The sequence below is a fragment of the Podarcis muralis genome, chromosome 6, assembly GCF_964188315.1.
Source record: "Podarcis muralis chromosome 6, rPodMur119.hap1.1, whole genome shotgun sequence".
NCBI lineage: Eukaryota > Metazoa > Chordata > Lepidosauria > Squamata > Lacertidae > Podarcis > Podarcis muralis.
In genome coordinates this window covers 60295716-60410234 of record NC_135660.1, presented here as the reverse complement: position 1 = coordinate 60410234, position 114519 = coordinate 60295716, and the positions used below count along the sequence as shown (strand labels likewise).

Below are 114519 nucleotides of genomic sequence, written 5' to 3'. Positions count from 1 at the left end.
GTTTGTTTAAACTCATCACTCTGATCTGAAAATCACAGGTCCCATGATCTCGCCTTTAGTAGGAGGGTATAAGGATAATCATGAATGGATAAAACGATTTCCCATTTGACACTCAGCAGATGGTCCATCTGTCCTTGCAGTCAATTCTCAACTGGGCATTAGACATATAAGCCACCATATGGCTAGGAAACACAGACACTATGAGCATCAGAAATGGGTTACTTTTATAAATATGTTTTGGAGGGGGCAAAGGAAGAGGATAACATTTACCTGTAAATGTGGAATAATTAACAATTTGTAATAGTTTACAATGTAATAATTGTCCCAAGTAGCGGACATCACAATATATGTGCAATCTTTCTTTTTAAAAGTTTTTAAATTTAAATCATTTCCCTCCAGTGATAGGAAGAAATGCATCTCCCCTTCACCATATTTATTTTGTAAGGATTTTTTCTAAACCTAGACAATAAGCATTATTGGGATTTCCCCATAAAAAACAATTAGTTATGTAAACATTGGAACTGAGCAAAAATAGCAGCTTATTGCCAGAACACACACCCACACACCCACACACCCCTTATATTTTTCTAAATGAAAGCTATAGGAAGATGTGGGAGACAATGCTAACATTCCCAGAGTGAAAAAAATACTGAAGGAAATCAAAATTACATTAGAATTATTATTTGAAACATCAAAATAAGCAGTATACTGTATAGGAATAATCTGTCCTCAAATCTGTATAAGACAAAAAGGTTAATGCTGAGTATAATGCCTGGAGACCAGTTCTCAGTTCTGGGGGAAACCTACTATTTTAATGTGTGTTTGGTTCAGAAGAGATTGTAAGATTATTAACTTGAATTAATATAATCATTAACTATTATTTAGATCACAAAAAAACAGGAGACACCATTACAGGCTTGTCAGATGATGTGGAAATGACTTGAAATTGCCTAAGAGACAACCCATCATTCAATGACAGAAGGGGGATCTGCTATGAACAAAAAGTAGCAAAGGCAGCAGACCTAGGCACAGACCACAAACTATACTATTCTTGCAAGACTCAAATGCTACCAGAGTTTCAAGATCCTTGGCAGGACTTCTGTGTGGATGGAAATGCTTAATAATCTTACCCCAGAGGCTGCTCCTAGTGTGAGTGACACAGCTGGCTTTTAAGCCTCATCCTGTTTCATTTCAGCCTCACCAAACTGAAGCACCACACATTTCTAGATTGAGTGTGCAGGACTAATCCTCAGGATGGTGATCCTGTTGAGGATAGATGCCTCCCTTAATCCAGAATCGGCAGCTAGACTGGTGACTGGGAGTGGCCGCCGAAACCATATAACACTGGTCCTGAAAGACCTACATCGGCTCCCAGTATGTTTCTGAGCACAATTCAAAGCGTTGGTGCTGACATTTAAAGCTCTAAATGGCATCGGCCCAGTATACCTGAAGGAGCGTCTCCACCCCCATCATTCAGCCTGGTCACTGAGGTCCTCCTCCGAGGGTCTTCTGGCGGTTCTCTCACTGCAAGAAGTGAAGCTATAGGGAACCAGGCAGTGGGCCTTCTCGGTCGTGGTGCCCACCCTGCAGAACGCCCTCCCATCAGATGTCAAGGAAATAAACAACTATCTGACTTTTAGAAGACATATGAAGGTAGCCCTGTTTAGGGAAGTTTTTAATGTTTGATGTTTTATTGTGTTTTTAATATTCTGTTGGGAGCTGCCCAGAGTGGCTGGGGAAACCCAGCCAGATGGGTGAGGCATAAATAAATTATTATTATTATTATTATTCCTACGATTGTATCCATGGCCATTTCTTTTGTAATGGCCAGGGGCAGGGCCACTATTTCTGAGAGGACACACATGCCAGCACCCTATCCCAGTTGCTAGGGCTGTAGGGTCCCAAGAGTCTGCTTTTCAGATGCCCTGGAGACTTTCCACAGTATTTCATCTCTCAAGGCACACTTTGTAGATGATAGATGATGATAGATAGATAGATAGATGATAGATAGATAGATAGATAGATAGATAGATAGATAGATAGATGATAGATAGATAGATGATAGATGATAGATAGATAGATAGATGATAGATAGATAGATAGATGATAGATGATAGATATAGATGATAGATAGATATAAAGTTGTCTGTGGTTCCTTCAGTTTTCAGTACACCACTTAGAGAAACTTATAACATATTAAATGGTATAGAAATTAAATAATAATAATAATAATAACCCACTGCACCACAAATTTTGACAAAAGTAATGCCTATGAGATAAAAGTAGCCATTTCTTATAGACATTGAGATGCTGAACCAAATATGACAATATCGGCTACTGTTTCTTAGAGATCCACAATAGTTTATTATATACTCAATAGTAGCCTATGTCCTCCAGCCCAAAGTGGAGGCCAGCCAATCAGCTCCCACAGGAGGGTAGACGTTGCTCCTGGACTTGGTGCGAATCCAGAATGGAGCATCCATTTTAGCAGTAGCAAGGAAACTCAGATCAGGGAGCCACATAGAGCTCTCCATGCCTCTCTGCCAGCTCCCAGGACTCCCCCTCGGGCCCCAACCCATCCTAAGCTTTCTAATGCCCTCTGCTAGTGCTTTTGCATGGCTGGAATGCGTCCTTGAACCATGATCATGCCTCTTGGGAATACCATGTTTTTAAAATAGTGCAAAAGCATGAGAAGGGCATACATCTCTCAAATGAAACAAACATATACTGATGAATTCTCTACTTGTGCTGGAGCAGTTCAACCAGTCAATGTTTGTTATGCAGGGGATATTAAGATTTATCACATCAGCTTTTCAAAAGTAGGAAACACTAGAACCAATGTGAAGTGGATGTTCTTGAATAAGGAGTTGTTGCTATCTTTTATGAGGCCATGATGTTGTAGGGCAGTAGGATTTTTACTTCAGATAAGGGCTCTTAGCTATCTGAAGTCAAATAGATGTCCCATCCAAGTGGATAGGGGTGTTTGAGAGCTCACTTAGTGTAGATGCTGCTGTGGATTATAGCTTCCAATCAGACCACTTCAGGATGTGCTTGTATTCAATTGCAGTGCTCTTTGAAAGAGATGACTGAAGTGAGTGACAAAGGGCAGACCACATTTTTTGCTATTGCCACTGTCATCTTTATGGGCTTGCACAGGAAATTAAGCCAGAGATAGATAAAGGCAATGTACATTTCGAAATACAACTCCTTTGAGATTCCTAAATGAACAACAGACTAGTAATAGTTCAGATGCAAAATGACGTGAGAGTCTGCAGCATCATTAAGCCTTAAGAAAATCAGATGCAGACAAGCTATAAAAGTGTGGCTCATAAAAGAGCTGATGCACTGATGTCAGGAAGTAGTGAATAAGGCTGCTGATTAAGGCTATGAACGTAATCTCCTCTCTTTCCCTGCAATTCTAACGGTGAATGTATTTGGGAAGGATATGTTGACCCAAATGGGATATGGAATTATCTACTTCCTGGAAGATCAATTCCATGAGTAAATCTGAATTACATATTTAATATCTTATTGTCCTTAATCAGTTCCAGTCTGAATTCACCATTCCTAACCACTGGCAGGTCTATATAGCAGAAGATGCTACACTAGGTAACCAGGGGAAGATTTGATTGAATGCAAGTAGAACGCCCTATGAAATTGGGGGTCTTGCTTTATTGACCAATCCCATTTCAAAAGCAGGCCTGAACACAGACTGGAACTGGTCCAGATAATGAAATGGATATGAAGTATACGCCAGATATATCATATGTGATGCACACGCAGGATATATCATAAACACCTACTTTTTTGTGCAGAGAGTTGTTTTAGGCTTTGAAAATCAAATGAGACCATCATTGCACTTAACGAAATATTTAATGCACTTTCCCCATATCCGTCTGTCTAAACATATCCAAGGATAACTGCATTTTTACAAGCTTATGCTATGAACCAATGCAGCTCATACTGCTGGAAACGAATTGGATCCCTACCCCAGAACAGTCACTGAAGTGGTTATCGCATGACTGCCCCCTGGACTTAATGCATAACAAAGTACTAATTACCACACAGGGCAGTCAGTTTGCATGATAAGAGAATGGGTGGTCCACACAGCCTTTTGGCATCCTCTTAACTATAAATGCTTGTAAGATGAAAGGACAAACAGCTATTAGAGGAAAAGTTCCATAGATGAACATGGAATTGGAGAAGTGGATAGATACCAGGTAGGAAAATTAAGGGTCTGACTTCAAGCTATTCAAGCTACACACTTCAAGGTTATAGCAGGAAATTCAGGTCGACAGACACTCTTCCCACAATTCACACTTTTGAAAATGGGGTGGGGGGAGGAATACCCCAGTGGTATGAGTTAAGGGCAGGATGTCAGCTGAGATTTTCTGTTCTAATCCCTTTCCTCCTCTTGGGTGAATAAATACGTTTAATGTGATTGAAACCCTGTTCTCTTTGTGAGCACCCTTTGATAGCAACTTTCAACTGAAAACTGTCCAGCTTTTTCAATTCCCCCTTTATGTGGATTCAGAAAACAGAGTTATAAAGTCACCATAGTCTAAATTTATCATGCTGTCTAAGGCTCATTTTTGAACAGCTGACACAAGATAGAGGACTCTGCTTCTCAGAGCAATCAGCCCCTTTTATCAGCGCAGCCCACGACTTTGATACAAACCCAAATTGTTGAGCTTTTTGGTGGAAACATACCCCCAAAATAGAGATTTTAAGCTTTTTGAGCTGTTTTCACCTGCTTTTTCCATCACATCTTACATCTGGGTTCCCCCTGACATTTTGCCAATTTGGCAAAAATCCGCCCTGGCGTCATGTTGGACATGTCAGGAAAATTCCTGACATATGGCAGGCCTAGGAGAATGTGATGTCAAGTGTGGGGCACTTGGCCATTGTTTAGGGAAAACCGACCTCGTAAGCCAAATTAAGATCCCTCCCAGGTGAAATGAGACCCACTAGATGGAGATTCCCCACTGCTGGTATTGAGGGCTATCAAAAAAAGGGTATAAATTTGGAATTATGGCAAGTGATTACTACCATTCCACTTCCCAGTCCTGTGAATGCTTCCTAGGATAGCCATATGCCCTACTCTGACATCTCTTTGGAGGGCTGTCAGAGACTAATCCTATGTTTGAAAGGCTGTCTGTTCCAAGTGTGGTTTTAAAGATGAAGTACCCTATGAAGGGAGTTGAAGGTGTCCATCAACAGTAAGCATCTCAAGAGGAAACTGAAAAAGCACCTGACCACTGTTTTCCCTGCTATGGGGAAATATATTGCATTTCTATTCAACTAGGGTAATTATTGCTAGCCTTGCTGCTATACGTGTAATTTAGCATATGCAAATTTTAAACAAATATGTGTCTTTCCTTGTTCTTTTTGGTGGTGGTTTTCCCCTGCTCTCTTTTTGGTGATGTATAAGTGGCCAATTAAATTCCATCCAGTGAACTTTCATAGCAGAACAGATAAATCTTCTGCAGACGTATCAAGAGTTCCATCCACAACATTGCACACATATGAATCGGGGAAGTAGGTCACTGCAGCAGTGCAGTCTGCAGCAGTTCAAAAGCTACTTTATCATACACTGTGTTTAAGCTAAGCAAAGTTTTAGAGCACTGCTGACCATTGCATATCAGCTGTACCTTTCATGTACACATTTCTACAACGTGGACATAAAAGAAACAAAGCATTCAAACAGAAAGGAAACTGGGATAGCCCAGGAAACAGATGGCTACGCATGACCTCAGAAAATGTGGGTATCATTTTCATCACTTATTCTCCTAGGTTTGTGGCTAAGTAATTGGATTAGATCATTACAATCTGGATTTGAATGCACAAGCAGCACAAACACAATTTAGACAATTATGACTTAAGATGGCTTGACGAGAATTTCTGACGGGCGCCTCATCAAATAACACTGTTGTTTGAACTTCATCTAGGACAATTTACACACTGCCTGGTCTTTATTGTTTATAATCAGGGCTCGCAAATGTGTATCAGATGGATTTTTTAAAAATAAAAACTAAAAAACCAAAATCACACTGTTTGCATACCAGAACTAATCTCTAACATTTTTTGATTCCATAAAAAATTAGTTATGTATTTACAGTGAATGTGCCCCTTAGAAATTTAGTCTGGTTTTTTAAAAATAACCTCATTTGCTATGCACACTGATTAAATATTCATTAATAATAAATAGAATTAAAGAGGCTTGCTGACAAATTATATTTCTCCCTGACTAGAACACGCACACACAAAAGAGACAGAACTGATTGGATTTTAAATGGCTTTCTATATTTCTTTCATGTTTAAACTTCAATGTTCATCAGGGGAAATGAACATTTTGACTAATCGTTCATCTCCCCACCCCTTGCCTGACCCAAAATGGGTCTAACAACTAAATGTAAATAGTTTGTATGTATATACAATGTTTGCACTTACAGGCCACTAATTAACATTCTTGAAATGATTTTCTTCCATAGAGAGATTCAAATCCCCATTGTCATTTGCAGATCAGGGGTTTTTATTTGTAAACACACACAAACACACACACACACACACACACACACACACACCACCACCACCACCACCACCACCTTACCAGGGTCTATATTTGTAAAGGACGAAAGTACACTAGCATTCACCTAGCTGTGTTTATAATGACATGAAACCTGAAAACAAAAAGGATATAAAGGTAGGGTAAATCAGTCTACAATCCTAAAGGATGCAGAGTATGTGCTCCTCCCTTGGTGGAGAGGAGCTTTCCAGACAGGGTGGCACTTGTGCCTTAAGGGGAACTGGTGATGTGTTGCTGGCAACAGCTCTCGAAAGGAGGGTGTGCTCAGGATGATTGTGGGAGGCCTTAGATATCAAAACAACTTGCCCTTGAAAATGGCAAAGCCATGCCAGCCTTGAAGCACAGTGATTTTCCATGCCACATGATGTCAATCAAAGGGAAAACGGGGGGGGGGGGGGGACAAAACAGAGACCAAAAATAAATACAAACATTCTGCAAGAACCTTCTGCCCTGGCTGGAATGAGCTACCAGGATATAGGAAGCAGTAGTTCCTCCATCAAAGGAATTAGCCCTTGTACCTTAGGATTGCTCAGCAAGTCTTGGGGGGAGGGGGCGGAATGCAATGTTATACATTCAGTCTGAGTTCAGACCTCGCTTCAGAACTGAATCAGCCTAGCAACTCAGTGGGGATGGGTATCAGAGGCACTGTATTATGGTGGCTCCATTCATATTTTCAGGGCCATGTTCTAAGAGTAGCACTGGGTGAGTGCTCCTTGACTTCCAGGTGCTTGTGCTATGGGATGTCATAGGGATTTCTGTAGGATAACTAGCCTCATATCACGAACAAGCTTAAATCTAAATAATGCACGAAGGGGTTAAAACCATAGAGAAAGCTGTCCTGCCAGACATAGCTCACCTTGGGAAGGACTAGGCAATCAAGCCTTTGTTCCCTTCTATCTGAGAAGTTCAATGTGTGAAGACATCTGAGCTGGTTGCGCCAAGCATGGTTCTAACAAGCCACTCTTGAATTCATATACTAATAATTTAGGGACTTCCGCTACTTTGGAACTAAGCCAATTTTTACTGCCTGTGCAACTTTTCTGACTGATGTATGGAAAAGCACATGAACCTGACCTTTGAAGAGTTTGTAAGTACAGTAAACTATTTTAAACTTGCCATATGTGTGGCCTTTTCCCTATGCTGGGGGAAGAGGGAATCCAAGGAATTATCCTTTTATACCTATTTTTTCCTTGCTACCAACACTATCTTCTCCCCAGTGTTATGTAAAATCTTTATGAAGTCATTGGGAATGGTCATTAGGAGCTTTGGAGCAAGGTGTCACCAGTATGCTGATGACACACAGCTCTACTTTCAGGGAAGGCTGTGAAAGCTTTAGGTCACTGCTGGGATGCTGCGGTGGACTGGATGAGGGGCAATAAACTGCATCTGAATCTCAAGGAGACAGAGGCTTTTGGGGTGGCTTGTTCCCATGTCTGAGAAATAGGTAAATTACCTGTTCTGGATGTGGTCGCACTCCCCCTGAAGGAGCAGGAGAGAAGCTTGTGGGTCCTCCTTGATACATCTTTGTCACTAGAGCCAGCAAATTCCACAAGAATAGCCATGCTAGCCTATAGAACAGGTATGCGGAACCTGTGGCCCACCAGATATTGCTGGACTAAACACTCTAATCATTGGCTCTGCTGGCTGGAGCTGACAGGAGTTGGAGCCTAATAATATCTTGAAGGGAATTAGTTCCCCATCCCTGCTGTACAACTTGCTTAGTGCTGCAGACAAGCACAGCTTGTCTTTTGGATACTACTGGCATTAAGAATGTGAGGGGGCGGAGTATGGAAGGCAAGGGAGCCAATGAAGATCACACAAGGGCTTCTTGGAAATAAATAAAGGTAAAGGGTAAATGGACCCCTGACCGTTAGATCCAGTCATGACTGACTCTGGGGTTGAGGCACTCAACTCGCTTTATTGGCCAAGGGAGCCGGCATACAGCTTCCAGGTCATGTGGCCAGCATGACTAAGCTGCTTCTGGCGAACCAGAGCAGTGCACGGAAATGCCATTTACCTTCCCACCGGAGCAGTACCTATTTATCTACTTGCACTTTGACATGCTTTCGAACTGCTAGGTTGGCAGGATGGAAATAATCTCTCATTAATAATGAAATTTGCTATTAATATTCTCAATTATTATTCATAAAGCTGTGTTTGCCAAGAGCCCTCTAAAGAAAGTTTTATATCCAGCAAGAATTGATGCAAAACTTTGGGACGAATGAAGTAACTATTCGCTAATTTGCCACTTTCAAAACCCAAATGCAAACGTGTGATGTTGAAATCCACAGTTTTACCAGCTAATTAGATCTTGACCTCAGGCTTCTCCCATGCTTTCTTTGTTATATCGCCTCTCCACTCATGAACCAACTGTGTTCAAGGCCCTTCTCTTATTCCAGAGAGGTGCAGAGAATAGTGACCCAATAACTAGTCCTCTCGGGGCTCGCTGCCCAGTTGTGGAATGCTCTCCTCAGGGAAGCATCCCTGACACCTTTACTGTTTGCTTTTAGGCAGTTAATTCTCTGCCTATTTTTAGTGGGGTGGGGTTGAAGTAGATTTGCTTTTTCGTGCATATTATTGAGAACAGTTTATTATTATTCCTGTTGTAGATCTTGTCACAGGCAACAACCTTTCCTCATACAGGAGTGCATTCTTGCACTGTTATGAAAGATGGACAGAATCCAGTTGGTGCTTTTGCACTCCTGGAGGAATTTGTTTACCCAGTACAGTGGTACCTCGGGTTACATACGCTTCAGGTTACATATGCTTCAGGTTAAAGACTCCGCTAACCCAGAAAGTCATGCTGGCCACATGACCCGGAAGCTGTACGCCGGCTCCCTCAGCCAATAAAGCGAGATGAGCGCCGCAACCCCAGAGTCGGTCACGACTGGACCTAATGGTCAGGGGTCCCTTTACCTTTACCTTGGGTAAAGTACCTCGGGTTAAGAACTTTGCTTCAGGATGAGAACAGAAATCATGCTCTGGCAGCGGGAGGCCCCATTAGCTAAAGTGGTGCTTCAGGTTAAGAACAGTTTCAGGTTAAGAACGGACCTCCACAACGAATTAACACAAGGTACCACTGTAGAGGCATCTGCTAATGTAAGAGGTGAAAGAGGCAATTTTTGCTGACTGCTCTTTCCCGGTTACCTTCCACCCTGTACTGGAGAGTCCCTCAACTCCCCAGAGGCATTTTTCTTTTGGGGTGCATGTGGGGAACGACAAGACTAATAAGCAAAGTTTGCCTGCCCTTCTCTCCTGTTAGCAGATGGTTCCATTGAATCAAAAGTCTCCTGTTAGTGTAAGAGCACTTCCTGTGTTCCACCCAATGACTACAAAGTTATTTGACTGATAAATAGTGAATATGTGAATTACAAATCACCTAGTGTGCTAAAACAGCCTGTATAAGATAAATAATGCAAACGCTGCTTGTAGTATTAATTCCCCAAAGAGAGTAAGGTTCAGTAACAATTCAGTAGGACTATGTGGACTCTAAATGAAAGAGAATGGATGCCACATGCTCCTATCTGAAAAATACATCCACCTGATCTTAATTACACATCGCCCATTAAAAACATTATTCATGGAGAAGCTTGAGTCACTACAATGCTGATCAGCACCCTTTTCCCTTTTATTGTTCCCAGAAGCAACCGTGCTCCATCATTCTCTTAGCCCCTGCCATGTGCTTCTGTTTGAAAAACGGAACTTCCATCAAAGCAGGGTTTGTCTAATCAATGAACCTTGTCAAGAGCCGGGCAGGTTTATGTAGCAATCACAGGCTGGTCTTTTGGTACTTCTTGAAATGATAGGCTCTCTTGCCTGCAGACATTTCCCAAAGCTTTCCCAGCCTACAAACGGAAATGTGACCAACCACTATAAAACAATGGCCTCTTGTCTGCTGGCCCCTCCCAGTGAATCGCTGGCAGATGGGAGCAATCAATTCTTTACCAATAAACGCTATCACTGCCTCAAACGCAACAGCTGTGAAGAAGCTTAACAGATGTAAGGGCTTTTTAAAATGGTAATTAAAGTGGTTAACCCTTATAGTCTAGGAAGATGCCACTGACTAGAACCAAAGGGGTCTCAGAGGAACTTTACGGACTCAAAAAGCTCAGTAATAGTCACTGCTGAAAAGAGATGCATGTCATAGAATCATAGAACTGTAGAGTTAGAAGGGACCACAAGGATCATCTAGTCCAACCCCCTGCAATGCAGAAATATGCAGCTGTCCCGTGTGAGGATCGAACCTGCCACCTTGATGTTCTAACCAGTACCAAAAATACGGGTATATGTTTGTCCCAGGCAAATTTTGTGAACCACTGAATGGTCCTTTAAATATGTTTCTTGTATAGGTATTTCACCACTTTTTGGACATATACCAGTGAATGCTAACTATCTCATTTAAGTGAGTGTCAACGTTCACAGGTTTATCTGTGAGTTTTAAAGCTTTATTTTTAAAAATGCCTGGGATTTTCCTCATTCACATGTGAATGTCAACATTTAAGACTTTCACTGTTTCAAGCTACTGGTGCCTGCAGGTATACTATCCATACAGGCATATTGTGGGGTGAATAAACTTTGATATATTTTAATACACACGCTTTCCTATTATACCATTTTATTCCATTGTTTTATTGTATATCAGACAACACCTGGATTTCTTTTTTTGTGTGAATGTTAAGCAGTATACAAAAATTTCTAAATAAATAAATATTTCCATATCGAGAAAATCTGGAATATGTACTGGCTCTGAAACAGAGCGTTATAGTTTTAATACTAAATAACAGTTTCGTAATGAGTGAAACATTTCAACTTTCTGTAAAATTTGGTTTTCAGATTTATCTGCCTATGGCCATTTAATTTTCCTTAACACAACTGGATGAGGTGCTTGCTATTGACAACTTAACTGACCATTTTAATAAAGCAGAGGTTTTTGTTTTTTTTAAAATTGCTTAGTAAAGCCCAGCAGGGAAATTTATCAAATTGTTTGCCAGTGGGAATAAGTGAAACAGTAATGAGAAACTCAAGCTTCACTATAACCAACCCATTTCCCCAACTGTGCTACAAAAGCTACATTGGGCTCAAGCGGCAACCATGATGTCATTATTCCTGCCTCAGGAACTTCGTCTAATCTCATCATAGAAGCTTGTAAATTCAGTCTGGCAGTGTCAACTCCAAGCATTTCAGCTTCTGTAAGATGGCTGGAACACTGAAGCAGAAGTACCAGACATCCCTTGCTTGTAAACGTTCAGGCTTTTTGTTGTTGTTGTTTGCTCAGGGTTAATCTCCACTGCCATATTCATTTATGCATAAATCTTCAAACACATTTTTTAAATGAAGAAGTCATTTGAAAAAGGTTAGAATATATCAGCTTCACAATCTGTTCTGAGTGCTCACTGGAAGGACAGATCGTGAAGCTGAGGCTCCAATACTTTGGCCACCTCATGAGAAGAGAAGACTCCCTGGAAAAGACCCTGATGTTGGGAAAGATGGAGGGCACAAAGAGAAGGGGACTACAGAGGACGAGATGGTTGGACAGTGTTCTCGAAGCTACCAGCATGAGTTTGACCAAACTGCAAGAGGCAGTGGAAGACAGGAGTGCCTGGTGTGCTCTGGTCCATGGGGTCACGAAGAGTCGGATATGACTAAACGACTAAACAAGAATATATCTTGCATTTCAGTCTGAAAAGATATCCACTTTCCTCTCAGCAATTAGCAACACAGCTAAGAGAAGCTCAAGTGCTCTGTTAATCACAACGACCACCTTTGCACATCACAGTAAGCCGCAAACCATCGTTTACTGGACATGAGGAGACTGCAGCCCCTTAACTCCTCCCTTCTTGTATTGGGAAGAAGCAAACCATGAAGCATGAGATAGCATTGTGTCACTCCAAATAAACAATGGTGGTAAGTCAGCATTTGTTCTTGATTTAACAATCACGGTTTATCTGGAATGAAACAAATCACAACCCCAGGTTTGGATGTAATGCTAAGCCAGGGATTGTGTTTTGGTCACATACTAGAGTGAGGAGCAAGGCAGCCCAGACAGGCATTTTCACAGTAAACCAGGTGTGGGGAGCACTTGCATCTCCAGATGTTGCCGAACTACAATTCCCATCAGCCCCAACAAACACAATCAAGGATGATGGGAATTGCAGTTCAATAATATCTGAAGGGCCAAAGGTCCCCCTCACCCACACCTGATGGTTAGCTAGGTTTACTGTGGCAAACAAATAGAGCCCATGTGATGGTCAATGTATCTTTTAAATACAGTGGTGCTTCAGGTTACATACGCTTCTGGTTACATACTCTGCTAACCCAGAAATAGTGCTTCAGGTTAAGAACTTTGCTTCAGGATAAGAACAGAAATCGGGCTCCGGCGGTGCAGCAGCAGCAGGAGGCCCCATTACCGTAGCTAAAGTGGTACTTCAGGTTAAGAACAGTTTCAGGTTAAGAACGGACCTCCGGAACGAATTAAGTACTTAACCTGAGGTACCACTGTATAGGTTTTCACAATGGGATTTCAAGTTGAATTAAGTTTGGTAAAGCAACAGAGAATACTCTATAGTTCAGATTGCCCAGTTATTAATCATATAATATTACAAAAGATATTCTTTACTTTCAAGAAGTGGCTTTCATCTACTAAACTGTTAACCTTGCCACATTTTATAACATGAAACTTGAAAAAAAAAGTCAGAATGTATCTATATTCTAGATGAATAGCATGTACATTTATTTAAATTGAGGCTGAAATATTGCACACACTTACTCGGAAGTATCATGGAACTTAGTGGGACTTACTGCTGAGTAATATTTGTATGGCATTGTGTTGTAAATTAAATTTAATGAGTGCTTGACCTAAACTCCAGTGTCTCATCTACCAAAGTATAACCAATAGCTTATTGCATGGATTAGTACAGTTCGATAAGGAGTGAACATGCTCAATAGCTACATAGTATTAAATGCAAATAAAAAATAAAAAGAAATGGAGGGAGGGAATAGAAAAGGACTATTATGGAGGAAGGAATACTGACTGGCTAGAACCCTGAACAGATACAGTCCTGGGAATATTGCTGCAACTTGGTGTGTGGTATCTACCAAACCCTTTAAATACGAGATAATGATACGTATTTAACACTACACAACACATATTATTGGTTGGAGCTCCCTCAAGTGGATGACTGTAGAATGGGAAATAAAAGAAGAATGAAGTTCATTGTGTATTCTAAATACCTGTACATGTAACTCTAAAATCAATCTGTTGCTTTTGACATTACTTTCTTACACAGTAATCAAATATGCTTGGGATCATCTCCTAAGTGAAGAAAACAGCTGCTCTGCTGGCATTCAAGCAACTTCAAGAAGTGCTACTGGATTTGTAATTTTTGGTGGGAACAACTTAAACCAACATATTTGCCTGTGAGCTAGTTTAGCCCAATGGAAATTTAGTGGGATCTGCCATACAAGCCAAGCTGCATTTAGGCTGTGGTCCTATGCAATCTTATGTGGGAGTAAGTCCCACTGAAATCAGTGGGACTAACATCTGAATAAACATGACTAGAATGGGCTGCAATGCCACAGTGCTTACTTCCTGAAGCAAGGAAGTAATGAGTGGAAGCTACTATTAAGTCAATATCATTAGGAAAGATTGTGCTTAAGTGCGCTATCTTCTTAATCCACTTTAACTCATTGCAGTTTGGGCTATCTCATTTGTTTCAAAACAGGTTTTTTGACTGGAATCCAAGACTTCACATCTCCAAGGAATAGCCGTGGGGTAGGGTGGAGTTTGGTGATGCATGGGTGGCAGGCAGCGTTGGCAAGCAACACAAGCAGGGCCATGGCATCTAGGACTTAATATTTACATATATCTATCTAATTTCCTACAGATTCAGAATTCAGCTGGAGAAAAAATAGCCTCCACATTTACTGGAAGATAGTTAATGCATGAAATAAACCAACCAAACACAAATAGTTATGGGTTTTAGATAACCACTGAGCATTTAGCAACATGGGTTTGCATAAGGAATAGGCCATTAGAATGCTTGCTTGTAAGGTAGTGAATGAGTACATAAAATATCAGCTTCTCACCTTTGGGCAACTCCTTGAGCTTCAAATTTATTTCCAGGAAATTTGGTGTTTTGACTCTGTCCTCGTCTCTCCTCTTCTTTTCTTCGTCTTAGAATATATCTGTATAGGCCTTTTGTATATCCAGTATTGGTTGCTTTTTCTCTTGGCAATTTTATGTGCACTGTTTTGCATCCTTGCAGTTTCTTCACTTCTCAGGTGACACTTCCACCAACATTCAAGCCAAGAGATCTTGTGCTTTCTCATGATAGTAAGTTAACCTTCTCAGAGATTTTTCCAGGACAGACCTTACAGATCCAAGTAATTTTTAATTTCTTATTTCAATCCCACTTCAGTTTCCCTGTACACTGATGTTGCTGGCTTCATTTCATCCAGGAATTCAAGTGCATTACACCTTAATCATGGTGCTGTTTTTCTACTAGCGCTGTAGACAAACTTCAATGAAATTTTAGAACAAATCTCTCTCCCGCCCCCCATTTTAATGCCTGGGAATGGTTTCATATAAATGATTTCATGTGTAATGGAAATGAAACATGTATTTCTTAAATGATCACCACCAAATACAATTGCGTGTAGTTCCCCATTTCTATTGGTTAAAAAACACTTTGAAATACAGTACCGTTTTTGTTGTCATTCATCCATTCAGGCATTCATACTTTCGCCAGCCTGGAGTTCTTTGAGAATCTTCCTTCAAGATGTGTAGTATTTAAGCAACTATGAATACAGTACAAAGGACCGAAGTACAAAACAGGACATGTTCACTTCTTTACAGAAGCAGTTTACTGCCTGCTTAGCAGGGAACCAAAATATATCCACTTCATCTGAATGAGTTTACTGCTTTTCATGTAAAGCTGAAGTTGTTTTTGAGCAGCAAAGTCAAGGCTTCCCTTAGAGAGAAGCCAGTAGTTGTTCATCAATTGGGGGTTTGTTTGTTTTTTGGCTTTCTTCTTTGACAATTCTAATACTAGTTTGTAAAAAGTTATACAGTTACACTTATCAGAAGATCAGACTTCACTCCAAAATAAAATCCACACAAGTTGTTCCTTATAAAAATGGTCAAAAAGAGCAGATCTCCAGTCTTTAATGTCCGAATACAGTACACAGCCTAGTTTCTTGAAAGGGCAATGTCTCTTTCCTTTCCAGCACTGGCTACCATTGTTATAGTGTTCCATATGAGACAGATTTCCTAGATTTCTCTCTGGGCTGAAAGAAAAATATATATACAATAGAAGCTAAAGTTACTTATAAAGGTAGTATGAAACAATACCTTTGTGTGTCTCAAACACATACCCCACGCCTTTGGGTCACATTTCAGTTTACCTTCCTCTGCCTCAGATAAACTTACTTCCCCAAGTAATGGGGAAGATGAAGGGAGAAGGCAGCAATTTCACAGCTGAGGAGGACCCTATAGGAACAGGATGAGAAGCCAACTGCTTCTGCCTCAGGCTCAGCTGTGATGCCCCACTGCTGCCATCTGGGCACAGGCTGTACCACAGGGGTGAGCTAACCACTGATGAATTGGGCTTTAAAAATTAATATTTTAACAAAACACTCAGTGAAAAGCAAGCTGGAGCATATTGGATCATACATGCACTGGTCATTTGATTTCTGAGTATGAATGCCTATTTTTGTTAAAGTTATTTAAGACACTGATGGCACAATCCCGTGCATATATACTTAGAAGAAAATCTAATGGCGTCCAGTAGGGCTTACTCCCAGGTTCATAGGGCTATGGGAGGAATTCAGCACAGCACTATTACAATTTTTCCATCGGTAAGCATTTCTGATGAAACCATTCCCCCTCTCCTTTTCCAGATACTATTTTTGGGTTCTACTTATATCCCAGAGTTGATTTAGGGGAGGTGCATGGACATATGGTGGTGGGTGGGCAGGGAGGGAAGGAAGCCCCAATGCAATACAATTATTTAGCTGAATCCATCCCTTTGTTCAATGAGACTTGCTCCCAGATAACTGTTTCTTGGACTAAAGCATAAATGAACATACAGTAATTCTTGGAGCAGATAAGGTATTTCATCTTCTTCACTTTTTCTAGGGAAGTCTTGAATTCAGTATTTAAGTACAATTTTTCTGCTCTGGAATTTCTAATCTGAAAGCAAAGTCCACTAGGTCATCTAGAAAGCACAGCATCTCCTTGCCTTTCAGATTCTTTGGCAAGCCAACCGGGATGAGTCCAGGCTCTACAAGATCACATGCAGCTTTACATAGCTGGCTGTCAGGCGTCACAGGATCCAGGATCCCATGGTAGGTTGCCAGGAATGGATAAGACAAGGAAGTTCTTACCAATGCTGTTTATTCAATATACACAGAGAGAGGCTTAGAAATGCAGACACCTGGGGTAATGGCGTTGCTCCGAGTAAGTCGCCACCCCTCCCACTTTCTTATTATGTGACATCACTATGGGTCCTGAAAATGTGCCTTCTGCCTCTGAGCTTTCTGCTCTCCTACTTTCAATGCCCGCTGGGTTCTGAGAGAGGGGGGTCTGGAATGCTTTCTAAAGATATTATGTCTGTCGGCTGGCTCCCCTCTGGTGTGTCTTCTTCCCCTCCCATTATTTCCCAGCTTTCCCCCTCATCTGCCTCTGAGCTGTGATCTCCCTCAAACCCCTCTTGTAATTCTGAACTGTCTTCTTCTCTAGAAGGGTCAGGCGAGGGAGGCGGTCTCTACCATTCCTCCTCTGCCCAGTCTCTGACACTGGCTTTGTGAGACGACAGAACCAGAGCGTAGCAGGAAGCAGAGGAGAAAGAGAGAAATGGGAAACAAAAGACTTACCTCTTGCTGTTGCGCAGGCGTACTATGACCAAAGAATGAAAGCTAAAGAGAAAAATAAAAACAAAAATAAAAACTAAAAAAGGGGAGAAAACAAGGGAAAGGAAAGAGAGAGAAAGAAAAAGAAATTACAGTAAGCCTAGTGAGAAACGAGCAACAACTCGAGATAAGAGCAAAGCACAACAGTCTGTGGGAAAAGAGATGAAATAAGCAGCAATAGGGCATAGTTCCAATTTGATCAGCATTTCCATACATTTCATGTCCATGAACAGTGTAGAGCAGACATCCTCAACTTGGTGCCTTCCAGAAGTTTTCAACCACAGTTCTGATCATTCCTGCCTGACCACTGGCCACAAAGACTGGGGCTAATGGAACTGGATGCCAAAACATCTGGAGGGCATCAGGTTGGGAAAGGCTGAGAGAAAGAGGCTTGAAACTGGGACCCAAGAGGTTCAGAAAATGATGGGAAAACAAGTTAAATGAATCTTTAGTTCTACTTTCACATAATTTCCCATAATGTCTCTGGATTGCTGCCTTTATCTGCTGGTGTGTAACTTTTAATGTAAAAGAGTTATATGTGAAATTATGGATTTTGTCTATTGCTTCTGCCCCTCAGTGCTATTGTAGTTATACATGTTACTATTGTTATTTCTGTTGTCTGGTTTCTGACCATAATAAAGATTGTTTGATACTGTAACGTGAAAAGGGAAATTTATGGCTGCATTTCATCTTTTCATCAAAGTATACAGATGCTAATAATAATAATAATAATAATAATAATAATAATAATAATAATAATAATTTATTTATACCCCACCCATCTTGCTGGGTTTCCCTCAGCCGTCTTCCTCAATTCAATGTCAAGTTAAAATTTCATGCTCTCTGTGATGTTAATCCCTTTAGCAGCAGGGAAAGTCTAGTATCTGGATAGCACAGTTATATTTTTAACTATGTAGTCCTACAAATGTCTGTTCAGAAGTAAGCCACACTGAATTTACTGGGGCCCATTCTCACACATGCATATTCCTTGCCCTTTTCATTGCTTCTTATTTTTTCTCCAAATAAAATTCACTAACTCGTGAATGTTGCATCATGACCAGAATGTGAGCCCCTTGGTGCTACTGCAAGTCAAACACAGAACTCCTTTAACTTTTGTTAATCCTCCACAGCAGGGGAAATGCCTGACAGGCCAGAACCTTATCTCTTTTACTCCCTGTGGGCCAGATTTGACAGGTAGGATGGGTAAGGGCCGCTCTTATGTCCTCTTGCACAGCCATGTTCCTCTGGCACCAAACACTTTGCCAGCGGAACAAGCATACCACTAAATGGCTTCAACGTAGTGCTGCATTGGATATACCCCATTGTCTCCAGGCTGTTGCCTTCCTACCTGTTCTTTCCCTGAGGCCGCATCCACCCTACATATTTAAAGGAATTCTGGGAATTTTATTATATGAATATCCTGCCTTTCCTCCAAGGAACTCAGTGTGGCATACAGAGTTCTTCCCACCACAACTAGCACCACCCCATTGTAGCTTGACAACAGTCCTAATCAACCTCTGTTGATTAGGCTGAGAGAGATTGACTGCCCCAAGGTCACCCAGAGATCTCCATGGTTGAGTGGGGATTTAAACCATTGTATCCCAAGTCCTAGTCCAATACCATAACTACTACACCATGCTGGCTGTAACATACATAAACTAAAATGAAACAAATTATATAAAAACATATTTGTGCTTGAAGAATCATGATTTGACTTCCAGAAGCCAAAATGCCAATTGAGTAAGAAACCATCCCTTTTCTACAACCCCGTATGAATGTTCTTAATAACACGTGTGACTGAGCAGGTAATGATCAAGGCAATTCCTCCGTCCAACCAGATCATTTGGAAAATGACTAGCATTAAATGAGGCTGTTGCAAATAGTTATATACAAATCCTACTTCAATATGCACACCTTATCATTCACATATTTCAGGGTTGTCATTACTATACATACCTTTTCTTCTAATTCCTTTATTTGTCTTTTTTGAGCTTCGATTCTTTCTTCTAGCTCTTTAATTCTCTGTGAAAAGTAAAATTCTGCGTGAATACTACCATTCTGGGGAGTAACATTTTGACCTGAACAACTTTTCAAACACTTCAGGAAGGGGCTTAGCTAGGGGCTGTGATGCAGACATCTCTGATTCCTTGGATATGTACAAAATTCTGATAAATTTCACAATACCTCCAGAGCCTTGGTTCACATGAATGAACTTACAGGTCTGTGGCTGCAGACAGTCTTTCAAGTAACTTGGTCCTGAGTTGTTGCTATATAACAGGGCGGAAGAAACTCAGGTGCTATGAAAAGCCAGTGCACCTCTTTCACAGGTTTTCCTCTGCTTGAGGGAGCTTCTTCAACATAGGGACATAAGAAAAGTCCTGCTGGATCTGGCCAATGGGCCCATCTAGTTCAGCAACCTGTGTCCACCCAGATGCATGTGGGAAACCTGCAAGCTGGACACAAGCGCAATGGCACTCTCCTCTCCTATGGTTTCCAGCAAGGGGTATTCAGAAGCATTGGAGCATTTCCTCCTGCCCAAAGCATACCTGTTGCGCATGCTGAATGTGCTCCATTCGTTCACGGAGGATCTGGGCATCCCTTTCACGGAGCTCACTCATCACCTGACGCTTCCATTGTTCCACAGCGTTCTTCAGCTTCTCTCTTTCGTCTTCCGAGAGGATTTCGGACATTTTGGCTCCCGCTTCCTGCTGCAGGGCATCGTAAAGCATGGCTTCCAATTCTAAAATGTGCTAAATGAAAGGGGGAAATGATTTGTTCACTGTGAGGCTTGTTATTTGCATTACGCTCTTGCAATACTTGCTCTGTGGTGTTTTCCCTTTTGTTCCTTTGCTGTGGATGCTTATTGTGCTCATGAAAGCCAGTTTTTATTCACCTCGTACAATATCATCGCCACCCAAATATCAGACCCTGTTCGTAACTAATTTAATCTGGTTTTGTCCTTTCTGTGGAAAATCTGCTAAGTTTTTTTTAAAAAGAAACCCAGCTGCCAAAACCCTTTTTCTAATAACTGTAAGTCCTTTGTGCAATATTAAGCCCCCATTTGGAAGTACCCTGAGTCTAGCAAGAGAGTGGGTCTGAAATATCCATTAGGTAAGGTGTGGTGAAGAGGGAGATTTCAATAGCTAGTGCAAAACATGGTCGACAGATTGCTTGTGAGGGCAAACCACCACCAGCATATCACACCTTGCTTGAAGGAATTGCACTGGCTGCCGGTCTGATACCAGGTCAAGTTCAAGGTGTTGGTACTGACATGGAAGACACAAACATATGCAGCTCAGCTCCAAGTTACTTGAGAAACCCCCTTACCCCTTTATACCCAGTAGGTTACTGTGGTTTGTCAGAGAGCTTCTTTTCAAGCTTCCAAAGAGATCAGAAGTCCACTCCACAGAATCTTGGGGCAGAGTTTTCAGTGTGGCTGCCCCTGTTCTGTGGAACAGCATCCCCAGGCACACACAGTTTGTGCTTTGTGGAAACAACATAGGCCATTTTTGTTTCAACAAGCTTTTCCAGTAGGGTGAAAAGGTCTCTGCCTTAAATGTCTACTTTCTATTGGGGGGGGGGCAGTTCTGTACTGTTTAAAAACTACCTCCACTGATTTTTTATTTTACAGTGGTACCTCGGGTTAGATACGCTTCAGGTTACATACGCTTCAGGTTACAGACTCCGCTAACCCAGAAATAGTACCTCGGGTTAAGAACTTTGCTTCAGGATGAACAGAACAGAACAGAAATTGTGCTCCGGTGGCGCGGCGGCAGCAGGAGGCCCCATTAGCTAAAGTGGTGCTTCAGGTTAAGAACAGTTTCAGGTTAAGAACGGACCTCCGGAACGAATTAAGTACTTAACCCGAGGTACCACTGTATTTTATTTTATTTTATGACTGCAGATCACCTTGAGGCATATTATGAAAAAGGAGATTCATAAATGAAATGACAACAGCAATAAATTCAATGGAAATGGGGGTGGGGAGCTCTGGAGACAACATAGTGTCTGAGTGCAAGAAGGAGACCCATTTTGCATCAAAGTCTTCCTTTGCTGCTGATATAGCTGTGCAAGAGTGGTGGGTAGTTGGGTGGTGCCATGTCTGCCTAAATTGAGTACTTCCAGTTAAACTCCTAATCATTCTATTTTTATTTAAATGGACATGCATTGTTGAACAAGCAGCACTAGGTCCTAGAAAACAACAAACGCCTCCATGACTGCTTGTCACCAGCCACCACCCACTAGATAGTTTCACTGGAATACGCATAGATAGCAGGGAGAGCCTTTTATTCATGAGGAATAAAAGTCCTCGGTGTATTCTGGATAAGCCTCTTCCTCTCACTTTTAAAGGTGTGGGTGGAATGTGTTTGATATAAAATTATTTCCATATTTCTGCCACTTCTCCGACAATAATACAGAGAATGCGCTGTGGTGTTGCCCTGTCTAAGATAATGCAGAAATCCCTTCTGTGCGTTAGGCAAAGTCTGCAGGGAGCTTTCATTTCACACATCAGTTCATAATCCCTGACATATTGTTATGTGCGCATAATAATGTGGAAGCATGATAACCTGAGTCTCTGTGCTAGAAAGAGGGGAGCACAGAGGGTTAATCAGCTATGTTATGTCCCTCAGATATGTTTATCAATGGACACTTCTCAGGCTTGCAGCGATAAACTTCTCGTTGCCAACATTCTTACTGATCCAGCTTTTGTACCTTTGAAAGCAGAGTGGAAGAAATTAAGTATGGAAAACTTTCCCTTTCATTTTGCCTTAATGCCAGGGAGGGAAACCCCTTCCTGCTTTTTGTACCAAACCACCTCTCGTGATCTCTTTTGCCATGTACTCAGAATCACTGCCTCTTCTTAACATGAAAGGGCATTTGCAAACTGCCTTAGTTAAAACTCCGGTATTTTTCTTAAGAGAAATTGTAGCAGCAATGCAGTTCCTAAAACAAAGAGTATTTTGTTAAAGCAGTATCCCCTATTCCCTAGCACTGACTGAGTTGATCATAATCTTTGAAGACTCATGACACAATCAGAGAGTAACTGGGACTTACTTTGGATGAAATACTCCATTAAGTCATGAAACCAAGTCTGTAACATCTGTTCTTCAGCTCTCAATTTTAACTAAAAGGCTTCTATCAGCCGATGGAATATGGAATGGTCACTCTCATTCAGGTTGTTTGAATCTTCCAAGAATTTAATCTTCCAAGAATTCAACTTACCTTATGTGCTTGGTCTAAGGACTGCTTCCTGTAATCAAGTTCATCATCCAAATATCCTTTTTGTTTACTAAATAGTTCCTAAAGATGGAAAGAGATTTCGGTTATACTGGCTATTTTTCTATGTGCTATGTGGGATTCATTTTTAATTTTTTGTATAAGTTCTTGTATTACCTTTTCGTTTTCTAGATCTATCATCTTCTGCTGTAGAGCTGATTCTGTTACTTCTATCTGCTGCAGCCACTACATAGACATGATGAGAAAAAAATCCAAGTCAGATGTGCAGATTTGACAAATGAGTAGTTGTCAGAAGTTCTCTTTTATTATTGCTCTCATATTACTGATCAATTAGACACAAAACAAAGATGTTCCAGTATATTGCTAGCTTATAAACCACAAACAAAAGACAACAAAATGATCAACTAGTTCCTTGAGTATGGTAATGATTACCAAGAATGCAATGAGGGTATTCTGAGTATTGCATTTGCTGTTGAACAGAAGTGTGGAACCTCAGATTGTCCGGGTGAGCATGTGGCCATTGTTCTGAAAAAAGATCCCTACCCCTTGTCTTGACCGTGCTTAAGACTGCTGCCCATAGGGTATTATGAACAGCAAAATGAAGTGCTGAGTTATGACAGCTATGTAGTCAAAATGGGGCTACCAAGGACAAAAGAGAGCTATCAGCATGCTTTGGAGAACATGAAATCAACTCACAAGAACTGAGCATGCTCATGGCCAAAGAATGCTGAATATCTGTATAAGGTAGGGGAACAGAAATTGGAGGGCTGTGTGTAAATGCAATGGAGTGCCCTGAAAGGTGGCGCAATGAACAGGAGTACTCCACACTGTGCCCGTTCGTTACAGGTCCCACTTGTATAAATTCAACTGTCATAGACATTTCTAAGGAATAGCATTCAAATGGAAATGACCCTTTACAACGTTAACCAATTCATAAGGTATTCTTTAGCTTAAATGGTAAAGGTAAAGCGACCCCTGACCATTAGGTCCAGTCTCGGACAACTCTGGGGTTGCAGCACTCATCTTGCTTTATTGGCCAAGGGAGCCAGCGTACAGCTTCCGGGTCATGTGGCCAGCATGACAAAGCCACTTCTGGCGAACCAGAGCAGCGCACGGGAACGCTGTTTACCTTCCCACAGGAGCGGTACCTATTTATCTACTTGCACTTTGACGTGCTTTTGAATTGCTAGGTTGAAAGGAGCAGGGACCGAGCAACGGGAGCTCACCTTGTCGCAGGGATTTGAACCACCAACCTTCTGATCAGCAAGCCCTAGGCTCTGTGGTTTAACCCACAGCGCCACCTGCGTCCCTTATTCTTTAGCTTACTGTTGCCTTAATCATGCAGGTGCCAATTGCAATGGCCGCCCTAGGGGCATCATCTCAGCACCATCTGCATCTGACTGTGAACCAGAAGGTTGGTAATTTGGGCCCACCCAGGGACAGCTGTGGGCAAGATTTCTGGATTGCCAGGGGTTGGACCCTCAAGATCCCTTCCAACTCTACATGTCTATGATTCTCTGTAGCTCTTCTTCGAGAACAAGAGTGTCCCAATATATGTGCTACACATTGTAGTGCTAGTATAAAAATGCTTCACCTTGAGGGAAGAAATTGCCTTCTGATGCACTATTCTACATGTTCTGGTGGTGCCATGGGGAAGAGAAATGCATGGGGGCCATTTCAATCAGCATCTGCTAAGTAATGTGTAGTCCAGGGGTGCTTCCTTAATTTTCAAATGAATTGTTGACATACTGCATATTGGGCATTGGTACCAGGGCTGTTGTTGTTTGTTTTTGTTTTTTTACTTATTTGATTTTCCCCAGAAAGGGTAAATCTGAATTAAATTGGGGGGGGGGCATGAACAAAGCTAGCATTTTTAGGCCAATAACATTGTGGGTGCAGCAAAAAACCTGCATGTGTGAAAAGTACCATTTTCACAATAAACACCTGTATGGAAGCATTCTTCATCTTAGAAACAGCTTTGAATGCTGGGTGGATGAGGAGTGGAAAAATACCAGTCCTACCACTATACTTCCACTGATCATGACTGTGCTATACCAGAGAAAACACTCACTGAATATCTCTCAGAATGGGGGGACGGGGACCATGCTCATTACCTTTTCGGCCAGTGTCAAAACAGTCCGCGCTTGTATAACAACTACTTGTTCGTCATTCGTTAGGTTCTGCAGCAAGAACAAAACAGAATTGTCATCAGAGCACATGCCTTTTCATCTTTTTGCCATAGCCAAATTATGTCAGGAGAGCAGAGCAGCTCTCGGCATAGTGGCATCACATCGCACGCTGTGTTTTCCTAGATCAGGAAGGAGGAACCTATTGTCAGACTCAATTCCTACCAGCCCCAGCCAGGAAGGACAAGGCTCAGGGATGAGATGGGAGTTGTGTCCCATGACACCTGGAGGACCACAGGTCCCCCCCCTCTCTAACCTAGATATTATGGAGCAAAAGGAAAAAGACTTATTGAGATACAGCAGCTCCATGCCTCACATGACCTAGCCCTGCTTCCCAAAGAGCACCTCTTTTTTGCACACAGGGAGGTTCTACATATAGCCAAAGTCTTCTACACAGCTCCTTTAGAGAAATCGTAAGCATACAGAAGAAAACTGCAACTGAGATCTACAAGCATGATACAGAAGAAGCCAGCAGTAGTGGGTGGTGTTGTGCCACTGCTCCCACTTTCAGGGATGGCATGAGGGCAGGGCAGAGTGGCAGAAGAGTTGGCGGCATGCAGTTGGGCTGGTGGAGCCAGTCCAGCATTTGCACTGGTGTGCCCACAAGCTTCCACTGCCTTGCCCCCGCCCCCAGTAAGTAGCAGCAATGCTGCTGTAGGTGGAGTGGCCCTTCCCCATGGCGCCAGCAACTCCTGAAATAGACAGCAAAATGACAAAGCACACTTAAATCCCACCGATTTCAATGGGAGTGATGAAATCAGCCAGGCTCCATCTTTGTGCGGATCATCAAATAAACCAACAAGCAGTCCAGCAAAATTCACTTGTAACTTACACGGGGTCAGTAGTAAACTAAAGAGTTTGACCCAGGAAATAGGAATTTATGTAGCAAAATTTTGTACCATTTTTTCAAGAAATGATTTTAATTTAGTTCACCTTAGGCTCTATCTTGAATCTATTCTATTTGACAGAGCGAAATTCTCAAAATTATTAAAATACTTGGCAAAAGAAGCAAAAAACAAAGACCGGGAAAGCGTTAGGGGGAAATAGAAAGAGTGCGCCCACTCATGAATTGATTTTGCTTTTTTTAAGAAAAGTAAGCATAAAATTAAATAGCCAACATTAAGGTGGTGTGGTAAAAACCATAAAGGACCTTATTGGCATATAATAGCAAAGGGCATGCAAATATTGGCCTGTATTGACTTGTCCCAAACAAAATGTAAGAAAAGCATTTTTTAAAAATGGATGCTAATTAAAAGATGCTTGAGGTTATTTAATGTTATCTGGACAAAAGGACAAAACATACTAGTAGGAACATGCACAATTTATTAAATGAACATACACTTACGGCGTTATCCCCTAAAATGTCCAATTTTTTCATCAATTCTGCTACTAGTATGTCCTAACAAGAGAGAGGTACACAAGGCACAGAATGTCAGAAAAATGCACAATGCTTTGTTGAGATGAAGCAGTAACACAGAAAAAAGAAAATAAGAATGACTTACTGTTACTCCTTCTGCCTCACAGTAGACCTGGAGGGGGCTTTTCCCTTCAGTAAAAGGAATGTGATGGAAATTGATAGCTGGAGATCTTCTCTCTCGCTCCTGTAATCAAACCAAAACTGTGTTGCTTTCTCATCAGCTTAATTAAGAATGAGCTTTCACGAACTCTCACAAAGCTACAATTCTCAGCACCCTTAGAAAACTGTTGTTCCTATAATTATTTGGGGTGGGTGGGAAATGCTACGTTAATGTATATTGTGCACACAGCCTGGGTTTTGATTAAAAGGATCATTGCAGTAGCATCATGTCACAACCAGGGGGTGTTCAGCCTGCATGTTGAGCAATATCATTCATGGTGCTGCATTATAGCAAGTCACTACTATTACATCTGCAGATGTAGCAAAGGGTGGTGCAGGACCGATCAAGGGAAAGCATGATGGAAGTGATGCTTGGCATGCATTAGTTCCTTTTACATTATCTCCATAGCGATGCTATCTGACTCAGCACAAAGGCAGATGTTCTGTAATATTTGCCACCAAGTTGTTAAAAGTGTGATTGCTGCTGACCGGCAGCATAGATCTGTCACTCTTGCTTCATGAAAGAACTCACTGTAGTTACCGAATTGTTGGTTGCCAAATGCTCCGATTACAGCTATGCATACCCACCTCTCATCACGACAAAGCAAACTGGAAAGCCTCTGTGGCCCTTACTCACTTCCAGTTCTAATATCCTAAATTCCAAGAGTTCGTTTTGATCTTTAGCATCCTGAACATCATGCTTTAACCGAGCCTCTTCTACCTCCATCTGTTTTATCTGGAAAAGCAAAGGGATTACACTTTATGATACTACATACATAACGACAGATCTATTACGTACTTCATGAGAAAATACCACCTTTTCTTGTTGTAATGAAAACTAATGCACACCTAGTCCATTAAACTCCCTTTTAGTTCACATATGATGTGAATGTTCTTTATTATTAATCTTTGATTACACTTTTGCATGTAAGTATTGGATTTTTATTCTCTGAATAGAAGTGTCCAAAAATGTACCTTTTCTACAAGCTCTTGATTTCTTCGGTATAATGCTTGCTTTTCTTCAATCCACTTCATATCCTTGGGGGGGGGGGGACACATTAATATTACTGAAAAAACACTGGCAACATTCAATTCCTAACACTGGCTTGGTTCACCCAATGGTTACCAAGATAGGAGAGGAGGAGCTCACAGCTGCTTTGCTTTGTCCCTGGGCCTCTTAGCTCAGCATGGTGCAACAACTGAGCCAAAGTTTAGTTTACCATGTCATCTTAACACAACTAAATTCCTTCCTCCTTAACCAGGAACTGAAGCCAAAAACAAATCTTGGAGCTGAGAACCTTGGCTTAGCTGCTGCGCTAAGCTGAAAGGGCTGAAGAGGAGCAAAGTGGCTTCAGTGCTCTCCCCAGGAGCCAGCACATTCATGTATACATGCTTACATGTGAACACAGCCACGGGCAGAAATCAATAGGAGGCATATGATTTCCCAGGAGAGAAGTGTGAGCAGGACATTGGCTTCCTGACTGTGTTGAGTCAAGACACATTTTAAATAGCATGTAGGCTGCCTCTCTTGAGAAGTGCAGAAGTGAAACCAACTATTTCTGGAGTGCTTTATCATCCTTGTTTTTGGAGCCCTCCCTTAGATTAATTATGTGCTCAACACATAGGGAGAGGATCAGAAGTGCCAAAAAGCCAGAATGAAGGATAGGGAAAGCCCCTGCAATGTATACTACCACAGTAAAGTAATAAACCTGCCAAAACCAGAGAATTGTGGACAGTCTGGTAGATTGGGACCTCAAACCTAGGTGCAAGAGATTAAATATTGAGCTGCCCTCAAAATATATAACCCAATCAAAGCCAGACTTGTAGAAGTAAATCTTGGAGTTAAGCTTATTCCAGTAAATCAGCCCAAGAAAGGACCTAGAAGGTGCCTGGACTGTGCCTTGGAGGCCTTGAGAAAATCTGTCAGGACTGATTACAAGAACAATTTTCTCAAACTCTTAAAAGGAAAACGTTGAATGAAGAAGGCTGCAGGCCAAGGAATACATGAGGGTGGATGTATTTGCACATAGCTAAACATGTACTGAATACTGGACTGCTATGATGCATTTGATATGATGCATCTATTACCTGTCCTTGCTCCGCAAGTGCCTTTTCTAGGTCATCTATCTGAGCCTGGGATCTGTGGATTTCTGCTTGAAGCTGCTCACGAGTCTGTAGGATGGGATTGAAGAAACATCAAACTTTCTCTGATAGCTATTATGCCAAGGACAATGCAGTTCTCCCCATCTGAATAGCCCAGGATGACACAATAACACCCAAATGCTGATCCATGAACTCGGACAATTTGAACTGCAATTTGCAGGTAGTTGGTTCACACATTATGAAAGCCAGTAATTTCCATCTTGGAACTGAGTCTACAATCTGACCTCAGGGCTGCAATAGCCAGCCTAATTTGGGTACTTTAGGGGTGTATTTCTTTCTAATTTCCCTTGTCTCAGTATCTCATGCTGTGTGTACCATCTTGCCTGAAAAAGTTCTGGTGAACTGGAAAACTTGCCACATTTTTTCAGCTTTTTGGTTTGTCCTAAAGGTCTTGCCCAACAGTGGACTTTAAATAAAAACATACTTTTGAGGTGGGGACACTGATTTAAGAAGTGGTCTTGTGTTGAGCAAGAAGTATTGGCTATCCATGGTCACTTTCCCCCCAGACTAAATCATATTACAACTTTCAAGCTGATTTTCAAACAGTGTATTTCAATCACCTGTCTATGTTGTGTTCTATGCCTCCTGGGATGCAATTCGTTCTCAATAAAAAGAAGTCTGGTCTAGGGTAGGAGGGAGCAACCCCCCCCCCAATTTTATAGTAATAGGTGAGAATGTATATTGCTGTAGACATATGTATAAGACAGAGATACAAAACCCTTTGATTTTCCAGGTGCTGTTGGACTCCAACTCCCATCAGTGTCAGCCAATGGTCTGGGATGATGGCAGCTGGAGTCTACCAACATCTGGAGTTTCCCATCTGTGGTATAAGGTATTGTTACTTGCAAGGTGCACTCAAAGAAGGCAAAACACAATTTAAATATTCAGACTCTTGTAAGGAAATGCATCTCTTTTACAAGTATAAACCTGTGAATACGTAATCTTAGTAAATGCTTGTGAGCATTTTATATTCAGGAAATTGCTAACAGATTTCCATAGTAATGGCATTCAACATCAATGTTTTTTTATATATCATTTTTTTTAAGCTGACGAGAAGCATGAAAATAAAAATGTGCTAGATGTGGTTTCTCAGCAATCTATTCCTTCAGCACAAGAGTGGACAATGTGACTGATTTGAGAGACCATAAAGTTGAGTTTTGTATTTGAGATGGTTTTATAGGCACATTATGAATTCACAGCAGATGGGAGTCACATTGAACAACTTTCTGCCCAGGAAAACCTCCCCCAAAATAATTTATCATTGATAACTAAAAGAAGGGAGTGGGGTAAAGTGGAAGAATGAAAATGAGGAGCACACTGAAACTCATTTTAAGCTGTTTCTCAACTTTCTGCACTTTAGCTTTCTACCTAGACATCATTTCACCTTATCACTATATGGCTTCGACCTTTAGTTTGGATGGTTGTCCCCCTTAATATGGGTACTTCTCCCTTGTAGTTCCCACATGTTCCTACTATGCTAGTTAAGACCACAAACCTGAAAACAGGGTCTGCCTTAAGTATTTTAAGGTGCAAATTTATCTCAAGTTAATCAGGACTCACTCTCATTGAAAGAAATGCAACTTAACAGCACAATGAATTAGGCAAGTCCCACTGCATTTGGTGTTCTACATCATGAGGGGAACCTACCCAACTGCAGCAGGGACCACACTGTAGATTGTCACCATCCTGTTCATGGAGGGTGCAAGAGAGTGGACCTATTGCACTCAGCCCTGCTCTCCATTCTCACATATAGGCTCAACTCAGAAAAGGAACACCTGTATAAGGTTTAAGTCCCACTGAAAGTAGTGAATCATTGCATTCAGTGGGGCTTATTTCTACGCAGATATGCATAGGGGCAACACAAGCACATTCATCCCTTCTCTCTCTGCTCACATGTTGATTTAATCCAGAAAAAGAGCATCTGAACATGACTATAGTCATGGCTGGTCTTGATGGATTGTAATTCTAGATCAGGGTGGTTGGACTGCAACTCCCATCATCCCTGAGCACTGGCTATACTGACTGGGACTCGTGGGAGTTGGGGTCCACTACAGGTTCCTCTGCCCTGTTCTGGACAGTTTATGGATACCTAGTGAATAATAATAACCTACCACAAATAATACTTTATGAAGCTAAGGCTCCTGTCTGTTGCTACATTAGTGATATGGTTGCTGCTGTAGGGTATTTCCTCCCTGTGCTGTTCCAGTAATAGTCTGAAGTCTTGTAGGGCAAGTTGGCAACTGAATTCCTTCCCATAACAGCATCGCCTTCTCATAAATTATCATTATTATTCTTCAGAAATTGATGAAATGCTGATATGCAGAGAGGAACAGCACCATGGACACCTCCCATATAACTCTGAACATTACTTGAGTGAAAGGAACTGCTCTGCAGTGGTCTCCACAGTGATAAGATAACATTAAAATCTGCATGTCATCTATACTTTTTTCAGAGTCTTTGCTCTTAACCTAAAGCAGGGATGGGAAACCTGTGGGGCTGATGGCAGTTCAGGTTCAACAAGTGTCTGGAGGGATGCATTTCTCCACCTCTGAACTATAGGATATCCATTATTTCTCACCCAGAAAGGATCGAGTACCGCTGATATAAGGGTTAGACTAGCAGGAAATATTATATAGTTACAAGCCTTTATTTTCATGTAATATAAGCCATTTAGACCTTAACTTCTCGTTCTGCATCCAACGTTCCTCCAACCTGCTCTTGCAGCAGAGCATATGCCCTCTGTAAGGCCTGGTATTCCATCGTCAGCTGCCGGAATCTCAGTTCTGTTTCTTCTTTGGCCATGCCCTAAAGCGCAACAACAATAATAATAAAAAGGAAATGCCAGATTGAACTATGAATATAATTCTCCTGAGAAAGAAAACCAATGGAATTCATAAACAGCCTTTACGGACAGTAAACTCTCCTCTAGGATAGAACATTTTGACAAGATTTACACAGAACTATTCTACGTTTCTTATGGGCTTAACCATTTGAGTTTGTGCAATATCTATGCTACTATCAAATCCATGTGAACAAACCAAGGAAACATAACCAGAAGAAAGGGTCCTGATCATCTTAAAAGACTAACGAACTGATTATGGAATAACCATTTTTGAGCTAGCGTCCAGTACATCTGATGCAAATCAACCCTTTCACCAAATATAAGGGAATAAAAGATTCCGTTCTCGTTCCAGATTTTCCCCCAGGATAAAGAGGACCTCTATTAGTAGTAATAAGCTACAGTTTTGAGAAACATATTATTAGTGATTAACTTAGGTCCATCAACATCACTTGGTCTATTCTCTGAGTATAATATAGTTGGATACAAGCTAGTAGTAGTAGTACCCAAACCACTGGACAATGTGTGACAATTACCTCTTCCAAGTCATCATCCGGTGTGCAGGGTGTTTGATCTGTTCGGTCAGTTTGATATGAGATAGAAGAGCCATCAGACTCAAGGGAAGCTTCTTCATCATACCCGAAAAATGTCTCCACCACTGGCTTCTGACCAAATGACAATGTGTAAGTGCAGGCCACTGAACAATACAAACATATCTTTCCATATTAAAGCAAGCAGATCTTACAATACAAGATAACTAGACTTCCTTCCTATATGAATTCTGACGTGAAGACTTACTGTTAGAATAATATGAGCAAATATCATCTCTTTTTCATTTTCTTGATATATAGTAATTTATGAGAAGCTCCTCCAGGAGAATGGTGCATCACAGTAAACACTTATTACTCATCAAGTAGCATCTATGGGCTGTATCCAATTAGGCATCTCGTTAGCGCAAGGATGTCCTCCTGCATGACGGGAAGTCCTCTCCCTCTCCTCTCCTCTCCCTACATCCCTCCACCTGCTCTGGAGAGTTGGAGAAACCCCCATAACAGATTTAGGAGGCCCCGGGGGACAAGCAGAAAGAGAAGAGGGAGAGGAAGTATTGTAGTGCAGCTGAAAGTCCTTGCACTAACAGGAAAATTTCACTGAATACAACCCCATGGTTAATTCCATTTCTTGATCATCAACAAAGGCTGTAAAAACCTTACATAAATTAAATACACCACCATCTTTGATCTGTATCAGCTATGGACATTCTAACTGCAGAGAGGGTACAGGTCAGTCCTTTGTCCTGTTGACAAAGTAAGTGGCTGTGAGGGAAATGAGCCTATTTGAAAAAGGCAGAGGCAAGGAAGCAGAGGAATGGCAAGAAAGGGAGCCCAATAGGCAGATCAGCTAAAAGAAGAGGTCTGAATAGGCAGTGAGCTTAAAAGGGATTATAATAGCCAATGGTCACAGTTGGCTTACTCCATAAAGGCTCTTTAAATATAATCATATATGTATTGAAATAATACATGGTTTCCCACTTAGTCTTTTACCTTGGGAAATTTTGCGAATTTCTTCCTTTGTTTCCTATACCTTAGAAGCTTATCCCGCTCCTGCAAGCAGAAGCAAAATGCATGTGTTAGAGATCGACAAACTGGGATGGAATACAATTCATCTAAGAAATTGTCAGTCTCTTATACCGTTATATTTATGGAAAATGTGAAACTGGAATAGAACAGGGCATTTAAAATGCACAGATAATCTGTGAGGCAAATCAGAATACAAATCAAAGGACAGTGAGAATAATAAAAATATGATTTTTGAACTTTAAGAAGCACAGCTTCACTTTCAAGCACTTGATCTGAGGACAAAATTCTTTGGCTGGTATCTGTGATGAAATAACCTTGCACTAAAACTAGTCTCTGAATATATATGTGCTGACCATTTTAGGTGCATCCAATTGATGCTAGATCTCCAGAATGGGAGAGGAATAGGGGAGGGGGAGGGCAGGTGGAATGGGGCAGGACGGGGTGGGATGTGCTTATATGCACCCAGCGGATATGCGTGGGGGCCAGGAACAGAACCCTCGTGCGAAATGGTCACCACCTGTGTACACACACACACACACACACACACACACACTAACCAGAATCTCTTTTATGTTAACGAATGAAGCCATTAAACATGACAACCTCACTGTACAATTCAATGGAGAGTTCACATAAGCACACATGAAAAGCAAAATGAAATCCATATGCTACTTACTATTACGCTCTTCACGTAGCCAGCAGTTTCTAGTGTCTAGTTTAAAAGAATTAGGAAAACTTGTTATATGAAAGGACACTTGTCTCATTTTCTTTAGCAAAATATCGCAATACTTTTTTTAAAACTTGTGCAACCAGCTCTATATATTACATAATAATAAGTGTGTGCTTATTATTCAAGCGTCATTATGAGGTACTGGTTAGACTAGAGGGTCAACCCCTGGCAGACCAAGGCTCAATTCCTCACCCGGCCATGAAACTCACTGGGTGACCTTGGGCCTGTCTCTGCCCAGAGACATCTGAGAGGTCACAGGTTTCACCCCTCACCCCTTTCATATTTCTAACTGATGACTTCTCGGTTCCCCACACAAGTCCCAGGGGTTGTCCCCAGAGAGTGAAGCTAGGTCCACGCAGTGCCAGGCCACATGGCAATTACAGAAGGATTGCAGTGAAGTCTTCCTTTACCTTTGAAAGTTCATCTATGATATTTTGCTGCTCTATGATTTGCAACCTCAGAAATTCGACTTCTCTTTCATCTTGACTCTGATCAAGGTCGTTTAAAGAGCTTGGTCTCCTTATTGTTCTCACCCTTTGTCTCTAAAGAAACAGAACAAACGTCGAGCAACTGATGAGAGTGGCTTTTCAACAAACATCATCGAATCCTTCCTCATTATGCAAGACACTGTCACAATGCAAGTTTTCCAAGAAAAACAACAACCCTATTTTTAAATAGTAATATATACCACTGGATCAACAACAATTTGTTTGAGTGTTTACATAAAATGGCACAACATATTCATTTTAAAATCACAATAAAAACATAATTTGGAAACAGTAAACATAATAAAATTATTATCCAACTATAGAGAAAGTCAAAAGATATAATCACATCCTTTCCCAGCATTTATTATATTTTTCAATATAACAGTGGGTGAATATGCAAAATGATGTGAGTCTTTGACATTTTGCATATATGCATGAAGTTGTGTGCATTTTTTTTCATTTTATATACCTCATTTATAAGCTGTCCATCATATTGCAATCCCAAGATGGGTTTAATGAAATGTGTAAAACAGAATACAATAAGTACAAGAAAATGCTAATATAATAAAATTAAATACTGTAAAACATGGGATTCCTGGGAGAATACATGATGTAAATATCTCACCATTTCTAAATTTTCTTGTGTGACAAATTTTAGCTTATTTTCCATACGACGTAAGGCATGAGACAAATCCTCATTTTTCCTACTTAGGCGTTTATTTTTGTCTAGCAGTGGTTTATACTGGCTCTCAGCTTCTCTCAGACGCTTCAACTGAAAAGTAGGGGGAAAATTATACAGGTGTCAGAAATCTGCACAATGTTGATGGTATAAATATAAAATAAATATGGTACACGTTAGGTGGAATGCTCCACTTATTCAAAAATTCTAATCGGAAATATTGGAACAAATATTGGTTTTCTTACATTTACTTTCTTCTATCACAGAACCTAAGGTAGCTTGCATGGCACCAAGGTGGTCATCTATCCAGGCACCGACCACATTCACACCTGTTTGGCTTCAGTTAGGCAGTGGCCTCACATGTGAACCTGAAAAGTCTTAGGCGTAGAAGTCCAATTTGATCCTATTAGAATTCCATATATGGAAGGAAGTGGCTCAGATTCAGGTAATGGTTTGTGGTACTGTCTATTGATGGAAGCAAAGTTTAATATTGTGTGGAAAGTCAAAGTGCCAAAAGGGCACTGGCAAAATTTAAAACAAAGACGTTTTGCACAAATACCAATATGTTTAAAAATAATATAGATATTTCTTATGTCTCCTGACTTGAAGAGCAGGGAGCAGGGCTCTTTCACAGTATACTTTGAGAAAGAATGACACATGTCCTCAGCTTTTGATCTTAAGGGAAAGCCATGTGGAATGGCAACCAATACCATCCCATTTGAAGATATGCTTGCATTGTTTTATGAATGAAACATATGATGGAGATTATATACCTGTGAGCCTGGGATACTATTAAGGAAATGGAAAAGAAGCCAAGTGACTGTGCTTCCAGTGCTCACAACTGCCTCATCAAATATGCAAGCCCCAGTTGCGGCCCCAGATTATATTGCAGAACTGCTGCTCTAATGTCCTCTATAAATTTCATCTATATGGATTTTTCCAACATGCCATCATGCTTTATTGCAGCAGCTCAGTGAAATATAGGCTTTGCCACAGTAAATGTCATTAACTAGCCTTTAAATAGGATTGCATAGAGATGGGGTAGCACTCTGAAGAACTAAAAGCAGGAGGGGGAAATTCCAGAAGTTTAACTCTGCGGACTTCATCAGAATTATACTGAGAACTTGAGCCTACAGCAAAGTGAGGGCCATAGCTCAATGGTAGAGCACTCTTTTTGCATTCAAAAATTCCACACTCAGTCACTGGCAAGGATCAAGGAGCAGGTGATGGGATGGGTCTTGGTCTGAGTCCATGAAGAAGCACTTTCAGCAAGAGTAGACAATAATAGACTAGAATTCAGGCATTCCCAACCTCAGCCCTCCAGATGTTTTGGGACTACAGCTCCCATCATCCCTAGCTAACAGGACCAGTGGTCAGGGATGATGGGAATTGTAGTCCCAAAACATCTGGAGGGCCAAGTTTAGGGGTACCTGGACTAGATGGACAAACAGTCTGACCTGATGCATGGGAACTTCATATGTTCCACTTTTTACTTCCAATTACACTGAAATGTATGGCAGGGATGGGGGACTCTCCAGATCTTGTTGGACTACAACGTCCGTCACCCTAGCCCATTGGCTGTGCTGGCTGGGAATAATGGGAGCTTGAAGCCTGACAACATCTGGTAGGCCCCAAGTTCCACACATTGTAATCTAAGTGCTTTATCTTTGACTGATGCCTAATTTTTTTTATTGAAAAGGTCAGTGCTCTAAATGCTTTTAAAAGCTAAAGAAACTGAGAGGAAAGAAAAGAATGCTTCTTTGTGGCCATTTCAAGAAAGAGCGAAAATTCCTTCCTGTGGCAAAAAGAGAGAGGTTACCAATGGACCTTCAGCGACTTTGAAACTGCCTTAGAAAACGGGCTTGTCCTAGCCATCTATCAAAAGTGTTCTGAGATTTCTTTGGGTTAGCCTCAATGTAGCTTATTCATTCAAACTTCAGCTTGTGGCATACTGTAGATAAATTCCTAATCCCACATGCAATTATGATGTTTCACGTTAGAAAAACATCTTCTTTGGAGAAAGGTAATTTTTGCTAAGATATGTGTCAGATTCTTGCCTCTTTCTATAGCTGAAGGGGACTGAATGGTTGCTTTCTGAAATGAGTTGAGTAAATCGATGAACTCATTGAGGACTATAAAGTCATCAACATTTATTTTCCAAGTTATGTCCATATATTATATTCTCTATATCTGAACGTATATCCTATTTCTTAAGTTGCTTCAACCTCTTGCTATCAATGTTCTCGCAAACAATAGTCAAGTCTCTTGAGTGAAACAGAAACTTAACCGACCTAGGTGTAAAGAGGTTGGATGGTAGGAGCAGGGTTGAATCCAGCATAAAATCTGACCGGCCTCATTTTATTAAAAAGAGTGCCACCCCTCTGCCACCCCCAAAACACCAAACCCAGACCCAGGATCTTGTAGTGCTGAGTACAAGAGGCATATAGGTGAAGTGGATCTGCCCTACATAATCCAGTCAGAAGTTATTTTATGGAAAATAAAAGTGATTTCTTACAAGCTCATTTCGTTCCTCTGACAGTAATGCATTCCGATCTTCCAGTTTCCTGATGATTGCACTTAATTCGGCTATTTTAAGTTGGAAGCGCCGGGCGTCCCTCTCATCCAACTGCTGTTCCTAAAACAAAAAACAACTGCAAATAACTGTTCCTAGAGGAAATATATATATTTTAGAGCTCTTTACAGACCCCATCTTCTTCCCTTGTTGAATCCATCCATTCCTGACTAATTATATATAATCAATAGTGTAACCTATGCCTTAATACTGAAAGATGAGACCAACAGATATTGAAGAAAGGATGTATGTAAGAGAGGAAGCAAATGCAAAAGAAAAAGAAAAAGGGATGCATATGTAGATAACAGGTCACACACATCATACTGGGAATTGTGAAAGAAAACATTGGGAATTATGACAATGTTTCCTGTATTTGCCACTGTTGAATTGAGTGCCTTAAAACAGCTGAACCGCCTAGAACTTATTTATGGTAATGTGAGGTATATACCGTAGATGCTGAAATATAAAATGTAACAGGTACGTGCAATTCTACCATTGCATAATTCCTTTCCCATGGAGCGGTGAATCTAACTGAGCATCTAAATGGGTCACTTAAAAAATCAGAGGATTGTGTTTTAAAATCAATGCACACGTGGAAATGTTTAACCCAAATAGAGAATGAATACAGATATAAGAGTAGGCATCATTGCTTTTTTTAAAAAAGAGTGAAATAATTATCTCATTATATTAACATATCCTCTTCATTTGCTCTTGATTCATTTTGATTCATTTGGAACCACATATGTAAAGAGCTTTGATTCAAGCAAACCAGTGGTTATATTTGGCCTGAATGACACTCAACAGTGCTAGGATTCTTCATTCAACAGGTGCAGGAGAGGCTTGGAACAAAGGACAGAAAAGATTTTGTGCTCATGTATATATATATATATATATATATATATCTACATTTCAAATTAAGCAGCACTACAAAAGAAATCTTGATGAGGATCAACAATGAAAAGAAGTTCAACAAATGTCACAGGGGGGGAGGAATCTCTGTTATTAGCAAATTAATACAAAAGCTGGACAAGTGGCAAAGTCACATAAGAAGCCAGCATAAAAATTTAATGGGTTTAGATATAATGGAAGAAGAGACTGCAAACAGCATGAAAGAAACAGCAAAAAGCATGTTTGTTGGTATCTCAGATCATCGGCTAAAGTTAAGAGCTTTGTGATGATGAGCAACCTCAGTGATGTTAGTAATGAAGCCTAAGAATGATCTCTACAAACGGGCAGGTTACTTCTGTTTCCCCCCTGCTAGTCAATTCAGATTGTGGTTGTTTGCGACAATGCTGGTAAGTAGCCCTCAAAATTAGCACACACCCATTAATCCATTTAGTTATGCATTTGCATTGTAAGTCTCGGACAAAGCATTTCAAGCTGTCAAACTAAGGCAAAATGTCAAGGTCAGCTGTGTGTTGTTGTTGTTGTTGTTTTAATTCTTTTAATCTGCTGGCAAATTAAAACAAACAAAAAACCATGCTGTCACATGTCAAAATAAGGTTTGAAATCCTGCTGGCTCTCTCTCCCCCTAGAGCAGGAGTGGGGAACCGGTGTCCTTCCCGAGGCTGCTGAACAGCACCCAGCATCCCCAACCATTGGGCATGCTGGCCGGGGCGGCTAGGAGTTGGAATCCAACAACATCTGGAGGGCTGCTGATTCCTCGCCACCACCCCAGAGGGGAAAAGAATTTGTTGCCAGAATGTGCACTCACTCATCAAGATTTTGGCATATTTGTTTGTTTCAGGCAAAACCACTAGAAAGTGCTTACAGGACTTCCTGAATGATCTGAAGTCTCTCCTGCACCACTTGCATGAGGAAGTTCCCGCTTGGGGCTGCTCAGATGCCGGTCAGCTTCTCTGAGCTGGGAAAGTTGTTCATCTAAAGCCTCCTTTTGGAGCTGAAGTCTCTGAGCATGCCCGGCTTGAACCCCTAACTCTCTTTCCAGCACGTAGACTGCTCTGTCTTTAAATTTGATCTCCTCCATCTACAAGGAGAACAAAATACAATCACATACGGGCATGCACGGTACAATTCTGGCGTTGCCATAGTAACTGGCAGCATCCCCGCTAGCGGAGCATTTTAGATGATACCCAGAGGTAAAAAAGCATAAAATTCAATCCTGCAGATTTCACGCCCTTTAACGTTGAAAAGAAGCACTGGTTTTGAAAAGGGGGGGGGAGCACCCCAAAAAATAGAGTATTTTGGCAGCAAAGATAATAATCATCTCACTTATTATCCCTTATAGTAAACCTCTTTGGAATTCTTTCAGCAAAAGAAAGAAAGACAATTTCAAAAGAGAGAGAGAGAGAACTGGTTTGACTATTTCTTCATGTCTACACATTACACTGAAATCCTCACACCAGGTTTCCTACAAACAAGTAAGTTTTAGTAGCCTTTGAATCAGATTCAGAATTCAGGATTATTATTAACTCTGCAGCACTGAAAGTGTGCCTCGTGCATGCATTCAAGTTCAGGGGCCTGGATTTTGGAGTTCAGGCATGAAATGTTTCTCATTTGATTACTAAAGAAATAGGCTCCACTCCTGACCCACAATGATTGTTACACTGAGAGTTTAATCACAAAATAATAATAACACAGAATACTTTTTTGAACTTAGGTTTGGAATGAATAACTCCACAGAAATGTTATGACATTTTTTGCTGTTCCTGTCACCATTTAAATGATAATCCCTCGGTGGCCAATCCTATGCATGTTTACTCAAAAGCAAGGTCAGAACCCTAATAACACACATTAAAACCAACTATAATATAAATATAAATAGTTATGAAACAGCTTTATTGAGAGAAAAATAGAATAACCTAAATATTTCTCCAAAGGGTAGCAGAAATGGAAGAATTTAAATATATAAAGGGAATATTTTGGAGCAGCAAGGTACATTGCTGTGGCATCTCAAGAAGAAAACACCTTGTTTAAAAGCTGAACATGCAGCTCAGAAATGTAGAGTCAATTTTTTTGGGGGGGATAGGTTAATTTCCATGTATTTGGGTTTGGGGATGTATCCTTATTTAAATTTGAAGTCTTAGCGAGAATGGCCACATGGAGAGTTTCTAAAAATGTAACTGAATTATATTTGAGGGGAAATCCTCAAATTTCCAAGTATATACAAAGACATAGCAAACAGAATCTCATTGAAATGTATTGTACTGATACAAGTGGTAAAAATATTCAAGCACTATTTGTTTATGATTGCTGCATTCTGTAATTATAGTAGGAACCAAAGTACCCTGGGAGTAGGCTCATGGAAGGAAGCAGTTCTGGGGAACACATTGCTAGAGGCTGCTCTCAGCTGCTTCCTGCAACTTGAATTCATTTACTGTGCCATAGCCTGCCTTGTGCTAATTTGAGATCAAACGCCGCTTTGTCATTTTCCTTTAAATTATATCGGAAAAGCCTAATCACTTTCTACAGTATGTTACCAATGGGCTGTGTGCACTGTGTGGTACTATGCAGTATAATCATGCACATGCTTACCCAGAGTTAAGTGTCACTGTATTCAGAGCAGTTCACTTCCACAGAAGTGTGCATAGGATTGCAGTCTGAAATATCGATGCGCATGAATTTATGCACACATGCATGCATCAGACAGAGATGAGATGTGCCCAGTTCCCTTTCAAAGGTTTGTGTTCTAGAGCTGAACCCTGAAAAATGACAACTCTATGAACAATATTTAAATAAGGTATCTTTTAAAAAGGCCATATAGGGGCAAAGCAAGAATGGTGATTTACCAAACACGAGAAAACTAGGTCTGCACTGGATAAGCAGGGACAGCTGGGATGAATGTACCATATCTATATATAGACCCCAAAAGAGAGGGGACCGAGGGAGAGGGAGAGAGAGAGAGAGAGAGAGAGAGAGAGACTGACTCTCTCCTAAGACTAACCAGGATGAGCTGAGTGCATTATCTCCCCCTGCTCAGGATGACCAAGCAAAAAAAGCTGCTTCTGTAGTCAAGGCTAACCAAGACAGAAAAAATGCTGTTCATTTTCTAGGAGCCATGAGATGCCTGTGCTGTCTTGCTTGCTGTGCGCTGGGAGCAGAGTTTTGTTGCGATGGGACAGGCAGAGGTGAGCACTAATGGTGCGGCACAGCCTTCCCCAACGTGGCAATGTTTTGATGTTTTGGGAGTATAACTCCCATCAGTCCCAGCCAACACTGAGAGTCACAGCCCAAAACATATAAATGGCACCAGGTTGTAAAACACTGTGCAGAGAAAGTGGGGCTCAATCTAGACTTGCAGTTAAATTGTAGCAAAAATGTACTTTGTTTCCCCCTGCCCCCCCAAAAAGTAGGGGAGCCTGATTCTTAGTAGGGGGGGCAGCATGCTGGGATGGGAGGCTTTGCTTTTTACTACCCGTCATGATTTTGGAAGCACCAAAACTTCTTCTAAACACATTTTTTGTTCAAGGTCAGAGACTGGTCCCACGATCCTAATCTCCCAGCTGTGAAATCCCCAAATCGACTGCAGCAACAATTTAAGAAGCTCCCTCTAGAGGAGACAATTTCCATTTGTACCCATCTTTTAAAAGCAGGTCCAACAAAGGAAAGTTACTTTCATTTTTCAAATATTTTGTTTCTTTTGAATGCAAAAGGCAACATTGGAATCAATTTGTTTCTCTTTTTTAGCTATCTGTCAAAGACGTTCCATTCACAGTCAATGAACATCCCCAAACATTTCTGTCTCTGACACCCCGTTCCCAGGTTTGAGACGGTGGAAATTTATCTTTCTTTACTCTCTCTCCTGCAGGCTTGGACAGTCAAAGTTCCCCCCCTTTTCTCCTGCTTCCAAGGGGAGTTTTGGTGGTTATAAATGAAGGAAATTTAGACCTTTATATACGACTTTCCAGACTTTAGCTTGCAAGATTTTTGCTTCAGTCTATTTACAAAAGCGGAAGGCGGACTTCCTGTTTTGAACCTTCCCGCTTCAGTGCCAAATTAAAATGTTTCTTAATCCAATTTTCCGTTTCTACTCACGGGTACTTGTTTAGAGTCCAATTGTCCACAGGAAAAAGTCAGCGCTCTCCGGCAACGGCTGTGCGGCTTCACTCCGTAAAAGTAGCGGTCGATTCAAAACACCGCGCTGCTCACCCCACGTCGCTTCGGATCCCCGAAAAAGGGTTTCCCTGCGAGTAGGGGAGGCGCTCCTGGTGTCAGCCGAATCCCACATTCCCAAGCTTCCTCCGCCTGGGATTTGTAAAGGGTCTCCGCCTTCGCCACGGCGGCAAGACCCGATTTTCACGGAGCGGGTTCCTCTCAGTCAGAGGAACTCCGCCATTGCCGATGGCGCTAACCCGGAAGTCTCCAACCACACCCACCTTAGTGTTGGAGAGGAAAGGACTGGAAATACTATGTGTGTGTGTGTGTGTGTGTGTGTGTGTGTGTGTGTGTTCCTGCATATCTGGAGCGTGAGGTGTGCATGACAAAGAGAGAAGGGGAAGCGCTGTGTGGCTGCATATCGGATGCATGTTTGTTTGTGACAAGGGGAGGTGGCTAGAGGCATGCAGGCTTTTCCGTTCTGTTCTTCTTTTGCCCCGCCCACTTCATCCACCATTGGAAAGCAGACCCCAGTAAGTGGCCAAGTTGAAATCTGGCCCTCGGTTGAAATAGGCTCCCCATCTCTAACCTAAGCCATTGATTAACATGTTGACAAATACAGGGGCCAAGATAGGGCCGTGCAGCACCCCACTCAAAACCTCCCTCCAGTTTGAAGTGGAACCATGGGTGAACACAGTCTGAGTGCAGACCTCCAAGCAGCTGACGGTATGATCACCCAGCCCGCATTTAACCAGTTTGCTTATGAAAAATATCACCTGTAAATGCTTTGCTGAAATCAAGATAAATTATGTCCACAGCATTCCCGCAATCCACTGGTCCAGGGCCAGCCCAGGATGTTTGTCACTATAGGCAAAATAGAAAATGCCCCACTTCCTCCTCCTCTGCAGCTCACCCCCCTCCTCTGCTGCATGCCTGCTACTTGCCCACTGGGGGGGGGGGTAAAAGAAGACCAGAGAGTAGTGGCTGGCAGTGGGTGCACAGTGGTGGGCAAGGGCACAGTGGAGGAGGAGGCGGCGGCAAAAAGCACAGCCACTCCCCTGGCTGTCCAGAGCCTGCCACCCTGAGGCAACTGTCTCATCTTGCTTCATTGGCGTGCCAGCCCTGCACTAAGCTAGCAATCCAGTAATAAAAAAAGAGATATAAGATTAGTCTGGCATTAATTCTTGGCAAAGTCATGGTGGCTTCTACTAATCAGATGCTTCTGGACTGATTGTGTTGTAATCTGTTCTACTGTCTTCCTTGATATCAAAGTCAAACTGATCAGCCTGCAGTTTTCAGGATTCTTTTACCCCTTTATTGGGTCTTGGGACAACACAGCTACTACTCCTTTGTGGTCATGAACAGTAGCAGAAGCAGCACTGTAATGGGCCAAGACCCCAGCGGCTGCTTGGTTTCTATCAGCAACTGGTGGGCAACATATTTCACCCCACATGTTCCTGGAGGAGTTGCAGTCCCTCTGAAGAAAAGGGTTCATAGTCCAGGGATATTTCTGGATTCCAGTCTGTCACTGGCATCACAAGTAGAGTCTGTGGCTAGAGGTGCATATGCCTTGCCTAGGCTGCTTCACCAGTTATGGCCTGCCCTTCAGCTCTCTACCATGGTTTCAGTTGTCCATGCTCTAGCGACCTTCCACCTGGGCTATGGCAATGCTCTCCATGAGGTGCTGCCCCCTTGAAGACAGTTTGGAAGCTACAGCTGGTGCAGATAGTGGCCGCCATCTGACATTCTCCACCTTAGCAAGAACAAGGCATTCTCACTCTTCAAGAACCTGTTCTAGCTAGGGGGTAGAAATACTCTGAGGAGACAGGGCTGGGTAGGAGGCAGTGGCGTAGCGTGGGGGGTGCAGGGGGGGCCGGCCGCACCGGGCGCAACATCTGGGGGTTAGGGTTAGGGGGCGCAAATCCACGGGTTAGGGGGTGCAGATCCACGGGTTAGGGGTGCAAATTACTTGCCTTGCCCCGGGTTCTGACAACCCACGCTACGCCACTGGTAGGAGGGCACTCCAGGCCTTTGTTGCAAGTAAACCAAATGTTACAAAAAATTCCATAATCTCCAGCACTCTTCGCTTAAGGGGAGGGGGAGCCCAAGTAGCACTTACTCCAGAACCTCTCTCCACAATTGAGGAGTGTATAACAATACTTACAGGAAGACTACCCAATAAATCCAGGAACCTTAAAACACTACTGATCTTAGTGAGAAGCCTCTGATAAACCTCCAATAAACACACATACTCTTCTGGAACAGAGTTTGATAACTCTTGTATCAAATGTTTCTGTTGGAAAATTTAATAAACACATCATGACTGATGTTACCTTTCAGCCAATAGTACACTGTATCTTGCCACAGATGGATAAAGTTTTCTACCATCCCTTTCCCATTGCTGCCTCATATCCTTTATAGTTGACCTGGAGACCAAGTAGTTCTGAGGAATATTTTCTCCCTATAGAAGAGCCTTCTTTATTATTAAGCGCCTTGAATACATCATAGAAACCCCCTGGACTATACTGCCTTTCCCCCCTTTTTTTCTTTTTGCAGAGGACAAGTGGATTTGTTTGAACATACTCAAGAGAAAACATCAAACATCTTTAGACCCATGAATTCCAGAACTAACACACAAGAATGGAAGGGAAGAAATCTTCTTTGACAGAGGCAATAAAATTCATTTGTGTGCTGCACTTCTCTCACCATCATTAAAAAAACTAACACAAAAAAACCCATGAAGAAATATATAATCTAATTTAAATGTACTGTGGTCTACCAAAGATTGTCATAAAACAAAGGACTGCTTACTATGCATCTCTCCATGGATGGTATAAACAAGCTGTAGGACAGAAATACTTATAAAGGTTTCTTTTTAAAAAAAAAAAAAATCTGCATAGCTAATATCTATTGATCTGAACACAGATCTGTCAACAGGCAACATTTTAATTTAGAGAAAAACCGCACACCTACACACCCACAGAGAGAGAGAGAGAGAATAAAGGGTAATTCAAATAATATCAAGCATTGACTCTTGCTCATATATTCAGTCCTCAAAAAGAAACAACTGTGAAAAATTTGTACAATAAGGAAGCAACAACAACAAAAAGGGAAAGGGAAAATACTACTTAATATATTAAAGTCACTGAAGTATAACAATAATAACATGATTTTAAAGAGAGTGAAACATTAAGCAATATGGAGAACAGTAGAGAAATTAATAAAAAGAGACACACTCATGGACATAGAGACACTCATTCACCCACCCACATTTACAGCCTTTTTAGCTCCATACTATCAACACAAAGAAGAGGTTAGTGCAGAAAAAGGAGTTGACTCACTGAGAGTATTGGGTTAGTATCCAGGTGTATATCTCAAAAAGACTAGCTCATGCGTTTGTTTCCTGACAGTAGGAAGCGACGCTCCCAACAGTCTCGCCTTCCTGATAATTTCACCCCAGTTACTTTCTCTAACAGAAGGCCTACTTGTGAAACAGTGCCTATGAATATACATGAGGAAGGCAACCAATGGTCTTTAAGAAAATGGCTTGCTTAACAGCATGGATGTTTCCACTTTATATTTAGCAGGTTGTCTCCACCAATAATGCATTTTAATTAATAAACAGCTTGCGAGCATCGCTGCTGCCAATTATGGAAAGCCAGGAAAGATGGGGGATTTCTCTTCCCCCCAGCCGTCCCTCGCCAGCATCTGCTATTAAAAATCAAAACACCGAATAATTTCTAATATCGTTTGTATCAAACCGGTTGTCATGGCTGTTATTTCTCAGACTCTATGGAAAAAAAAACCACCAACATGTCATTTGCAATGCTGCGTAAGCTGCTTATAAGCTTGGGAGCTTCCATAAGCGTTTTTAATAGAGCACTGTAGCAGAAGGTGTGGAAGGGCAAGGCAACATTTCTAACTTGCAGCATCTGGGGCTGAAAAGAAAATGGGAAAGGGGGAAAAACCCACATACCATTCCCAGACAGAGGTTTTAATTTCAAATGAGAAAATCCATGCCAATCATTGGTTGCTCCATAGCTTGCCCATCTCCCTGCAGGCAAGCTGTCAAAGGAAGCAATTAGAATGTACCACAAGAAATATGTCTCTTGCAGGGCCAACCAGCACAGGTAAATAAGTTGTCAGTCATTTATTAGTAAAGAGGTAACTAAAGATCAAAGGGAGCAGGGAGATATCTGCAGTCAATATTATGCCATTAAGGGGAAACTTGGGCATACAGAAGAGGCGACTAGAGGGCTGATAATAGTGCTAAGGCAGGCCATTGGCTCACCTAGTCTGGGACGGTCTATTCTGATTGGACACAGTTCTCTGGGGGTTCAGATTTTCCAGAGATTGATACGTGAGATCTTTTAAAAGTGGAAATGCTGGGGACGGAAGCTGGGGCTGCATTCATACTTCAGTTCATTCTGTTTTCCTGACACTTCCCTAACTGTTCATTGACACATTATATTTGAGCTTTCACATGACATAAAATTCCACTTCTGGAACTACTGTGGAACGTAGCACAAGTTGGGTGCTGATTTCTGTGCAGGGGGGCCAACTTGAATAAAGTATTGAGGAGGCACATAAGTCCCACCCCACATAATCGATCGCAAGATGTGGTGCACACCATTTGAATGGCAATGCCCACCAATTTGGGGGCCGTGACCTCCTCAAATATTTTATTGTGGGGGGCAAATGGAGCTCGGCTTCTAGGAGTTGGCTCCCATGTTTCCGTGTTATTTGCTTCCAGAAAACATCTATTTGCAAATAATATGGCAATGAGTGCTGAACTTGCACTATATGGCACAATATCCAACCATATTTCCAGAACTGTCTTTTATGTTGTGTGAAAGCTCAAATATAATGTGGGGATTAGCAGATAGGGTGTGAATGCAGCCGAAGACCTTTGAAGTGCAAAGCCTCTGAGCTATAGCTCTTTTCCTTAATAAAACATGCATGTAATCATATCAACTAATGTATGCATATACTTCAGTTCTCTTATCTATGTGGCTTTTGATTTTGTTTTTATCTTATTTAGGGGCATTTATTTCATTATTCATTTGTCAAACATTTTAGTCACTTTTTAAAACAACAACAACAAAACAAAAGTATATAGTATATTGTATTTTAAAATGGGGTTTCAGAGTTTTTAGGGGGTTTTGAATGTTTTATGTAGATTTTCAATTTCATTGTTCTGTATGGGACAATGACAATAAAGATATTGTATATTGTATACCATATCGTATCGTATATTGTATACCGTAATTTTACAAAAATAAAACTATATGTACCTCTTTCACTGTCTATTTTCCAAACTAGCCATTGTCTTTTGCCAAGAAGAATAGGAGCACTGCAGCAGAAAATGCTGAGTGGAGTCCTCATGAAAATTTGTCTTAATATTCAAGTCTTTGTATGCAATTTTGCCTAATATACACATTTTTGCAAAGCAATTCCCCCTAATACAGTGCATTTTTGTATGTTACTTTCACCAACATGAACATTTACATGCACACTTCACGCTAGAATATACTTTTTTGAACACATTGCTGGTGGGGGGTGGGGGGGAAGAGAACTGAACTGCAAAATTCAGAGCAAAGTGAGTGTTTTGGTTTGTATAGTGGTACCTCTAGTTACGAACTTAATTCGTTCCAGAGGTCCGTTCTTAACCTGAAACCGTTCTTAACCTGAGGCATGCTTTCCCTAATGGGGCCTCTTGCTGTTGCTGCACCGCCAGCACACAATTTCTGTTCTCATCCTGGGGCAAAGTTCTCAATTTGAGGTAACTCTTCCAGGTTAGCAGAGTTTGCCAGTTTGCTCAACCCAGGGTAAAAGCTGGCTGGTGTGTGTGTGTGTGTGTGTGTGTGTGTGTGTGTGTTTACCTTCACACCTCCAGCTTTCTGGCTTGTTTTTTCAAAACTATTTTCCCAAACATTGGCAGCAATGGGAGAACAAACCTCTATGGCAGATCCAGGCTGGTATGCATTGGAAGCCCAATACAGTATATAGGCATGTCGAGGACATGAAGGAGCTTTGTATCTAAAGGATCCAAGGCTTACAATGACATGTCTTAAAATGCCACCAGTGGCAAATCTGTGCCCATGGAAAGCTCTGGGAATGCTGGGACTCTCCAAGGGAGCAAACACAGCAAAATTATTTAAGGCTTTACACATTCTTATGCTGGTCAAAGAATCCAGCTTTTCTTGATACACCTTTTAATTTATTGTAATCTCCCCCCCGTCCCCGCACTCATCCCATAAGGAGCTGCTTGAGCTCATCTTAGTTAAACTTTTTTTTAAAGTATGGTTAGAGAGGCTGAGCACCCACTCAACCTGCCTCACTGATCGACTTCTGATTATAAGCAGAAGTCCAAACATTTGGGCAACCCTTAGTAGTCGCCCAACATCTGTAGCCACCATGACACTGCTCCTGTTGTAATTAATTAGAACAAGCATAGGCAAACTCGGCCCTCCAGATGTTTTGAGACTACAATTCCCATCATCCCTGACCACTGGTCCTGTTAGCTAGGGATGATGGGAGTTGTAGTCGCAAAACATCTGGAGGGCCGAGTTTGCCTAGGCCTGAATTAGAACTTTATCTTTCTCTGCACCTCTGAAGGGCACGATATCCTGCTTCTCTTTACCAAATCCAAGCTTGCACCAAAGGGCAGGTACCATTCCCACTTGTGTGCTTGCTTCAGGAGGGCTTCTGAAGCCCATCACAACTGTGTTTCCTCTCCAGAGGTTGGGATTATTTGGCACGAAACTTCCAAGTCGCTCCAACAGCAAACTGTTTTTTCCAACCCTTTGGCTGGAAGGAGAGTGGGGCACTTTGTGGGTTTGTTCACACACACACACACACACACTCGAGTCCACTCTATGTAAACACTTGATGACACCCCACGTAGAATGAACTGACATCATTAAAAAGCATTGTATTTGAGGTGAAAGTAATGTCCCAAAGCCTTCAGTCTGGTTGATTTTTATATATGGGATAGGGCAGGGGGGAATAGCATCTTGGCCTTTGCCTCAGGCAGCAAAAGGTCTTGGGCTGGCCTTGGCTTAGAAGGATCTTTCCCCCCTCTTTGATATGCTCCACACCTGTGTGTGAGAGAGAAGCAGAGAGATTGGGAATGTAGGGTATGCTTATTAAGTGGGGAGGAGAAGCCTTCAAAGTCATGAATTCTTTTGCTGTGTTTCCCCTCCTCAAATGTGGTATTCATGCTTGCAACTTTTCTCCAAAGGATAGATACTAGAAAGGCTTGAAGAGCTCTGATGAATGCATTAGCACACATTTGACAACTGCAGAACCACAAGTGTGATCAAAGGTTACATATTCAATGCAGAGTAGGGGTTTAATGCAGCTGTTTTGAGTTCTGCTACACCCAGCAAAAGAGAGAAGGGTCTACTAATGATTTTTTGACAATACAATATATAAATTATTAGAAATCCAAAATGCAAATCTCTTGTCGAATCATATTTTCTAACATTTTCAAAGTGAATAACAACTTTTAAGAATAAGATGCTGGTGATGCAACAAAGTTGGACTAATTATTCCCAATAATTTAAACAAGTAATTATTCCACAAATACTTTGGGGGGTGGCACAGGGGCTTGTTGAAAACTTCAATTAAAAAAAATGATGCTCACAATTTTGTTTTTCCAATCTTTTCTTTGCTGAGTTTTACACAAGATCTAAGTGAGATATCTTATAAACAGACAAACAAATGTATTGTGGCATGAATTTTCATAAGTATTGATTACCTTTGTCATCTGCATGAAATGGAAGTACTGTATTGGCCCGAATATAACCCACATCCAAATATAAGCCGCACCTTTAAAATTTGGCGGCTTGGGGAAGGCTTGGGAGCCGCGGATGGGACGGGCGCCATTGCCCCACGCTCCTGGGCTGCTCTCTGGGGAGGGGGAGCCATGCCCCCTTTGCCAGCAGCCTCGCCCCCTTCTTGGCGGTTCAGGGGAGGCTTGGGAGCAGCGGTTGGGCGGGCGCCATCGCCCTGTGTTCCCGACAGCCCTTGTGGGCAGCTGTTTCAGCAGCGATATTGTAAGGTCGTGAATATAAGTCGCACTTTAACTTTTCACGGTTGGAATTTGGAAAAAAAGTGTGGCTTATATTTGGGGCAATACGGTAGGTTCTTGCCCATGTAACCACATGCCACAGTCAAATCTGTTTGACATTAAGGTACCATGGATCACATGGCTGTTTCCGCTACAGCAGATCAACACAGCTATTTTTGTGGAATCAGTACTTAGTCCACTTTAGTACAGTGGTACCTCGGGTTAAGTACTTAATTCGTTCCAGAGGTCCGTACTTAACCTGAAACTGTTCTTAACCTGAAGCACCACTTTAGCTAATGGGGCCTCCTGTTGCTGCCGCGCCGCCGGAGCACGATTTCTGTTCTCATCCTGAAGCAAAGTTCTTAACCTGAAGCACTATTTCTAGGTTAGCGGAGTCTGTAACCTGAAGCGTATGTAACCTGAAGCGTATGTAACCTGAGGTACCACTGTATTGATAACGAGTTCCTGCATCTTATCATGTGGTTGATGGGAAACATGCCCAGTTAATAAAACTAACAGATTTCTGGCTCCTGTTATTTTGTATCTATCTGCAAAATAGCATGTTATATTATAAGTATAAAGACATATGGCTTCATGATCTTGAAGCATAGTAAATACTCTGGCATTAAAGTGTTTGCTGTTGGGGATTAATTTGCCTCCTGTTGAGCAGAGCTCTGCTATTAATTTGTGGTAGTCTCTGGCTGACATGAGGAAGAGAAAACATTACAATCACATGACTACAGCAAGCCAAATAGATCTTTGGGCAGAGTTTAACCTGTGATGTTGCTAAAATATATTAGAGCATTTTTTTGTCAGTCAAAACATTACTTTCTTTCCTATAACTCTCACGTACTGTTCAATGCAATGTTCAAAATGTGGGTCTCATCCAAGGCTTAGGATGTTAACATGAAAATGTCACCTTGTTGCTTGATTAACAACCAGCTGTTCTGTCTAATAGGTTAATATTTCCCTTGGTGAACATTAGCTGTGGTGCTTTTCTCATAAGAACTCTTAGTTTTTATCATTTCTCTGGGTAAGCAAGATTTAAACCCACAGCCTGGTAGGAAAGTGCTAGGTTTGAAATCAAGATATGAGCCAGTATGGAGCGGCATCAAACATCCAAAATCAAGTTATGTTATGTTTTGCTTGGAAATATTCACACTATACGAGGTTGGGAGGAGAAGGGTGGGGATGGTTATTTGGGAAAAGCTGCACATATAGAGAAAGGCAGTAAGATTTGAGGGGAAAGCTATATTTGGATTTAGCAGAAGTTAGCCACTGAGTCCCTTACTATAAACCGAATTTTGTGTTCTACCAATTGCTGTTCCCTACAAAAGACCCAAACATGAGTCCTATAGATGGCAAGAGCTGAAATGATCACTTGAGTCAGATAGTTACTGTAAAAAAGGCTAGTGGGGTTTTACAGGAATCCTCCAATATCTTAATTTGGCTCCATTCTAATTAGACTCAAAGAGCCAAGGCTAAAATGCACATTGCATGCAAACAAGTAAAAGTGTTGTCTGATGGCTTTTTCATGGAGGATAAGGCTATCCGTGGCTACTAGCTCTGAATACCAGTTGCCTGAAATTGCAAGTGGGGAGAGGGCTGCTTCACTCAAGTTCTGCTTACAGGCTTCCTGTGGACATCTGGTTGGCCATTGCGAGAACAGAGCGCGAGACTGGATGGCTCTTTGGCACAATCCAGTAGGCTCTTCCCATGTTCATTTAAGCTTGAAAAATTACTTTGGGGAAAGGTGATTGAGCCTGGATTGGTGCCTGGGGAAGAATAATTTTCCCACTTGCTACCTCCCTCTCCAAATCACACCTTTCGCCCTCTAAACTGGTTTTGAATTTAAGTACATGTTTATGAAGGTCAGAGATACCGACAGGCTACACTTATATGTGTTTGCATGTAACATTTAATTGTGCCTCCCCAAATATCTTGGGACACTTCACTAAGACACCCATTTGTGTGATCAGTCTAATATATCCAGAAGTAACTCACATCTTCTAGCAACTGCTGAATTCCTTAATATGCTGTAGGTTGGAGCATCAGCAATCACACTTGTTGTGACTGAGCTCTGTGAACTATCGGCTCACATATTGGACCATCCATTCACGTGGATATTTCCATTCATTTCAAACGGTATTATTCAATTTTCATCCTTCTCTCTCTCTCTCTCTCTCTCTCTCTCTCTCTCTCTCTCTCTCTCTCGTGGTATTTGAGGGAGTTACCTTGTTTTACCTTCCCAGCAACCTTGTAAGGATGACTTAGGATGGGAGAATGAGACTTGCCCAAGGTCACCAAGCCATGAAGGCTAAAGGGAGGTCCATATCCAGATATATTTAACCATTATACTACTCTGTCTCCCTAGTTACAATCTTACTAACTATACACTGCAGTAAAATAAAACTATATTTTGGTATTGAACAATTAAGCTGTTTCTTTGCATCCTTGAATGCTATAGATGCTATTTCCACTTAGACTTTGTCCACGTTATACTTTTAAAGTACATTCAAAGCACATTATTTCCCTCAAGGAATTATGGGCACTGTAGTTTACTTCTCACAGAATTACAATCCCCTGAAACCTTTAACAAACCGCTGTACGCAGGATTCTTTGAGGGAAAGATTAAGCTTGAATGTGCTTTCAATGAACAGTTGCATGATATCTCCAAACAGAAGTTGCATGATATCTCCAAAGTTGCATGATATCTCCAAACAGAAAAAGAGCATTCAACGTATTTGACTATGAAGGAAAGATATGATGCTGGTCACAGTTATCCCTTGGTATAGGATCCCAATGTTCCTGAACCCCACAAATTGGACAACATTGGATTTAACATGACTAGACTTAACTTATCAAGCTTACATTCTATTACAAGTAAAGTTATGTATTTTACTTTGGAAAAGAAAGTATCCATTCTGGATATTGCATATTTCAGAATACAAAAAAGCAGATCATTTAATATGAAACTGAAGGTGCATTTGTCATTGTCATCCTTATCATGGAAAACAGCAAAAAGCTCCCTGAGCATAATAAATCAGCTGAAGTTATACATCAAGAATTGATCTACTATGAATAATTAGCTGCTGCAACTAGTCTCCCACTAATGGTGTTAGAAAGCATTAAGTGTAGCTTTCATTGTGATCACGGGAGTGTTAAACATAAATTCACACATAGTAACATGTAGATGTGGTGCTGGAGCAGGAAAAACATAAGACTACACAAAGGCCTTGCTCTCTGAATTCCTGGTAAACGCCTAACAACTGGGGGGTGGTGGTGGTGGAATCAAACAACTGTTGAAATAAAATAGAAAATTGAAAGCTATCATGCAAAGTCAGAGCTATCCAGTGAGAATTTAAACCATCTCTAGAGTGGCTTTATATGCAAAATACAGCCATTTATAATACAAATATGTTATCCTGGAAATGAAACTGTGTACGGGCCAACTTATATGTTGTGTATTTTCCTGCATGGAAAGCACTTCTGTCTGGGAAATACTGTGCAACTCAAATCGTTTATGATGAGGCCAGATGGAGACATTTACGTATGAAAACAGGCTAAAAAACCATGACTAGATGCAGGCTAAAGATAATTGCTTTATACGTTTAAAAAAGCCCCAAAAACCTGCTGAAATGGCATAAATGTATATTCAGTGGTTTAAGTCGAAGAGGCTGTAATCCTATGCACACTTATCTAAGTTCCATTAGATTCAGTGCGAGTTACTTCCAAGCAGGCATGCCTAGAATTGTACTGTAAAGCAAGGGTTTAAATCATTGGCCTCCTACACATGGCATAGGGCTGTGATCACTTTGTCATATTTGAAGTTTTGCCTATACCCCTTTGCCTAGAGAAAGGTTGCTAGTAACAATTAGATCACCTTATACTTCTACAATCATCAGAAGTCTTTTATGTCTCAGTAACAATGCAACATTATGAAAAGGTAGATAAGTAGAGATGCATAGCAATTTGCAAAGCTGGTTGTGACCTGGAAAAAAACGTCATCTCCTTCCTCCTAATTTACCCTTTACCAGCAGAAAGACAAGGCGGTATTTGGATTCTAGCACATAACTATTTTTCAAGCTTCAAAACTTTTTTTTGAAAGAACAACCTACTGCTCACTAACTAGTACTGATGTGAAGTTGATTCCTAGTGGAACTAAAATGATCATTTAAACAGATGGCATGGCAAGAGACCAAGAGACAGCCAGTATCAAAACCTTGCACCCTGTTAACTTACAGCACAGCATATCTTTGAGAGACAACCTCCTCCTAGACATTTTCATTAGTGCTGGATAAACCTCAGAAGGCTCAGAAAGTCTGTATGAATTAGTAGCCCCAATGCAGGATGCTTCATCACAGTGAATTTGAACTGTTTATTAGCAAAAACACAGAAAGAACATACGTTCCCTTCCCCTTGTTGCTGAAAACCTCCAGAATGATTGAAATTTGCACATACCAATCTGCGAATTTCCCTCTCACACTCTCTCTTTATCCTGGTAATCTCTTCTTGGTGAAGGTGATACACACTCCGTATCTCTGCTGCTTTGATTTTGTCGGCTTGCACGACCACAGATAAAGCTTCTTCCACTTGTTTTTTAGCCCCCTTAAGCTCCAAAATTTCCTGTTGCATTTTGGTTTTCTCACCCTCAAATCCCTTCTTGGCCTCCTCCTTTGCTTCGCAGAAGAGCATCGTCTTAACCTTATCAGGCGTCCCATCCCGGACAACATTGAGTAAGGCCTGAAGTCTCTGAATTTCATTATCTTTGATTTTTATGACTCTAAGAAGCTCAGCTTCATGCTGTCTTAAAAGTCCCTCGCGAACAGCTTGGAGCTCCTTCATTTTTTCTTCATGAAGTTTAGCCTTGAGCTCCGTTACAGTCACTGTGTTTTTGTGCTGTTCGTGTTCTTTGATCAGCTTCACTTCCTGATTTTTCTCCCTCTCCAATTTGCTGACCTAGAAGAAAAAGAAAGTATCACGCGGTATGTTTGAGATGGATTTTATAACCTAGCAATAAATTTTGGGGGACATATTTAAGACAGCTGTTGGGAAATCAGCAAGTGTTTTTTCATTATCACCAATTAAGGGTTAAAAAGAGGTGTAAGATTAAATGAGTGAGTTTGTCTGGGGGTTTTTCTCCCTATTAGCAACATCAGCTATGCAGGGTGGGGGGCACAAGCTAGATCAGAACCATGGTGCATGGGAAGGAGGGGTTAACCCTGTCCCCCATGTTAGAATCCCACCGAAAGTTAGAGTTGCTCATAGCCCTGACAATGGAGCATGTCAGGGGTGGATAAGGAAAGATGGAGTCCTCCCATTACAAGTTTCTCCATCCCTCTGAAGACTCCATCTCCTACTGAATCCCGGGCTCATTTCCCATCAGACACCGGGCACACTGGGTGTACTGGGAAGATGTAGACAAAGGGAGGGAAGGAAAATACCTCCCTTTCTCTTCTACAGTGACTTACACATTAAAATTAGGGCCCGTCCATACCTTGGCTTAATATGGATTCTTTGTGCCTTCTTTAATTTCCTCCTGTCCATGTGGCATTCACCTCCAACTACTGCCCCCCTTCTAAAAATCTTGAGATCCCAATATGCAATTAATATAGCTCTCCTTTTCAGATTTCCAAGGCATAGAGAATCCCTAGGTTTAGTGAGCAGACAGTGTGGGACAACAGTAGTTGGAAGAGAACACTGCATGGACGATGGGGAATTAAAGGGGGCCCTTTATTGCACTAATAAACTTTAATAAGGACAGGAATATTCACAATACCAAAGTTTCTCAACAGCCATCTGCGTGCTTCTCCTTGATGATACACAATTACCATGTCTAAAAGTTGGTTGCATGCATTGTATTTTTGCACTTTTTGGTAACGTGCTAATGCATACACAGGAGTGTCGACACAGATAGGCCGGACAATAATTCAAACCAACCAACGCACATACCCATTTAAATTAGCTGACAAAAGCAGTTTTGGTATGGCTGGATTAGCTCTCCTTCTCAAAAGTTTTAAAATAATTCACTGATCTTCTTGCCTGCCTGCCTACCCTTTATAGTGAAAGCAAAACAACTAGAGTCTCTCTGAACCAACCTCCTGCCAATTTCTAACGCAAAAGTCAGAGACTCAGCTCATTTCAGGTTTCACGTAAGCACAAGTTTTGCATTGGTCTTTTAACTTTTGCACTGAATGCTTTTTTTGAGTTCTTCAAGGCAACAATTCCAGCTAAAAGCATCGCCCCCTGGCAAATGTAAGAAGCTGGTGAGTTTAGCAGAGTTTTGAAAAGCAAAGACTGTCAATGAGCTCTCCCCATTTTCCACCTCACTGCCCCATTACTTAACAGTGGCCATGTTACTTGGCTCTTAGATACTCCGCTATTATTACACAACTGATCCAACAGCATTGTTCCAGTTACTTCCAGGGCTCCTTCATTCAGCATTCATCCTAACTGGGTTGCACAAAGCTTACTTGGTGGTTAGACTCTGTCCAGTTGCACTGAGCATTCATCCTGATTTGCTTACAGGGTTCTTACATGTCTTCCTGTTAATCATTCATTAATCCACATTATTCATTCATCCCACATTTTTCGGCATGTTTCTCCATCACTTTCCTAACTTCAAAAGGTTGGGGGGGTTGGTTTTTTTGTTACTAAACAAAAGAGTGGATTGATTGAACTAGGGCAACAAAGTGTTTTATTCCACTTTAATTGCACAAGCCTAAATCCCTCCCACAAAACAGGGGGAGTCTGGAGACACCCCCAGTTACTAAGGGGGTTTTACTAAATGGGGACTTAATATTGTAAAGGGTCATTCAGGTATCTTTTCTTTTTTACTGACTGAATCCTCTGTCCTCCCTGTTAAATCTGGATTAAGTGTTTGTAGGGGGGTATGGCCTGGCATTTTGATGCCAATGATGTTGTATGGATGATACAAAAAAAAAAAAAAAAAAAAGCTGCATGTATGAGGAGCACCCATCCACAGGAAACACAGCAGCAGCTTGCTGGGTGGGGTGCAGCAGCTAAACTAGCTTTCCAGAAGGTGGCTCACTGGGAGGGCAAGACGGCAGGGAGCCTGGCATGGTGGAAACACACTCGCAGAGCCAATCCAGTACTTCTGCTATTGCACCACATTGCACCACAATTGCACCACATTGACCTCCCCGCCCCTTTGATCCTGCTAGGAAGCTAAGTGCCGTGGCTCCAGCCCCCCCCCCTCCCGAGAAAACTGCTTCTAAAGAGTCACCATCTGTAAATGACTTAATACCCACCAGGAAGCCCCTTAAAATTAACATGTTACAAATTTTCTTAGCTACCAAATTAAATTTTAAAATCCCCAAACCATTTTCAGAGTAGTGTTATAGCAATAAAATCTTCCAACCCCTTTGCAAAGCTAAGCAGGATCCGGTATGATTTCAACCTGGATGGGAGACTGTGTTTTGAGATTCCTGCATTGCACAGGGTTGGACCAGACTACCCTAGGTATTCCCTCTATGATTCTAAAACAGCTTTGTGCTTGCTCAGTGGTTTTTAAAATGTTAATTAAGCAGCGTTGGAAGTAAAGAATAAATAAAAATGTCCTGCCTGGACAGTACGCAAACATACACTTTTGAACAATATACAAATGGCCTTCTTTTAATGATGTCTTCCCAGGAATGAAGCTGCTGCTGTACAAGCGATTCAATAATGCAATGCTTCCGGGCTTGTTTTCCGATGTGTGATTTACACAAGAATTTTGGAGTAAAACTAAACACTAAATCTCCTAATTAGAAATGAATTACAAAGAGATGCCATCCATTCAGAACCCTTGGCTGTAATTGCTTGTCTGCAGCTGATATTAGCAACATGCTGGCCACGTCTAACATTAGCATACTGCTTATATTTCATTACCGACTGCTTAGTTTGCAGTGCTTAGTTTGCAGTGTTGCCTGGGATGGATTGGTAACATCAAATAAAATCAATACTAAAGTCTGGACTGGCTTGCATTTGTGGGTTATAACCATCATACCTGGAATGAAGCTTTTAAAAATGGTGTGGACTTACATAGAAGAAAGAAACAGTGGAAATGTGTGTGTATGTGTGTACAGTATACACACACATATCTATGATTCCATGAATGACCTGAGTGCCTAGATAGGATAATGTGGAAATACGTGGTCCTTAAGGCCTGTTAGCCAGTGCAGTTGCCTCAATATTGGCTCAATAGCTGGCATACATCTGTCTCTGGAGACAATGGAGGAGTGTCCCTTTGGACTTGAAGTCAAACTGTTGGAGAGTCACAGCGACTGCTCTGGCTGTAGAGACCAATACAGGAGAGACATGTTTTGTTGCAGCGGGCACAGATGTAGGCATCCATTTGTGCTACTGCAAATGTGCCATGGCTAAATATGGCCTCACTTATTCCAGCCAAAATTAAATACATAAATTTAAAGAAACCCAAGGGTTGTAGCCATCATTAGCCCTACTCTGAGTAGATCCTTTGAAATTAATGAACATGATTAGCTTGGGTTCATTCATATCAGTGGGAGACCCATATAGAAAAGTATTTATTTTTATATTGCCTTATATAAAATTATGAGTCTTATTCAACACTGTTGTTCTGCTAGTGCAACCAGTTGCACCATGCAATTTTCCCCTCCACGCCTCTCCCATGAAGACCCCCTCATCATCAAAATCTGCTCCAGAGGATGGAGGGGCCCTTCAGAGAAGATTTTTAGGGTGCGCAGAGAAAAATTTGATGGTACACAAGGAGAGGACAGGGGTGGCCCATTCCACAAACAGAACTCCATGCACAAACCTATCTATTTTTATATTGTTTTATTTGGATTACATTAGAATAACTTGGGATATTTACTTACAGCTACTAGTAAGCATAAACTTTCACAGCCATATATTTCTGTCTATTCTACATTTATGTAATTCAATTTATAATTTAACATTTAAATAATCAACGTATCTGAATTTAAGTACATTAAGAGCCATTTATGTAACATTGCCTGTGACATCTGTTCATCATCAGTACTGTTCTCCAGTAGTGTCAACATAAAATTCAGCAGGTTCACCCTGAGTAGTACTTAATTGCCTGCAACCCTGTTTCCAAGCAAAGCGAAGTGTAGACAAAATATAATTTGTCTTCAGATTTGGTAGATTACCCTAAAAGCCAATGCAGGCTCCAGCTGTCACCCACACAGTAACCAAAGATTAATTTAATTTTCGCATAAAAAAGCTAGATTGTGCTCAAAAGAAATTGCCGGATCAGCTTGTTTAATGTGTACTGCATATGGATTTATGCCATCGTCCCCCACCCCTTCTTGGCAGTTTTGCTTCTTAGTGTATGGTACATGCTGACAATACAGCTGCTTTTGCCTCCATAGGGGACCAATTAGAGAAGTCTCTAAATAATGCATCAAAACCCACATTCGTATGAAGACAAGATCTAAAACAACCTTCAGGCTTCATTCCACAAGAGTATATTAAGAGGAGGACCCTTGTTTAATGTTTGCAGCATCTTCTTTTTTCATGATCAACTCCTCAATTTACAGATCCAAGGCTTATGTTCCATTGCAAAGAAGGACCTAATCTATTAATACACATGCTATCTTTCAGAAGTGCATTTACTTATTAAAACACACATCTGTACTGTGATGAAGTGTACCAAATTGCATGGTGTGGTGTGTTTTTTCCTGGCACAGGAAAAGAGCTATGGGATGGCTTTGCCTCCTGATTCGCCATCACATTGTAAGTGGGTGTGTTTAGGAAACAGGATGGCTTTTGTTTTGATTAGCAGTGGTGGGGGCAAAAAAAGATGCACACCTTACTCTTTTCTTGCTGGAGTTCTATTTGAATATCTGTTAGTTTTGCCCTGAGCTCTTCATTAGCAGCTTGCAAAGCAGCTAAGGCATCCGGTCTTTCTCCTTTAGCTCGAAAGCTGGCACCCTTCTTTGACATTGTGAGACGGCGTGGCAAGAGGGGCAGACTCCCAAGCAGAGAGGACCTCCTGCTCTCGCCTATTCCTTGATTCTGCTCCACGACATTTTCTTATTCATCTGCAAAATAAGAGAAAGATCAACAGTTGGGAGTCCCATCATTAGTCTGCAGAAAATACAAGGTGTTTCAGCTGGAGAGGGACCAAAGCACATAAGAAAGAAGCCCCTTTTAAGGGATTGTGCGTCTTCTATTTACTTCCTTATTGGTAGCAATACATCTTCTCCTAGAGCAGCCTTTCTCAACCTGTGGGTCCCCAGATGTTGTTGGACTACAACTCCCATCACCTAGCTAGCAAGGCCAGAGCTCAGGGATGATGGGAGTTGTAGTCCAACAACATCTGGGGACCCACAGGTTGAGAACTGCTGTCCTAGAGCAACTTTGCAGATTCTTCCTTAGCCACTCATCATCATTTCATCCTAGGGTGGAGCTACATCACATAAAACCTTACAAAATTCAAAAACTAGTTCAATAAAAACAGAGCATCAATTACATATCAAGTGGGTGATAAAATACATGTTGGTTCAAAACCTCAGCCCCTTCCCCAAAGACTGGGAGGAATAGCTTCAGCTGCCAATGAAAGGTCAGCAATTTCAGCTTTTGTGTGTTTTAGAAAACATGGTGGCACCACATAGACTTTTTGAAGTACCATATGAGATACTCTAAAGAGCCATTGCAGTTATTTGGTGAAGTGCAAGCTGCCCTCTTCATCCCTATTCTGGTATGTTTCTTAATTGGTGGAGTGGGAAAGCTTATCCGCCCATTTTCGAGCACAATTCAAAGTGTTGGTGCTGACCATTAAAGCCCTAAAAGCCCAGTATACCTGAAGGAGCAACTCCACCCCCATCGTTCAGCCCAGACACTGAGGTCCAACACCAAGGGCCTTCTGGTGGTTCCCTCATTGCGAGAAGTGAAGCTACAGGGAACCAGGCAGAGGGCCTTCTCCGTAGTGGCACCCACCCTGTAGAACACCCTCCCATCAGATGTCAAGGAAATAAACAACTATCTGTCTTTTAGAAGACCTCTGAAGGCAGCCCTGTTTAGGGAAGTTTTTAATATTTGATGTTTTATCGCTTTTTGTTATTATTAATTCTGTTGGGAGCCGCCCAGAGTGGCTGGGGGAACCCAGCCAGATGGGTGGGGTATTAATAATAATAATAATAATAATAATAATAATAATAATAATAATAATAATAATAATTCCTTTAAAAATATATTGTCATCATCAACCTTCCCTCCAAAGAGCTCAACACACTTATCTGCCTCTCCATTTGATTCTCACAACAATCCTGTGAGGTAATTTACTCTGAGAGATAGTGACTGGCCCAAGTTCACCCACTGGGCTTCATGGCTGAGTGGGAATTTGAATCCTGTTGTCCCAGGTCCTTGTCCAACACTAACTCGTATGGAAAATGAATAGAAAAATGAACTGTGGGATGAGTTTGGGGATGCAGCAGAATGTCTGTGCGAATGCTTCATGACAACCCCAAATCATTATCCCCTTTCCCACCCCAGCAAGATGACATCTCATCACCTCACCACTGGCCAGCCATTCAAAGCCTCTGGGAGTGACTCCATAAAACATCTGACCACCTTAAAGAGTAGGAGATACAGGCTTGCTTCTCTGCACACCCACATTCTCCCAAATCACATATCAAGCCATATGATAATGTACGAGTTATGTGAATTACTGCAATATTGGTTGGTGCATTAGCTGTGATTTTTTTCAAAAATACATGCACATTATTGATTTCTCATCAGCTTATGACAGGCTAGATTTAAACCATTGATTTAAATCAAGGCAATTTAAATCATTGATTAAAAGTATTTAATTCACCAGTGGGGAAAAGCTGTTTAAAATAACTAACTCAAATCAAGCCTATATTTATTGAACAAATGTGCATACTAATCAGTTGTGATAACAATTCAAACTGAGTTGTTTATAGGCGAAATTGTGCCTTTACAGTACTGTCTCTGATGATACAGCCCATAAGCCACTTTCACTATAACAGGCATACCCAAAGACAAAGGAGCATTTGTGAAACTAAGCATATCTGTTTGGCTCTCTCTGTGATACATATGCAGGACAGGGAGTATGAGTATTTAAGACAAAATACTTTTCCAGAAGCAAGGACTGTTAGTTAGGACGCATCTGCACTATACATTTAAAGCAGTATCATACCACTTTAAACCGTCATGACATCTCCCCAAGAATCCTGGGAACTGTAGTTTGTTAAGGGTGCTGTGAGTTGTTAAAATGACCTTTATGCTCCTCACAGAGCTACAATTCCTGGGTGGTTTAGTAGTCATTTCCTCTTCCCAGGGAATTCTGCCAAGGTGAATGTCTCCTTCACTTTTTGAAGGACAATCATCATGCCATTTTCATTGCTCAGGAACATCAAAACATCCATTACACTCATGCTTGCAATTGCTAGCTTTATCCAATAAAGTTTCATCAAGACCATTCTTGCAGAAGCACGGTAAGAAAGACACAAAGAACTGGAAAATGGTGGGATGACCTCCAGTGGTCTTCAAGTTTATGAGAATTTCAGGAATGAAAATAGAGTTTTTACTTTATGAGTTGCAATTCCACATGGACCACACTGAAAGGCTTTCTTCTTTCTAAGCAAGCTGCTATTTACCTTGCCTTCTGATGGGAAGAAAATCCCTCTGCTGCACAAGCTGTCAGCAAAACACCAGCATGTGACCGGATTCCTTTCTCATGGCCACTAATTACACTTCAGGGTTTTTTTTTTAAATAGAGGGAACACTCTTCAATTCATAGCAACATAAAGGATGCCGGGAAAGGCCATTCAGAATGTCAGATTATATCCAGCCATGATGATCCATTAATAGGTCAGAGAGATGCGGCTTCCTTCTGTGCTGTTTAATTGCATGCCCCAGCTGAAATCTCTAGACTCCTGTGTTCTTCCTTGAAAAAGCAAAGCAAAAGAAAACAAAGCACATGTTACAAAATTTGCACAGAATAACTCAATTGCACTCAGTGTCTGCTTTCAATTGCACTCAGTGTCTGAAATGGTATTGGTTGGAACATTCCCCTTTTCCTAAACAATGTTTGGCCCTGCTTATGGGCTTCCCAAAGCCATCTGGCTGGCTACTCTTGGAATCAGGATGCAGGATTAGATAGTCCGATCAAGCACCTTTGCTTCCCTCCTTTGTGGAGGAAAAAGAGGGGCAAGTGGTGGAGATTTAGGATGTCACAATCTCTTAATGTACCACTGCTCAAGTAATGCAGGGATGATAGGGGCACAGAAACAAGCAAGCAGGCAGGCATTGCTTGTTAAAAAGCAGCATCAGTCTAACATCCTGAAATGAAAACTAGCTCTTCAGTAGCCAAATCCACACGGTTACAACACTTCACCCACACACTGTCGCTCAGGCTGGAGAAATTGCTGACAGCCTCGTCTGCCCTCAAAATGCATCCCAGGTGCTTGACAATTCGAATAGGATGAGGTCATCTGCTGCCCATCAACTGATATTCAGTGCCCATCACTGGGAAATACCAGGCTGTGACAAACTTTAGAGAGAAAGCATGACTCTCAGTGGTATTTAAAGGACAAGCTGCCCCTTGACTTGCTAAGCATGCTGACATTTTTATACATATGCTTCCTGTTACAATGGTACCTCTGGTTAAGAACTTAATTCGTTCCGGAGGTCCGTTCTTAACCTGAAACTGTTCTTAACCTGAGGTACCACTTTAGCTAATGGGACCTCCTGCTTCCACCACGGCGCCATTTCTGTTCTCATCTTGAAGCAAAGTTCTTAACCCGAGGTACTATTTCTGGGTTAGCAGAGTCTGTAACCTGAAGCATCGGTAACCCGAGGTACCACTGTATCTTGTTTCCTCCATAGAGATGATGCAATTAAACCAAAACAAAGGAGATTCTGACTAAACATTCAGAAAAAACTTTCTTTTTTCCCTTTATTCATTTTCCATTTTCCATATTACATCTATACAAGTCATACCTTAGTCTTACACAGACTTCCCGACTTATCTTCCATTGACATCCTATTTCATTTTCTTAGTTTGCTACATCTCCTTATATCATTCAGAAAAACTTTCTGACAGTAAGAGCTGTTCGGCAGTGAAATGGACTCTTACGAGAGGTGGTGGGCTCTCCTTCCTGGGAGGTTTTTAAGCAGAGGTTGGATGACCATCTCTCATGTATGATCAAGTTGAAATTCCTGCACTGCAGGGGGTCGGGTCCCTTCCAACTTTAAGATTCTATGAGTCTATGATTCTGTATGAAAAACTGGGTTGCTCCCCAGAACCACAATGAGAAATGTGCTTTTCCAGGTTCATGGGAATATTAATTTTAGACTTGGAATAGAATGGATGATATTATAATAATGAGAAGGCCTGGGGCTCCTTGGAATAAGACAATGGATGTAAAATAAGCTTTGCAGGTGTAGAGTTTAATGTTCAGGTTCTTGTCTTCTCTACAACCATGAGCAGGGTCTTGTTTGTGCTGCTAGAATCCTCCTTGTCCTTTCAGTCTAGTGTTAAGTCCTGGGATAGACTGACCTGCTATTAAACCATGGCTTTCTGAAACACTGGCTTGGACCAATGAATGGATCCCTTACAAACATTACAGATGCTTTCCTCAAAAAGCCAGGCCCCGAATCTTCAACCTATGCAGGAAGGCTTAACCTCTGTTAAGAAACTGACCATAAGATATACAATGATGTGCATTCTAGGTGCATCCCGAAGAGCACAGAATGCAGGAAACTCAATTCCTAATAATCCCCCATTGCTTAATGCTTGAAAGCTTCTGGCCTGGAGAACATGTGAATGCGAATTTGTTATACTCAATAAAGACGAACGTAAAATGGATTTCTTTTCCTGCCTGTTCATACCGGCACACACAATTACAATGACAAGAAAGTCAATGTTAAGAGGGTATTATGAAGCTGAGAAACATGTTAACTGTATAATGAGATTTTCCACTAAGGAAATTGGCTTCTCCTATCATTCTCTAAGCAGCATGCCTGGCTGGTGAGTGGGTGGAGGGGTGGACTCCTACAAAAAGATTAATATGGAACTCTTTAATTAAGCCTTTTGCAAAGGAATGGAATATAATGAGAGAATACATGGATATCACCATGTACAATACCTGCTGATGTATAATAATTAATATAATATAATATAATATAATATAATATAATATAATATAATATAATATAAACAGTGATCTAAGACTGCATGCATTGGGCTTCCACAATTTTTCTTTTTCATAAAACACCCCCTCTGTTAATGAGAAGTAAACCCATAAAGCTACATTCTGCTGGTTCTCAAGAATCAAGATAGAGATATAATATTCATTTACTTATTTATTACATCCACATCCCATTGTTCTTCCAAGAAGCGCAACTCTGGGTGTTGACACAAGAGAAACTGCACCAAAACATGTTTCCAGATTTTGGCATGGGAATATTCAGCATTGTCAGCCATAGAAGATATGGAGAAAGAATTGGAGGAAAATGGGAAAGTATTCTGCAAGCATCTTTCTGATAGGGGACATGTAGTTTTATGCATACAGGGGAAAGCATTGTTGGAAGCTATGAAAGAGTTGGTGTTTTCTTGTCCCCCCCCCCCCCGCGTAACTTTGTTTTCTCTCCTTCAAGCCTCAGCTTTGTTATATATGAAGAATGAAAGTGCCGTTTGTTTGTTTGTTTGTGCATGTCTGCGCTCATAGATGATTAATCAAAGCCATCTGGACACTGGTGGACACATGCCAGTAATAAAAAAATATTGCTCCCAGATGCCACATGGCAGAGACTTGCCATGACTAAACTCCAGAAATGTATAGCAAGACTTCTCTTGAGAAGTTTTTCATTGACAAACCTAGCCTACATAGATCTGGACAATGAAGAGACCACCACAAGCAAACTAGTAGTAGTCCAATTTCATTTCTCTGCTATCTCAATTTCCACTTATAATTCATTTTACAGAAATAAGAATGAGTCATGCAAGGGAGGGAGCCTAGCCAGCCGTCAGTATTACCCCTTAGGACATTCAAACAAAACAGTACGTTTCTCAGCAATAGGGAAAATACATTATGTATATGATAATGCCTCTCACATTGTGTCAAAGATGGCGGCATGAATAATGCATCACCCAGCACTGCCTTGAGTCAGATTCACTCTTTTTGCCACCTGCCTTTAAGTGGAGATCAATCCTTTCCTGCAAATCCATCAAGGCATTTCCCAAGCCCACTTTGTGCAATAGCCTCACCAAATGACAAAGGTGTTATATCCTGTCTGCAGGTAATAAATGGAAAAAAGGAAGGGGGAGGAATAACCTTAATAGGAGGCAGACATAGCTATTATATTTGCTCTTCGTTTAAAGGCGTTGATCCTATATATATTTACTTGGTTCTCAGTTTCCACTGAACTAAAACTTTACAATCTGGTGCCTGAGTTTGCTTTCTCCCTTCCCTCCTATTTTCCCTGCTGTGTGTCTTCTACTGTAGATCATAAGCCTGCAGACAAGGGGCGTCTTTTTGCTCATCTTGTAAGCTACACTGGAAGCCTTTTTGACTAAAGAGCAGGATGGAAATGTTTTAAAACAAACAAACAAACAAACAAACAAACAAACACAAAGGAGGCTTACTTCTGAGTAAACATGCGCATAGGATGGCATTGTAAAACAAGGCTAGGTGTGTGTTCTGCATCAAGAAAGGGAATTCCTCAACTTCCATGAATGAAATAAAAATTATGGAAGTTGGAGCAAAGTACAGAGGCTACATGCAGGAGGTGGGGAAAGGAAATCAAGATTCAAGTGAAAGGCCTGAGTGCCAGATGCACAAATCTACACTCAAATATTTATTTGACTATTTATATCCCATCCCTAATTCAAAGACTTTGGGGCAGGTACCAACAAGTTGCAATAAAAGAATATCAGTACAACTAAATCCTGAAAAGTCACTCAAGGACACAATATATCAGGCAAGATTCTGCAGCAACTTTCAAAAAACAAACAAACCCATCTCTCGAATGGGTATCTAAATACTGTCAGTGTGAGTGCCAGGGTAATTGGGTGGCATCTAACTGCAAAAAACCCAACTACCTCTCCCAGCAGCTTCATGTAAAGGTTGAATAGCTTGGCTTAGGGACAGAATACAACCCTAAGAGACCCATTGCGGACAGTTAAGGGTGAAGTTGTACGACTGTAAACAGTAAGTGAGATCAGGAAAGGGACAGTTTACAGGAGTGGGATATTTTGCAGGAGCTTTTAATGGGGAGCAATAGCAAATGACCATAGAACTATGTCTACTTGAAGAGTTTCTTTCATGGAAGGAAAAAAAGAACATTATGGTATAAGGGCAAATTGCCATTTCAGACATGCTGCTATGCTTGTGAATGCTGTGCAGAGCCATTGTGATGTTGCTTGCAGAGTCTTTGAGTCACACCAGGGAGAAGTGGCTGCAAATCTCCCATTCAGCTGAAAAGCTCATTGGATGGCTTTGAGCCAGTTCACCATCCCTTGACTTCATCTATATAAAATTGCATAACCCAACATATGTCAGCTTCGTAAAAGTTGGAAAACAAGCATGATGAATAAATAAATATCTCTCCTCGCTCCGCAGTTGTCTTTTACCTAGGATCTCCTTTGCCAGGAATTTGTATAATATTCTAAGAAAATGACGTTTCCTCTCATAAGGCATCCAGAATGACATTCTGCCAAGAATGGAATATTGTCATGTCCACTGCATGGAATATAGTCCACTGCATGCTACCCATTTAAAAATTGCTCTTCAAGTCTGTCAGCATTTGAATTGTAAATTAGATTTATCTGGCTCCAACTGAGTGAAAAATCAATACCCATTTGATTAATGGATTTCACCATCAAGAAGATCCCCTGAAACAGCAGAGCTGATACCTGATGGGGATTTGTGCAGAACACAAATGGTAGAAAGCAGCATTGTTGGGTATAAGGTCTGAGTTAATGAGATGCCTCCGTTTGTAGCTCTACCATAACAACCACAACCAACCTGTGCTTGCTCACACGTATAAAAGGCATCACATGATATTGCAAGTTATCAAGTGGTGAACAAGACAACTCCTTAAAAGTTAGATAAGTGTGTGTGCTTTTTACAATTTACAAAATATCATGTTTGTGCGCATTCCACGAGAACATAGCAACTCAGCCAATAAAAAGGACTTTACCAACAGATTAATTAATAGCTAACATGTATTTTAAGGGACGCGGGTGGCGCTGTGGGTAAAACCTCAGCACCTAGGACTTGCCGATCACATGGTCGGCGGTTCGAATCCCCGCGGCGGGGTGCGCTCCCATCATTCGGTCCCAGCGCCTACCAACCTAGCAGTTCGAAAGCACCCTCGGGTGCAAGTAGATAAATAGGGACCGCTTACCAGCAGGAAGGTAAACGACATTCCGTGTGCTGCGCTGGCTCGCCAGATGCAGCTTGTCACACTGGCCACGTGACCCGGAAGTGTCTGCGGACAGCGCTGGCTCCCGGCCTATAGAGTGAGATGAGCACAGAACCCTAGAGTCTGGCAAGACTGGCCCGTACGGGCAGGCTTACCTTTACCTTTACCTTTAACATGTATTTTCATAGAATCATAGAATCATAGAGTTGGAATAGACCACAAGGGCCATCGAGTCCAACCCCCTGCCAAGCAGGAAACACCATCAGAGCACTCCTGACATTTTACTTCAAGGATTGCGCCTCCCCCTTTTCTTTTCTTCAAAATAACAAAAAAAAAGCATTTTTACAAAAGGCAAATCTGTGTACTCTTTAATATCTGATAACTATAGCAGGCTTCCTAAAGTGGCATTTCCCATCTGGGTATATGTGGTGTAGCAAGCAGGGGATATGTTTGAGAAAGAAATCAGGAATATATATTTGACTAAATATACCCGAGTTCAAGTGAAACTTAACAGGCTGTGATGCTTACTAAAAGAAAGGACCCATGTACCTACTATCCCTAATTTCTCTGCCCCTGATAAATCACTGCTTTGAAGGGAAGAATGTCTTGATGAATTTCTATTAGTGCAAGTTGCTAAACATAGTGTCCTTTTTTAGGATTTATCTCTCTCCCCAATGCATAGTCAAATCAATCCATCTTGCCTCTAGTATAGCTAAACATTTATGAATGACCACATTACAATGAATGGATAGCTACTCCGCACACTGCAGCCAGAGGGGATCCATTTTCTATTTTTGGCACTTGGTTTTCAGTTATACATTAATATTGTGCTTCTTCTATTTTAATGCGTACTGTACATCCAATAACTTTGTGTAAAAGGGTTCTGAAAAGTGGTCTGCAAATACTTGAAATAAATAACCAAACAAGAATCGAAAGTATCATGGTCTAACTAGCTGCTAGAAATGCTTAACAAAACAATTGGGAATTCTGCTTTGGGAGTGCAGAAAAACTCACTGACTGTGCTGCCTCCCTTATCTAGGGCTTTCTTAAGATAGCATAATTGACAATCAATCTGTCCTGGTGAAAGTCTAGTCAAAGTTATTCTTTGGGATTAGCACATGCCCACAACAGATTGGGAAGACACGTGCTTGAGCCTGAATGACCTGAATTTTCTACCAAAAAAATAAATAAATCCCCAGCTGTTCTTTTTCAAAATCTACTCAAATTTGCAGAACTGCAAATAGATTCCTCACCCTTCTGCAAAACACTTAAATGCAAAATAAATTGAAACAAAGCAAAAGAACTTATAGCCTTGCAAGTTCCTGTGTATCTGATGAGCAGAAATCAGGGCAGGGGACACTTATTGTGGCTTGCCTTGGTCTTTGATGGCACCAGTCTCCAGGGACTTATCCTTCCCACTTTAGTAGCTCTGCAGCAGCAGCAGCAGCAGCAGTGCCTGTTGACAGGCACCCTGAGGCAATAAGTGTGTACTAAGTTTGTTTCTAGAGCCACAGATCCTCCCCCCCCCCCATTGCTCAATCAGAATAGGTCTTCTGGCATGCGCACACATGTGCAGAATAAGTACAGGGTATAGCTCATAAGAAGCCGAAGGATGAAAACTTGAATGGCATCTTACATGTATGATTAACAGAGACAATGACAGTCTTGTAGCACCTCAAAGACAGGCAGATGTATTGAGACATAAGCTTTTGTGGGCTACAGCCCTCAGCTGGCAGATATTAAACACATGAGCAGTTTCAAAAAAATGTAGGGCCATGAAATACAAGAGCTGCAAATTTCTAGTTACTTTTTGGTTGTTTGTGGTTTTGCACCAGAGAGGTTTCCAATGTTGCAAGAAAAAGTGGTTGTTTTATAACTGATATTTTAAATCTCTGAGTAGTGGCAGATAAAGGATATGCATAATAATAGAAGAGATTCAAAAGCCTCAGCGCCTAGGGCTTGCCGATCGAAAGGTCGGCGGTTCGAATCCCCGCGGCGGGGTGCGCTCCCGCTTTTCGGTCCCAGCGCCTGCCAACCTAGCAGTTCGAAAGCACTCCCGGGTGCAAGTAGATAAATAGGGACCGCTTACTGGCCAGAAGGTAAACGGTGTTCCGTGTGCTGCGCTGGCTCGCCAGATGCAGCTTGTCACGCTGGCCATGTGACCCGGAAGTGTCTCCGGACAGCGCTGGCCCCCGGCCTCTTGAGTGGGATGGGTGCACAACCCTAGAGTCTGTCAAGACTGGCCAGTACGGGCAGGGGTACCTTTACCTTTATGTTCCAGGAATGTTTTACATATGAGGCACCCTGTTAGGGCCTTCCCGTTCTGGCATGCCGCAGTTTCCATGTATGGATTTGATCCCCCTATTGAAGTGAATGAAGGAGTAGACTGAACAGTCCCATACGAGTGTGGAAGCATATGCAGAGCTGCTACACTAGTAGTCAAATTCTTGGGGAAAGTTAGGAGGGCCCATCAAAATATTCACAATGCACAATTTAAGCAAATTGGTTCTCCTCTGTAGCTAAGAATTCAGGAGGTGGGGCGCTGTCCTTTCCCTGTATTCTGAACAACGTGCAAAACTCCAGGTCTCTGTATTTCTTTGACTTATTAAAACAAAGGGTTAGCATCTAAGAATAAGAGGAATACTCTGGCTCATCTTACTTAGCACTTAGTTTCACATTTGCATAGGTTGCAGTTTTGTTAGGTTGTAGCACTTTGTCACTCATGATAGGTAATTATTGTCCCTTCCAGCAATGTATAATTACCAGGGAATGATACATTTTCCATGTTTGCCCAGTACATTATGCACATTTACATAGTGCATGTTATTAATCCTACTGGCAATTTAGAGAGAGAGTAGGTAGCGTGAATTACACAGAAAGGCCAATATTGTTTTAGTGTCTCCCCCCCCCCCCATTAAATAAATTGTAAACATGCAATTTCCTGAGTGAGATATCTTTAATTAGGCTGCTTCTTTTCTTGTAAAACAACAAGAAGTCTCAGCCCAAGGCTCAGTCGTTTCAGACAGGAAAATGAACAATATATCCATTTAGCGAATATATGTACATTTTTGCAGTAATGCATTGCTCACCAGCAGTTTTCATTAAGCATATAATAAATATGAAATATGTACAGCTTTGTAAATTAGATGAGAATCATTTGTTTCTGTAGATGTGTGTGTGTTTGTGTGTTTGCATTAGGGCAAACCCATTGAAGCTAAAAAGCTAGCAAATAAACTGCATTACAGGGGATTGGACTAGATGTGCCTACCTGTTGGAGCCTCTGGAAAATATATAACAAAATCCATGCCAACCTGGAGGCCACTGAAAAAATCTGAAAATCTGGAGTGGCTCCTACATTCAATAAAAATATTATCTGCTAATGGCTTAGTCTGCTTTTCGAGCAATGAAAAAACCAACAACATATAAAACAGCAGGCTTCTTTCACACAGCAAATCAATCAAAGTAGAAAACAAACAAAGCAATTAAAATTCCTTATCCCCCCCCCTCCCTGTTTATTGATAAAAGAAATGATACCACTTGTCCAATATGGGGCCCTTAGGGCAGCCTGCATTTTACCATCGGCCCCTGAAAATATCCATAGCTCTCCCTCCCTTTTATCGGAATACATCAAATTACCCTTAAGATTCAGCCCTTTCATTTGAAATCAATGACTCAGTAATTAAATGTAATCAATATAAACAAAGATGACATTCTAAGACACTAATGATGTTCATAAATGTATTTTAAACAATTCAAGAATAAGCCTAAATTACTACTTAACTTTCCAACTCCATAATTTCTTTCCTGTTGAGAAACAAAATACAGCTGGGTGTCAGAAAGAAAAACAAGTCAACATCTAGCCAAACCAACATTGACAAGCTTTCAATAATTTGAAAGAATTTCATCTTTTCTTAAATGAATGGTTTTATAATACTAAATGGGGAACGGGAAATAAATTCTGGTCCAAACAGTGTCCTACAGCCTTTGAAAGCTCACAATAGAGAAAAGAAAATAGGCAGCTGCCGTTTCCCCAATGATCCAGGAATGTCGAGCCAATGCCTTTGACTGGACTTAACCGTCCAGGGGTCCTTAACCTTTTACCTTCTAGATGTTTGGGACTACAACTCCAATTATGCCCAGCTTCATATGACTATCCTGACTGGGAGTCGCATTCCAAAACATCTTGTTGGTGAGGGCTGACTTAGCATAAAATGTGACAAAGAGAGACAACAAAGGAAGGGAAATGGAGGAGGGGAAAACATGCATTTATTTTAGCTATGTTCCATAATTATTATTATTATTGACTGGGAATTTGAAGGGCGGGGGGGGGGGGAGAGAGAATATACCACACAGGTTTGCTAGGAGGCAGTTCCAGGTGAGCACCAGTGAAAGAAAAAGGGCAGTCATTTGCCAGAGCAGGATATCTTCAAATGGCTGAGGGTGATGCAGCTGCAGGAGTGATGGTCATGGGCAGGGATGTTTTGGGATACAAGAGGAGAGAGATAAGGATGGAAAGCTCCTAGACTTCATAGTCAAGAACAAGGCATTTGCTGGCTGATCTGAGTGCAGCCATGAAGCCAGCAAAGACAGTTAAGGAGAGATGTAATTTGATCAGGGCCATGAGGGAGGTGAATATTTTTTGGCACTAGAATTCTGGACTGAGGTGAGAGCAGTGGTGACTGGTGCCCATTCGGTTTGGCAGGGCCAAAGGTAGGGGAGCCAACAATAGGTAAAGCCAGAACCAACCAATTATACATTTGCCCCCATTCCTGCTCCCTGCTGAGATCTACAAAGGCAAAACTAGAATGAGGAGAAAGCAGACAAGCATGGCTGGAATGGTTGTAAACAAGAAGGCAGGTGGGCTTGGAGAACTTAAAACTGAGGCTGGTGGGGCAGCGCAGCTGTTTGCCCTGATGGACCAGCCGCCAGCGAATGGGAAAATGGGAGACTGGAGAGAACAAGGTTGCAGTAACCAAGACAACTAAATTCTTGCTAACTCAGCAGCTACAGATGTGGCTGGGGAACTGAGGAGGGCTGTCTCTGGGCTCGTCCCACTTGTCCCATGCCTAGAGAGCATGAATCTGAGCGGTTCCCCCCTTGCCCTGCAAGTATAGGGAAGTATATAAATTTTAGTAATAATAATAATAATGTGCTTTTTTGTTTTAATTTTTACATTTTCTTCTGCTCTGTGTACTTTTAATAAAAGAATGACAACTCTCATAGTGGTGATCTTGCTAATAAAAGACAGCAGAAAAAGAAAATGCTTGAAGCAAACTGTGGATCAGTTAGTAGGTAGGAAATCTGAAAACAGAAGAAATGCTTTGTGTCATCTGGTACAAAGACTTCCTCTGTCTACAGCATATAAGTGACATGTTGTTGAACAGAAATATATAGCTTGGTTGCACTGTCACCAATGACCTTGTCAAGGTAATTTGAATACTAGCTGAATAAAAGCATGGAGAGTTATAAGGTCCATCATTTTAAAGCCATTGCATGATATTAAGAAACAAAATACAGTGGTACCTTGAGTTACAAACGCCTCAAGTTACAAATGCTTCAGGTTACAAACTCCGCTAACCTGGAAGAGTTACCTTGAGTTGAGAACTTTGCCCCAGAATGAGAACGGAAATCATGTGTCAGCGGTGCAGCGGCAGCAAGAGGCCCCATTAGCGAAAGCACACCTCTAGTTAAGAACAGTTTCAGGTTAAGAACGGACCTCATGAACGAATTAAGTTCGTAACTAGAGGTACCACTGTATCTCTGATCTGATTTTAGATGACTCATACATTTTAGCCTAGGTCAACAAAGAATTTGCTGGTTGCCCTGGCGCAATTCCACGCATTATTTATTTACAATGTAAGCAAGTATGACAAACTCTCAGTAAAAAGTGCCACATGTTATAATGCCCATTTAAAAGAAAAGGGACAAAAGAGTCAAGCATCCTGCTTCTCACAGTAACCAACTGAATGCCTTTAGGAAGCCCACAAGCAAGGTATGAAGACACCAGCTGTAGCAGGCTCCTGGTGAGTCCTCAGCAACTGACACTCTATGACCAAGTGTACATGAATCTACAGGTTCTATCTAACCACAGCAAGTAATGATTGTCAAAAAATAATATTATTATTTTATTTATTTTCAGTATTTATAGAGTACTTTACACCATAGGTCACCAAGCAGTTTGCAAAACAATCAATAAAACAATTCAGCAATCCAATAGCATGGTGTTCAAAACAATGAAAAATTTGGACACCGCCTGTTTAAGATCTGAAAGCTTACAAATCCCTCTTCTACTCTATAAAAGAGTGTGTTGGTCACACAATGTGCCTTTATACCAGAGGCCTTAACTTATTTAAGTTCCTTATTCAAAGGATCAACTGTGAATGCACATGCAAGCCATCCATTTAACTGTAAAAATGCACTTGAGATCAAACGAATCCCAGAGCAATTTGCAATTTGCTGATTTATTGTCCTTCATTCAAAGGGTAAACAAACCCTTCCTTGTTGCTTACAAAAGTTGCCGAGGCTATCTATACTTGAGACCAAAAATGCATGAGCAATTGCATCAAAATTCACATCAAAGAGCCGAGCATTCAACAAGCACAGAATAGGCGAGGAAGAAGAAATGCCTGATCTTTGCAGTTCCAAGATCTCACTGATCAGTGCTGCAATATTAATCGAACAACCAACACTGCTTCCATCTTATCTCTTATTATCCATTAGCCAGATGACTGATTGTACATGGGTTCCTAACTAAGTGGGAAGTAATGCATTAGGAAATCAGGAAGCAACATGGTCCAGGTCTAACAAAAACCAGATATGGCTGTCAACAATGTCAATAGCAGCCCAGGCCAAACTATCTCATTATCTCACCCCAAGCTCCTAATGTGCATAGCACTATAGAGGTTACTAAGAAAGGACCCCTCTGGAATCTCCATTGTAGCAGAGATCAAATTACCCACCACCATGTCCCATAATAAAAACATGTTACCGTCTCCAAAGAATCCCTTCAATTTAAGAATTTATGTTAAAAAAATTATGCAAGGGTACAAAATAGCACGGGCAATGACATAAATGCTTTATCATGGGGATAATTGCATTAATATCCCTGTGTGTGTCATCTTTGTCCAATCTGCATTTCCATGACGATACTGGAAAGATACTAAGAGATAAAGGCAGGCATCCATGTATGAGAAATTGCCAAAAAAGGTACCACAAGACCTTTTGCTGTTTTAATTAAGCTTGTTTCCTGATAAGTTTGTTTAAGAATGCAACAGAACTGGACCCTGCATGGACAATCATGAATACAGTTTGTGGGCAATTAAGTTTTTCACACTGCTTGGATCCTGAATAGGGAAAGTATTCAAGTAACCCATCCCACCAGCACAAGTATTTCCACTTGTGCAATCTGAATTTTCTCTCCTCTCCCTATCCCATGCCCTCCCCAAATCTTCCCCAGAACAGATTTAAGGGAGATGGAGGAGGAGAGCGGAAGAACATTCTATTGCAGATGCAGAAATCCTTGCTGCACTCAGCATTGTTTTGGATTCCACTCTAGACTTCTACAAAAGGAAGAACACCTCCTATCCAGGGCTGGGACTGAGATCCAGAGGTTAGAACCAAAATGAATGGATTTAAATTACAAAAAAAAGAGAGATTCCAACTAAACATTAGGAATAACCTTCTGAGCACAAGAACTGGTCAATTGTGGAATGGACTACCTCAGAAGGTGGTGGACTCTCCTTCATTGGAGGTTTTCAAGAAGAGGTGGGGTGGCCATCTGCCAGGGGTTCTTTAGCTGTGGTTCCAGTATTGCATGGGGTTGGCCTAGATCAGGCATAGGCAAATTCAGCCCTCCAGATGTTTTGGGACTACAACTCCCACCATCCCTGACCACTGGTCCTGTTAGCTAGGGATCATGGGAGTTGTAGTCCCAAAACATCTGGAGGGCCGAGTTTGCCTATGCCTGGCCTAGATGACTCTTGGGATCCTTTCCAAATCTCCAGTTCTGTGATAATGAGCGCAAGAGCACTCTCTCTACTTGTGCTCCCCAGCAACTGGTTTTCAGAAGCATGCTGCCTAACTATTGTGGAATACAGATATAAAATTCACAGCATGCAATGGTTTAAGAGAAAACTATATGAAAATGTTATATAGATGGTATCTAACACCAAGTAAACTGGGGAAAATGTATAAATCATAATCAAATAAGTGTTGGAAATGCAAAGAGAAAGAAGGTACTTTCTGTCATATGTGGTGGTCTTGCAGTAAGGTTAAAGCTTACTGGGAAATGATATATAATGTATTGAAAAAGATGTTTAAACTTTTTTTTTTTTTAAAAAAAAGAAGCGTTTCTTCTGGGAATTATAGGGGCAGAACAACCTAAACAGTATAGAAATTTATTCATGTATGCGACTACAGCAGCAAAAATGTTATTTGCCAAAAAAATATATGGAAGAAGTAGTCCTGACGAAAGAAGAATGGATACAAAAACTTACGGACAGAAATGGTGAAACGTAATGAAAAAATAAGAAATCAAGATAACAAACTTTTTATAAAAGAATGGAAATGGTTTACTGAATATTTATAAACAAATTGTAAATGGATAAGGACATTGGCAGGATTCTTGTAATAACCTGTAGAGTATATAATTAAAGTAGATGAATAAAAGAATAAGTTAATTTAGAATATGCAGGAAAAGATAAAAATAAATTTAAGGAACCACAGAAAAGGAGGGAGGAAGTCAAGTTTTGAAATGTTAAAATGATTGTAAAACTATTGAAATGTATATAACTGAAAATCAGAGAGAGAGAGAGAGAGAGAGAGAGAGAGAGAGAGAGAGAGAGAGAGAGAGAAGCATGCTGCCTGACAGTGGGTGACACACTCATCATGACTCTGAGCTGTTGATAGTTTTATCCTCCATGAATTTGTCCAATTAATTTGCCTGCCCTGACTTAATCCCAGCCAGTGCACTGAAAGGCATATACTGTACATGCGCACCACTGTAGCATTTGTTTTTTTTATTTTAATAAATGTTTATTATAGTTTAAAATACAAATAAAATATAGTACAGAATAAAACAAATGTCATAACATATTTTCATATCTTCCTTGGACTTCCTCACGTCTCCCGCTCCCACCTTCATCATTATAGACTGTTGCCAGCAATTCATCATCTTATTTGCATTCTTATAACCCATCTATTTATTTATAATGTAATAGTTAATAAAATTTATATTCTCTCAATCTCACTTGTCATCCCATATCATCTAATTTAGTGGTGCTCAGTTATTTATAATCTAGCATCCTGCTTAACGTTCAATCAAATTACAATATTTTTCTAGATAAATCTTGAATTTCTTCCAGTCCTCTTCCCACTGTAGCATTTGTCCACTACAACCAGTGCACTGTAGCAAAATTGTTCCTAAATAATTAAAAGAAACAAAAATGCATTACTTCCCAGAATTCAGTCTCTTATGAAATAGAAAATTACAGTGCCTCAGAACCCATTTCTGTTTCTGTTTCCCTGTGGTCTAAACGCCTCTAAAGAGACGAAATCCAGCTGCCTGCATAATCTAATTGAGAAATATCCTCTTGCAGAAGTTATTTTCATGTTGTGATCAGGTCTACCAATCACAAAAAAGTTCCTTTATCTTGTTCAGTGCCAGATTTACGTATAAGCTAGGCAAGCTATAGCTCAGGGCCCCACTCTCTTGGGGGTCCCGAAAAAAATTTAAAGGAAAAAAGAACTGGATGTACATTTCCAAAATATAAGATAAAAAAGAAATAAAATAAAACCTACATACAGCAACAGTGTTTTGTGTTGTGTAGGCTCCTATTTGTTATGTGCAAATGGCTTTAGGTTCATAAATAGGGACATAGGTGGCGCTGTGGTCTAAACCACTGAGCCTAGGGCTTGCTGATCAGAAGGTTGGTGGTTCGAATCCCCACGACTGGGTGAGCTCCCATTGCTCGGTCCCTGCTCCTGCCCACCTAGCAGTTCGAAAGCAAGTGCAAGTAGATAAATAGGTACTGCTCTGGCGGAAAGATAAATGGCGTTTCTGTGCGCTGCTCTGGTTCGCCAGAAGCGGCTTAGTCATGCTGGCCACATGACCTGGAAAAACTGTCTGCGGACAAACACTGGCTCCCTCAGCCAGTAAAGCGAGATGAGCGCCGCAACCCCAGAGTCGTTCGCGACTGGACTTAACTGTCAGAGGTCCCTTTACCTTTAGGTTCATAAATACCATATAGCATGTATTCAACACAAAAAACAGTGACAATTTGTTGTTGACAAAGGACAGCTGGACATATAAAGGGCCATTACATTCAGTAGCTTAGGGCCTCATCAAACCTAAATCCAGCCCTGATCTTGTTACCTTATTACCAAAACCAGCTTGCAACTGTAACTGCTTGGACTGTAGCAGGAGATCTAATTTGTTTCCATCGCTCTGCTTGTAGCCAAGATTATGAATCTTTCTAATAAGGTGAACAACCAGAAGTTGTTCAATAAGGGAGTGAAGATAACTGATCCTCTCATTAGTTTTCCCCAAACACTTGGAAGTAAATGGGAGCAGATGTGTGAAGAAGCACACTGAACAAGCAAGCCAAGTCCAAGACTGCAGTCCTGTATTGCAATATCAGCTTTTGGTGGGGTTGCGGGGGGAACTAGGCAAAGCAAGGCATTGCATCTTGTACACAGATGGCATTGGCTATGACAGCCCATGAATGCCCTAGGGTTCAGGAGGATTATTTTGGAAGGCCAGCATTAAGGTGAATAAAATAATAGTAAGATTGGGGCACTGCAAAGCACTGACACCAATGTTATTCTTTTGATACTTGCTAAAAATGAATATATTATCACAGGACTTTTCTGATTACTAATATTAGCTCATTGTATCCATTGATTTTATTCCTGCCTTGGCTTTTTGGCTGCGATTTTACTACATCGTTAACACATTTCATTCTTTGTATACCACCTTTGTAATTCATAAAAAGGAGGTGGTATAGAAATATTTGAAATCAATGAATAGCCAACCAGCTGTGGGGTGGCCATAGGAAAGTCCTGCCCCAGGAGTGCTTGAGAAATTTGATCATTGTGAATTCTCATATGAACTAATTTTAGCCACACCTCCTCAACTGACAGGTGGATTAGAACGGAGGCTGGGGGTTGGGAGCTAGCCCCACATCTCAGGAGAATTATTTAAACAAGATTAGCAATGCATCTTCTCTCCTAAATTACACACCCTATACATTTGCTTTGTAGGCAGATGTTCCTCTTAATAGACACTCCAACAGTTCTGAGCACAGCCATTCATTTGGATGGTAAATGCACCAATGGCAGAATTCTATGAATATATATTCACAAATAAGCCTCAATGAATACTCCCAGATAAGTGTGTATAGGCTCCCAGTGTAATCCTATGCATGGTGCTGACCTTTAAAGCCCTAAATGGCCTCGGTCCAGTATACCTGAAGGAGCGTCTCCACCTCCATCGTTCTACCCGGACACTGAGGTCCAGCACCGAGGGCCTTCTGGCGGTTCCCTCACTGCGAGAAGCCAAGTTACAGGGAACCAGGCAGAGGGCCTTCTCGGTAGTGGCGCCCTCCCTGTGGAACGCCCTCCCACCAGATGTCAAAGAGAACAACAACTACCAGACTTTTAGAAGACATCTGAAGGCAGCCCTGTTTAGGGAAGCTTTTAATGTTTGATGTATCACAGTATTTTAATATTCTTTTGGAAGCCGCCCAGAGTGGCTGGGGAAACCCAGCCAGATGGGCGGGGTATAAATAATAAATTATTATTATTATTATTATTATTATTATTATTATTATTATTATTATGTCTGCTCAGAAGTAAAATCTACTGAATTCAGTGGGGATTACTCTCAGGTAAACTTGGTGAGGACTGCAGCCTAAAACACCCAGAGATGGACATGTTCATTCTGAGATGACAAGAGCATTTAGTGCACATTAAGTAATGCTGCAATCTTATACACAATAACATGAGAGTAAGCTTCATTGAACACAGTGGGACTTGCTTTCAAGCAATCATGCAGAGGTCTGCACTGCAAGCATAGTAGCAGCAAAACACCTGAAATATTCCTCTTTCAGGGCTATTATCTGCCTTCTTCCAAGCGGGAAATATTAGGGTTCAAGACAGCAGGAAAATAAAGCTTTCCTTTAAAATTAAAACCATGCATTTCAATATAGATATCGTATATCGTATATATCGTATATCATATATCTATCAAGTGCCAACAGTAATGTGAGATTAGACAGACTGGATTAATATATGACACCAGTTTTAAAGACAGTCTAATTCTGGAAACACTCAGAGCCAGTGTGGTGTAGAGGTTAAGAGCGGTGGACTTGTAATCTGGGGAACCGGGTTCGCGTCTCCGCTCCTCCACATGCAGCTGCTGGATTACCTTGGGCTAGTCACACTTCTGTGAAGTCTCTCAGCCTCACTCACCTCACAGAGTGTTTGTTGTGGGGGAGGAAGGGAAAGGAGATTGTGAGCCACTTTGAGACTCCTTAGGGTAGTGATAAAGCAGGATATCAAATCCAAAATCCATCACAATAAATTCAGAATGTATCTTCCTCGCCTTTGCTTCTACTTAAGAAAAACAACCATCTCTTGGCTTCCTAAACTCCAGCTACAGCCGTTCAGCTCTGAAGAGTCTATGACTCAGCAAAGAGGTCTGCATTTATTATTTCAGATGGAATTTACCAACATGTTAGCACAGTACAGGCAAGCTTTGCTGCCACTATCCATTGCTAAACTGTCTGTCTGAGACAGCCTTGCTAGTCTCTTCCCCCATCTATGTTACTGTATGAAAACTGGGGAAGATGGTATTTATTCAGCAAATATTTATTCAGCAAAATAAAGACCAATTGAGGGAATAATATATCAGCATAACCTACTGTGGATTTGGAGATAAAGGAAACGAAGAGCCAATTCAGGGGGAAGGGGGGATTTAAAGAATCTGTGCTAATTTGCTAACTGGCCAAAATCAACCAGAGAGAGATGGTGGTCCATTCCACCCTAAAATCAGGTCTGTATGTAAGGCTAAATCATCAGTTATCATCGCAAGGATGAGGTGCCACAGGACTTATATGATCCCTGCTCCTCCTATGGTGAAGTCACAAGGAGATGTTTTGAAGCTTTCACTTGTGTTTTAGCTTAACCACAGCTTACGTTCTTACATTGTCTGAAACTCAAAAACTGGAGTTAATTTTAACTACGGATGGACAAATCACTCTATTTCACGTTTGTTCCTTTGTAAGTCAGTTCTGTCCTGCTGCCGCATTAATCTGAAATTGAGGGGGGTCTGCACAAAAATTCTTACTTATTTAAGACATTTGCATACCACTGAATCATTAGCATTTCTAAGCAGTGTACATAAAAATAAACTGCACAGAGAATAAAACAAAAAGTCATCATAATATGCTATTTTACCACTTATTTCCACAAGATATGAATTTAAATTTGCAATTCATCTCAGTGTTCATCTTGATTTATTTTTATTTTTTATTTTTTTAAAAAAACACACTATCTAACACATGTGGATGTGCTTTTGAGCAGAGAGCAGCACATTTTGGAGAAGTGTGAAATCAAGTAGGAGGCAATTTTTCACACAAGGGGACTTCTTCCACTCTGCCAGCATCTCCTCAATTTCTGCTCCAGAAGGTCCTCCCATCTGCAGCAGATTTCAAGGGTGCCCAGGGGGCTGCAGTGAAAAGGAGAGGAGGAGGAAGCTCTGTTGTGCAAGTGGAAGTCTGTTGTGCAAGCAAAATGGCAGCACTGGTCATGGCCCTTTGCAAGTAAAAGAACAGAAGGATGGAAACTTTTGATAAGAGCAGCATGAGGCTGTCATCCTCTGTAGCACTATTAAAATGGAAAGAGAAGAGACAGAAGGAACATTTCCCCCCTGTAGGTGGAAAAGCAGACTTGTGTCTAGCATGTCCTTCAAATCCTAGCTGCCCTGAAACTATTTCCAGTTACTGTGTAACTTCTTGACGAGGATGAAAACTCATGAGTGAGGCAAAGGGTTTCTCTTCTTGTTTATTCTGGACTACATACATGTAACTAAAAATTCAGCCCAAAACACAACCTGTTTCAACACAATTCAACGGAAATGGTGTTAAAAGCAAGCCCATCAGGCCCAAAAAATGAAACTGAGGTCACACCCACACCAGACATTTAAAGTGCTCCTTTGTCACTTTAACACACAAACATCACACAGTCCCCAAGCAGGACAACACTTGAAATGAACAACACCATCCATCCCTTGCCACTTCCCCATTGGATACTTTCCACCTAAACCAGGTATCTTTAACCTTTTCAGATCCATGAACAACTTTTAATCCAAACATGCATTTGGGGACCCATTTCTTAACCCTTTGCCATATATTTGCATGGCGGTAGTGCTCTACCTTTGATCACCAGCTGAAGAACAGTGACCCAGACATAATTGGAGTAGTATGAGTACAGACTGCAGGGAGAAGCTCCCACATTACTATAGCAATACATGAACTTGGCCAAAACCATAACTGCTTATAGTCCTGTTATGACACCTGTTATGATGCCCTCCTTCCACTTGAGAAACTCATGTGACCCTTTTGCATTCTGTGTAGTACTGCATATAAAATGCTACATTCCAGTGTCACACTACCAAAGTTAATTATTTCTTGATTGAACATTCAGGTGCATCCCTCTTTCTTTCTTTCTTTCTTTCTTTCTTTCTTTCTTTCTTTCTTTCTGAATTCTACAAACAGGAAGATGCTCTAATACTGAGGCAGATGACTTTTTCATGTAGCTCAGTACTGTGCTGTCTACACTGACTGGTGGAGGTACTCTGGAATTTCAGACAGGGCATATTCCCAGGTCTACCCAGAGATGTTAGGAATTGAACTTGAGACCTTTGGCAGGTAAAACATGTCTTCTACCACTGAACTATAACCCTTCCTAATACAAAAGCAAGCCATTGTTATACCATCAGCTCATCAAGCCATAGCCCTCTTTTTATGATCGCATAAAAGTTGTCAAATGTGGCTCTGTAGAGGTCTAATTTTGGCAACATTTGAAAATCTTGCAGGTTTGTTACAGCAGAAGCCATAATTAAATTGGTGGTTGTCTTAATATGCCACAAGATTCTTGGCCATTCTTGATGTACAACACATACACATGGCTATCCCTCTGTGGGTAACTGCCATTTTGAATGTCTTTAATATTGAGGTAGGAACACCACCACAAATGTAAACTTCAATAAAACTCAGAGGCAGGGGGAATAAGACACCTGCAGCTCTCTTGCATGTGCAATCTGATTTAAGGATTTCTTCACATCTCCTCTTTCCCCGAGGCTGCCTGTCTCTCCCACTGCAAAGCATTAGCATTTCTCAAAATCAGCAGTTCGTCTTTACAATGACCCATGACAGCGAGGACGAGCAGAGATGAAAGGTGTATGCTGCAGGGCATGAAAGGCAGGCCCAGGGCAGGGAAGAAAGTCCTTTGACTATATATGGAACAGTACAAACAGAACAGCTACTAGCCAGAGGCTTCTGAACATGATAGACTTCAGTGACGCCGAAGCACAGCCATCTACAGCCTGTTGTGGAGGACAGATGCAGTTTTCTGTTTCTTCTGGTTGTATGAGAAGGGTATGTATGTGTGTGCTTTTCTCCTTCAGTATACCTGAAGAGCGTGTCTACACCCATCATTCTTCCTGGACACTGAGGTCCAGCGCCGAGGGCCTTCTGGCGGTTCCCTCACTGTGAGAAGTGAGGTTACAGGGAACCAGGCAGAGGGCCTTCTCGGAAGTGGTGCCCACCCTGTGGAATGCCCTTCCATCAGATGTCAAGGAAATAAACAACTACCAGACTTTTAGAAGACATCTGAAGGCAGCCCTGTTTAGGGAAGTATTTAATGACTGATGTTTTAGCGTGTTTCTAATATTCTGTTGGGAGCTGCCCAGAGTGCCTGGGGAAACCCAGTCAGATGGGTGGGGTATAAATAATAAATTTATTATCATTATTATTATTATTCTGTTGCATTACTGTTATCTGAGCAGGTAGGACTACTGTTATTAGAGGAGCACAGGAAGCTTCCTTATACAGTGGTACCTCGCAAGACGAATGCCTCGCAAGACAAAAAACTCGCTAGACGAAAGGTTTTTCCGTTTTCGATTTGCCTCGCAAGACGAATTTCCCCTATGGGCTTGCTTCGCAAGACGAAAACGTCTCGCGACTCTGTTTTCTTTGTCTAAAAACAAAGACATGTTTTGTTTATAAAGTTAATTTATTTTCCCTTCAATTTTTGAACTGCTCTTTACAGTATGTGTGACTTTAAAGAGCAGTTAATAAACTGTTGTTGTACCAAATTTGGCTTTGTTTGGACTTTTTTTGACCATAGGAACGCATTAATTGATTTTCAATGCATTCCTATGGGATTTCGTGCTTCGCAAGACGAAAAATTCGCTAGACGACAAAAATTGCGGAACGAATTAATTTCGTCTTGCGGGGCACCACTGTACCAAGTTAGGCAAATTGGTCCATTTATCTTAGTACCAAGGACAGTTACTAGTGGAACCTCTCCAGGGTTTCAGGCAACAGCATTTTCCAGCCCTACCTGGAGACACCAGAGACTAAACCTGGGACCTTTCGTGCAAAGTATGTGCTCTACAAATGAGCAATCGTCCTTCCCTGATCCTTCTTGTCTTTTAATAACATCCTTCATCCTGCTAATTAGAAGTGCTTGCAACGGGGCTAAGGGAAAATAAGACTCAGTTCTCTTACAGGATTGTTGTATATTTGAGGGATAAAGTATGTGTAACACTTTCAGCGTTAGCATACAAAGCTAAGTGTAAGTGTTACTATTGTCTCAGCTCACTAGACTGCAAAAGGATTCCCTTATTTTAGGTAGCACAGCTTCAAAGAGCAAGGCATCTCTCTCTCTTTCTCTCTCTGAATTATGATACGCAGCCCTAATTTATCTTTTAATATGCTCCTAACAATCTCATGTGTATATTTTCGGGGTGGGATGATCTCATATGCAATATTTCTGCAGCAATATGGTCTCTCATCAGTTAAACCTTTCAGTTTACGCCACAATCCAGCACTGCTGTGCATTGCAATCCAATGCATGCTTACTATATGAGTTCAGTGGCACTTGCTCTCGAGTAAGTGTGGGTATGATTTCAGCTTTAAGTTTTCTGTAATCAATGGGCTTAAGCACTCTTAACACTCTGTCATGGAATGAATCGGTTGGAAGAGAACATATGCATAGTTAAAACAATATCATTTGTCATAGCTGCATACATGAGATGCATTCAAAACTGTTTAGATGGCTACACCTCATATTTGTGACTAGATTCAAAGAGGAGCAACACTTAATAAGAGCCTTGCTGGATCTGACTAAAGGCCTATCCAAGCAAACTGCATAGTTTTAGCTACGCACAGGGTGAAGAAGGGCTTCCTTGCCCATCCTTAATCTTCCAGCATTCAGTTTCATTATATGGCCCTAGGTTCCAATATTATGAGACAGGGAGAAAAATGTTGCCCTATCAACTTTCTTCACACCCTGCCTAATTTTACACAAATCTATTAGATCTCCCTTACTTGCACTTTCTCTAAGTTCGAAAAGCCCCCGGAATCATAACCTTTCCTCATAGGGGAATTACTCCATGATCATTGCGGTTAACCTTTTTTGCTCTTCAGCCCCCATATATTCTTTTTGAGATACAGCAATCTGAACTAGGTTGCAGGTTGATCCCCATAGGGGCATATTCTTGCATTGCAGAAATGGACTAGAAGACCACCAGTACCCCGTCCAACTCTCCAGTTCTATGATTCTATAACAAAATGGTAGGGTTGCCAAAGTCTGGGATTTCCTGGACATGAACTCTTTTGGGGGGGGGGGCAGCACACCCATCCGGGCGGATTTTTTGCATTTTTCATAGATTGACTGGGTTTTAAAATTTTCTTTTTCTTTTTCTTTGTGGGGCATGCACATGCTCAGAAGGCGCTGTGCCCCAGAACACAAAACACTGCATCAGGTGGCCTTCCCGGGGCTGCGCTAGGCCCTGCACTGCTCCTGGTGGCTGGCAGGCTGGGTGCAGCCTTCATGGAGCCGAGCAAGGCCTCCTGCCTTTTCTGGCGGTCGCCAGACCTGGCATGACATTCCCATGGCTGGGCAGCATCTCCTGAGCAGAAGACAGCAAAGGTAAGAGAGGAGAGGGAATGAGGGGGCAAGCAGGCAGGCGAGGAAGGGGTTTTTGCTCTTCAGAATATGGCAACCCTGCAATATTGGCACTTCTGTTTTCAACCCATTTCATGGCTATATTCAATTTATTCATTCTTCCCACCCTTCCCCACCCCACCTAGTACCATTTAAGAACTGCATTCTTTTCTTTAAATCTGAGACTGGGAACAAAAGCTCACAAAACAAATAGAGACCATTTTGCCTTTGCAGTGGCAGGAAAAATAACATCACTGAATATTTAAAGCCTTCCCCATCTGAATGGCTGCAGTTGCTAGGAAACATAACCATGTATGCGGAAGTATCCTGTTCCTGCGTGCGGCATTGTGCTTTTCAATGAGGATGCCTTTGCATATATTTTATAGAATGGGCTGGATGGCAACTGTTCGGCTCAGAACATGCAGGAGTTTAAATCGCACAACACACAAGATTGCACCAGGAAAACCTGAGATAAGGAACACTGTGCTTGGCAAAAGAGTCCCTCGGGTACTGTCCTATAACTATCTAATAACAGCAATAAACATTGTGACTTTTTTCTTTTTCAAACATTAGTCTGCACCATACCTAGAACTTTGGCCGCTAATAACATGACATATTTTATTTTATATAAAAAGTAGCGATTAAGGCTGCAGTTTTATACTCACCTGTGCAAGGATATGGCAAGTCCCCAACCGCTTGTCCAAGCAGAAACAATACCTTTACCCAGAGAATATCAGCTCATTCCCTGGGATGCCCAAAGTGTAAAGTGGGGAATGTTTTTCCGACCGAGGTCCATATGTCCCTGGGCATTTCCACCTGCAGGGACCACGTACCAGCGATGTGCAGGGCCAGAGACAAGAGTGGGCAGAACAAGAAATACAAATGCTATCTTTGTACAGTACTTTCTGCATGCACACACCCTTTCTATCCTCCATCCAGGCAACCAAAAGAGTCACAATCAGAGTTCAAAGACACATTCCAGCCAGGAAAAAAAAAACTTGAGCTCAAGCCAGGGCCGGATTTAGGTTTGATGAGGCCCTAAGCTATATGTCCAGCTTTGTCAACAACAAATTGTCACTGTTTTTTGTGTTGAATATATGCTATATGGTAATTTATGGACCTAATAGGTATCTAAAGCCATGTGCACATCACACATAGGAGCCTACACAACACAAAAAACAGTTGTATGTAGGTTTTATTTTATTTGTTTTTTATCTTATATTTTGGAAATGTACATCCAGGTTTTTTTTCCTTTAAATTTTTTTGGAGGGCCCCCAAGAGAGTGGGGCCCTAAGCTATAGCTTGTTTAGCTTATATGTAAATCCAGCACTAGCTCAAGCCACACCATTCAGTACAACACAGCTCTGACCCTTTTAAGCTCCCAGTAACCCCCTCATAGAGGGACGCGGGTGGCGCTGTGGTCTAAACCACTGAGCCTCTTGGGCTTGCCAATCAGAAGGTCGGCCATTCGAATCCCTGTGATGGGGTGAGCTTCCGTTGCTCAGTCCCAGCTCCTGCAAACCTTGCAGTTCGAAAGCACACCAGTGCAAGTAGATAAATAGGTACCATTCTGGCAGGAAGTTAAAGGGTGTTTCTGTGCGCTGCCCTGGTTTCGGTGTTCCATTGCACCAGAAGAGGCTTAGTCTTGCTGGCCACATGACCTGGAAGAACTGTCTGTGTACAAACGCCGACTCCCTTGGCCTGTAAAGCGAGATGAGCGCCGCAACCCCAGGATCATCTGCGACTGGACTTAACTGTCAGGGGTCCTTTACCTTTACCTTTTTAACTCCCTCTTATTATAACTTCAAGTCGGTGGGTGGTGTCTGCCATCATGAACACAAAAAAGCACAAAGGGCAGTTTCAGTCTTTTCAAATGTTTTTTGTAGGTAGCCCAAACCCAGCAAACATCCCTAGCACATGTTCTTGAGCATACAGTAGTATATGAGCAAACATCCAAGGTGTCCCATAAAGGATGCAGGCAGTGTCCGGACCTCATACGTGTTTGCATCCCACACTAGGAGCGCAGAATGGGTCCCTCTATGTATGGCATCCCCATAGCCATCCATTGTCAGCTGTCTTGTAGAAACCTGAGCCACTGTCAGTAGATGATTAAAAAGAGTTATTTCGCGACTGAAATTCATTCCCAGAGATAGGGCTGCTTTTCCCCCCAGGTGTAGTTAATTGCCAAAAAAATAACAAGATTCTGTCTGGGAACAGTAACTTATCGCAGAATGGCTCCAATTAGCTGATAATATCCAAGCTCATTATAACAAAGAAGACCTGAAAAAGCCCATGGACCTGTGGAAAGTTTCCTGAGAGCAAACTTATCCAAAAAGTGATGAGCCCTTTTCTTCTAGATATACCGTATTTTTTGCTCTATAAGACTCACTTTTTTCCTCCTAAAAAGTAAGGGGAAATGTGTGTGCGTCTTATGGAGTGAATGCAGGCTGCACAGCTATCCCAGAAGCCAGAACAGTAAGAGGGATTGCTGCTTTCACTGCATAGCGATTCCTCTTGCTGTTCTGGCTTCTGAGATTCAGAATTTTTTTTTTCTTGTTTTCCTCCTCCAAAAACTAGGTGCGTCTTGTGGTCTGGTGCATCTTATAGAGCAAAAAATACAGTAATTGGTTGGTTGCTCCTGCTGGGGATGAGGAAGGGTGTAAGGCAGTATTTTTGAAGCAGTGGGCCAGGACTCACCTGGGCACTTTCAGGTGGGCTGTGGTGCCTCTTCACCTCTCTGCCCTGCTGCCGGCATATGCCCATAACCTTTTGGTCAGACCAATGCTAGCACCAGCAACTCTTTGCACGCTGAATGAAAGTGGCCAGGTGACAGATGTTCAAGGGGAAAGGGAGAGGAAGGAAAGTCTTCCTCCACTGGGGGAAAAGGACCAGAGGAGGTGTTGAGGGAGATAAAAAAGTGAGAGAAAATGTTAATGTTTATAACTAACAAGGTGGGAATAGAAAAGAAGGGGCTAAGAAAAGAAAGGTGTTATAGGAGGGGAAAGTGAATGTAAAAGGACTAAGAGGGGGAAATGAGGTAAGGGTATAGATAAGGTTCAAGTTGAGTGTGAAAGGAGAATGGGAAATGAATGTACAGGGGAGGACTAAAAATGCTTTTGAGGGGTACATGGCAGCAGGAAGGAAGACTAGAGAAGAAAAAGTCTTCTCCATTTAAAGCTTCTGGATCAGAAAATTCTGCTGAAAATGGGGAGGCTGTCAAAACACCTTTTTATTTAGCTCAGGGAAACCTGAGCAGTGGAACTTCTTGCCATGAGGAAAATACTGCGGTCAAAAAATGGAACAACTTCAAAAGATGGATTAGATTTCAGTTGAAAATGATGTATGTAATTGTCAGCTGATTGTGTCAAACTTGATCTCCATCCACCACCATTTTGTGATTGCTGGGCCTCAGTAGTTTTCAGCTGCATCAATTGGGCCTGCAGGTAGGAACTTTGAAACGATTGGTTTAAGGTATAGTGCTGCTAGCTACAAATATAACAATGGATAACAATGTATGTGAAAGACGACACAAGATTTGCCCACACTGGAAGAATGGCAAACGCAACTGATAGACTATATGGAGTTGGCTGAGATGACCGGCAGATTTTGAGACCTGGGAAAGGAGGAGGTGGAAGAGGACTGGAAGAAGTTTAAAGATTACCTACAAAGATTTTATAAATTGTTTGAATGTTAAGAAAGTGCATGAAAGGAAGGAACTTGGCATCAGCAGTCTAGATGAGAAATGTATGAGAATAAGTTGAACCATAAAGATGAGATTTGAAGTAAGGTTATACCTAAACTAAGTAGTTAAGTATTTGATGGAAATATTTAAAGCTAGAGGTATAACACATTAGATTTAGAACATAAGATCTGAAATAAGGTAATAAATTGCGGAACATAATTTTTGTTCGGAGAACGCAGGAAAGGGAGACGTGAGGAAGTCCAGAAGATTTTGAAAAAATGTATGAAAGGTTGTTATTTGCTATTTCTTTTTTTTATAATATCTGTGTTTGTTATATACTTGGTGATTTTCTCTTCTTAAAAAATTGCAATAAAATATTTAAAAAAAAACCAATGTATGTGAAAGACACAGACACACCACAAGTCAAAAATACTTCCCTCATCCCTAAGACCCCTTCTTCACTTGGCCAGTGGGTGAAAACCCTGAAAGGCTCACTAGCTGATACCTTTGTAAAACTCTTTCACTAAATTAGCTTAATTTACTAAGCAGTACAAACTGTATTTATGTGGGTTAATTACCATTGGGCTCCTCCAGACATCCTTTTTTTAATTGAGCATTCATGATGGTTTGTGCACATGAAGCTATTGGAGCAGTCATATGCAATCTTGCTTTCAGTAGTTCATTGCACCTGCAAATGTTTTGAAGTGGTCACACTGCTTCATTTCTAATCAATGCAAGTCCTGTAACGTTTTGCTGAAATCCAATAAAGTTTTGTACCACAAATCTTCTGGCTTCTTTTTGTCCTGCTTTTGTTGCACCACGGCTCCTCCAGACAGCAATAATGGCCCCATTCACACCATATATTTAAAGCACTAGGATGCCACGTCAAACAGCCATGGTTTTCCCCAAAGAATTCCGGAAGCTGTAGTTTGTTAAGGGTACCAGGACTTAGAGCTACAATTCCCAGAGCTCCCTGGGAAGAGGGATTGGTTGTTTAAACCACTCTGGGAATTGGTCTCTTTGCTGGAAGTCTTCATATATGGGGTGATGGAGGTGTTTCAAAGATTAATCCTAGCCCCTTTTGCACAGCAGGTTCAGCTGTACATCAAACAAGAATCCTGAGACAGGTTTATAGAACTATGTATAATTCACCAGTACCCTGGCAAAATAGTGTTGATTTAAGAATTCCACTGATCACTCTCCAGGGAGTTTGAATCAACCACTCTCAGAATATCTGAATGGAAATGATAATGCCGCTAGAACTCTTACGGTTTGCAGTATCAGATACTCAATCGCTCTCTGAAAGTTTTGAGTTTTCTTTGCCTAGTGCAGATAATCAAATGGGTCACAGTCCATAGGGCCACTTTCTATATTATCAGGTTGTGCAGTTGTGGCTGAAAAGCTGAATGAATATTAGCACTGAAGGCTACCATTTTGATTCGGGTCGCTAATCACTATGCCAGGAAACTACACATTACCGGCATGGTTTCCCTGGCACGGTTACTATCAGCACAAATCACTTGTGCAGCCCTTTGCACAGACATAAGTACATAAGAAGAAGGGGCTGGTGCCACAGCTCTGCACTCCCAATAGCGGTGTCACTGCCCCACACCCTGATGCTGTGTTGGCAAGATCAGTGCTGCGTGGGCAGAAGCAGCTGAAAAGAAAAAAGGGGAGTCCAGTGTTATATATATATATATATATGGTTGTATGCCCTGCGTTCTCAATTTGATCCTTTTACAATGGCTTTGTATTCTTTGTGGTATTTTATGCATTGTGACTTGCCATAGTTTAATATGCCAGTTTTTTAACTGATTATAGTTTGGTAATTCTTTGTTGTAATTAATGGGTGTGGACTGTTTGATTATTATTTGCTGATGTTTAATTTTGTTGTTTACTATAGTGCTGACATACATCCAGACATAACCGGGATTTCAAAGGCAGAAGTGACGTCCGGGGGGTGGCACCCTGTTCTGGAACTTAGGCAAGTCAAAAAGCTCAACAACCTAACGACTTTTTGAAATATGGCAACCCTAGTTTACTATTGCATTTTTGTGGATTGTTCAGTGTAGCTTTGTTTGATATAGGTTGTCTATTTTAAAGTTATTGTAACTTTTTTGTATCAGATCAGATGGTTATTATTAATGTTTGGAGTTTTATGATGTTTTTATGTGTGTTGCAAGCCGCCCAGAGTGGCTGGGGCAACCCAGCCAGATGGGTGGGGTCTTCTTCTTCTTCTTCTTCTTCTTCTTCTTCTTCTTCACTGGTGTGTAAGTCCACACAGCCCTGACTTTGCTGGTTCCCTGTCCCACCCTGTCCATGTAGTCCATCAGCAGTGACACAATGTCAGGATGTCTGATCCAAGGGGCTGCCCCATTATGCCAACTGTTTCAGAACAGCCCTGCTGGATCAGACTAGAGGACTGTCTAGTCCAGAAGCCTCTTTACTACAGTGGCCAATTAGTTACCTGAGGAAAGCTCACCAAGCCTGCTCAACATTTCATCCTATGCAATTTGGTTTCCAGGAGGCAGCCACGTGCCAGGATAATATATGAACTGAACCTTATTGAAACAGTAATCAAAGCGGAAATGCTTTGAGTCAGTGTTGCACGGAGGCTGTGTACATGCAGTGTAAGGTGATTTCATGATGGCAGCTGCAAATGGATAAAAAACAAAGGCCTCCATGCTCAATGTTACATTTGATCCCTGGGGGAGCCATTTGCACTCAGCTTGTCAGGCGAAAACTCATTCAGAGTACTCAGTGGCTGGACTCACTTGGGATTTATGTCCATTTCTCAGTTGTTTCCAACGCTTTTAGTTCTCCCTGAAGAGTGCTTTGCATTTCAGGGTGGAAGAAACGTGGATTTTTGAATGTGATGAGATGTTTAGAAATTGGTCCAGACGCGGGTGGCGCTGTGGGTAAAAGCCTCAGCGCCTAGGGCTTGCCGATCGAAAGGTCGGCGGTTCGAATCCCCGCGGCGGGGTGCGCTCCCGTTGCTCGGTCCCAGCGCCTGCCAAACTAGCAGTTCGAAAGCACCCCCAGGTGCAAGTAGATAAATAGGGACCGCTTACTGGCGGGAAGGTAAACGGCGTTTCCGTGTGCTGCGCTGGCTCGCCAGATGCAGTTTTGTCACGCTGGCCACGTGACCCGGAAGTGTCTCCGGACAGCGCTGGCCCCCGGCCTCTTGAGTGAGATGAGCGCACAACCCCAGAGTCTGTCAAGACTGGCCCGTACGGGCAGGGGTACCTTTACCTTTTTATGTTTCCATTTCAAGGGAGTCTTTGGAAATTTGAGGGTTGGATTTGAAAATATCTTTTGTTTTGTTTTTAAAGGAATGTTCAGAATTAAATTAGGCAGCCATAGAAATCCTGAATGCACATCAAAAGACCGAAAGAGCATCAGGGCTGCAAATCAGTGCAGTGCTATCCACTTAAACCCTATGTGAAATCAATTAAGTTTAAACATGCAAAACGGTACTGGGTTATGGTCTACTTAGTGCAATCCACCAGCAGTAGTGCTGTGTAAGCCCCAGCCAATGGACTGGGTTCAAACCAGTGTGCATTCTGTAGACATGAACTAAGACCATGGAAAATAAATTGGTGCACTGCACTTTCATTTTCATAGATTGCACTGCAGAAGCAGAGCTTTATTTGTAATTCAAAAATTGGTTAATTATGGCATTGGGCTGGATCCAGACTAAATAAGCTGAACCGAGTGAAATCAGTGGGACTCAAGTGAAGTCAAGACTGGCAGTAGGAACTATTCAGAAGTAGGTCCTATTGAATTAAGTGGGGCTTAGTCCCAGGTAAGTGAGGATAGGCTTGCCGTCCAAGCAGTCCCATTGATTTCAATCCACTGTAACCGGTAATTAATAATCTGAAAAATCGTGTCAAAGTTAGCTGAAACCCGCATTTAACAAATTAGGAAGACGGCCAATAGGCCTTGAGCTTATTGCTGTTGCTTTTACCCAGAGCTAAACAGAATGGTGCTGAGGAAGATTTGAATGTGGCAATGTGATCTGCCTCTTCCTTACTTTCAGCAGGCTACAGTTGTGACCTCAGAGCTGCCCATTTCAACCAACTTCTGAAAGGACGAGTGTGGACCATGGGTTGGGTGGAATTAATTGGCCATTGTCAATGGGACAAATTTCTATGACATAGGTGGCCATTAATTTCAATAGGATGCATGTACAACTAGCAACACAATCCTATGCATGTTGGGAAATAAATGTTCTTCAAAGTGATGCTGCACACCACTGCTGGCTATAACTCTCTACAACTACAAGTTCAATAAACCCTAGATAATCGTAATAAGACAAGAAATGAGATTCTTTTAATGTGCTCTCAGCGTCTCATAAAGTTCTGTGCTAATGAAAAAGCATGACATACTTTGCATATTAATAAAAGTTGTAGGCTAGTGAATTGCTTATTTAATGAGTTCATTTTTTAAAAGAAAAGGTTGAGATTATTTTATAAGTGATAAAAATAAATAAATGAACAGAGTAGTAAACTGTCTGGTTTTACAAGAACCAAATTATATAGGGTTTTGCATATAACCATATTTAGCCTCTTAATATTGATCTTTTATTTTTGTAGCAGCGTTACACAGAAGAGGACTTCCATAATGGCCCAGACATATGAACCACTTTGCTCTGATGGCATTCGTTGTCCTTGGAAGCCACTGTGGCCTGAACAAAGCTCTGCAGGCCCTATCTGAAATGAAAATAAGGGAGGAGGAAAAATACATTTCTCTTGGGAAGAATGGGCAGGCTCCATGCACAAATAGTTCCAGTTTAGCTCAGCTGCAACAGCACTAGCCAGTGGTGTTATCAGAGTAGGACCTTGGAGCAGAAGAAGCAGGGCAGAATCAGCAAAAGGTCCCTAAATGTAACAGATCTGGCTTAGCATATTTTTTAAGTAAACTAATACACATCACATAGGAACATGGAAATCTGTCTTATATTGAATCAGACCGCTGGTCCATGTAGTTCAGTATTGTCTACACTGGCTGGCAATAGCTCTCCAGGGTTTCAGACACGACCTAGGGATTGAGCCTGGGACCTTCTACACACCATGCAAATTGCCCTGCCACTGAGCTACAGCTATTGCCATCTAAAGAAGGTATGCCTGGAAGCCCATTAAGTCTAGTATCTTAAGTTTTCCAATCTGCACCAAAGGCCGTAGTCGTTATTTGCTCGCTCTCAGATTTAGTACCTAACCAAATGCCAAACCCACTAATGGAAATAATTCCTTTTGGATCTATTGGTCTGACTTCCAAGTATACCAGTCAGCTCATCAACACAACACAGCCTAGATCAAGCAGACCTGTGCTGCAACAGAATGGGCTAAGCACCGGGGAACCGAGGAAGCTGCTTTATACAAAGTCAGACCATTGAGCTCCTTCAGTCAGAACACTGATCCATCTACTTCAGTATTGTCCACAGGGCTTGCAATGGCTTCCCAAGTTTTTAGATGGGGGTCATCCCCAGCCCTACATGAAGAGGCTAGTGATGGAACCTAGGAGCTTTCCTATGCAAAACAGGTAATCTGCCTCTGAGCTATGGCCAAGTATTAGTTGGAGCACTTCCATCCATCTCAGGTGATCTGCTGAGAGCACAGTTCCCTGCTTTTTTGAACTGGCTGTGTTATTGGCCAAAGTAGGCTTAGATGGGAGGAAGAAGGCATGTATGGACTCATCCACACATCATATCATTACAGCAAGAAAAAACACACACACACCCCTAATTCTGTAATTTAGGGTTGTCATATTTCAAAAAGTGAAAATCTGGACATGAAAATTGAAGTTTTAAACTTTTTTAAAAGGGGAAATCACCCAAAAAAACCAACACTTGTGATATGGGCTGTCATACACTGGGTTTCCCCGGACATTATAGCTGTTTCCTGAAAATTCTACCCGGATGCCATTTTTGACAGACGAAGCCTAGCTATGTTTGGGAAATTCCAGACGTATGGCAGCTCTACTGTAATCATACGCACACTTACTTGGGAAGTAAGCCCCACTGAGCTTAACTCAGTGTGGTTTAGGCCTGAGTAAATACTAAAGAATTTCACTATAATAGCCTGATCCTAAGCATATTTTTTTTTTTTTGTGAGACGCGGGTGGCGCTGTGGGTAAAAGCCTCAGCGCCTAGGACTTGCCGATCGAAAGGTCGGCGGTTCGAATCCCCGTGGCGGGGTGCGCTCCCGTCGTTCGGTCCCAGCGCCTGCCAACCTAGCAGTTCGAAAGCACGTCAAAGTGCAAGTAGATAAATAGGGACCGCTTACTAGCGGGAAGGTAAACGGCGTTCCGTGTGCGGCTCTGGCCTGCCAGATGCAGCTTGTCACGCTGGCCACGTGACCCGGAAGTGTCTGCGGACAGCGCTGGCTCCCGGCCTCTAGAGTGAGATGAGCACACAACCCTAGAGTCTGGCAAGACTGGCCCGTACGGGCAGGGGTACCTTTACCTTTACCTTTAAGCATATTTACTCTAACATAAATCCTACTGAGTTCAATGGAGCTCCATTGAACTCAGTAGGATTTATGTTAGAGTAAATATGCATAGGATACTTAAATTTCATTTGGAACCATTCATTTAGCTCTTCCTGGGGGGGGGGGCATTGAATACAACTTAAACAAGTCCTAGTGAAATTTAAAAGGAAGCAGAGGAGACAAAAGAGGTATATGGAACATCAAGTGGAATTTACACAGAAATACACAATGGGATGAGTCACATAAAGTCTGATCAGTATACAAAGCTTCTTAAAATGTCATTTCTCACATTTTAAAGATGAACATTGACAAAATATGTGTATTTTGTCAGCAATATCAGAAGGAGCCTCAAGGATGTAGACTTTAAAAAAAATTAAAGGGCCCATGGATGATTAAGTCCAGTCAGAGGTGACTATGGGGTGCGGTGCTCATCTTGCTTCAGGCCAAGGGGGCCAGCGTTTGTCCACAGACAGCTTTCCGGGTCATGTGGCTAGCATGACTAAACCATTTCTGATGCAAGAGAACACTGTGACAGAAGCCAGAGGGCACAGAAATGTCATTTACCTTCCCACCGCAGCGATACCTATTTATCTACTTAGCTAATCTTATGTATATATCTTATACATATGTAGACAGAAGATATATGGATAACCTAAGTTTCAGCTATAGATGCAAATGCAGAATCTGAACTTTTGGTAATGGTTTTTGTGAGAATGGCAGAATTGGTGATTTACTTTTGATTTTATTTTTTTGCAAAGAATGTCTAATGTGCTGGTGAGTTTTTTAATGAGAGTTGACCAAACATACCGGTACTCAAAGTTGAAAAGAAAAGAAAAATATTTTGGATATTTAGAAATTCAAATAAATGGGAGGGTTATCCTCTTTGAGATATGCACAAACTGTTCATTTGGTAATCTGGGGTACTGGACAACAGAGACTCAGTAAATGGTGTTATTTTATATAATCAATGGGAGTCTGTCTTGTGCTCCAGTTCCTTTTGGAATATGCTCCAGTACCTTTTATGTTAACACACAATCTAAGCTGCAACAGTTAATCACTCATCAATCTACATATCCTGTTATTGTAATGGACCATATATATTGCAAGTTTTCTTGCAAGAGAAAACAACCCTTGTGGATTATAAATACCAAGCTAATCAGCTATTAAAAAGTTGGTGGGCTCCACCCCACAATACAAAATTCAGTCTGTTTTTGGAATATGGGTGGTTTAAGAACCCATGGGAAGTTTGCTGTGCTCAATTAATGCTGTTACTGCTAAAAGACTGTTGAGTCTTTTCAGCTGTCATCTAAAGATCATTCTGGAGACTCATCTATTTGCCCCCCACCTAATGCTGAAATGAAATATTATGTATTAGTATACCCAAGAAGACAGAGCTTGAGAATTCCCCTGGATGGTAGCAAATATTTCTGAGGTTGCTTATACAGTTGTTAATCTACTGAAATAAAATGCTGAAATGTATACCGGTGATTAGATACACAGAAGGGATAAAATGCTTGGAAAAAAATGCAAGCCTAGGTTGTTATTGAAAATTATTGTCTTCATACAGCAATCCACAATGAAAGCTTTCTTCGTCTGGCAGATTGAGGCCACCAAGAAAATCATCTAAAATGTTATTCACTTGCCATTTACATCTGTACTTCTGGGTCAATATTCTTGTGGGGATGGGGGAAGTTTTAACCTATCCATGTTTACCTGGATGTAAGTCCCGTGGACTTCAGTGGGGCTTTGTCCCAGGTAGGCAGTTATCAGATTGCAGCCCTAAACATTGCAGTGGCTCTGTTTCTCAAGTGCTCTTCTAACATTTTGTCTTGAGCAGTTCCTACTGTCATATGTGTTGTCCTTGGTTTCTTATGAGATGCCTGACAGTTCCTTTCATATAAGTAGTGGAAACTAAACTTTGAAGTGACAGCTCCCTATTCCAAACCTTGCCTCCCTCCACCCTGGTCCTTCACATACACAGAGAGAACTCCCTACAAACCTATATTTAAAGCAAAGGATGACATTGCTGACAACACAGTACTTCAGGAAGGTAAAGGCCAACAGCAGCAAATCAGAATGGAAGGCGGAAAGAAACTGTTCAGTTCTCCCAAGGGAACCATTGATGGAGGTGAATCCCATTGTACCAAGTCCCATCTTACCAGGATTGCTCAGAGGGGAGAAAGTAACAATCGAAAAAAAGAGGGGGGGGGGAAATTGCACCTGCTATTTTTGTACTCCCAACTCCACCTGCATTGTTGTATGCTGACTGCAGCTAGTGAGCTTTTATGAACTGGAAGGTCCAGCCACTTAATGGGCCAAACTGACATTTATCACCGACAAGGGAAACAGGGGTGATAAAATGGGAGATTCCCTTTTAACTGCAGATTAAACCCCAGAGGGCTCTATTGTTATAGAAGAGAATTAAAGAGGTGTCCACAGCACACAGGAGCTCAGTGCAATTTGCTAGACTCTCTCTCCTCACCCCCCCCCACCCCAAATAATAATGCTGATGCTCAATATGTGAAAGTGCAGGTGGGACCTTGTAACTAACAGCTCTACTCAGAATTCGTATCTGAAGTAACCAAATCAAAATGGGTGCAGCTCCCTACATTATGCAATAGAATATAATGCCGTGGATCTGGCAAGGCCTTTTCTTTTCCATTAAAACTATTTTTCCCCCATAAAAGAAATAACACCACCAACCTATATTTATTACCCAGGCTACAGCCATCTGATACATCACACAAATCATGGCATAGCTTAGCATAGCATAGCATGCAAAAAAACCACCCGAGAACCTGGCAATGGATTAATTCCAGAATGAACAAGCAGGCAGTTATATAACTGTGTGCGCAAAGACACCGATACCATTCGGGTGCAGAAAGAGGCAAAAATATGCAGAGAGACTGACCTTACAGGCAAGTTCCATCATGATGGGCACATTGCTGGTCTGCTTTACCTGAAGGAAGCACCATTCCGTGTATTGCAGTGCACTTCAGCCTAAAACCTGTAGGTTGTTCCTAGCAGGCAGGTTTAAAGCAGCATGGGGTTGTTTTTTTTTGCGCGGGGAGGGGAGTGGGAGGGGTTGCCATTCACCTTGCATTTTGCAAGAGGTTTAGCATTTTCTAACTGCAAAAATCAAGCAATCCAAAAGTCTGTTCTCTCCCTGCAGGTTATATACGCTGTTCTCCAAACGGCTTAGGACCAGATGTGATGCAAGCATGATTCGTCAAGTCTAGTCCAGCATTATTATTTTTGGGGGAAGGGGGTGAAAGCAAGGGAGGGAGGGAAGAGGAGGAGGGGTGGAATCGACCATACAGGTTTTGTTTTTTAAAAAAAGCTGCTCACCAGGTACACACCCTGAAAGTGGAGACTCAGGCCAGCCTAACTGAGGCAAAGAGCTAGAGAGGGGTTTCACCAGCAGGTTGCAGTTGCCGGGCGATGCTCTGGATGCTCGCCTTCCTCCTGGGAAAAATGAGCTCACTGCGAGCATCCAACAGCCGCCCCTCAGCCATTGCAGTGACACTGCAGCTAGCAGCCGACTCCAGGCACGTCATCGGAGGAGCTCACTTGGAGAAACGGAGGCCCTCCCATTCAGGAAGGGAAAGGCAAAGGCGCTCGATCCAGCAGCAAGGCCAGCCCTCAGTTGCAGCCACCTAATTCGCGGCTGGCTTTTCTCAAAGCGGAAAACAAATTCCTCTCCAGCATCCTAAGCAGGGTGGGGATTGTTGCTTCCACTCTCTGCGTTGCCAAGGTTACGGAGGCTTGCCTCTCTCTCCACCTCCCCTTCCTCTCCGCTGCCAAGTAAGGGATGTAGCAGGACCCAGCCGAGACTGACATTTAAAATCCCCGTGGCTCCTCTCTCTGGCATTTGCAAGCAGCCAGAGAGACGGTCCGAGTTCCTCCTGCAGGGGTCCTCCGCAGACGTGGCCCGTCCGGGGCCAGGTATTAATCGATCACCTCTTCATCTTCATTTTGAAATTCTTGTTTCTCTGCTCTGAAAGGATGCAGAAGGGGAAATTGCGCTGGGGTCTTTGCAAATGTCTTTAAAGTATCCGGGCATGGCAGATAACAGAACTCGTCATTAACCCCTTGTAGGAAGCCCAGAGCTAGAGAGAAGGTCCCAGGCTCCTTTGAGTTGCATTTATGTACTGCTTGCTTGTTAACTTTCTTTTTGGTCTGTGCTTACATGTTAGGTCTAAATTATTTATTTGCAACACTGAATGGTTGGACTTTGGCCTATTTGAACGTTCTGGTACCTTTTGTAAACTGCAGGTTTGCATATCTATAAGACAGGTGGTTTTTTGTAAGGCTTTTTGGGCACAGCTCACTGTGGAAAAAGAGCACACAGGCACCCCCAAAACCCATGTTCTTCATCCTTGAGTCTCCAGATGTGGGTAGACTACAACTCCCATCATCCTTGGCTAGACTGGTGTGGATGATGGGAATTGTAGTCCACCCACATTGGGGAACCAAGGTTGAAGAACACAGCCCAAAGCTAAATAATGTCTGCAATGGGCTGTGACTTGTCCTACTAAGAAACAGATACAGTACTAAGTAAGGGAACTTGCAACAAAACATTGCATCATGGAGAGCTCCTGTTCCAGATTCCAACCAAGCCCTTTTCAAGGATTCCCCATTCCATTGCCCTTCTCTTCCCCACCCCTATTTTCTCCCTCACTTGGCCACTGAACATACTCAGTTTTGTTTTGGGGGTCCCCCCCCCCTTAAGTTAACCAGCCAGCATACAACAAGAAACCTAAATGCCACATACCACCTTGAAAGAATTCTTAGGATTTTTGAACCTACTAAGAAATATCACAATGATACAAATACAGTGGTGTTTCTGTCAAATACAGGGGCACCACAGCTAATTGCCGACCAGACCTAAGAGGAGGCGTGTGGTGGTGATAGGGGATTCCCTACTGAGGGGAACAGAAGCAGTGATCTGTGGGCCTGACAAGATGTCTCGGGAAGTGTGCTGTCTCCCCGGGGCTAAGATCCAAGATGTAACTGAACGACTGCAAGGAATCATAAAACCCACTGACAAATACCCCTTCCTCTTGGTTCATGTGGGAACCAATGACACTGCAAGCAATAGCCTCCAGAAGATCAAAAGAGATTACGAGGCTCTGGGCAGGAAATTGAAGCAATTAAATGCACAAATTGTCATCTCATCTGTCCTCCCAGTTGAACGACGTGGCCCAGGGAGAGAGGGAAAAATAGTGGAAGTGAACAACTGGCTTCGCAAATGGTGTAAACAGGAACGGTTTGGATTCTTAGATCACGGACTGCAGTTTCTTGAAGATGGACTTCTGGCAAGCGATGGGCTGCACCTCACAACGGTTGGGAGGAATGTTTTTGCAAAAAATCTCAGAAACCTCATCAGGAGGGCTTTAAACTGACTAATGTGGGGGAGGGAGACAGTGCTCCTGAAGGTAGGAGTCTATCAATTGATGAAGATGATCATCCAAATGTCATAGACCGAATGGAGCAAAGAGCATGCAGACCTAGTGGTGGGAGGAAAAAATCCTTAAATAAGAGACACGGGGGAATGATTAATGGACTTCAATGTCTGTACACTAATGCGCAAAGCATGGGAAATAAACAAGATGAGCTTGAGCTCCTGGTACAGCAAACTAAATATGACATAATAGGAATCACTGAAACCTGGTGGGATAAATCCCACGATTGGAATGTAATAATGGAGGGATACAATCTATTTCAAAGAAACAGACCAGACAAGAAAGGAGGAGGAGTGGCGTTATATGTCAGGGATGTGTATACCTGTGAAGAGATCCAAGATTTAGAACCTCAAAGCCAAAGTGAGAGCATTTGGGTGAAAATTAAGGGAGAGAAGAATAACAGTGACCTCATTGTGGGAGTTTACTATAGATCCCCAAGCCAAACGGAGGACATAGATGATGCCTTCCTGGAACAGATGGCCAAGCATGCAAAAGGAAGGGAGATAGTAGTAATGGGGGACTTCAATTACCCTGATATTTGTTGGATGTCAAACTCAGCCAAGAGCATAAGGTCAAACAGATTCCTCACTGCCCTTGCAGACAACTTCATTGTCCAGAAAGTGGGAGAAGCAACAAGAGGAACAGCCATTTTAGATCTGGTCCTAACCAATGTTGATGACCTGGTTAGTGGGGTAGAAGTGGAAGGATCATTAGGCGCGAGTGATCATGCTCTTCTGAAGTTTACTATACAGCGGAAAGGAGCAGCCAAGCATACTAGGACTCAATTTCTCGACTTTAAGAAAGCCGACTTCATAAAGCTTAGGGAAGTGCTGGGTGAGATCCCATGGACAGTAATACTAAAAGGAAAGGGAGTTCAAGATGGCTGGGAGTTTGTTAAGAGGGAGATAGTAAAAGCACAACTTCAGGCAATACCAATGAGACGGAAACATGGAAGGTGCCTAAAGAAGCCAGGGTGGCTATCTAAAGAACTTTTAACTGAGTTAAGATTAAAAAAGGATGTGTACAAAAAATGGAAAAGAGGGGAAACCACCAAAGAGGAATTCAAACAAATAGCCAGCACGTGTAGACACAAAGTCAGAAAAGCTAAAGCACAAAATGAACTCAGGCTTGCTAGAGAGGTTAAAAGCAACAAAAAAGGCTTTTATGGGTATGTTCGTAGCAAAAGGAAGAACAAAGAAACCGTGGGGTCACTCAGAGGAGAAGATGGTGAAATGCAAACAGGGGACACAGAAAGGGCTGAACTCCTCAATGCTTTCTTTGCCTCAGTCTTCTCCGATAAAGAAAACAATGCCCGACCTGAAGAATTTGGAGCAAATGATTCAGCAGAGGAAACACAACCCAGAATAACTAAGGAGATAGTACAAGAATACTTGGCTAGTCTAGATGTATTCAAGTCTCCAGGGCCAGATGAACTGCATCCAAGAGTATTAAAAGAACTGGCAGATGTGATTTCAGAACCACTGGCAGTCATCTTTGAGAATTCCTGGAGAACAGGCGAAGTCCCGGCAGACTGGAGGAGGGCAAATGTTGTCCCTATTTTCAAAAAGGGGAAAAGAGAGGACCCAAATAATTACCGCCCAGTCAGTCTGACATCAATACCAGGGAAGATTCTGGAGCAGATCATTAAGCAAACAGTCTGTGAGCACCTAGAAAGGAATGCTTTGATCACCAATAGTCAGCATGGATTTCTGAAAAATAAGTCATGTCAGACTAACCTGATCTCGTTTTTTGACAGAATTACAAGCCTGGTAGATGAAGGGAACGCAGTGGATGTAGTCTACCTTGATTTCAGCAAGGCATTTGACAAGGTGCCCCATGATATTCTTGTAAAGAAGCTGGTAAAATGCGGTCTTGACTATGCTACCACTCAGTGGATTTGTAACTGGCTGACTGACCGAACCCAAAGGGTGCTCATCAATGGTTCCTCTTCATCCTGGAGAAGAGTGACTAGTGGGGTGCCACAGGGTTCTGTCTTGGGCCCGGTCTTATTCAACATCTTTATCAACGACTTGGATGATGGACTCAAGGGCATCCTGGTCAAATTTGCAGATGACACCAAACTGGGAGGGGTGACTAACACCCCAGAGGACAGGATCACACTTCAAAACGACCTTGACAGATTAGAGAACTGGGCCAAAACAAACAAGATGAATTTTAACAGGGAGAAATGTAAAGTATTGCACTTGGGCAAAAAAAATGAGAGGCACAAATACAAGATGGGGGACACCTGGCTTGAGAGCAGTACATGTGAAAAGGATCTAGGAGTCTTGGTTGACCACAAACTTGACATGAGCCAACAATGTGACGCGGCAGCTAAAAAAGCCAATGCAATTCTGGGCCTCATCAATAGGAGTATAGCATCTAGATCAAGGGAAGTAATAGTGCCACTGTATTCTGCTCTGGTCAGACCTCACCTGGAGTACTGTGTCCAGTTCTGGGCACCACAGTTCAAGAAGGACACTGACAAACTCGAACGTGTCCAGAGGAGGGCAACCAAAATGGTCAAAGGCCTGGAAACGATGCCTTATGAGGAACGGCTAAGGGAGCTGGGCATGTTTAGCCTGGAGAAGAGGAGGTTACGGGGTGATATGATAGCCATGTACAAATATATAAAAGGATGTCACATAGAGGAGGGAGAAAGGCTGTTTTCTGCTGCTCCAGAGAAGCGGACACGGAGCAATGGATCCAAACTACAAGAAAGAAGATTCCACCTAAACATTAGGAAGAACTTCCTGACAGTAAGAGCTGTTCGACAGTGGAATTTGCTGCCAAGGAGTGTGGTGGAGTCTCCTTCTTTGGAGGTCTTTAAGCAGAGGCTTGACAACCATATGTCAGGAGTGCTCTGATGGTGTTTCCTGCTTGGCAGGGGGTTGGACTCGATGGCCCTTGTGGTCTCTTCCAACTCTATGATTCTATGATTCTATGATTCTTTAAACAAGAGTTCTCAAATATTCTGTAATTCTACTTTTAGTAGGCTTTGACATTTATAGTCGCTCCCTGAATTGTTTGGGGTTTTATAGCTCATTGCATCCACTAACAAAAGGCACCTTTGTGCATTGTCCAAACTGTTCGATTGTGAAGTGCTCTGAAGAGGAAAGATGCATATATGCCCCTGTGTATCTGATAAATATCTTTAATATATAACCACAGCTGTGCAAGCCTCATTGGACACTTATTCTGATAGTGTTTATTTAATTCACTGTTTCCTGGCAAAACTCTAAAGGTCCACAGATGGGGTAACAGGTGGTTGGTAGCTATCCCTTTCTGTTTACGATGAGACTCGGGGTATTTGATGCAATGCTATTAATTTATAATGCACAGGCTTAATAGAAGCATCTACTTCTGCAAAAAATTAATAATAATTAAAAAATTGTTAGCAATTTGCCATAGATCTACTGCAAAATTATTTTACACCAGTGTGGTTTAGAACAGAAGAGGTGCTTTTTGAGAGTTGATGTAATTTAATGAAGTAGGTATGAACTGCAAAATACCAAAATCTCAGCTAGACTCATATGGGTGGCCTTTAGTATCATCTTGCAATGATGATTTGTTTTATGGGATTAATAATACAGGATTGCTTTATATTATTTGTTGCAAGGCTTCCTAAGGGCCAAATCAGACATGTGTGCCAGTTAGGCTATTACATGGAAAAGGGGTCTACTTTTTAATCACTAAAGAGAGTGTGGGGGCAGCAGCAATATAAAGCTACCCAATCTGGCTTCTATTGCATTTATATTTAATGAAATTTATATGTTAGTTAGGTTTCTTTTTTAACAAACAAAAAAACAAAAAAACCCAATGTAAGTTTAATAAAATAATATTAACTAGTCATAAGAAAATACTGATAAAATCAACAGACTTTATTTTTTTAAAAAAAAAACAGTTTTGAAAGCAAATATACATGATAAAATTGCATGTCTGGGTAGACATTTTTTAAATCTATCTACCACCTAAAGATGATCTCCAACTTTGCTAATATGAAAACTACCTAATTCCTATTTTCCATATTTCCAGAGGTGGGGAATCAATCATGATATGTTTCTCATTACCAGTAGAACTCGGTGCAACCTCTAACCTGTGTGACACTTAGAAGCAGTGGCATAGTGTGGGTTGCCAGCACCCAGTACAAGGCAAGTGTCCTCTAAACCGCCTGCTGATGGGCTGGAAAGAAGGGGCAAATCTCGGTGACCTACCCGAGTGGCAGCTGTGGTGCCCAATGAGTGTCAAGCACGTCAGAAAGCAGGATGGGGGACTGGTCAGAAGCGGGCATCTTTCTAAAGCCCATACAGAGGGCACCCTAGCAACTGGCTGTCACCCAAATCTGCTTCTCAGTCTGCCCACATGAACACTGGGAGATTTGGGGGGGTGCTATTTTTTAAAAGTTATTATTACTACTTTCTTCTCTCTCTGTCTCTCTGAAATTTTGTGCTCCTAAGAATTTTTCATGCAGTTCTGCTGGTTTATATACTTCTACTGCTCTTTTATCTTTTTTTGGGGGGGGGGGAGTATTTGTTTTACGTTGTTTTATCATTTGAATGTGTATTATAAATGGCCTTGGGGATTTTTTAACAGTGTAAAATTGAAGCAGGAAACTTTTGAATAAGTTACTTTTAGAAACATGTCAAGGAACAACACGTCATCTCTTGCAGTCCAGAAGAAAAGAAGGAGAGAAGCATTACACAACATGAGCCACAGAGTGGAATGCTGCCTTAAAGAATAAGGGTACGTTTTGTGAATCTTTCAGCCGTGTGGTGAATCTGAGCATCTGCGCTAAATCTGAGTATTTTGAGACCAGATAGCATAAACTTCCATTTGGTCAACATCTGACCGCATGGAGAAAGTTATATGAATTAGGGCACACACCCCTTCTCTCTCTCTGCTAGATCAGGCAAAATGCCCTTTTCTTTCAGCATCCTCTTCTCATAGGAGCCATACCAATGCCTACGAGAAGCCCACAAGCAGGGCATGAGTGCAACAGCACCCTCCCCGCTTGTGATTCCCAACAACTGTTACATAAACGTGTTTATGGGACGTGGGTGGTGCTGTGGTCTAAACCACTGAGCCTCATGGGCTTGCCGATCTAGGTTGGTGGTTCGAATCCCCGTGATGGGGAGATCTCCCATTGCTCTGTCCCAGCTCCTGCCAATCTAGCAGTTTGAAAGCATGCCAGTGCAAGTAGATAAATAGACATCACTGCAGTGGGAAGGTAAACAGCATTTCTGTGCACTCTGGTTTCCGTCACTGTGTCCCGTTGTACCAGAAGTGGTTTAGTCCTGCTGGCCACATGACCCAGAAAGCTGTCTATGGACAAACGCCAGCTCCCTCGGCCTGAAAGAGAGATGAGAGCAGTGACCCCATAGTCGCCTTTACTGGACTTAACCATCCAGGGGTCTTTTACCTTTACCTTTTACATATTGTGGCTAGTAGCCACTGATAGCTTTCACCTCCAAAAATTTTATCTAACCACCTTTTAAAGTGGTGTGTGGTGTGAAGAAACATTTTCTTTTGCTTGTCCTGAATCTTCCAACATTCCGTTTCCTTGGATCACTCTCGTGTTATGAGAGAGGAGGGGAAACCACCTCTCTGTCCTCTTTTTCTGCATCATGTTTAATATTAAGTGCCTATGTGTGGGAGTCACTTCCTTTTAATGAGGTCTTCCACTGGTGAGGTGTGTGTGTGTGTGTGTGTGTGTGTGTGTGTGTGTGTGAATGAAGCAACCACATGGCTTGTGCAGGTCGTTCCCACCCAACTGACACCCCATTGAATGAAAGGACTCTGACTGGGTGGGAAAGACCCACAAACCCTGGCTCCGTCCAGCTTACTCGTTTGCTCCATTCACATACATGTACACACACACACACACACAATCCAGCAGCATAAGGCTGCTTTGCATCACATGGAAGCGACTTCCATGTTCCTGGGTTCATGTGAGAAGGGGGGGGGCGCGCCTCACTTCATATGCATTATACAAACTAATCAATGTAACATAAGTTGTGGTTGAATCCAGTCTCAGTGGAGATAATTTACATCCCATTTACAACTATCTGGGCCATCAAAACAATGGATAGGAAGTTGTTGTCAGCTTGGCTAAGTAAATAGGGTGGAAGTTGAATGGTTATCTTAATAAACTACCCCACAGGTTTCCTGGCTTCTGTGACATTAGCATTATATCTGACTACACTGAGGCAGAACTGTGACTTGCTGTTGTTTTTAATTTCAAAATCTCAATGAGGCAGATGATGCCTAAGCAGTAAAATATGTGGCTCTGATCAGCATAACACACAAGAGACTGGCCAGATAACGATAGTAGGGAGCTCAATAGAACACTGTGACTTCTAATAAGTGAAAAAGTGGCTATTGCAGGTAGAACAGGCTTAGATGCAGTTAATTATATCAGTGTGATTTATGCGTCTTGAAAGTGGAGGAGAAGAATGGCAGGGCTGACTTATGTTAGGAATGGAGGGGGAAAGCAGCAGCAGCAGCAGCAGCAGCAAGACATCCTACAGACATCAGATGCATCCAGAGATTATTTGTATGCAGCTGCAAAAGCCTTGAGCTGCCCAATACAAAGATACTCCCGTGGGCCCAAGCTTCTGAAAGTCTGAGCAGTGCTTAATCAATGCTTGTTGACTAGAAGCAAAGCTGCAATTTGTGCACTTGTTCATAGATGCTGACATGTGCTGGAGTCCTACATTTCTTCATTGCCATCTTTCTTTGTTTCTTGTCTCTGGTGAATTTTTCCTCTTACCATGTAGGGCTGATCCACACCATATACTTAAAGCACCTCCAGCATACAGAGCCCATGACACCCCCTATGGAATCCTGGGAATTGTAGTTTGTTAAAGGTAATGAGAATTGTAGCTCAGTGAGGGGGAAGCTACAGTTCCCATGATTCCTTAGAGGAAGTCATGTGCTTTAAATGGCAAGTGGCAGTGTACATACTTCTGTCACCCCTCCCAATTTGCTGCCTGAGGCATGATGCTCAATGTGCCTCCTGGCAGGGCCGGCACTGTGGCCATTCAATGATCAATCAAAATAACCATTAAGTAATTACTTTTGTCTTAACACCATAGGAAGTCATTGTGTTGATTTCAGCTGGTGATTTTCTTTTCTTATTACTGCTGCACTTGTACAAAGGTAGGTCAGTATCACACGGGATGCAGAATGAAGAAAATGTAGACCAAGTTGGTTCCCATAGAGATGCATTTGGAAGCAACTTTGCAGGCTCCCAGATCGATAGACCTTTACATTATTTATATCTGTTCAATCTACAGTTGCCAGATCCAGGGCATAGCTTTGATGTAGGCCGCTGTGGAAGGAAGGCTCACAACCCAATTAGCCTTTGACATGTATTTGACAGAACGCTTCAAGCCAAGTAGCACAATCCAGTGAGCAATATGGATGCTATCTGGACATTTAAACCAGTGTGGTTTGTTTTTTTTCAAATTTCACGTTCCTAAGGCACGTCAGTAAAATAAAGAAAAAAATTTCTTTCTTCAGGAATCACCTGATAGCCTTAGAGCTTAATACCAAATATGCCAATCCATATAATTTCTTCATATATAGCGGAGGTGGGAAACGTGGCTGCCCAGATGTTGTTGGACTACAACTCCCATCATCCCCTGACCACTAACCATACTTGGGCTGCAGCTGATGAGTGTTGCAAAGCCTCCAAGTGTCCCTATTTTCCAGGGACAGTCCCAGATTTACAGAAGCTGTCCCAGTTTGTGATTTGATCCTTGTATGTCCCACTTTTCCTTAGGACATCCCTATTTTCAATGGATAAATGTTGGAGGATATGAAGTTATGTGACCCCCGAGCCAAGGAGATAAGTAACTATACAACCTTTAGAAGACATCTGAAGGCAGACCTGTATAGGGAAGGGTTTTTTTTAATGTTTAATGTTTTTACATATGCTGGAAGCTGCCCAGAGTGGGGCAACTCAGTCAGAGGGGTGGGGTATTATTATTATTATTATTATTATTATTATTGAATAGGACATACTTATTGTCATCAGAGAAATGCTGGAGTGTATGGTGTTGAGACCAGCAACACACCAGTTTGCTCACCCAGTCCCTATGCAGCAGACAGTTGAATGCTGAATAGGAATCCACAAGCGAGCAAACCAGGCATCATTTCTCAGTCAAAATAAATATTATAAGAACTACCCCCACCGCGAAACGTACCTGGCTCTCAGAAGGGTTTGATGTTCTGGTAAATGATTTGACCATGTCCTATATTTGCACCTAACACGCGCTCTGTCCAGATGATGTTTTGTTTTGGGCCTGCTAGGATGCTTACCTGGGTCATAGTTCATCTTCCATGAAAGGTGTTCCTAACATGGGGTTGGGGAGGGAACGGACCTCCAGCTCCCATTAGGTTTTCCAATGTCACACAGGTACACTAGCCTGATACCTGCATGCCTGAAGGCCGAATCATACAATCCTATCCCCTCAAAAGGAAAAGATGACATGATCCAGCCCTCTGCACGTGCAGAATGTTTGTGCCAGACATTATGAATGGGATGAAGGGCAGCATGCCTTCTTGTTTCTTTGCTTGGAAGACTTGAAGCCAGATGCAGCCTTCTAAGCTACTCTCTCCAGTCACTGCGATTCTCTCTAACCACACCCCCTCTCCATAAGTCTTGCCCTCACCAGCCCTGCTTTGCATCCTCCTTGAGTGTTTTCACCTGCCATTTTCCTTCGCTGGCTGGTGGGTAGGGGTGTGCATAGCAACCAGCACACTGTACAGAAATAATTACATGTGTTGCTCCACCCATTCCGCCCCCCTGCCCCGAACCTGCTCGCCACTAGCATCTTGTTCCTTGGAAAGTTGCACAGAAATGTTGCACCTCCCATGGAAAAGTGACTCTGGAAAGCCAACTCAGCAGTGCTACTCTTTCAGAGTTCACACAACAAGGTAAAGTACGTAGTTGGTTTGACCCATTGGAAACTTCCAAAATCCTTTGTAGGGCAATACTTGTACTAGGCCAATCAAAATATCACATCGTGCAAGCTTTCGAGTTGTCTAGAATTGAGGCTAGATAGTAAACACAGCAGGAGGGGAGGAAGACGGGAGAATGGACAGTGATTTCCTTATTTTCTCACCCAGGTGCCAATGGTGTTGCTGGACGGCAGAGGGCAACAGAGAGCTATTATGGAAGAATGCCAGACTGTAACCTGCTATAAAATGAATGATCCGACATGGGTCAACTTGAGCAGTTTTGCATTTGTATGTGTGAGCACAGAATCAGAAGGATGTTTATCAAGTCCTGGGCAGACATGTATAAGACTTGATACAATAAGCAGCTAGTACAATACAGTATCATGTTTGTTGAAGCCTAGTAGCTTGGAAATATCAAAGTACTACTGGAAACGGATAGAGTTTGGGTGTGCATATGCATAGAATTTCTTTCCCTCCCATAAACCCCTCTCCTTCCAGAGTTCCCCTCATTTTGCCTTCCCTGTGGTTGTTTTTTCCCCATCATCAGAATTGTCATTAGACTTGTATGCCATCTTTCCATAGTTAAAACCATGCTCAAGGCGCCTTACAGCACAAAAGAGTTTATATAATTACAAACATAACAAAAGTAGTTATAAACCATTTATTTACGGTTCGACAACCATCAACAAGTACACAACCATATCTGAACAATTTCCACATAAATCGCAAACAGATCTAAAAAGGAAGGTGTAAGAAAATTAATATCAGCAACAGCAACAAAAAACCCCAAACAATACCCTAGCCCAAGAGTCTGTTCTGCAGCCTCAGCTTTGCAGCTGCAGTCAATGAGGGTCCTGCTCTTCTCAACCAGGTTGAAAAAAAGGCTTAGCAAGCCAGGGAGCAGGTCTTCCAGGACTCACAGCCAAGGGGGTCTCACTTGCAAAAGGATCTCATAGGACTGAAAGGAGAGTTGAGGCAGATAACTGTCCGTTCCTACTTGACTGCATTTAACTAGATAATGAGTTTATTTAGCTCCAATGACTAGCTATCTTCAGCCACAAAAACCACCTTTTTATCATTAAATGTGCTTCCCGGTTCTCAAAAGCAGCCTTTTCTTGGCTCCTATGCACCGAGTAGTGTTGTTAAATTAGCAATCACCTATTTTTAGAATGTGCTTATTTTCCAGAGATTATTACAGTCTCAGTCAATATTTAAGGAAGATAACATGGTTTGCATTTGTTGGAGCCTGGGATTCGTGGGTCATCACAGAGATTGTGGGGATTGATCTCAAGGCTACAGTTTGCTTCTTGGTATTGATATAGGCAAGATCGTTGATAATCCAAGCAAATCTCTCCCCCCCCCCTCTCTCTGTGTGTGCGTACGTGTATCCGTCTCACTGTGTTGGTTGAGTCATTCATAACAGCAATCAACAAAATTCTCCAGAATGTGAGTTTCTCCTTTTCAGACAGCCGTATTGCAACACCCAAGTCTTCCACTCACTGAGACCAGCGGCTTTGGATGGGGGAAATGTGGATAATCAGATATAAGGATTAGTATGTCTGGAACGCGGTCTACTTGCTGGGTCACTTAGAAGGATTTTAAAGTGCAGATAAAGGTAAAGGGACCCCTGACCATTAGGTCCAGTCACGGACGACTCTGGGGTTGCGGCGCTCATCTCATTTTATTGGCCGAGGGAGCCGGCGTACAGCTTCCGGGTCATGTGGCCAGCATGACTAAGCCGCTTCTGGCGAACCAGAGCAGAGTGTAAACTAAGGCCCAGATCCGCACCACATTCAAAGCATGTACAGTGGTGCCTCGCAAGACGAAATTAATTCGTTCCGCAAGTTTTTTCTTCTTGCGAGTTTTTCGTCTTGCGAAGCACGGTTTCCCATAGGAATGCATTGAAAATCAATTAATGCGTTCCTAGGGAAACCGCCTTCAGACCAGGTCCGGGGACAGTCTGTCCCCCGACCTCTTCTGAAGGCTGGGGGGGGAACAAGGGCTTCTGAAGGCTGGGGGGCTGGGGGGGGGAACAAGGGCTTCGCTGCCGACCCCCAGCATTTTAAAATCTCACCGGGACACGGGGAGATTTTAAAATGCTGGGGGTCAGCAGCGAACGCTTCGCTGATCCCGGGACGGCAGGCAGATCTGCACCGCCATCCAGAGCGGGGCGGGACTTAGCCCCGCTCGGGATGGCAGTCCCGGGACGGCAGACAGCTCTGCGCCAGCATCCAGAGCGGGGCGGGACTTAGCGCCCCGCTCGGGATGGCGGCACACATCTGCCTGCAGTCCCGGGATGGCAGACAGCTCTGCGCCGGCATCCAGAGCGGGGCGGGACTTAGCGCCCCGCTCGGGATGGCGGCACAGATCTGCCTGCAGTCCCGGGACTGCAGGCAGCTTTGCGCGGCCATCTGTAGCGGGGCGGGCTTCGCCCCCGGCTCCCAATGGCCGCGCAGAGCTGCGCTGATCCCGGGATGGCAGACAGCTCTGCGCCGCCATCCCGAGCGGGGCGGGACTTAGCGCCCCACTCGGGATGGTGGCGCAGATCTGCCTGCAGTCCCGGGACGGCAGACAGCTCTGCGCTGGCATCCAGAGCGGGGCGGGACTTCTCTACTGTCC

The 114519-nt window shown here is 42.0% G+C and overlaps 1 protein-coding gene across 11 annotated transcripts; it reads right to left on the bottom strand.

Annotated features, from left to right (window-relative positions):
• Positions 1 to 15239: 15239 nt before the first annotated feature.
• JAKMIP3 (Janus kinase and microtubule interacting protein 3) lies at positions 15240 to 101289 on the bottom strand. Of its 11 annotated transcripts, none has more exons than XM_028729888.2 (23): positions 100383 to 101288; positions 63298 to 63587; positions 60485 to 60717; positions 55133 to 55630; positions 39314 to 39529; positions 37486 to 37605; positions 34917 to 35063; positions 34214 to 34345; positions 33750 to 33785; positions 33038 to 33097; positions 32033 to 32161; positions 31334 to 31462; positions 28583 to 28666; positions 27470 to 27532; positions 27132 to 27230; positions 26421 to 26519; positions 26258 to 26317; positions 24847 to 24912; positions 22889 to 22957; positions 22718 to 22795; positions 20041 to 20244; positions 19451 to 19516; positions 15240 to 15871 (listed from the first exon to the last, which is right to left on the bottom strand). In XM_028729888.2, exons 3-23 carry the CDS (start codon positions 60617 to 60619, stop codon positions 15827 to 15829), a joined length of 2535 nt encoding a protein of 844 aa, XP_028585721.2. In that variant the 5' UTR covers positions 60620 to 60717; positions 63298 to 63587; positions 100383 to 101288; the 3' UTR covers positions 15240 to 15826. The 11 variants fall into 11 exon arrangements, with proteins under 11 accessions (XP_028585721.2, XP_077786513.1, XP_077786514.1 ...); XM_077930387.1 differs by lacking the exon at positions 15240 to 15871 and adding an exon at positions 17459 to 17531 and having other exon boundaries at positions 100383 to 101289; XM_077930388.1 differs by lacking the exon at positions 15240 to 15871 and adding an exon at positions 17459 to 17531 and having other exon boundaries at positions 100820 to 101289.
• Between the last annotated feature and the right edge of the window lie 13230 nt (positions 101290 to 114519).

Excerpts from the sequence above, each read along its gene's own strand:
- JAKMIP3 (XM_077930387.1), bottom strand. The coding sequence starts at position 60,619 with ATGTCAAAGAAGGGTGCCAGCTTTCGAGCTAAAGGAGAAAGACCGGAT. Across the intron at positions 37,606-39,313 it reads CAGATCATTCAGGAAGTCCT|GAACAGCAGTTGGATGAGAG; the intron begins GTAAGCACTTTC and ends TTTTTGTTTTAG. Across the intron at positions 26,520-27,131 it reads TTAGGATATTAGAACTGGAA|GAGCGAGAGAGAAGATCTCC; the intron begins GTGAGTAAGGGC and ends GTTTGATTACAG.